The sequence below is a fragment of the Aptenodytes patagonicus genome, chromosome 11, assembly GCF_965638725.1.
Source record: "Aptenodytes patagonicus chromosome 11, bAptPat1.pri.cur, whole genome shotgun sequence".
In the NCBI taxonomy this organism is placed as follows: domain Eukaryota; kingdom Metazoa; phylum Chordata; class Aves; order Sphenisciformes; family Spheniscidae; genus Aptenodytes; species Aptenodytes patagonicus.
Genome location: NC_134959.1, coordinates 5690275 through 5819640, shown reverse-complemented (window position 1 = coordinate 5819640; position 129366 = coordinate 5690275). Strand labels below are relative to the sequence as shown.

Below are 129366 nucleotides of genomic sequence, written 5' to 3'. Positions count from 1 at the left end.
AGCAGCATGGCTTACGGGGTTTGTTGCTTGTTTGTTTTTTTTTTAATTGTGGTTTTACATTATTTTTGCCTCTTTTAAAGCAGCTCCCCATTTTCCTAAAGAACGGCTGTTTCCAGCCATCAGACTTTGCTACCTCTGTTACAACAAGCCGACCATGCCTGGCTAACTACTTGCTCAATCTATTTATTCAGTTTCCAACACAGCACAGCACAGTATATGTGGCATCATGCATCATACATATTGTGCAAAAATTTCTCTCAAGCATAATCATGGCTCTTAAAACTCAAACTTTGCCACACAATGACAAGGTCTCCACATTACCAGAATTACATTCCCTCCTCCTCCGCCCCCATCCAACTCCCCATCAGTCTCTAGCATGACTCAACCCAGTTGAAAAGCAGTAGGTTTACAAGTCATTTCATTTCTTTCAAGTGAGATACATCATATGGAGGAAATAAATAAAATGTTTTACAAAAATTATTTTCAGTGCCTGTTCCCTGGTGGATAATAGGGTCTATCTGGTTTCATAAGCTTCTTCTAACTGGGAATTTTTCTACATTAGTTTTGGCTTAACCAGGGTGATATTACCATTTTGCACCCTATGCACTCTACCATTACCACCACTATGATGGCAGCAGAACCGTGCCCAGTAGCACATCAACATTTCCTTCTAACTCTTTAAGCTGACAAACTTATTTTGGAACTATTCCTGTTGTTCCAATTACTGCCTTATCTCCAAGACTGCGGGCAGGGTAACAACTGCCTTTGCACAAATGCATTTTTTCTAAGGTCCTGTGCTGAGGGCCATCTTTTACTTGCCAAAACCCCAGACTTCAGCTAGACTCTGAGGTTTTCAACACATTTTTAACAATTTCACTTCCAAATAGTAGGCAGCTTATTGGCTAGCCATGAGATGTTTATGTATATACTCTTCTTTGTCTCCTTCTCACTGGTATATTGTTCGTGTGGTAAGCTGTGTTAAAATTCATACAAAACAAAAGGGGAAAAAGACGAAAATGACTGTCATGTATCACCTGGAGGAAAATGAAGTTCAAGTATCTTATTTTCAGTAGTCATGAGGGATTGAAACCAGAAACAAACATTTATCTGGATGTTGCAGAAACCGATACATCATTATGATTACAGCTTCTTTTTTTTAAGACTTCCACAGTGTTAAAATTTTGAGGATGAATTATGCCAAGTTTTGAGTATCCCCTGCTAGCTACTACTTGTCCTTACTTCTAGTCAAATTACTTAAATTGATAGCTGTCAGCACTGTGCGGAATTAAGAGCCGTCTTGGAAAAGCATCCCCAAACCTACAAAAATAACTGCAAAAGAATCAAATGGGGCAGGTGTGGAAAAAGAGCAATGAGGTCTAACAGGAGAGATGGTTCATTGAACTGAAAGGGGCCAGGTAGTAGCTGAAACTTCAGTATTATAAATAGGACATTATGTAGCTGAACTAAAAATAGGAGTTTTATTTTTACTTAATGTTCCTCACCGCTGGCTGCTGACCTAGAGAAAGAGGACTCAGAAAGGAGAATTAAACAATTCCCCACAACCATGCAAAACAAAACCACTAGCCTGGCTCCAGTGTCTATTTGTAAACTAAGAATACCATTTTTTAAACCAATTTCAAAAGATGTCTAATTGAAAGAACTCCCTAATGTTGCTGTGAAAAGAATGTAATAGAATACAACAATTTCTGCAGAAAACCAACTGCAATTACAAATTCCCTGTCTACATACTTGCTTATAACAGAAAATTGCTAGTGTATCTAATCTGATTCCTTCACGCACTTTATATGTATGCAACTGTTGTCCTATGCTGTAAGCAGTCTCTGCTCAACAGTAATAATATATTATCATTCCAGTACTTGGTTTCAAGTCAAGATTGAGGGGCCCAGCATAGGTTTGGAGGAAAATGCTATGTCAACCTGCCACCTGCCAACTGTCTCAGGGCAGCATCTTGTGTTCTTCCCTTTCCTAACGACCAATTTTACACTTAAACTGAGAATCCTAATTTAGCTATGGTAAAACGGCAGCTTATATGGCCAGCTGCTAAGGTGGCGTTCATACTTTGTTTCATTTAAGGGGAAAAAAAAAAAAGATGAAACTAGCACAAGCCTAAACCACCAAATTTGGATTTAGTTTCAAGCCCACACATCTAATCCTCAGGACAACAGAGACTTGAAACCATGGTTTTGGTTCTGCTTACAAAGATAAGAGGAAGCTGTAAAATCAAAACAGATATGAATCTGAACTTAAATTCACAGATGTTTAAGTCCATGGCTATTTTTGGGCCCATCACTAGCTAAAATCTAAGTGTCTCGATAGACTTGAGGTTTCCCCAGGCTATTTTTGGCTCTATCTGCTAAATACTGGAGCTTTGTAATGTACCATAGACCCCAAGGGGCTATGCTGAAGCATTTATTCATCACCACTTTTGCAAGGAAGCTGAAATGAAGATAAGAATATGGTGATTTAACTTTGGAGAGTAAGCCATAATTACTTAAAAGAGTTTATGGCAACAACAAAAATAACTTGCATTACTTGTCCTTGCTGGTCAAGTCGAAATAAAGGTATTTATTATACGAAATTATTATCATTATTCAAGGAAAAATACTTAGCAACTGTGTAGTCTGTACGCAAATCTACTAGCCAGTCATGCCTTATCTTGGGCTGAAAAATGGCAAATCCCTTATTTGCTGTATTTGTACACTATTCACATCCTTCAGTAGTATTAGCAATCGGATTTGTTTGGGAATGGCAAGACTCAGAACGTAATTCTGCACTTAGCTTAAATAATTTTAAAATGCAGGTTAGCACAGAGGCAGATGATAATTCAAAACTTCTTCCTGCTGCTAAGCTATTTTAGCTTCTCTCACTGTCAAAGCCAAGTCAAACACACCTAAATTAAAATGCCTATTTGCAGTGTCTCAAAAGACAACAGAAAGATTAATGTATTTTGTTTTCTCTCTTGATTTTAGGTAATATTTTTTCACTTTTCATACACTGAATCGAAACCCCAAAATAAAAGTAAACGCCATCACTAAGGTTGCACTGTTGTATTACTGCTAGGTTTCAGTACAGCAGGCAGCTTCAGAGGAAAACAAGAACCATACACCTTCCATATTTGAAATGTTGGCTAAATTTGCCATTTCCTTTCTTTCACTGTTGTACTAATTTCTGTACATTTATACATAAACATACAGATATATATGTATACACACACAACACCACTTCAAATGTAGCTTTCGATGCTACTAATTAATAATTTCAACAAACCTACATTGCTGCCTTTACTTTTTCCTCTTCCCCTTCCCTAATAACTCACTCACATAAAAAAGACAAGAATTGCTGTGTAACCTCTGGAACCCTCTTGGCTGCAAATGGAAGGCAACACAACGACTAAGGAAAGGACACACCAGAGAGCTATGTTCATGTGACCTGCGCTTGCCAGGCATGACCTACATCTCTTAAGCACCATTTTTGGTGTAAGGACATGAGGAAACTTCAACTTAGCAGCACCACAAAACACTAAAATTGGCCTGTTGATCTATAACCACAAACAATGCAAGCCCATCAAGCCACAAATAAAAGTCCCTGTGAATAATGTCCCAAGTTCTTCCCCAGATATTCAACCTATTAAACCAGAGATATTTTCATACGGACAAGGTTCCCTGCCTCCCATTCTGCTCAAAAGGAGAATTCTCACTTCACTTCCAGGTATGGCCTTTCTGCTTCCCCAGTATAAGGTGTAGTACAGAGCTTCTGTATGCAGTATCTTCTAACACACGGTAAGACCTAATAAACAATTAGAGATAACATTACATCTCCAGTGAGTATTGGTCACTGGAATTGGTTTCCACTTGATGCACCACTCCCTGCAATAATATGCAACTTCCCAACTAGGAGATTTAGTTCAACTATGTCATCTTCCCCCTCCCCTTGAACACAGCCCCAAGCATAGAAACAGAAGCCCTTGAACACAAGCCCAACGCAGAAAAATTCAAGGGAGAATGTTTTGCTCTTGTTATAACTAGAAGATGATTTAAGAGTTTCCATTTTGAATACCAAGAAGCTCCAGAGGAAAGTTTCAGGTTTCCTTGTTGCTACCCCTCTTTAGCCTTCATACTATCTATTCTTGACCATCCTGCAAAACAGAACCAACAGCACCACAGCTGCATCAGGGTAAAGGCAAATTGGCTTTCTGAAGAAACTTCTAGTATTTACATCTTTTTCTCACACCCGAGTACCATAACTCCAACCAGCCTCTCCTATTTTCCTAGTTAAAATAAGCAAACTCTTTTATCACAAAAAAAATCTTGTATCTGAAAACCCATTCTCCATGGTTGCCATGCCATAGCTGTATGACAGTGAACAGGTTTTTGACTGTTTGCTCTCGCATACCACGCACTTGCATATCCACCTAAATGAAGCCACTGTGGACCAATTATGAAAGATCTGTTATTCCATTTGGAATTACTCATTTGGGGATTTGATTTTTGATTTGGTTTCCTCTGAGGTTTTTTGGAAGCACTAGTGGGATGAAGTTTAAATTAAATTGGGACCATGAGCATCCCAAAGACAACTATTCAGTAGCACACATTTAATATTGAGTTAATATGATTACGTGGGCTGCTTGTAACCACAGCTGTCTAACACCACTTACACAGAAAGTACTTTATATATTCATTACCAGTAATGTCAGAATATGAAGCAAACCAAAATACAGCAAAATAATCCACACAAACACTTAGCTCTGAAAGCTACAGAAAAGTGTAAGAATTAAAAGCTGGAATTTTCAATTCACAAAGACAGCTCGGGTGGATTGTTTTGTGAATCGCACACAAAGTCTAAGGGCCACTGGATAAATAATTACAGTATTACAGAATATACAAAGCAAGTGACAAACCAACCACTACACTACCCAAAATTAATCACTAATAAAATAAACTGCAACAATGCCAGTTGTCTTTGAGGATGACCTTATATTCCTGGCTGCTTCCAGAGCCAGGCACATTGCCAGTTCAAGTATCCTGCTAAACTCTGGAAAAGAGGAATGCCTGTATTAGGGCACAGCATTGCTGTTTCTAAAATACCTATTATAGCTATAACTACAAATCCGGGGGGTGGCAGAGTGAGGTGTAGTCTTCTAATCCTATCAAACAACACAGAGAGGATTATTGCCAATATCAGTGCCGTTCCCTACTGTGATTAGTGATCACACGTGAGGCATTGTGCTAGGGCCCTGCTCAAAGCTGAGCACAGCAAAGTCCAACCAAGTTTGCTCATTTCAACAGTGCTGTTCTGAGCACATTGACTTAAATAAAAAAAAAAAAGTGGGTGATAAAGTAGGATTGTGCAAGAGAATCTGGCATCAACAAGTGATCGATAGCATACCTAGAGTATTTCAGGGCATGGGGGACGTCTGTGAGAACTTTTGGCTCCAAGGAGCCACTGAGGGAAGAGCGTGGGTGCCATTTTACCTGAGGCAGAGACCATGGGGCGAAGGCAACCACACCAGCACTCAGTGTACAGCCCTCCTGAGGACTGAGGCCGCTCCTCAGCACAGCACCCAGCACCTGGGCACAGCCAGCCAGGCTGCGACGGTGGCCAACGGCCAGGAAAGGCGGGAGGGGGCCAGCACCCACCCAGGGCCCCTCCAAGATGGCGGCCCGTCCGCACGGCGCCCCTCCCGCGCGCGGCGGGGAGGCCGCTGCCTCCCGGCGGGACGGCGCGGCCGCTGGGCGGCGCCGGCGGCTGCCGCGGTGCGGGGAGCGGGGAGGCCGCCGCCGCAGGAGGCCGGGCCGGGCCGTGTCGGGCCGCGGCCGCGGAGCCTGGCGGCGTTCCCGGCTGCCAGGCGGCGAAGGGAGGCGGCGCTGCCGGCCGAGGCGGTCGCGGTGAGCAAGCAGCGCCGAGCACTGGCGGCTCGCCCTGAAGCGGCCCCACGAGGCAGCGAAGGCAGCCCTGTGGAGCTCTGTACCGGCCGCCGTCCCCGCCGCCGGGGCCGGTCTGGGAACGGCTGCCGCTGGGAGACACGTCCGATGGCTGTTAGTGTGACAGCGAGCAGCTCTGCGAGGGGAAAATACCCAAAAATTGCCAGTATTCTTCCTTGCAGGCTGTAAACGAAGGATTTCCCAGTGGCGTCGCCGTATGCAGCGGACTGTCTGGAAGGAACTGCAGTCATCAATTGGGTTCGCACTGCAGAACATCACTTTGGGAAGAGCTGCGTAACTTAAAAAAAAAAAAAGCAAAGTGATCCAAGCGTGAAGAATAACCATTTCACCCCAGTGCCGGAGGAGGAATTAGCTTGATGTTTCACATATTTACTTCCAGTCAAAATAGTCCAGCCCTAGGTTGCTGGCGGCAAAGGTCAGGAACAGTTTTTAATCAAAGATTTTGTAAAAATACAGTATTGCCATTAGACCACTGATTTCATGCTAACAAAACACGTATTTTGTAACCTGTTCTTTCAGCACCTGAATGTTGGGGACGAGATGGTGGTATCTGGGTTCCTGTAATGTAACTTAGTTACACACGTCTGTATTCTTTAAGGCATTTGATGTTTTTCCCAAGCCAAAACAAATCATCAGATTCTGGATGGCTGATGTCTGTACTGGGGATGAGTTTTGTCAAGCCATCAGTAAGAGCTTTTCCAGGTAATGAATGCCTCCAAAGATCTTTCTGCACAGTTACCTTTTTGAAATGTAGCTTGTTTTATCTAGGGGTCTACATAAAAAATAATAAATGTCTCACTGGTTAAAGTGATAGCTCCGTATCAAAGCTCCCAGCCTTTAAAATGTCACCAAATAGTTCAAAAGAATCGTTTTAAAGCATGACAATTCACAAGAACCATTTTTAGGCTCAATATATATTTTGTTCCCATCGATACGTTTTTTGGTACACAGCAATTTAAATAGGTTTGGGGAACCTGATGTGAATTTAGTATTCACTTAAAAGTTCTTATTAGTAGACCTTCATTTACCACGAAGCGGGTTCTGTTGATGAGCAGTGTGGTTACCACTGAGCCTCAGTTATACCAAATACCTATTTACCTTGAGTGATGCAAACACCTCTACGAAAGAGCACGGGCTATTAACTTCATCAGGTTCCTCCTGTTATGCCAAGTAGAATTAGAATTAGCAAATTACAAGTGAAAGGCTCTGTAAAATAAACAGAGAATTTAATGGGACCACTAAGATTTACTGTGATACTCCATTTTAGGGAATGTTAATAAAATTGAATGTGTCACTTAAGTCTACAGCCCTAAAATCCATTATGTTGTCCAGGTAGAGAATCCCCTTTGCTTAAGCAGAAGTGTTAATAATTCATTTTTAATTAAACTGTCAGATTCTGATATCATAGTTTTCCTGTTGTTCACATTGTTTTAGGTATTCCACAGAAATGTGTTTTCATTTATATCAGAAAGATTTTATATGAGATGTCACGCATTCTTTTAAAGCACGGGCAGTGCCAACATGAAGAAATGCCTGACTGTTGAAGACACTTTATGTGGTGTAGAGCTTTAGCAAAGTGTGTAACACATTGGAAATATTAACTACAATGATTCACAATTATGGTAGGAATAACTAATTTTTCAACTGTGTATTTTAGTAAGTTACTCATATTAATCGTTCCTGTGGAGTGTGTACCAAGACTATATTTCTTACAGGGGTTTTTTTTGAGTACACCCTGATTTTCAGGAAGTTATGCATGCCTATAAAATTCACAATCAGCTCATCACTGTGTTTGACAGCAATTACCCCAACTGTCTGAATAACCGGTGTATCAGCTGGGAATCAGATGGGAAAAAGCAAGTGGCTAGAACACTCACATGACTACAGTCCTCACCCAAATTGTACAAATGGTCAGCTCAACTGAATCGAGGTTTTACTGCAAGGTCTAGAAACTACACATAGTCCTTATCTGCAACAAATGCCTCTGCCATAATTCCTTGAGGGTGTTACCAACTAGAGTGAAACAGGCAAAGACAAACAGTATATTCATAATATATTAACACGCAGCACTGCAGCTTAACAGTAATACCAGATTCAAATCCTGTTGTATAAAGAACCATGCAGATACGGCACGTTTTGGTCCCTTGATGCCAAAAAGTCCAAAAACTAGGCAAAAGAGATGCAGACCATACATGAGATGTAAAATGGTATAAAAAAATAGTACATCAAAGCCAGTATTATAGCTCTTTATCAACTTAATTATTAAATTAACTGCAAGAAAGCACAGATGAAGGTTAAATTGGATAAAGACTAGATGGTGATGTACTGAGTTCTTATCTCCCTGTCAGTGTGGAGCCCACAAACACGTATGCAATAGGTGCTGCTTATGCTCTGGTATCGTGCTTGTGAGGCAAAGCTATGCTGTGCCAGGGCACTCACTGCAGATTAAGGGTGTCCTAAATTAATTTATGGCAATCTAGCCACTGAGCACTGGCTGGAATATATCTCACGTTGATTCCCCCTGACAGACAACTCATGTTTCAAACTATTCCTAGAAGAACTGAGCACCAGTACGGTGATCTTTGCAGGCAGAGCTTAACACCAGAGCAAGAACTAGCACTGCTGTACTTAACATTATGCTGCTGCTATGCAGCAGAATATCTTTCCTTCTACTGGGGGGGGGGGGGAACAAGATGTCAGCATTTCGTTTCCCAGCAAGAAAAAGTACACTAATGGTAGTTACCAGGTGTTTCTGGTAGAGCTGTAGAGCTGGAGGGATTTTGCTGGGTAGGTATCACTTGCTCTGTACTCCTCCTGTCCATGTATTCTAGACTTCTGTTGCACTTGAATATGGAAAAACCTCACTGCTATGGCCAGGTCCGTATTACAGCTGCCATTTGCCCTTTCTGTTTATACTTCCCCCTTCTTCACTTTCCCACATGAAGTGCCTAAGAGCTTCTCACACATGATGCAACAGAAAATTCCATCAAATTTCTTTTTTTCTTCTCTCTCAAACTTGCTCTTTCAGAAAGAACGAGGAAAATGCTTCTATACACAAATTACTTTACAAGTGTCTTCACAGTCCTTATAGACAAGGTTTATTTCAGCCAACATGTCCCCTACTCACCACTCAGCTCACTTTAGGAAACAACAAAACCGCATTTACCATTTCACCCTTACCCTCTTTCTCTGTCAGATAAATCGTATTATTACACCAGTGTTTCTCAGCTTCAGGATCAAATTAGCAACATAACCCCTCTCAAAAAAAGGAACAAAACCACAAGAATCAATGGGCAATCTCATATCACGCTACTAGTGGGCAATTAACAAAGAGAAACAGAAGGATGAACGTGACCATACTTTCACTAGGTAAACAAAGTTTATCTGTAAAATAGATTTATTGCTAAATGTAGTTCAAAGTATCAATAGAAATTGTGCATGCCATTTGGTCTTTCATTCATTAAGCACATTGATCTTTGAAAATATGATTCTGACTAATGAGCTGAGTTAAATGGCTCTTGGATTCTTATTTTGTTGCTATTCTAGTGAAAGATCTGGACCCACAGAAGCTGATGAAAGAAAGAAAAGCTTCGGTGCTTCTGCACTCAGATATCAGCTTCTCAACCTAATCTCTAGGAGAATTCTCTATTTATTTATTTATTTAGTTAAAAGATTACAAGCATCACCAAATCCTATTTAAGAGTTTGCCTGAAGTAGATCTTGTCATCACAAATGGAAGAAGGATCAAGGATGCAGAGTTCCCCGTTAGGGAACTTCACTATAAAGTACTCTTCAAAATACTTTTGAAGAGTACCAATAAAAAGACTGCACCACTTCCAACCACTCAAGTATTTAATTCAAATAATGCATCATTTACTTGTTCTAAGAAAGCAGACAGCATGTCAAAAGATGCAGAAACAATTGCTTCAGTTTTTCTTGGAACTTTGACTGAAAACGTTTGTGGTTAAGTTTTACCAATTTAACTGGGTCCATCCAGGCATTGAAAAATAAGTAAAATTATTCTAATTAATCTTTCAAAATAGATCACAAAATACAGCTTCCTTCCAAAAACAGGTGCGTGTACTAATTTCAAGATTGAATGTCAACAATGGTTCTTACAACAAACCATAGAATTCATTGTAGAATAGGCACCTTTTCTTCAAAAGGTTTCAAGACACTTAGTATATTTGGCTCAATAAAATTTATTTTTTTAAAATAGTCTTTTGTTGCTAGGCAGAACAGAAAAGTCATTTAAAAATAAGGTGAATCCAGCAGACACCCAGAGAAGCAACTCCATCGCTGCACAAAGCAACGTATATTTTAATATCAAATCTTCTGAATTCAGAGACTTGTTGAGGACTTTCTGCCATTTGATAGCATATAAACAGCTCTTATAGGCTAACGAGGCAACTTGGTTAACACAATACTAGTTGACTTGCCTAGCTGAAAGGCAAGTTACACTTTCTTTCACTTCAATGTGAGTTTCCCTTCAACAGCAATAGTCATAACATGACTTCACCTTTGTACCAGAGTATGTGGAAGAACTATTTAGCTTGTACTTTTGGCAGCACTCCTCTTCAAAAAAAATCACTCAGCACACATTGATTGTACTCAACAAAAATCAAGGCAATGCTTTGTAAATCCCTAGAAATGTTCCATTCTGAATTTCTAAAGCCGCTTGCTTTGGGTATGATGAACAAATTGTCTTACAACAGTCTACACTGTAAGTATGGTTGGCAGGAAGGATTTTTATCTTCTCAGTGGAAGATGGTAGTTTCATCATTTTAGCTCCAATAAAAATACTAGAACTCCAATTATTACTTGATAGGCAATTTCCAATTTCAAGACACATCTGTTTAAAATTTCTTTTTGCTAATTCATTTAAGTAGTGTTATCACAACATTACAAAGAATGATGGAAAAGTCATTCAGTGTTTTGCAAGAAGAAAAAAAAAAAAGAGATGAAAGAAAAAACGTGAAACACAAAGAAATAAATGCAACTCAACACAAGGTAGGGAATATAGCAGCCTTGAGTACGTAATACTCCACACACACTGATTCCTCATTACTTAACAATCATAACAAAACTATGCCAGAACAAAGACTTGCCACAATAGTTTTGTTTTAGAGATCAAAAATTAAGTTAAATTGTGAGTGATCATTTATTATATGTTTTTTTCCACATTGTTTGCCTTGCTGGGAATGAGTATGTTTTAGGCGCATTTATTTTTTCACCATTTCACAAACCACAGGCTGAGGCATTGGTGATGGGAAAGAAGTATTCTGTCAACTTTCAACTGAGTGTCCCTATTGAGATGCAGCTGTCCAACTACGGCACAGCTCACTTCTCTGAGTTTTTGTGAGCGTTAAGTAGCCTCCGTCGCATCGCCTGGTTCCTGGCCCTGCTTTCTTCATACTGGAAGACAGATAAGGAAATTAATAGATCAGCTGTTATCATTAAACAGATAAGTCAAATTTAAAAGCGTAGAGAGCGTTTATTACTCAGGAACAGAAACAGTATGTTTTGACTGATGCATTAGAAATGCAGTTCTTGTTAATACCTATATACTGGTTCATTTTTACTTTGAAATTAACATTTATTTGATTAAAATATATGTTTCTAAGTTTGAGGTTATTAAGCTAAAGAGTATTAGAACATTCTAATAAAGAAGATTCAGTTAATCTTATGGAGGAACTTAATTATACAGCCATCTTACGTACAACAGCTACACTTCACACATGAACTAGGAAAAAAGTTGCATTGGTGCTATTCTAGAGCACAGGTCAGGCTCTTTTCCTCTTAAAAGATACTGATTAATGTAAGCGTGTCTGCCTTCTGAAACACGAATTTGTCATCACAGACTTGGTCTATTTTCGATCCTGGTCATTAATTATATGCACAGATAAAGTAGTACATCAAGATGAAAGGAACAAAGGCAAATTTGGGTTGAATGAGGGTAAGGTGTTTTGGGGTTTTTTATGGTTTAAAAAAGAAACACAACAGAGACAGGACTCCAGTGTAAAAGGGAATCAAGAAAGGCTTCGCGGTTTAGATACATGCGTAAGACGACCATGCTTTCAAGTATGGCCCCGCACTAGCAAAAGCCCGAAGACTGAAGAGCTTTCTTTCATTGCAGCCAAAAAGGAAACCTTTTCATGGCTAAAAGAAATGAAAAATTAAAAATCAATGCGTGATTTGGTATATATTTCATGAGAAGCAAATTATTCTTGGCCTTAGGTTAGAGCATATATTTGTTCAATTTTTTAATAATTGGTATCAAGAATAAACCCAAGTAACCCACAAATACTCAATTCACTATAGAATGTAATAAACTACTAAGGAGATTGATTTTGGAAAGGATTTGCAGTTTTTCACTCATTATACTGATTGGTTTATAACTGAAATAATGGCCCAAAACATTACTTAACATTTACAGAATGCTTAACTTTTTCCCATGCCAGTATTTAATTCTTCAATAACCCATCCATGTTTTTACATAAAATGAGAACAATGGATCTTTAAAAGCTACATCTATACATGTTCTATACTTGTGAACAGCCTTTCAGGGGCTTCCTAGTAATGGCATATCAATGTAGCCGTATTTTAAGAAGGCAGACAAATATAGCCATCAAGAACTCCTTTTAATGTAAAGGCTTCAATGGAACAAAGAAAAAGAAGATTACATGGAAAGAACCTTTACTTCATTATTTTCCAGATCTATGCTACAGTTGGGGGCGGGGGGGGGGCAGGCCGGAAAATGGTATTTGACACAAGCAGATGAAATTAAATCCCATAGACTGACAGAAGGAAAAGAGGGGGCCCAAACTGTTCTGGCTATCATACACTTGAGGTCTCCTTTTTTAGACATGATTGTGAAATTTATGTCAAAAATCAGTTAAGTACAATTTCAAGTTAAAAGGTGTGTGAAAAGTTCATTTATGTGTTCTGTCATGTAAGCATGACAACCACAAATATAAAGACCAGTTGATACTCTTCTGAAAATGTGCCCATTAGCTATTTAATCTACTTAGACTCCTAGAGTTTTCCATTCCTTCGTATCCACAGATGTAGTGCAGCAATGAGTAAGTCCTAAGCAGCAATATTTTCATTTAGGGCCTAACTCAGCAACTCGTCAAGTAGTTTCAGTCAGCATAACTGACTTCAGTAGTAAGTGTTACTCATGCAGAAGTGACCATTACTGCTTTATATTCTATTCTGTGCAAATACCACTACTAAAAAAAATTAAAAAAAAAAAAAAAAATCGGAAGAAACCTGTGAAGTGTCAGTTCCTATTTGCAATATTTGTCTGGTTAAAATATGTGTTTGCCTACTGTTGTATATCCAAAAATAGACCATGCCATTTGTTAAAGCCAGATTTTACATGACAAATTTATCAAAAAAAGTTTAAATTTTGTCTCAAGTGCCCATTCCAGAATGTGCTTACATTTCAAGGCCTATTTATTTTATTTGTTCTACTTAGTAAAAAGCAACTCTATTTCTATCCCATGGACTTTTTTTTTTTTATTAAGCATTTAACTCATAGTAAATTTCTTTCTTACCTCTTTCTTTAAGCACTTCCGCATCTCACGGTCAATATCATTGCAATGGCCAAAAAATTTCAAAATGTTGTGCTGATAAGTTAGGGAGAGGAAAAAAAAAATTATAATTCAAAGGTTTCTTCCTCTGAAGCTCTATATTTCTTAGAAGTCACTTGCATTTTGCAACATATCCTGGTCGTCTTTTCCTTTTTGTGCAAAATGATGCTTTGTAACTTTTTTACTGAGTAGCTAGAAGTTAGAGCTACTCCTGAACCTCATCTGAACCACCTCCGCCTTGCTGCGAGTTGAAGGTACTCACCATGTTGTATAACCAGACTAGAATAGCTGAAGCTATGAAGTCTAAATGTAGAACATATATTTTATTGATCTAGGAATCAGTCTTACAACTTTCACTCACGCTAGCTTGAATAATGTAAAAAAAAAAAAATCTGAACACTAGTTTGTGATATAGAAAGATGTAGGGAGATCTACAGGCATCCTAGAGACAATGTCCTCTGTGCTTCAGTTTTCATTATTTCTTCATGACCTAGAGAGGCAAAGGACTTGATGCTACATCATCCCAACCACATGAAGAATGTGTTGTTCGTCCAAAAGATGCAGGCACTAGGCTTAAATGACTGAAATGTTAGAACCAGTATAAAAAATGGGGGATTAAGTTTCTCCAGATCTTGAGGTTAATAAATAAGATGCATTTACCATCTTTGTGACATAGCTCAACTGTGGGCCTTATGCACACTGAAGTGTTACTTAATTTCTGAAAAACTGCAAGCATTGTCCTCACAAAGGCATTCCCCAGCTAACCTGATGATATTCACCATAAAAATCTGTCCTCTGAGCCAGGATTTCCTGAAGTGATTTTGTATTATCGGTCATCAAATCACTCTCAGAATGCATCCTTCTAAAAGGACTACTTTTTCAGAGTGATGCTTGCTAACATGCCACAGAATCTCATAGCAGAATCTCGTAGCAGAGCATCCAAGCAATTCAGAAGACCTGAAGGAGTGGAGATTTTAGTAGATATTTACAGCTATACAATCAATAGAGACAATTTGCCCAATCTTTTAGAGAACTAATGAATTAAAAAAAAAAAAAAGACCATGAGGAACAAAACAGATGAGAATGAAGTCACTTCTGTATTTCAGAGGGAAACCTATGCGCATTTCTGTAGCTGATAAGCAGCTAGATGGATCTATACAAGTAATACAGGAACACTGTTAAGAATTCAAACAGAGGACAAGATTTCAGCCAATAGAACATGACTGAAAGTAGGAGTAGGTTAATAAAGATTATGACAAACACTTAACTATAGCAGCGCTATAATTAGCTTGTTTATACCTCTCTGCTTTATAAAGGGCATCAGATGACACTCCGAAGCAGTTGCATGTGATAAATGGTCACTTTACTGCAAACTGATCTTGCTTTTACAACATTTTCATTTTAGCTAATACAGATTTAATTTTGTATTCTATTCCCATACCTGCATGTTAAATTTCAAGGTGAGCACTCACATTTCAAGTTAACTCCACTCTTACTGGTGCATACAGTGAGTTGAATCTGTTTATTTAGCCAGATTCCTAAGCTGTCAACCTTTTGGCTCAGATTACGAGGAAAAAAGAATCAGTTTCCCAAAAATAATTATTACGCCTATTACAGTGATACGATTGCAAGACAATACGCATTTCTTTCAGCTGCCACCTATAAAAATAAGTCTCTTTAAAGCACACACTCAGCACCAGAGTGGAGTTGTTAAAAAAAAAAAAAATCAAAATAATGACATCAAATAGGAATCCCATTAACCTCTCCTCACTAGATGCAAAACTTGAAATAATGGGCAGGTTCTAGATTAGGAATAAAGTAAATCAAACTGATTTTTGTGAAAATGCACACACAGGACACCCAATTAAAAAAATAATGCTTTTCATCCCTCAGGAATATTAATTTAAATTGTAGATGAAGATTCTTAGGACATTTTGGCATTATAACAAAACAGCAGGTAGTCACTGATAACTGATTAAGATCACTGACTTTTCAGATTTCAGTGACTCCAATTTTAAAAGAGTATTTCAGTACATTCCCCTTGAATCTTAAATGAAAAGGTATTGCTTCCTTTCAACTGAGTGTGAAAGAAGCCATCTTCAACCTTTCTGTTCTGAGACTACTAGCACAAATATGCTCTCATAGTTGAGCACAAGACTGACAAAAGTAATTCCTCTTCATGTAAAGATCAACTTGAAACAAAACCAAGAGAATATAATCCTGTGCATGACTATATTATTGCTGCTCCTAGTCCCTTCACAAGTCAAATTGGTAATAGATTCCTTTCAATCACTTGCTGCCAAGGAATTCAAGTACACCTTTTAGTTCCAGTTCCCTCTTAAACTCAAGGTAGTCTAATAAGCTACTTCATACAAAAAGCCTATAATGGTTGTATATTAACGTTCATTTTTATTTAAAAAAACCCAACAAACAAACCAACTCTACAATCTCTCAAATTACCTAGAGCATTTTTAGGCAAATTAAAATTTTAGAACTCAGAAGAAAAGCATAAGTCTTACACTCAATACAACTTTTAGTTTTAAAGTTTGGGGATGTTCTGTACAAGAACTTTGTATCTTAGGTTTAAAAAATTTAGACAGCGCATAGGGACAGACAGGCAATGGTATGGAAAGTACCACATATGAGATGGCATCAACAGATTCCAGTGTGCTTACATTTCAAGATATTGCACTGCAAGTGCCAACAAAAACCAATTAAATGTTGCTGAACAAACCCAGTACAGTATACTCATTACAAGTGAATTTTAGTATTAAAACCCTTCATTGTTGTAATTTAGAAATCATAAGAAAGTGTGGTACTGCAAAAGTTTTCTTATATGTTAGGTTAGCTACTTTAAAATGTGCAAAAATGTTGTTATTCCTCTTTCATACAAAACATTCATCTCTTGCATTTCGTGTATTATCAGCCTTGGTTTTCTTCCTGTAATGACTTTTCCAAAGAAAAATTTAGAATTCTGCTCAAAACAGTAAAGCTAACATATGTATTGTCTTAGAATTTATGGATAACTGCATTACGAAAAAGAATATAAACAGCACATCTGAACATGGAGGTGAAAATATTGTATATTGCGGGTAATGGTGTAAACCATTGTTTTCAAGTTCATATTCAGTATTTAAATATATTTTTGTCTCAGTGGAAACTATGAAATTGAACTTTTTATGCCCTAATACAGAAATATATCTGTTATTTAGACTATACAAGAGAACTGGGAAAATAATTAACAATATTGCAACAATGCTGCAGATAGCTTTCATTGCAGGGGCTGACTCTTCTACATCTAGAGGTTTGCTACAGAGCAAGTGGAAAAAAAAAAAAGGCTTTTAAACAAGCGAGATGAAGATTTTATCTTCTTGAAGCAATGAAGAGCCTTGAGAAGTCTGAAGACAATTTGGCATTTTACATCCTTGGGTAGGTGCCTATTAAGAAGATGGCAGTCAAACAGTAATTCACATTTAGCTCTCCAAGCACTGAATGTAAGGCATGCTGCATGTCCGGATCCCCATCAACACGTCTGCTTATAAATAGACTGAAGCATCTGCCCAGTGGACAGCTGGAATATGGAAATGCTGTGAGCATACAAAAAGAGGGCATCTGAAGTTGCTTTTGTTTTTTTGAGGGGCCCACAGTACTAAAAGGTGCAGAAATTATTTCAGTTCTTAAAATAGGTCCATACTTGTCAAGCTGTAGCACAGGAAATTTTAAGGCATGTTTTATTTCCTAATGAAATCACTGGCAAAATTTTACACACAGTTGTCAGATACCTCTTCAGTGAAAACGTACTAGCTACATTTCATGGCTGTTCTGCCTAGAGGAGGTTTTTCTCTCTATGATCATATAATATTCTCAGTAATTTATCTGACATTCATTTCCCCAACCCACCCACTCTTTTCTCTGCTCAAAACTCCTTACCTCCTTGTGACACTTCTTGAGCAGACTGATAACTAGGTTACATTCTTCAGTGTGCAGATGAGGAGACAGGTCTGGATGCATCTTCAGTTAGGGATAATTTTAGTAGTACAAGGACAAGAATCTGAGAAAACTTCCGCCTGACAACATCAAAATATTAAAGTATAACTGAAAGGTTTGAGTTAACCACTTAAGATATTATCACACAGTATTAACAAGAAATATTTTAGATCAAAATGCAGCAAATATATGCAAATATCAAAATGCATAAATATATAATTTATATTACACAGTTAAAGTAATTAAAACCAGCAAGTCTGTTCTTCTACACAGCCCAAATATTAAAAGTTAGCAAAGAATATAAACTTCTAGTTATCATGGACATACACATGCATTTGGGATTTTAATTTTCAGGGACTCCCTAGTAGCATTAATCTTTCTTGAACTGCATATTATCTTTTCACTTTCCTACTTCAGTTTTCTTCTTTCTAGCTTTAAAAAAGCTAAGTATATGTCATTTACTTTCTACCTTATACAAAGATGGATCAGAACAGGAAGCACGATGATATTTCATTACAGCACTCTGAGAACTGGCATCTTTTTTAGTTATCTACATAGTCTTTAAAAAATCCTGATCCAGAGCATTGATGATGCTTTAAAAACCAGTACTTAATTACGTAATCAAAACAGTAATGAAGTTTTTTAATTATACCCAATTGGAATGTCCCTTCCTGCAACTTCACATTGTTGCCTCTTGCCCTTTCACTGTGCTCCTCTGAAAAGCACCTGGATCTGTCTTCTACATGAATCCCCCACTCCTTCAGGTAGTGGAAGACAGCATTTAGGTTTCCCTCGAGTCTTCTCTTTCGAATGCTAAAGCAGCCTAGCTCCCTTAACCTGCTGCATATGCCAGCTGTTCCACCCTCCTGACCCTCTTAGTTTCCCCTTTGCTGGACTCGGTTTTTTATCATCTCTGTTAGACTGTGGGCCCCAAAGATGAACACACTATCTCAGCTGTGGCCTCAAGACTGCCAGGAAGAGGGGAATAATAATAACTTCGCTTGACCAGCTAGCTACGCTTCTTCTAACGCAGCCCAGTATGCTGTTAGCTTTTGTTGCCGCAAGGGCGCGCTGCTAAATCATGTTTTAACTTCACGTCAACCAGGACCCTCAGGTCCTTTTCTGCAGGGTTCTGTGGAGCAGGAGCAAACTTCATTCTAGAAATAAATTTTTATATTACTTCCCATTTTAAAAAAATATTCCCAGAAGTAATTTGCAAGATCTTTTATTGAAAAGGATAAAAGCGTTATATGATAATGGCTGAAATAAGATGACATCTTTGTTGTGGAAGATAACTTCACCAGGGAGGGAAGAAGAAAAGTCCAGTTCATACCAGGACAAATGGTCTCGTCTTGACAAAATTCTACTTCTATGACCCATACTGCCACTGAATTAAAGAGATGCCTTTTTTGTTTGTTTACTTAGTATTCTGTCATTCCTTCTCCTCCCAAAGAGATCACCTTTCTAGCTGCAATACATCAAACAAAAACCACTACAACTTGTACTAAGCAGCCATCACTGTTTTAACACTCCGGCTAAATGGATGAGCTAAGTCAGCGGTCAAATTTTGCAAGCGTAAAATCCCAATATTCAGCTGCAGTGCTGGCAGCTATAATCTACACTGCTATTCCTAGAATACTCAAGTAATATATTCAACTTGAAGAGGTATGTACACTGACTTACCCAATATTTCCCATCATGTGTTCAGCTTAACAAGAGTCACATTCCCACAAGCAAACAAAATTTAAAAAAACCAAACAGATTTAAAAGCCTGTTGAGACCCATGATAATATGTTCCACATAGCGTTGCAAACACACATAATTTCTTTCAAAAATCTCCCCCATACTATCTGGAAGTCTAATATTACACTACATATACTCTTAGCACAGAACAAGTTGGAAACTCTACAAGTTGCTTCAGCATTCTATTCAACAAATTAACAAATGAACTTTTAGAAATATGACAGCAGGAGCATGACTGTAACAGCAAAGTGATTAAGAACCCTGCTGTGTTATTGCCACCAGCTTTTGATTGCATGCCACACAGTCAATATGTTTTAAATTTATCAGTAGGGTTTTTTTGATAGCACTAGAGTCAGCATTCCCTTGAGAGGGTGACCTGCTCAATGACTGCGCATTACTTTAACATGTGTGAACCCAGCTGATTATTAAATCTCTTCATCCTTCAGCCTCCAACCACTCTTCCTAAAACTGTCGTCTGAGCTGGCTGTCTCAGAAGGAGAAAGGAAGACCAGTGCCCTAGTGAAATAGGTAGCATGCACATCAGCACAGGCCAGACAACCAAAGGGAGCGCTTCAAGGAAAGATTAATTATTTCTAAACTAAGATTAGTAATCGCTGCCATTGTTTACAAAATTATTCTCAGATAAAGTAGATGAAAGCTGTCAATGCCACAAATAGATAGGTGACTGTATTTCATCAATTAAAAGCCTTCTAATGACTCAAATGAATTTTCCAGTGGCACCTCTTGCAGGACAGATGCTACAAATCAGAGGTCCGAACTGTCACACCAGTTCATAGATCAGTACTCCTAAAATTCATTTTCAAATAACATTCAATATTAAAACCTTTCAAGTTCAATTACCAGATATGGTACTTAGCTTATGTAGGCTACAATGGATTAAAGTAACAAAACACCTTACAGTGGTCATGGAAGGCTTAACTGGAGCCTTTAAATACTTTTGAAGTTCATGACTGAACAGTGTTAGTGCTCAATATTATATTTATGTTTAGGAGTGTCAGATTAGACAGCGATCTATAAATGATCAGAGAAGGCTAAAGTATTTTTTGCTGGAGGGGAATGACTTTGTTACTCTTGAAACTCTTTCATCTGTCAAAAACATCTATGAAAAAAGGACAGGATGAGCTATTGGTTTTCTTAGTTTCTTTTTAATAATATTCTAACCTAAAATAAAGATAACGGGTTGCCATCTTACCAGAATTTAAGTCCATATGGACAGAATTTTATATAGGTGGTAGCTCATAAGGAAACTAAGTATGAAAAAATACTGAAAAAAAAATTTGCAGAAAAAGATTGGGAACAAGCAATATAAATTGCTCTGAGAAAACTACTAACAGAAATGCTGGATAAGGAACGTCAAGGTAAACATGCAATTGCAGTAGAAGAAATATTAGCAGTAAAGTAGAAGAACAATATTAAGAAAATACAGGAATTGCTTTAGGAGGAAAATGGACTGCAAAATGCTAAGCAAACATTAATATCTGAAGTGACTATTTGGAGAGAAGTATTTAGATGAACTCTTAACATAAAGGCACTGGGTTGCACAAAAATGGTCTGCCCTTTAATGTGTTTTATATGAGATTTTGATTTCTGCGCAGTTTTTCCTTCCTTGTTAAAAATTACACTACATATGTATCTAAATTATTTGGTTGAAATGCCTTAAGAACTAACTGCAAATCTCTATAAATTATTAGCCTCTGAAGGTAGAGGACATGGATAAAGATGATTGTTCTTTCAACTTCCTTAACCAGTTTCTAAATCTACGCTATCCTTCAGGGAAAAAAAAGAATTAAGAAATTGTCTGGTTCCAGCATCATGTTCTGTGCAGTTTATCTTAAAGTGGGGAAAATAGGGGATGTTCTAGCTTTACGGTTTTCAACAAAAACCAGATTTAAAAAAAAAAAAAAAAATCAAAAGCCTAAACTTAGAAATTCTTTGACAATGATACCAAATTTCCAATGCTAGTATTTTTGTTTAGAAAAATAATACTTATAAGATAATTCCTTGCATAAGCAATCCTGGACACTAAGCATTTCAAATTGCTAAAGATTTCTTAACAGGAATCAACATATAAGTTACCAAGAAGTGACATTCATCCCTAATCTAAAAGCCTATCTATACACACATTCAATGCATTGAATATTTAATATTAATGTGCAAAAGGAACCAACACATATTATAGAATTCACAGTAAAACTGCAGATACCTAGCAAGTAGGCAGAAACCAAAAGGCTGTCCCGAGGGAGCAGGCAAGAACACTGTATGCATTTCATTCACACTCCTGTTAGACACCAAAATCCAGGATGAAGTGCTTGTTTCCCTCCACTTGCTAATTTCTCCTCCTGACCTCCTATGGGAAACAGCAGTAAAAGGACCTAGCCGTGTGGAGAAAGAAGGGGTTTGGTACATTCCCACTTCCATCTTTCCCAAATGAAGCATGGGATCAGCATGTCAGGAGTCGTAGCAGGGAAGTTCCTTCCTTCTTTTCTAGAATCTCCCATAAATATGAACTAACCAGTTCCTTGATGCAGAAGGAAAACTAAATTAGGTTGCTGTAGTCTCGCTGATTAGTTTAATGCTTAATATTTCCACGCTTGGGGGACAACAATGAAAGAAAAGGTTTAAATCTAGATAATTGTTTTCCTAAGATGCTTCTTCCATATTTCATTAAAACACATTACAGTATTTCTAAACCAAGTTTTGCTAATTTTTCCATTTAAAAAGTTGCACACAAAAGTAATTTAATTTTTTTCAAGTGCCTAAAGTCAACAGTAAAAAAAAACCTGAACCCATGAATTCACATATTGCTCAGAAAAATCACTTCTTAAAGCAAAATGCAAATCCTTGTTTACCAACCCTGAAGATGGTAAAATTGCATCTGAGCATCTACATTGCTAATGGTTAGGCACCTTAACCAGAAATACAGAGCTTGCTTTCTACAGTACTACACAACGCTCGCATTTGCTGCATACACTCAAATACCCACAAGGCGGCAGCATGACCATGCAAAGGAGAGCATGCACTGACAGAGGGAAGGGCGAACAGATCTGCACATTCCTATAAAGCTCACTCACCATGTGTAACATTTACTTTTGCACTTCGTTTCACTGTCTAATTTGAGTAAGACCAGACATTTTGGTTTTAAGTTCTCAGTTACATAGCACTGTCCTGTTTGGCTTTGGAGAAAAATACTTACAAACCAACCAGCTCTTTGTTTACTCAAATCACGGGTGTTTTCTGTAAGATTATACAAAGTTTTAGCATAAAAAAGGATCCAGCTCCATACCTAACTGGTTGGTGTTACCTGAAGATAGCATTCATGTCACTTCAGCAGAACTTCTGCATTCCTAGTATTATCTTTCATACACAATTTATAAATATTTTTGATGATAGCAGCTTAGAATACTCAGAAGATCAGTCATACAGTGAAATGAGAAATCACAGTTGATGAACACCATTTCAAAAAGCCTAGGGAACTCTGAACTAAGGACTCTGTTTCTAGCTTTTAATAACATGGTTAATGTCTTCCAGATCAGGATATTAAAGTATCATTCTATGCTGCTATCCTTAAGGTTGTGATTAGACACATTGAGAATGACCCCTAACTTTCCAACATTTCCAAGAAATTTAGCCAGACACCTTCACTTTAATAAACCAAGTTTTAGCTAAATCTTATAAAAATTAGTCACAACCTCTTGAATTTCAGTCTTGAAAACTATGCAGCAGTTTTCCAATATTACATAGTAGAATGGTGGGGGGGAATAATTTAGATACATATCTATGAAGACTTGTGAATAGTAAGGAAACACGAAAGGGGGGGGAAATTATGTCTACTTTTAAAATGTTTTTATATTATGTAGATGGCATTTACTTTCCCTGAACCTAAAGAATAATTAAAAAAAAACCCTTTGATAGATAAGATTCATACTGATTTTAACTGTCTTTTTACATGACCACTTTCTGCCAACAATTCAACATTCCTCACATCAGCAGAATGAGCGCTCACCCGCTGCTTTTAGTAGTAAGTATCTGATAAAACTACATCATACCTGATTTCATACTTAGTAAAGCAAGTTTAAAAGGCATTAGTGCTAATGAATAAAGCAAGCTGAACACCAGCTTGAGTATCAAGTAACTTCTAGAGTTTTATTTCTAGCTAAAATAAATGATCAAATAAAGCACAATAAGGCATTTTCACCTCCTGGTAATTATTTAAGGTCAAATTCATAGAACAAACATCAGCATAGTTATGGGACAATTACTGGAATATTTTTATTATAATCTGCAGCAAGTCACACTGCATAACATAGCGTTACATCACAAAAGATTACTGAAGCAATCTCTTTCTGCTCCTGCTATGCCTATGAAGATCAGACTATACAGTCAAGAATGGCAAGACCCAGCCAGTATAAAAGTAAAGCATGAAGATGAGGTGCTGTCGCCAAATTCCTGTTTTGCAAGCTGCTCCTGTACTTCAGCTGCATCCACCAGACCAGGCTTCATTTCATCACTATTTCATTCATTTCCCAATCAAGCAAAGAAGAGCACTATAAACCTAGTACCGCTAGCAGAATTTCCTTGCTTGCTTGCTGTAGAACTGCTTTTCCCCTTCTGAGAGAAAGGGATCAAGAGGATCACGCTCCCCTGTTGGAAAAGACAGGGTCTCATCCCTTGAGCAGCAAGACCCCCTGAAGAAAGGCACGCAGCACTTGGCAGACAGTAAATGCCGTTAGCGTAGCACAGCTTTGCTATCAGGTAAAAGGGGCTGCTGCATTTACGCTGTTACCAACAGTAACGGCAGAAGAGGCCCACTTAACTAGCCCACGCTGTTTTCAGTCTAGTTTCTCAATGCTCCCAGGAATCCTTAAAATAGTCATGGGATACACACACAAGGAAAAGCAAGCTTACGACAGTAGCAACGGAGAGACCCATGTTCCCACTCAGAACAGCCCTTTTAAAAGCCCTCCTTGAGCCCTGAAAGAGGATGCGAGGTGAGCAGAGGGTCCCAGAAGCCGGCTCCGAGCTCAGGCAGGGCAGAGCAGGGCACGGCTCCCCCAAAGCCAGGCGGCGGGGCGGGGCGGGGTGGGGTGGGAGGGCAGCGGGAAGGGCATCTCCCCACACGCCCCTCTTTTCCTTTAGGGATAGAAAGGAGCAACGCTGCCCGCTCGGGTCTGGCCAAAGCCTCCCCTCTCAGCCATCCTCGCACTTACTCCAGTCCCCAGAGGACGAGCCCCGCCAGGCGAGGCAGGCACCGAGAGCGACACACCAGCCGCGCAGGACCGGGAGGAGGCGCGGGTGACCCGGGCAGGCCCGACCGGAAGCCGCCTCAGCGGACCCGGCACCCGCCGGCAGAGCCCTCACGGCGCCGGCGCCAGCGCGCGGCGGGGCGGGAGGCGGGGTGCCTTGTGATTGGGCCGCTCGGGCACCGTGCGGAGCCTGATTGGGCGCTTCGAAAGGCGGGCGGTGGTTGGCGGTTGGGTGGGCGCGCGGCGGGCGGGAAGGAAGGGCTGGTGTGCGGATCGGCGGCCGGGCGGGCGGCTGGAGAGGGACTCGCCGCCCCGTCGTGTGGCGGGCAGGTAGGGTCGCGGCGCTCTGCTCCGCGGTTCTCTTCGCGTCCGTGCCCGCTGTCTGAGGCCCCCTGGAGACTCATCGGACCGGACAGGTAGTAGCAGCCCTGGGTGAGGCCAGCGGCCCATCCCTCTCTAGAAGCTCGCGCCAGGCCTCGGTCGGTGAGGGAAGCTTGTGAGGGCTTGGGGAAAAGTTACTGTAGAAAGCATTTTAACTCGCTGTCGTTGGTGTCCGCTGAAATCTGTGGTAGTGCTACGCTTAGGACTGATGCCAATGTTCTGCTAGTCGTGCCTAGGTGCAGCTTTGTACCCCTTACAAAAAGACCAAGTCTCCTGAGCCTGCCTGTGCCTTGGTCTCAACTTCTTTAACGTTTCAACTTTTCAGGTGGCTTCATCATGGATGTAACTGTTGCTGAGTATATCCGAAGAACTGTACTAAAAATCCCACGAGATGAAATCAAGACAATGCTACAGAAATGGGGCTTTCTCTCTGAGACACAGCTGCAAACCATAAACTTCCATCAGATAAAGGAGAACATTTCTCAAGATGTTGTTCAACTTTGTGAGGTAATCCTTTCCTTCGGGAACTGCCTGTCAGTGACATATAGGACACATGTTGAAGCACCATCAAAAAAACATTCTTATGAAGAAATGAATTTTCTTTGGCCAGAACACAGCGTCAAATAGCAGTTTGTAGTCTGGAAAATGTAAAGCTGAGCTGGTAATACCATCAATTTTGTCTGATTGATAGGAGTGCAGGATCGACCCTTACTGAGTATGGAAGTACATGTTTTGAGCTCTAAGTTGCACAAGGTAGATAAAAGCTCACTGTGTTAAACCTTTAAGAAATGGGTGTATTTCTAAAGTGTAAAATAAAGGCATTGACTGAGATGTCCACTCATTACATAGTGCTAATTTAAATCTATTTGGTATGAGTAATGATAGCAGTAGTTTATATCTTTTAGACTTTTCAGGTTTTTTTAAAAATTTCCTTGGCCAGAACTTCTTCCGTTCTGCGTACTGTAAGCAAAAAAGGTTTTCTGATCTCCTCCTTACGTACTCTGATTTTGGTGTACTAGGAGTCTTTATATATAGTATCATAACCCAGATAGATACACTTATTACTGATATCTCTTAAATTCTATAGCTTTTTGTATCATTACCTTTGAATTTCATACTCAAAGATTAATTACATGGGGTGTAGATCAAACTGCAGGCAAGAAACTGTTCAGTTATTTTTGTAAGATAGCAAATGTCATTGTAAAATAGCATTTGTTTCTGAAACGTTCCTATCTGTAACAAGTAGCGTCATAAAGTTTCTGAAAAATATTTCTCATGCTGTAAAAGTTAAATAAGGAGGAACCGAGCATGTTAAAATTCCTGACAGTGAAATATTAGTCACTGTTGCATAATGTCATGAATACCCATTAATTTTACTTTCTAATTGCTTGTACATCATACTATAAGGATAACGTTCTTCTTGCTGCCTGTGCAGAAACACTTAGGCCTTGCTGAAATAGCGTTCATTATTGATTTCTCAAAACTGTATTGTGTGCACATTGGGACCAGGTGTGCTGTCTTTGAGGAGAGCGTACATGCTGTGGACTTCAGTGCAATGTAATTTAAACTACCAATACTGATCTTTTTCACTTACTAAACAGTGTGGTAGAACATTCTGGACCTGCAGTTCACCATCCACTGTTATTTTTTCCAGGAAAATTCTGCAGACATAAAGCAAGCAGCTGTCCTAGACATAATTTGTAAGTAAAAAATGAATAAAAATAACATCTTCATACTTTTTCTGAGTAACTTGATAATGCCCTTAATTATATAGCGATTGCCCTAGTGAGGTATAGATGCATTTGGTGTAAACAGATTACATTTCAGGTGATGAGTCTCATTGGATCTAACATTTTTTAAAAAAAATTTCAAAAGCTGAAAATCAACAAAAGCATGTTTGCTTCTTCTGAGGTCTAAACAGATGTAAACTGTGGTAAGCCACGTCTAGCACACAGTTATAAATAGAGAGAGGTATGTTTGTCTCCAGTATGCACCAAACCCTAAAATCAGTAATATCGTGCTCCAATAGGGAGTGACATGGGCAAAATTATCGGCAAATACTCCAGGTGGAACTCTAACTCCAATATTGATTCATAACTTGATTATATAATAGTTTAAATCTCAAGGTTTCTTTTAACAGTCTACACGTCTTAGTTTGAGTTTAGACAGTTTTGGTCATTTTAGGTAAAATCCTTCTTTAAACATTGAACCTCAGATACACCCTTTATTAGTTGCTTAAGTGAATTAAAAAATATCTTCCCATCTCTTTTATTAAAAAACTTATTTTGCTTTTAGGTTTATTATGAGTGGTAGTTTAAGAATGCTGAATAAATTACATTGCGTTATCAGAAGTAATCTTTTTTTTAAATAATCTGGTCGTAAAAGTATTGTAAAAACATTTGTCCCTTTGATCACCGTTTGATAATGCCCTATGTTATTGAGCAATTCCTATGTTTCTTAGATAACCACATCTACCCAAACAAAAGAGTGTGGAGTGTTTACCAGATGAACAAAACAGGTAAAATGCTTTTCCTTGCTGTAATCTCACAGTTCTCAGCAACTTACTGTAGTGCTGCCTCATATCATATATTTTAAACACAAATATAGCCGAGTATGGATTTTTTCAGTAGAGATATCTTTAATGTTTTTAGAATACTTTTAATTATCTTCTCAAGCAATTATTAGAAATTAGTAACTACTAATTAAATATAAACTTTTTCTCTATACAGCAATAATAAGGCTCAAATTTAACATACAGCTTTTCATATAAGGCTATGCAACTTCAGCTTTTTCTGCTTAATTTTTTTTCAGCAAAACTAAAACCATCTCTGAACTAGTTCTTGTAACCCAATTCTAGTTGTTTGTTTTTCTTGTGTAACAGGGGAAGAAACGGAATTTTTTGACTTAACAGATTTCAAAAAAAAATTTAAAAGACGACTTCGGTCAGCCTTGAAAAATGTAAGAATAAATCCATTCTAAATTTATTGCACAGCTCTGGTGTCAATAGATTGTTTTCATAACTTTAGCGAGGTATTTTTTTTCTTACAGTCTGCATCAAAAATTAAATGGAATTATTCATTTGGGAATGGTAGGAACTGCATTTGAAACAGCAAAAATGTATTGCCTGTCTGTTCTAGCAACTTTACAATTATGCTGGAGTGAAATAAAATGTAAGTTTGCCTTAAAATATGACAGGCTTCAAGAAAGACAGTATGTTTATGTTTTCTATCAAATCTTTGCCCTATTTGAGTGTACATGTTGTCTAGGTAAGTTGATACTGCTTTGTCCTGTTACCCAGTAACAATACACAAACAACAAAAATCGGATCAAGCAGAGTATAGAGGGAATTTGAAGTAGCCAGTAAGTAGGACAAGGAAGTTCAGTTCTTACGACTTAGGTTAGTAGCAAAATTGTATCCGTTTCCTTTTAGTTCTGGTTTGAAATGGTATTTTGTGGTGGCTGTGAGAACTTGGCCCTGGTATTTCATTACATTATAATGACTGAAAGACCACTGTTGATAGCAAGAAGCAGTTTCTGGACTACAGAAATGAGCATGGTAAGAAAAAAATGGAAAGGAGGTACTACCATCTCACTCTTTTTACTAAGCATTTTGCAGAAGCCTTTTCTTGCTTAGCTCACCAGCTTCATTTAAGCAAGGTAATAGAAAATGCCTCTGGCTAGTTAGCTGTGTCACTTCTTGATGCACAAAGGATTCCCAGTGACAACAATAGAGGGCAACAAATACAAATCAGACTAACAGATAATCAGCTGCAGTTCATATAACTGTATTACAATAAAGTTTTGCGATATTTTCATTTAAAAAAAAAAAAATCCACAAAAACTTTGAGGAGTGATGTTGGTCCAGCAATTTAAACAGTTTATGGCCTAGTTGGACTAAAAGTTTGACAACATGTGCCTCAGTCAAAGGGAGGGTTGGTTTTTTTAAAGGATGTTTTCCCACTCTTAAGTCACCCAGATTGAGTCAAGGTAAAAAGAAGTAACCGAGGAGGAAAGGTAATCTTCTTCAAATTTCTGATTGTGTATTCTTGAGCAGTGATAAATACTATATTCAGGTCTAAAATCACAAGTTGATCAAAAGTTTAGTCTCTTAAAAATTTGACATATTTGAAATATTGCCTCTAGCCCTCCATCTAAATTGACACCTTTTTGTTGTGTTGTTGTTTTCCCAAAAGAGAGAATCAAGGCTTTTGTAATAAGCTATTTTTATTTTCACTCTTTAGAAGAAAATGTACATCAACAGGAACAAAAGTTGTATTACAGTTTGAAAGGCAATTCTTCCCCCCCCCCTTTGGAAGGTTATTGTTTTTCTGTGGAAATTCAGTTTAAATACAATTCTGACCACACTAGTGGGATTTGTTTCTTATTCAAGCAGTGGTGTACTAAATTATGTTTGGGTCTTGTGAACACAGGGTTAAGAGATAACAAAGTCTTTCTGGACACCTGAATGTGCTGGTAAATCAAAGCTTTTCTTTTTCTATTAGGTCACCATCAACTTTAGAGAATATGAGGATAATGCAGTCTGGATTAGAATTGCCTGGGGAACACCATATACAAAACCAAACCAGTACAAAACCAGCTATGTTGTATACCATTCACAGACTCCCTATGTCTTCATTTCTGTCTCAGTGCTTAAGAGCAACTTGCCTCTGCTATGTCAGGTACAGAATAAAATGTGTAGACCCTGACTTCACCGCAGTCACATAGAGCTATAATTTTGTTAGCTTTTAAGAGGATAGGTAAAGATTTGTTACTTAATGTAATTTACTAATTTACGTAGTCTTTTTTTCCCTTAGCTCGTGATAAAAATGGGGCAAAAAACAATCTTTGTGACCTTTGGAATGGTGCATTGTGAATAAATTCAGTTTATTGGGATTTTTGCTGACCTTGAATTGTTCTAATTTCTTAACCAAGTGTTAGGCAGTATTCAGTTGAATTATCTCATAGAAATTGAAGAATATTACATCAGCACAGTTAACTTCAAGAACTAAATGTATGAGCTCATCAGGGAATGCTATTAATTAGTTTTAAAAGACATTTTCTGTCAACTCGTGATCAGCATTGGTAATCCTTCATTTTTTTCTCTATTTAGCAGACTTCTGTACTAGTAATTTAATTATTTTATTAATCTGTTTATTTATTAATTTTTCAGCTGATAAGGCTGTAGAGCTTATCTGGTTAATCCTGTGAATGCTTTTAAATATTAACCTAAGCTTAGTAACAGTCTATTCAACATTTTTTCAGACGTGAGAATCCTGCTAGTTAAAGGGCAGTTGCTTACCTTGAAACAAAACCATCGCAATGTCTAGAAATACTATATTTTTTTCCATATTACAAACACAGTGATGATTAAGACTGATGTTAAAACAATTTCGATTTTTATTTAAAGGCCCTGGTTGTTGCTTCCAATTACCACGACATCCATGAAATGGAGCTTCGAAGTCATTCTTTAAACTCCCTTAAAGATATTGTGTTTAAGAGATATAGCCAGGTGAGCCACTTCACAAGTACATCCTAAGATAAGTCTTGCTTTTTGTTTCAGGCCTAGTTCTCACCCCCTAGCAGGGGGGAAAATTCACCTCTTCCAAGAGACCATCAAGTTAAAATAATATTGAGCTACTGAGGTGGACAGCCTTTCATTAAGGTAACATTACAATGGGGATGTAATTACTTGGTATCCCACCTACTCTTTAGTATTGTTATTCCTGATGGTTAAACTCAGTCTAAAAATTGTATGAACAATTCAGTCCTAGGATTTTTTAAGCATCATTTCACTAGGCTTCCTAGAGCAATGACTTGAAGACTATTAGAATGGGCATTTACTCTGCTCGTCCACATAAAACTTGTAAACAGGGCAATGTTCACAAATATCATAGGACAGGCATTCTTTTCTCAAAATAAAGCTGGGCTTTCTGACTTCCAGTAACTGTCAAAAATTGCAATACTTACTTTCAGAATGAGAAGTAAAAAGAAATCTGGAAGGTTCTTTTCAGCTACAGCGTCTAAAAGTGGAAGTGAACTAAAATCTTTTTTTTTTTCTCTCTCTCCTTTTAGAACTTCCAAACTTACTATCCGAGACCTCTACAAGAAAGGAACGTGGCACCAGAAAATGGTATGTATATTTTAAATTAAACGGCAGTTTGAATGGTGTTACTGCTGGCTTCTGAAATGAGATTTGTAATAGGAAATGTACATATGTTACATTCACATTATATTATCCATCCCTGGTGGGGTGCCATAATACTGGCTATCGCTAGGAGAGGTAAATATTTCCTCATGACTGTCACTGGACACAGTTACGAAACCAAAAATACCCAATGCCCAGTATCTCCTTTCATATTAACTTGGGCTTTTCTCTTGGTAAGAACTGAAAATAGAAATGATGGAGACAACTAGCTTATGGAAAAAAAGATCGTGATGAATTCTTTAAAATTGTTATTTTCAGATTTTCACTGGAGTAATCACCTGATGAGAAAAACAGCATTGTATCAGCTGACAAAGTTGTCTTTGTTTTTTCTCATCTCTTCCCTACTCTTTTCCCCTGCAGGGGATTTAAGGATAATTCAAGAAAACAGAAATGAGAAAGAAAGAATACAGAGAGTGAATCAGGAAGTTTTTGGTGATGGTCCCCAACCAAAACTCGAATTTGCACAATACAAGGTAGTAAAAGCAACAGACTTTGGTTTTGTTTTGGGTTTTTTGGTAATTTTAAAGTAGTGGTAGCTACATGAAATTGCAAATTGAAGAAATATTAGATTTTTTTTAAAACTTTAGGGAGGACATTTTAAAATAAATAGTTTAAAGTATCTTTAAGAAACAGATCTGCATTGAGATTTGGTCAGACTACTAGATCATGTTTCAGTCTTTCAGCCTTGTGAACTAAGCATTTTGACTTGTTTTTGTAATAAAGGTAGACTTAGACCAGCAGTGTGCTGAAGCATGAGCAATTAGGGTTATTTGAAGTACATACAAAGCTCACGCTACGTATAACACCATAATTTAACTTCTTGGATGATGCACGGATTTTATCTGATGAACAGATATATTGGAAATTCTAAGAGATACTTAATGTTTTACAATATTACTGAACAAGTTGCCTGTTTCAGCAGAAAACTGTTTACCACATGGTGGCACCCTCTGATTTTATTAAAATATTCCTCCAGCTGGAATCATGTTAATGTTACAAATAATAGACGAATAAGATACAGTCTTATTACATATTACATTTTTAATGTAATGTTTAAATAATAACCTATAAATAAAATATATTCATTGCTTATACTCCCTGGTTAAATTTTGTGTTAACAGCTTGAGACAATGTTTAAAAGTGATCCTAAAATGGATGTTTTGGATGAAAAAGAACCATTCAGATGTCTGGTCAAGTTTTCTAGTCCACATCTTTTAGAATCGCTGAAATCCTTGGCACCAGCGGGTAAGTGTTCCAACTCCATACAAGGGAGGAAAAATCCGCAGTTAAGTTTGTCATCTTACGTTCTGCTTGTATCTTGCGCAAGGGAGAACCTTCATAGTTTGTTTAGAAATACGTAGAAATTCAATAGAATAAAAATGTTACCACTATAAAATCTTATGCCTAAATACATACCAGTTTATTCTTAGAATTACTAGTTTGTACATAGATACTCAAGTTGTGTTTTTAGTTTTATAACAGTTATGAAAGGTAACTATTGGTTGAGTTAAGCTATAATTATCTGTCTCTCTCTCTCCAGGTATGGCTGATGCACCACTTTCACCACTACTTACATGTATACCACAAAAAGCTAGGAATTATTTTAAAATTAGAGAGAAAAAAGGTTTCTTTCCAGGAAGCTTTGTAAGCCCTTAATTTAAAACTGATTCATGGAGAAATATACAATTCATTTATTACTGGTATTAATCTAAATCTTCATAAACTTTAAAACAGATTTTTAAAAATTAACTTGTTCTTTGATAATACCTTAAAGTTTTTTCTGAATTATGGCTTCTTTGAATTATTTTTCCACATTTGTCTTTAACAGAAGAGTTAGCCCTTTCCTTAAATAATAAAAAACCACTAGTTGCAAAGTTTAAACAGAGATCATGGTTATTTTACATGTAAATGTGATGACTGCTCCTAACTGTATTTTTAACAGTATTTGTGAAATTAAAGCTAGCTAAAGCTTAATAAAGATACAATAAGACAGCTGTAGCTATTCAGTTTACTGTCATACCTGTAGATGGCTAAGATATTCTAGGTGGCCGCCTTATTTTGGCTCCAGTTCAGCAGCGTAACAGAATACGTGCCCCATTTTGAACATGTGAATAGTCCCATTTAAATAAGTGGGGCTACCCGTCTGCAGGTCAGGCGTGTTTTTGTCTTAGTAGATTAAGATTATATTCAAAGACCATTACAGGGCATGGGGAAGAAGGGACTCTCGGAATAGAGATGTCAGTAAGAAGTTTCCATCCAGCTTTAATGGATATTAATTCAGATCCAGTGTTTTTACTCACCAAGGGCAACAGCCAATAACAAATACTTAAATAAAAAAACCCTCTGTCCATTGGTATTAATGTCTTATGAAGTTTTATCTTAGAGGAATACAATGAAACAGGCAATAATTTTCTTTTGAGGAAGTCCATGTTTTAGAATATTTCAGTTAAGATTTGATCCTTCTGCAATCCTTGCACACTACCACTTTTTTGTGCTTGGGGACATAACGATTGCAGAATCAAGATGGCAGCATTCACTAATGCAAAACAACAGCTTTGCACTGGGGTTCTTTAGAGTTGGTAAATTGTAATTGGTAATTATATAGATATCTTTACGTAACTTGCTGTATCTTTTTAATTTGAGATGGATTTCATCTGAAGATTCAGTTACAGTGTACACGTGTTTCCTTTTTAATTCTGTTACCTGGAAACTTTGTGCATGTAATTTGTGTATATGGAATTCCCGATTCACTTTCAGTATGTCAGTGTGCAGAGACAGTCTTCATAACTTCATGGCACGGTGTAAATATTTCGAGAGGTTGTATGGGAATGTTTTTGTTTTTCAAACTGTAAATAAATGTGTAAATTAAGTCTTCTCATAGAAGTTTGTTTGCCCTGACTTAGAAACATGACTTAACATCTACTGATTTTTGGTTTGTTCTGTTTTTCGGCATCACTGTACAACGCACACATAAAAAGAAGTTAGCTTAGGACTATCTGCTAGTGATACATTTTTAGGAATTCCACCTGTGTGCTTTAAATGTTAGTTTGACAAAATGCTAATGTCAGGATTCTGAAACAATTCTAGCTTTTGTGTGATACACAAGATGTCTGATAGACATTAAGTGTTGGCGCTCTCATTCCTGCCCTCATAGAGCCTTCCAGGAGTCAGACCCGTTAAGATTCCAGTACGCATTTCACTCTGTGCAACTTCTTCTTCCTAATGCTCTCTCCCAAATAACTTAAATGCCTGAGACGATAATGATTTACCATAAAGGTGAAGTTTCAAAACACTCTAAAACATTGTGAGTACCTGGCCTTCTGCCTGTCTCTGCCTCTCGTTTCTGGGAAAGGCAGTCTCCATTCATCTTTTAACAACCGAAAAGTTGGTGTCTGATTTTTCAGATACACATTTAATCTCCAACTTCCTGTAACCAAGGCTATTCTAGGAACTACACAGCAGTTCCAGGCAAGCAGGCATGTATTTATTAATCACAGTAGACTGCGTGGAGGTGAGAGGACAGGGGCTGTCCAGTGAACACAAGGTCTTGACACATCCTGGGAGCTGCGCCCATCACCTAACTCTTCCCCAGTTAAGGGTGGGCTCCGCGTTGGTGATGTACGTTTTTTCCTTTAGCTGGCCAAGCGTTAGGGGAAAAACTCCTGTGTATTATCATTGGTTCTTTAAAATGCAGGTCTACATCAGTAAATAAATGCAAATACCCGGTCGGTGGAGGAGATGCCCCATCTACCCGTGGGAGGGCAACGGGGCGAAGGCTGGCACGGGCGCTTTTTCACACGCTCTGGCTCCATGTACTCTCCGGTATCGGTTACACCATCTTTCTCTTTTTTTTTTTTTTTTTTTTTTTGGCCGAGAAAGCGTTCGCCGCGTCCTCGCTCGGTTGCTACGGCGGCTGTGAGCCCCCGCGGGCGGGACGGCCCTCCGCCTCGCAGCCGCCCGTCCGCCGCCGCGGCTCCCGGGGGGACGCTGACGTGAGGGGGCGGGGCCGGGCCACGCGCCTGCTGAATATTCAGCAGCGGCGATGACTATTGGCGGCCGCCCCCGGAAGTGGGGGGCCGAGCAGCTGACAGCAACATGGCGGCGGCGGCAGCCGGGCGGTGTGGCGGGGGGTTGGGGCGACCCCCGGCGCCGGCGCCCGTGCCCGTGGGGGATCTGCCGCCCGCCGGCGAGCTGGTGCGGCCCTCGGTGACAGAGCTGTCCCAAGTGAGGACCAACATCCTCTGCACGGTGCCCGGCTGCGGCAAGGTCCTGCCCAACAGCCCGGCCCTCAACATGCACCTGAGCAAGGCCCACCCGGTCCAGGTACCGCCGCCGGTCCGGGTACCGCTGCCGTCCCGACTCGGGCCCGCCGCGCGGTGAGGCGAGGCCGGCCCCGCCGCCCGGCCGGGCGCCTCCCTCCTGCTGAGCCCCGCGGGGGCTGCGGCGGGGGGGCGCCCCGCCCCTCACCTTAGTCTGTGGGGCTCTGTAATGGCGCAGCTCCTTCTTCTGCTCCGGGCCGAAGCCCCCGGGGCCACCGCGGGGGCCTGCCGGAGGTCTGGCCTCGCCCCGCCAGGCCCCGGTGCCTGGGCCTCCTCCCCGCCCCTGCCCCGCTGCGAGGAGTCGCCCCGAGCCGCAGGCCGCCGGCCCCCGCCCGTTGCGGCGGGTGAGGGGATCCGCTCCTGCTCGGCGGGAAGACGAGGCCCCTCGGGGGCCTGCGGCCGCGTGCGGGCCCGGGGGCGTCCCGCGGAGGCGACTGCAGTGTTTGGCTTTGCTGGGGTTTACTCTGTGGAGTGTAGTAAGACGGGGGGCGGGTGGAGGGGGCGCGGTATTCCAAATAGGAATAACGAAGCGTTCTTCGTTGTCTCTTGTCTAAATCTCCCCCACGTGAAAAACGTGTGCAGGTATATGTGTAAATACACGCGTGTGTGCGTGTGCACAATCTGACCAGTTGTATTGAGAATGCCACTAAAATTGCTTACAGAAAACAACTAATTTTGTACTAGTGTTAAACATAACTAAGTCAGTTAAACGTTCTTCGGGACTCAGTTTCTGTTATTTCGTTTGCTTATTGCTTATCTTTCTGCAGTAAGACATTATAGCCCTGCTTGTGAGGTGCTATGCAAACATACTGCGTTTCCTACCCTTAGCAGTTGGCAAGCGATCATAATCCAAACTCTGAGTGCTGTCATGCTGGGGTTTTTGTTTGTTTTTTAAAAATGTCTGTGAGCCAAAAAAAACCTAGATGGATGCCATTTTGGAAACAAGCCCTCATTACCATAGTACTCCTGAGAAAACGCAGCATGTACTGGGGGGGAGGAGAGCCACAGTTCAGCAAGCATATACTTGAGTGTGGGCATTTCAGAAAGATACCCTTACTTTTCTTAAAATCGTAGTGCCAAGCATGTGAGGACAAATCCTACTCCGGGAAAACTTCAAGCGCAGCATTCATAGCTGCATGCTGAAAATGCAGCCCCAGTGGGCAAACAATAAACATACTTGTTTTGTGAAATGGCTGATTACAGAATCAGGCATGTGTTATAGATGATCATTTGTGATGAATAAAAGGAAATAGTCTTAAGCACACTTGCAATCTCCTAACTCTGTTTTATTTCATTTCTCAATAAGCGCTAGCAACTTTTGTGTGTGTTATGTATTATATCTTGTGTGTGCATATGAGTGGAGGTACAACAGAAGTTGAAAACGTTCATTCAGGTTCAGCAGACAGTCGTTTCGGTTGTGAGCTTCTACTCTGAGCGTATGCAGCATCCAGCGAGGACTGCAGCTAGTGGGCTATATAGCTCATGTTCGGGGTACGATGGGTGAGGAAATGCTGCTTTCTCACCAGTTGCCTAGATAGCTGTTAACTATTGGTGCCTTGTAGAATTATAACATCTTTCATTCACAAGATTTAGTAATTAGGTGTTAGTTTAGATAAATACTGAAATATGGATGGATGCAGATTTTCAGGAACATCTGACTTACTCCAAGGGCATTGTAATTGAGAGTAAAATGTTGTTGAGATTTAAGGGAGGCTAATTTTTCTATACTATGTCTCAGATAAAATATCTTCAGTATTATGCATAGCTTGAGAATGCATCTTGAATGAAAGGATAACGATATGAAGGTAAAAAGATATAAATCTAGGTGTGTGTTACTCTGTTTCTCCAGAAAGAGATGGACTTGGACTAATATTTTAGTATTAGTATTTCCTTTTAAGAGAGAACTCATTCCCCAGACAAAAAGAATTTAGTAGATTGCATTTGTTAGTGAAACATGAGAAATTAGTGAAGAGGCAACTTTGCAAATGAGATGGCAAGAAGCTATTGGGGAGGGAGAGAACATAGTAGTGCTGAAGAGAAGGGAGGTTGTCTTGGTTAATTTTCATTAATAAAAGTAGCACTAGTAGGATCTTTTGACCAAAACCTATGAGATATTGTCACTGCAGAGGAAGGATATTTACATAGGAAAGCAAGATTACCCTGTAAAAACAGTCAAGTGCAGTAGAACAAGGTTATAGTCTTGTGAAGTGATAACAAAAAATATGATCGGTCCTGGTTTGTAACAGAAATAACTGAGATGGGAAACACTTGCAAAAGCTATTTGGTCATACACGTGTGAGCATTTAGGGTAATGCTGCTGTGGGAAGGATAAAATAAGTCAGAAGGATATTCTCTGTCATTGCTGTAGGGCAGGATTCTGATTCAAATAAGCTAAAATGAACCCAGAAGAGGTGTAGAAAAGGGCTACTAAGGGTGATGAATGGCAGGGGTGTCTGACAAAGGGAAATTAGAAGAATTTGGCTTGTTTGGCCTAACAAAAGAAGATATGATAAAGCGTTGATATATAAATGGTTGTTTTCTGGCTCCTTAGCTTAACTAAGCCAATAAAAAATGAGAACAGTGGGTATAAACTGGCACTTAATATATTAGGCTTTAAATTTTTTTTAATTCTTTGGTCTTTTGTCTGTGTTATTTTATGGGGAGAAGGGGAGGACTTCTGTGTAGTTTAGAAATGAAGCTAGAGGAGTTGATGTAAAGGAGAGGATTCTGTGGATTCCTATGATAGCCGGGAGGCTGTAGTCAGTGGTGGGCTGGAAAGGATAGCTTACCCTTGGAGCAGGTTACCCAAATGCAAATATTACACTACCACAATAGTTTTTATAATAAGAATAAATGCACTTCTCTCTGTGCTATTTAGAAAAGAAATGCATGATCTTCTGCTGCAAAAAAAAAATGTTTTAAATAGTTGGCTACAGTCTACTGTAACTTATTGTTTTAAATTAATCCTTTGGAGTAAGCCTTTCTGTTGCAGGAAAGCAAGACGTCACTAAGTTCACCTTGACTAAATCAGTAGCAAGGATTGTTACTTCCCGTTTTCCGTGTTGTTGCCACAAGCCCTGTCTGAATGTCAGTATTTCTTACAAGTGTCTGCATTGTGAGAAGTTAATTGAACAAATACCTACCAATAATTGTAGTGGGTGGCTATTGTAGAAACATGGGAAGTAAAATCAGACATACAAGGAAAGGACTTGTGAGAATGTCTGAAATGTGACTGGCCAGATGGGTTTTTGAGAAGATGTAAGATTAACCATATAGAGCCAGGAGGACTTTGAAGACGGTCAAAACAAGATTACTGTCTGGGTAGGGTTACTTATATGTGTAGAGTATCTCTCAACTTGTCACAACAAATTTGTTGTGATCTGTGCCTCAAAAGTCGTATGTTCCAGCCGTTAAAAAAGCGTCTTACTCATGTTTATATAGCTTTTAAACACTTCGTGTTATCCTATACCTTAGTACTTAAGTAGTTTTAAATAACCTGACTGTGGTTTACCTGTTAAGTGCCTGAACGTATTTCTCATATTGCCCTGTCATTTGTTGTGTTGTGACATTAAATATAATGCACTTCAAATAACTTCTTACTTAGGAATAAGTAACTCCAACTGCCGCTTACTAAGCATATTGATTTCATCTGCAGTGGGAGAGACCAAACATAGTTTTGACTTCAAGGCAAATCTTTTTTTCTCCTGAAGACTTTGAGACCGGTCAAAGTGTTTCTGGGTGAACTCGGGGTTAAAAAGTGTCATTGGGGGTAGTGGGGCTGGAACAACTAGATTTCTTTGAGTCATGTTTTGGGCAGTGGTTCTAGGAGGTGCAAAAATAATCACAGTAATTACTCAGCAGAGATAAAACAGGCCTGTTTATGAATGGTTTGTCCACGGGGAAAACTGCTGTACATAAAGACGCTTAGAAGGTCAAAACATTACATAAAAACTCCCTTTTTAGTGAATTATTTCAGGTTTCCTTGAAGAAATGGCAGCCGATCATTCTGGTCAAGAGGCTCTAAACTTTGCTTTTTTAAGTATGGTATGTCATTAAAAAAAATGAACTTGTGGCCATGTCAGCAAGTAGCAGTGTTGAGTGTGTGGAAATGTAACTGAAATATTGCTTGAAGGGATTACATTTTACATAAAGTATCTTAGATTGAGAGATGATTTGAGGAAAAACAAAGTCATTGGAGTGTCCCACTCACCTGCTTCATGGTACTCCTGAAGTGCAAATGAAATGAATACTTCAAAAGCAAGGCACGAGTAGCTCAGAACACACGAGTTGTTGGGTTGTGACTAACTGTAGCTAGATAAGAAGCAGGGGTGTGAGCAGTGAACCCCTTTGTTCTGGCAGCTGTGGTACGTACTTTCTGTTTGCTTCATATGGGACCACTATTGCACTTTGTGAATTCTTTGGTCTAACCTGTGCAAACACGAAGCAGCTGGAGATCTGCCCGAAGAAGGTAGTTAGGGAGTGGCTGGTGTAAAATCAACATTCCACCACTTTATGTGCTTACTGTCACTGTCATCGTGCCAAGGAAAATCAGGTGCAGAGCTCAAGCAGGGCATGCTCCAGTAATTCTTCCCTGTATAATCATCTTGGGGATGCCATCGTGGACTATTGTAACTGGCTCTGGAGACTTGGTTGGCTCCTACTTAGTCTCAGGATGTAAGCAGACTCACAGCTACTCTGAGCATCAGATTTTTAATAGTTCACTTTTAATTTTTTTGCTTAGACACAGACGCCTGACGTTTCCACTGAGACTTGCAGATAGGATATGTCTAGAGGGATATGTCTTGTCTGGTTTCCATGGCTGTGTCCTCAATAGGAGTAGGTTCTATGTGGTTGAACAATCCCACTAGTGGGTCGTTTTTACGTGTATTTTTGAGGTCCTCTTTGAGCAAGTTATGTTGCTTTCTTCTATAGTGCACATGTGATGGTCACTGAGGCAGATCGCATGGAAAGCGCAGGTATACCAGTCACTTAATGTTTGGAGGTTCAGAATTAGCATACCAGTTGTTAGTTTCATAGACTTAAGTGAGATTTGGTTTGTGATCTGAATTAAGTGGCAGAGTGTACTTGGCATTTTTCATTTTATTACAAGTAAACTCTAAATAATGCCAACAGAATTCCAACATCAGGGAAGTGTTGTGTTACACAGTGTGTGACTAGTTTTAATGGAGCTTCAAGTAGTCTGTGCTACTAGCAAGTAAAACATTGAATTGGCAGCGTAGTGTAGTATCTGTAGGGAGAGCTTTTTGGCTCAAATAACACAAAAGGCGGTTACAATTGGCTTGGGGCAGCAAGTATCTTGGTAAAAGTAAATAGTACAGTACCACTACTCTGTAGAGCTTGTTGTAATTTCACTTGGTAATTTTGATGGTATATTTGCAAAGTAGCATCCACATAGGTGAAAAACTCCATTTGAACTTTCAAATCACTTGGGAAAGTGCCTTCAATTCATTGAGGTGTGTAAACTCAGTGAGCCAAAGTTGATGTGTATTCTGAATGTTGTCTTTAATATGCAAACCTGTAGAATCGTCAACTTCTCAACTGATTCTTTTTCAGGATGGAAAACTTAATGCACCAATAAGGAAGGGTTTGAAAACTTCACAGAAATTCTACTGCTGTCCTATTGAAGGCTGCCCTAGAGGACCAAACAGACCATTTTCCCAATTTTCTCTTGTAAAACAGGTATTCCTATTTCCTAAAGTATTATTTTCATACTGATTTAGCCCTGACTGTCTCTACTCCAGAGCGCGTACACTTTTGCATTCAGATATGAGCAAAGCCTCTCAACATATATCCAGAAGTTGGAGAATTGTATGCAGAAACAGTATGTTCTGCTAAACTACAAGATAGCCCCTCTCCACAAATTAAAAAGATGGAGAAAGATCAAAGAGGGGAAAAAAAGAATCACAGTAGCAACCAATAAAGGTTTAAAATGTGGCTGATGCTTTTAAACTGCTTTTTCAAGTGGTCAAGAATTAATAGTTTTTCTCTGCTTTAGTATCAAAATGCATTTGTTTACTAGTTACCTGTTTAAGAAAACATGTAAGACTTGTTTCTGCCTGAGTGAGTAAAAAAAGCACTCTTCTGGTGTTGGTTACCTGTGATAAGCTGGGCAGACGATAGGAGATGAGTGGCTAGCACTTGGTGCCGTAAATGAAAAGGAAAAATTCTGGTGTTTGCTCTGAAGTTGACCTGTTTGACTTGAGACTATTTGTGCAGTTGTAGATCTTCAGGAGTGTGCACATGTTGCAACATACACTTACTACGCTCTTTGGCAAGATTCAGCTATAGATTTATTAACGTCCATGGGAAACCTCCAATAGTATTAGGACACATAGATATTTATCTGTGTTTTAAGATGCACATAGCAGAAGCAGATTTGCAAACTTTAAATTCTTTCTGTTGATTTCTTTAAGCTTGTAACTTATTCCTAATGAGACTTTTAAAAAATTCTTAATTCTACTCTTCAATGCTATTTAACAACTAAAAAAAAAGCAAATATTAATGTCTCCCCTAAGCATGATTTTCTTTTTTTTAATCTTACCTGAAGGCTAATGTTTACTTTTCATTGTGTATTCTAGCACTTTATGAAAATGCATGCTGAAAAGAAGCACAAATGTGATAAATGTAGTAATTCCTATGGTACAGAATGGTATTTGAAACGGCATATAGAGGTCTGTGGCAAGACTTTCCAGTGTACTTGTGGGTGCCCTTATGCCAGCAGAACAGCATTACTGTCTCATATTTACAGAACTGGCCACGAAATTCCTGCCGAACACAGGTAAAAGTGAAGCAGTTAAGTAATGATACTTATATTCATCACCAAGTCCTCTATCTCCCATGTACTGGCTTTTTGTCTCCTTTCTGTTGATTAAATTGGAAATAGGCTTGCATTGTTGTAGCTGTAAAGCAGTTTGCAGTTTCTTTGTTCAGTTGCTTTTAGTAGTTTCTGTTTTGTTGAAGGCAATGATGATTGTCTAATCAATAAGATCAGGTTTCCCCACATATAAAACAAAGAGTACTGATGACACTGCACTGCACGGCATAAATGCCGTGGGTTCTTGTTGCATCTGCTTTTACAGTTCTGTGAGAGTAGAGATGATTTGGAAATGTTTATAGCTGGTATCTTAACAAGTACATATATTTCATAAAGGGTAGTCTGTTTCCTGAGGCCTAGCCTGTCTGTCTTGGAGATTCAACTGCTGCAAAATTAAGTTCTGTGTGAAGGAGCGCTAATCGTATCTTCAGTTTCCATGAGAGACCTTTACCTGTACGCTAGTTTTAAGAGCGCTGTCCCTTCAATGCTCAGTCTGAGCATCAAAGTAACAAATTAAACGTCTTCAAATCGGAGTGCTTAATGTACAAGGGGGAAGAAACCATCTAAACTTCCACCTCCATTTCGAAAAAAGTCTCCATAAAAGAGGTAACCATTTTTTCTTTTTTAAATGGGAGAGTGAGGAATGAAATTTTGCAAAACTGAAGTTCATGGAGTCTCTTTATATTTTAATCAGGATTAGTTGTCTTCTCATATCCAACCTCATCTGTGACTTCAGTTTATATTTTCAATGCAATGACTCAAAAGAATGGAAGGCAGATGTTTTGTGCTTGAAAGGAGTATAAATTACTGATCTCATGTTCACAGGGATCCTCCTAGTAAGAAAAGGAAAATGGAATCCTCCGTACATAATCAGCAGCTGGCAGAGAAAGCAAATGAAGCATTCATCAATACACAGAACAATAATCCTGGCACTCAGGAATTGGAGTCCTCTGAAGTGAAAGTAGTGGCCTCTCTTGAAGGCAGTTCTAACTTCACGAACCAAATGCAGCCAAAATGTACACCGAAGATGCTTCTACCAAAGCCCAAGGTGGCTTTGGTTAAACTTCCAGTGATGCAGCTTGCTCACTTGCCTATATATGTGTCTGCAACAGACTCTTCCGTCAAACCTGCTGTAGTGGCTGTTGATAATCAAGGTTCAGTTGTAAGTACTGTTCATTTATTGCCCCAATCTATAGGAATTCTGATTCCAGCACTGGAGGCAGAAACACTTGTATTTAAAGATAGTATACCTGTTTCAAAAGTGACAAATTCTGGTGATCATGAACCAGTAAGTACTGGTGTACAAGTTGAGTGGGATAAGGTTACGTCGAATAACACAGGGCAAGAGCTGGGGAGTGTTTGTCACAAGAATAAAATTTCTTCAATAAATATACAGACTGATTTATCTTACATTTCACAGAACTTTGTACCTGCTGCAGCCTGGACTCCCAATTCTTCTGTATCCTCTTGCTCTCAGACAGATCTGTCATTCAGTTCACAGGTTTCGTTACCCATCAGTGTACAAACACAGACGCTGCTGCCTGCTTCCAAACTGACTTCATCCATAGCTGCTCAGACTGATGCTTTTAGTCAGGTTTGTTTTCCAACGTGTGGCGTTTCTAGGGAGACTCAAACTGGTAGGACACAGGACTCTATTGATGGAAGAGTGCAAATGGACCAGGCTGTAATGTGCAGTGACATCTTTGACAACGTTCATTCATCATACAATGTTTCTACTCACATTGAACTTCCAGAAAACAATTTAATGCCTGCAAATATAGATCAAACCTTGCTGCAAAGGAGTAATTGTAAGAGCCTGAATCAAGATACGGTGAAGTCTGAATCCCTTATCGGCTTCAATACACAGACTAATATACTTCCACCTCAAAATACGATGGATAATCAAACGCAGACAATGGACCTACTAAGTGATCTGGAGAACATCTTTTCAGGAAACATGTCTGGCCAGACACTGGATAATCGTGGCCTTTTGTCTGAGACAAGTTCTAATGCTGACACACACCTGCCATCTGGTCCATCACAGAGCACAGGAATAGACTTTGACATTGAAGAGTTCTTTTCAGCATCCAATATCCAAACTCAGACTGAAGAGAGTGAGCTTGGTACCCTAAACTCTGAGCCAGTTTTGGAGTCACTGGACATTGAAACTCAGACTGATTTCTTATTTTCAGATAGTGCCACTCAATCATATAGCTGCCGAGGAAATTCTAACTTCTTAGGTTTGGAGATGTTTGATACACAGACACAGACAGACTTGAATTTCTTTTTGGACAGTAATACCCATTTGCCTTTAGGAAATATTCTGAAGCAGTCTAGTTTCTCCATGAGTACTGACTCATCTGATACAGAAACCCAGACAGAAGTATATCCAGCTACTAAAAACATACCAACTCAGAATATTGAAAGCAAAGTCCAGCTCAGTAGCGCTGAAACACAGACTATGGATAGCTGCTTTGAGAATCTAGGGAGTTTATTCCTTACCAGCAATGAGACACAGACAGCAATGGATGACTTTCTTCTGGCTGACTTAGCCTGGAATACAATGGAGTCCCAGTTCAGTTCAGTAGAAACACAGACCTGTGAAGAGCTGTGCTCCTTGTTTCAGAGCTCTGACAAGCCCAGCCATTGAGTACTACGTAATATAACTGTTTCCTGTGGTTTGAAATTAAGTTATTGGGGTGGGAGAGATGGCTTGACCAAGTTATCTACTTTGCATTATTGAATGTAGTTTATCGTGAGCAGTTGGCCTAAGAGACTTTTCATGCTGAAGGTACTCTATTGAATATGTAACTTTACATAAGCTATGTGTGTATAAATGGGGGGAAGGGGGGGCTGAAACATGTTAATGTACATTTGAACCTTAAAAAAAAAAAAAGAATTATGTGGTGCCTATGTTCAAACTTCTTTGCAAAGCTGATACTGCTTTAATTTAAACAGAAGAACTTTTAAAGTTGTTCTATATATCTGTCTCTACCTATTCCTGGCTTACATATAGGGTTCCAATGTGCTGGACCAAAACCCTGACCTGTCCAATTCAGATGCTTCCCTGAACTTACGGGGGAGGATTCTGTTAGCGTAAGCTACTTCTGTTTACTTTTTTTAGTAGCTTGTATTTTAAATCCGGCATGAACATAAGCTGTATTGTCTTCTTTTACTTTATGCTTTCACAGCTCTTTCTCCTGCATAAGTTGGTATTTTCCAACTACCTGTCCAACACATTAGAGACATATAGACTCTTGAATTGTTGAATATATTTATTATTAAAGACACATAGAAAGCAGTACTTTTAAAATTTTTTTCCCTGAGTGGCACTGATGACCTTTGAAGGGTAGGAAAAGAACTTGGAATACATATTATAGGAAAAATTAGTATGTCGTCCTTTTAGCTAGTGTAATAAATGGGACTAACATTTTTAGAGTCTTCAGGAGGGATTTGCTTAAATTATTTATGTCTGTAAGATGCAAATGTTACAATGTGTGTGCCTCAAAGACTGGAATAATTTGTTTTCACTGAAATTCTCCTAGCTTTATGAAGATATAAGTGGAGAAATGTTACAGTGGTTTATACCTCTATTACCTTAACAGAAGTCTTTAGAAATGGGAAATTAAATTGTCTAAAATACTCACCTAAACTCCTGGTTTTGGACTTCTTGCTTCCAAAAACAATTGGAATCCGTACAACAGAGCTGGGAGATCAGCTCACAGAAGCCCTTTCAGAAGAGGTGTATCTTGCTTTTGCACGTTGATCTGCAGCCCTCAGTTCCTGCAGCTTTCAGGGAGTTTTTCTGAGTATAGTCAAATTCAAACAAACTGATTTTTCAGAGAAGAAACATGTGACCTTGGAATTTTTTTGAATGTTCATCTTGCCCCTCAGTACTGCATTGTTTGCAGTATTTTTCATTTGCATGACAAAAATTAAGCCAGTTGTGAATGTATGTTGGAATTTGACCTTAACTAATTTTTATCTCTTGCTATAATACCTGCAAAATGTAGGCCTCTGGTTTTGTCCTGGACAGGGTTTAGTTTCTGTTACCTTAAATGAAAAGAGAAACCACTTCGTGTCAAGTTCCTGGGCCTGTAACAGACTTTACTCCTCCACTGTGCGAGGAGAGGTATTGGCTGCATATTTACTAGGCAGCACATCAGTAAATGTATGTCCAAGCCTTAGTTTTTGAAGACTCGCTGTGCTTTGTGCTTCATATCCTCAACTCAAGGATGTGGGAGTTAAGTTACTCATCCACTGCAGCTAGCTTGTTTTGTTGAAAATGAGCAATACCTTTTTTTTTTTTTTGTCTCTTCCTACCACTCTTTAAATTGCCATAGTTAACACGCTAATATGGTAAGCGTCTCTACTTTTACTGGAAATAATCTCTTTAGATTAACCCTGAAGCTCATATTTTCCTCCTGAAAAACTCCTGAAACCACAGCTATGTTGCCTGTTTAATTTTTCAACATTTCTAGGTGTGAGTTCAGACACTTCCAGTCTTTGGCTGAAGAAACTGCAGAAAGGAATCTTGCAGTTCCCCCAGGAGTACAGTAATTCTGCTTTGGGGAAAGTCCCCCCAGGTTTCATAATGCCTGGAGTTCTGATCTTAAAGGTGGGATATATTAAAAAAAGGAAGACATCGCTTGTAATTCTGTTTCTTCTGAAGATGTGGCTCATTCATATTTACCTACCTACTTTGAAACTGGGCAGTAAGACAAATGACAAAATTAGGTTAATTTATTCTATTGCAGTATTTTTCTAGTAATGTTGCATCTTCAGGTTTTAAATTGTTTTTCCTTCTCCTTTCTTCCCCCTGGCTAGAATACCAGAGAACATTTCTTCATACATAGGCTTCTGTGTTTCCCATGTGCAAGTTGTCTGTAGTGACGCATGAAAGAGAAGCAGTTACTATAAATCTGGTTGGGGAAAACTGCATTTTCCACAGCCGTAGAAGGCAGAAGTGAGAAACTGTTCATTACCTATGAATTCAGAAAGTCGGTCTTTTTTCTGCAAGAGAAGGAATCTTAGGTGATGAGGAGCAGAATTACAGAAGGCTTTGAATTGTAGCCATCTGAAAGACCAGCTAGCATCTAAAGAACTTTGAAACTAATTTACAAATCAAAATGAGAATTGCCATGTTCTTATGGTGTAAGCCAAAGCTCTTAACATCAGTGACTATCGGAAAAAAACCTAAGGTTTGTGTGGACGCAATCTTACAATGTAATTGTAACTCATTTATTGTACTTTGTAATTAAAAGTATTTGAGCTTTGTGTGTTTTATTGGAACATGCAAATAGCATTTCCTTCCCTCATCCTAGGGGTTTAAAATAGTTTGAACTTTAATTAGGTGAACACAGTACTACAGTATGAAATTATTTATTGAAAGTGCAGTATTAAGAAATTATTAAATATGTCTGCGTTGTCTTTGGGAAGTGGCTCATTCTAACCAAAATTAACAACTTCACAAATTTGGTTCGCCATAAATTATTCATAAAAGTCAGAAACAGGTTTGGATGCTATGTTGCTGGCATATGTCGCTCAGTTTGGATTTATTAAGTATTTTTGTGAAAATGTGAAGACTGCAACCAGACTTCATAGTTTGCTGAATCCCACAGTAAACCTAATGAAACCTGATCTGAAATACTGTTGCTGAATATTATGAATTCTTCAAATTTGAACAAGTTCTTTAAAATGGCTAGTTTTCTATTCTGGCGGCTGTTTTAAAAATAAACTTCAGTCAGAACTATTTCTTGATAGTACTAAAATGATACTTATCTCCCTTTTTCTGCAGTATGTCTCTGATTTGATTTTCAAGGCACTGTCTCTGTTGTAAGTATTGGTCAGCAGTGGCTTACTACTTTGCTTATTCTCTTTTGTATCCTCTACTGCCATTTGAACTGCTATACAAAAAGTAACATCAGATTCTCCATAGCCTCTTAGCACAGTTTTTTCTCTGGAAGTGATACTAATGTTACTTGTACTTACTCTTTGCATTTCCTGCTTAATTCTGTTATGCTGTAATTGCTGGATCTTGATCTGGCTGCCTGTGTAATGCTACTCTAAAATTGAATTAGTAGTTTTGTAGTTTCACTTGAGCTTTTCTTTAGTATATAAAAAAAATCAAACAAATGAAACAGCGAATTGGGGACACGCGTTCTATGAGAACGTAAGCACAAAACAGCTGAAAAATGAGAGGTCTGTCTTGTTGCCTTCCATGTTTGTTTGTCACAATGCTAGAAGTTTGTATGACATAGATGTATGTTTCTTCTACTTTTGGCTTTATTTGCATCTATTTCCGCTAATACGCTTGTAAGTGCTTCTTTCTGCTTTGGGTAGGGAGGGAATCCTCCCCCAACTCTTCGTGTCAGCCTAGAGAAATTGGTAAAGTCAGAGTTTACTAACACTAGGTATTCTTAGCTATGCAAAGTTGCTTGTGTCTAGAAAATTTTCACTTCTGAAGGATATGAAATCTTAAAAAAATATATACATATATACTTGCAGCTGTAAATTAAACAGCTGTAAAACAAGCCTTGTGAGACCTTGTCTAGTTTTGAACAATTCAATCAGTGTCTGTAACTTAATGTATGTAACTAGCACTCCTAACAAATTTTTATTCCAAGGTGCACACGCAGTCATTTTTTCTGCTGAAAACAAAAGGCTGAATTTCCCTGTTAGTCATATGTACCTTGATTGTGTAGAGGCAACAGAATAAAGGAAGATGACCGCCTTCCACTGTTTTAAATCCTTGACCTGCCAACACATGCTCACGTGCTTAGTCAGATCTGAATTGATTTTTTTTGTGAGGCTGGGTAGAGATGTGTTGGCAGGATTGGGATCTTAGGATGTTAGGGTTTTTTTTAATAGCCTTTCAAATACCGGGTAAGTCAATAGGACTAATACATACTGAATCAACATAGGGTGCTCAACTTGCAAAAGAATATGTTGCTGAAATGACAACTCGGAGGTGAACCAAATGTACTTGCCTTTATCATTAAGGTTGTATGGTTTCCTTTGCTTTAATCTATTTCTGACGTGTTGTTTTTTTAAACATGATCTTAATGTACAGTTTACTGTTCCAAATACATTCACACCAAAATGTTAACATTCTGGGCCTTGCAAGCTTTTTCATTCATATTTGGTTTAAGGTGCTGCTATGCTTGTGTTCCCAGTAGAATAGGCCTACTGTAAACAGACTTCCATTAATAACTGTATGTGAACACTGTGAGGATAGGGTTGTTTAATGGTAGCAAGCTTCAGTGCATGGTGCAAACATGCATCTTCTGTTTCTTTTGTTGTTTTTTAACAGTTGATGTGAATTTAAATGTGTGCTAGAAGGACTTGCTGCTTAAAGCATGACTGAATTTTCTTGTTTAAAATGCCATTGCTATGCAATGAACAGAATCAAGGAACCACATTGTTCAACTCTGCATTGCCTTGCAGTCGGGTTGAGGGTATGTTTGTATTTGTGTGCGTGACTCTTCCACTTCGCCGAAAATGTAATCGGACATCCTGAAACAGTGGAAACTCCTGAAGGAACTGCTGAGTTAAATAACAGAAGTCCTTTACTTCTGATTCTTTTTCATATACTGGCTTTACAGCAGTATCTTCAACATAACTAGCAATGGAATATAATAGATGACTTGTGATGATGTAAACTGTACATTTCACAACAACTAATGCTTTACATGCATGCTTCAAGCACTTGCATGCAGAGCTAGATTGACAGTACTTCCATCTACAGAGATTTGCAAGTGCATCTATGATAAAGATAGATATGAAGGATAGCCATATTTTTTTCAGCTTATGGAATTCAACACCGGATTATGATCTAATTTAAACTTGTAATTATTTGGAACGGATGAGTAATAAATCTCATGGGTGAGTCTTTCCCAAAGCATGTGTGAGTTAATCTCAGTAAGGCTGAGAAACATCCTTAAAATATTTTTCTTCTCATCACTGGTGGGATTTTGATCTAGTGGACAAATTTAGTTTTCAAAGGATGTCCATGTTTAATTCTTGCTATTTAAGCCAGTAAACTTGCAATGAGCAGACAAAAGCAAGCGTTCATTTCTTGGACCTATTTTACAAGTGACAATCCCAAAGAAGGAATGTTGTCGTAGTAATTGTGAAACTTTTAAGTATATTCATGCATGCAGAGAAAACCTTGTGCCAAAATACTGTTTCCTGTTTCCCTCTGTTGGAAACTGAAGTGTTAGACAAAGCTACTAGTAAGTTATTCACAAGTATTGAAACGTTTTGTTCACAAATGAAGCACTTATTTAGTCCTGTAAATTATACATATTTTGGAATAAAGTTAACTTCAATCAGTTTTTGCCTTCTGTTTTAATGCTTGTGATCTGCCTACAGAGGCATGGGTGGGGTGTTCAGTGCCTATTGGCAAGTAGCACCCATTGCTCCTTAACATCTTACCTTTTTGAAAGCTAGGTGTCTTGAATTGGTAGAGATTTTGTAAATTAAAACTATCTTACAATGTCAGTCCTTGATCTCCAGAGGCGGCAAAAGTTTTCCTGTGTAGTCCTGCTTCTCAGTGAATCCTAGGAAGTTTAAACTCGCAACACAAATGTAATCAGAATGTCAAGATGCTACATTTCATAAACCTGAAACAAATCCATCCGAGAGGTTCTCTGCTGTAAGTGAACCTATGCATAAGACTTCCGTGCAGAATCTGATGCATACAGGCAGGGCTGGATTCTTCTGACCAGCAGCATCCAGGCTGGCTGCACTAGTGGTGCTCCATCTCGAACCTCTCAGCAGTGCATGCAAATTTCAATCTTTAATTCCCTTGTACAGACAATGGAATAACTCTACAGTTTCAGCTCCCTGGCAGATGCCTTTCTTCTACAACAGACTGTCAGGACAGAAGGATTACTTTGTATTCTTCCTCTACCTTACCATCCACCCCTCCTGTAATTTTCAAGATCTCTAGAGTCATAAGTAACATCAAGTAGAAATTCAACTGCATTATGATTATTAGTTTTCAAAGTATCCTAGAAAATTACAGTCCTCTCTAACAGCTTATATTATTTTGCAATATATTTTATATAACTGAGAAAATAATTTTGCCACTATGAATATTTAGGGAAAAAAAAAAGCTAGAGTAGGTTGGTTTGGAGTATGGATCATACTTTGTCCTTTTTCTTCTTGTACAGGTCCCATGCTTAGTCATGATCCCACCATTTTCTGTTAGTTGGAGGATATAAAATGCTGATTTCTACTGTTACCTGTATATATAATTCAGAGTAGGTGAATGAGCTGGTGCTCCTTGACTGAAAGTTCATCTGTACCATTACACCAGCTATAGTCACAAATGAAGCATTCTCTGACGTATAGCAGGCTGCTGTTTTCAGTCCCATCATACTCTGGGGTAAGTATTTGCACAAGGCAGCGTTCAGCCCTAGTAGTACCAAAATATGGATGGTATTTCCAGAGGGGAGTATGTCACAAGTATCTAGAAACTAAATTCCTGTTCAGAGCATTCAAAATTATGAGAGTCTCAAATGTATGAGACGCTGACTGTCCTTTTAGGAATAATAGCCCTATTCGTGTTGTAGGAATGATTCTGCTTAGTTTAGTCTGAGTCATTTCAGGCTTTTCATTATTCAGAACAGATTTGGCCCATGGACAAAAGTCAGATACTTTGACAGACCGATCCTCATGAAACTTTCACAAATGGTCAACAGTCTAAAAGGCAGGACAAACTTTAACTCTTGATTGAGAAGATAATGGCTGCTTCGAAGGGAAGCCTCATGTATTTTTGAACTACTTTCTTGTTTGCTGTTGCTGAGAATTCACATTTCTTCTGGCAGTGAAAGCATCCCTGACTGTTTTGTGTTTAGTTCCTGAATTTCCTTCACTTAAAGAAATTGCATGCTGGCAAGTTGATTGTTTTCTGTCAAAACAATGGAATTAGAGGCAGATTTTCTTTCTGGCTCCAGGATTTGACAGTGAGTCCTCTGGAATCGGTCCTTTGGAAGTTTGGACCTAAAACAAAAAGGGAAAAATGTTGATTTAACTTTCATGTGTTCCTTCATTGTATTTTTACATTGTTGTCAACAATTCCCTTTTCGCTTGTTTTGTTTTGGCACCGTGAATACAGGAAGCATTTCTAGCTGATCTAGCCCTTAAGTTTATTTCCTTTCCATGAATGGGAATGGCTTTATTCTTGAGAGAATTTACACGTAAACAAGAAGCTGCTGTTTCCTGTGCTAGAAGAACCCAGTGTATTCAAGGGCACATAACTTGATTAAGCTTACGATGGCTTAAGTATTGTGTATTTGTTTCTTTATGTTCTAGGCCTTCAGTTAGCAGCTTTTCTGGTCTTCTGCTACAGGTCTTGTAGCAATAATCTGCGAGTGTGGTTCTTAGAAATATTATCTTGTATCAGGTTGTAGTAAAACCTCTGTCTAATCTGGCTGATTTGACAGTTTCAAATACCTCAGCAAAAGCGTTTCCTGGCATGAAACACTGGAAAATGTGGAAATAATGTTTATAGTTTTCCCTGCAACTTTAAACATTTTTTTTTCTGTAGTCCTAAAGAATTTACTACCTGTCTGCAATGGCTGCAACTTATAATTACTGTAATGAACATGTTTGGCTTTACTTACTGTTAATTGGTACTGCAGTTCATTTTTCAGTTTTCTCACTGAAGCAGCAGTATTTTCAGTTGTCTGAACGGGAGAGACTCTTCTCTCCTTCGAGACTATGGAAAATGTTACTAGTTTCACGGATACATAGGTGTTTGAATTTTCTATTTAGTGGAAAATGGGACTGAAACAAGTACATACGGATTTATTTATCTTGGGGCTCTTTGTGAAGGATGCTTCTTTTGTAGAGCTTGCATTTTATATCTAAATATGGAAAGCAGGATTAGAAAACATATTACCATAGGGGGAAGGGTACAAAGAAGGGAAGAAAATGATCTGTTAGAGGGTGTGTCTGTTCTGTCAGAATGATACTGCACTTGTATAACTGTAGCACCATAATTGAATAGCAGTTAGGACAAGTTACTACAACAAAAATCTGTTTCCTGGACATTAACAACCAAGATAGAGCTTGACTCCAGATAGTCATTGGCTGAGATTTTCAGATATCCAGAGTATTGAAAGAGATAGAAGATGCACGTAGATCATAGTATCAGCTATAAGGACCTATTTTTTAATAGATCTTTGTAACTTTTTAATAGGTTCTTTATAACTTTCCCTCGTGACTTGCAACAAAATATGAAACAGGTACAAAAAATTACTGTCATTTCAGATTGAAATGTTTAGCTTTTGTTCTTCAGGAAGAGTGAAGGAATGCAGAAGACAGTAATCCTGTGAGCAGCCTTGTGCTGTTTCTGGCATAGGTGCTCGTTTTGTTGGCCGTTCAGTAGGTGGCACTCCTCTCTCCAATACAGAGGTGCTGTCACTTGAAAAATCAAATTTGCTGCCAGAAAAATGTTGGCCCTGTCCTAACCTCCAGTGCAACAACTCTCATACTCTGCGCCTTAAGCTGATATGCCACTCTACTTAAAGATATGCTTCTTAAAGAATCATAACATACTATCTATACAAATGAGTGTTCTAAAAGATTTCCAGATTTCCCTAAGCAATTCCCAGGAAAATTTGTATTGGGAGACAAAGCAAACTGCTTGGAGCTGTTATTTAACACTAGCACTCGGCTCCTGCGTTCTTCTCTAGAGGTCGTTTCACATGAGTATTGGGTGAAGAGATGAAGCCATGTCATCCTTCTGTTTTTTAAAGGAATGAACACATAATTACTTAAATACATAGAATACATATCACCTATTTTACTGAAACTGCCTCTAGAAGGTGATATTTCTTTAGCTCTGATGTTGAGATACCTGAAGATGAACACAATTAACAAACTGATGCCAGAAAACTACTAAAAACTACATTTATGCACATGTTGATTAGTAAAGAAATAAATCTAAAAAGACATTGAGTTCCTCCATCTATTTTACAGTGGAAACCATCTGGTATTGGGAGCCTTGCACTGGTATTATCTTTCCCTATTCCAAATTTTTATCAAAGCATCAAAAGAGGGGAAGGGTAAGTTGCAATGAATCTCTGTCCTGAATGCTGAATTGAATTGCAGTTACCTATGTATCTATGGAAAGACTGCTATTTTGTTTTTTGTTTAACACAAAAGCCGAAGAGAACTTGATCAGAAAAAGCCCTTCATTTAGTATGAGATGAAACAAGAATAAGTGAGTATCAGAATGCACAGAATACATATTAAACAGAAACAAGCAAAGAACACGTTAACAGGATTTAAAAAATGAATCTACTTACAACAAGTAAGAAAAAATAATTGTAAATAATTGTCAGTCCCACCACTCTCTGCTCTCCAGGTCATTTCCAATTCTTTTAGGTGCCAAATTAGCAAGGAATGTATGCAAATATTTTTCTGTGAAGCTCAATAGGATTTAGCACTGTTTAAATTAAGAATATTATTAAATGCCTTGTGGAGTAGGCATGGATTTAAGAATGTTCCTAAAGTTAGGCATTGCTTCAGTGCTCAGCAGCATCAAATACCTAATTACTGTGCTAGGCTACGGTAGTCATTCAGAGTGAACCTACATGAAGAGGTTGCACTTCATCCCCAGAATAAGCTATTTAAGGCTCTAATGAATCTATCTTATGGTCAGGAAGAAACTAAACCTACGTGAAAGTAATTGGCATTCATTAGCTTATAATTCTATTAATAGCATCTACAAAAACTACAAAGGAATTTTTTTTTTTTCCTCACAGTCTAACAAGCTTTAAAAAAAGCATGAAATTACAATATAGAAATGTTAGGTCAGGCTAGACGGCACTGCATCTCCTGTGACACGGCTGACCGTTAAGGAAGGTAGTCCAGAAAGCAGTGGAACCTCCTGCATTTTTTATTCATTTCCTTCCTTGACCTCAACATACCTGTTCCTGACATTACCGGTTAAAGAGCCCTGGATGTCATCATGTTTTGTGTATTGTTTTTGGTTTGTATGTGGAATCTGCATACAGGCATGATGGCTGTTCTTTTTAAAAGCAATAGGATTATAAACAGTTGCAATACTTTTGCCTGATGTAAGAGCACAGTGCCAGTATAACGGCTCAGGATCTTCTTGCAGGAGTGAGACTTTGTATGGCTTGAGATAAACGATGATCCATGAATTTCTATTTTTTGTCCCCTCACTTTATCATTCACGATGTCAGCTCCCCTTTCACCCTTCTGCTCTGTTGCTCTAGCATTGACTACAGGAAGCAATCTCAGCTGAAGTACCATTGAGCATCTTCTGAGAGATAATGGCTTTTGTATTCTTCCAAGAAGGGTCTGAAGTATCCTTGGGAGTGGCATCCTTCACAGGTGGAAGACTTAAAGTCAAAGATTCAGAGCCATTTGGATCAAGCACATTAACCTCTTTATGCCTTACAGCGTCTGGATTTTTCACATCTTCCAGGTTCTGCATACAGTGTTCTTTTTATTGGCAGGTTTCACCTTGGAATGTTTGAACAGTGTAACTTGTTACGTATTTCCATTTTAATGCCATATGTTGTAGGACAACAGTTAGATTTAACTAGAATGGGTTGAAATCTCTTCCTTTCCTGAAGCTGTATCAGCTATGGCATCTACACTTAACTCGCCTTCTGATTTTGATTGATCTCTTGTGGTCTTGGCTTCTTGACCTATACTGTTGTCAATAGATTGCAACATGTCTAAGCAAAACTGGCAATTGTTGGAAGTTTCATTTGCCTTGCATTTCTTAGCTTGTTTTTGCAGCTGGAAGCAGGCATGTGGATCAGTTTCACCCCAGCTTTGCACCTGGTAATGGAGAAACATGTTAAATCTAAGACAAGCCAGAGCATTGTAAGAAGAAAAATGTAGAAGAAACAGTCTTCACTGATGTAACTGAACACTCATGCTATTTGTGTTTTCTTCCAAGTACAAAATAATGAGTAACTGTAATCCCTCACTGGTCCTATTTTGTAACGTTGCATAGTGAAAGACCTCCTGAACCGAAAGAAGGAACTGAGGTGTTTCGTAGTCCCTCCCCAGGGGTTTTCTGTTTTATCCTGCGAGAACAGATTAATCTAACTTCTGATGCAGTCATTGGTGACGGGTGAAGACTGCTCCCTCCTTCAGCATCTTGGAGGACGCTTTTCTTCACATCTTTTCTTCACCATGGGTGTAAAAGCGATTATGAAAAAAAAATCCCCAAATCTCTATAAAATTATTTCAAAGCAGTCAGCCAAGGCGCTTGACGTTCGCTGCCTCAAAACCAGCCGCCGACGTGGGCGCGGGCCCTGCTCCCCCCCCCCGCCTGCGGCCCGGCCCTCCTCAGCCGCGGCGCCCTCGCTGAGGCGCGGCCGGGCGCCCGCTCCCCGCCTCCCGGTCCGCTTCCCAAGGCGGGCCGCTCCTCCGCCCGCCTCACCCCGCGGGGCGCTGCTCCCTCCAACGGCCTGAGGCGGGGGGGGGGGGGAGGCGCCCTCCGGCGCCCAGCGGTTACCCGGGCAACGGTCTGTGGGAAATGGCGGGCCTCCTCCGTGAGGCCTGTTCGTCAAAGGAAAACGCCGTATTGGCCTTGGGAGAGCTGCCCAGGCGCTGCGGGGGAGCTCCTGCGGTCCCTCCCGACCTCAAGTTATCCCGTGGGTCCCGGGTTTTGCATGGATATGGCAGAGCCTCGTATCCGGAAGCTGGCCACCGGTTGGAAGATGGCTGGTGGGGACTGACTCTGAAGCCTAATGATGGGTGGGCATCTGGGAACTGTCAGCCAAGAATGGCAAATGGGAGAAATGGCAGAACCGGGCAGCTTGGAAGGAAAAAACGGGGAGAGGGCTGAAAGGGGCACAAGGAAGGAGAGCGCCTATACAGAGGTTTAAAAACATGAATAGGAAGAGAGTAGTGTGTATGAGAAAAATGGATGTGAAATGACCAAATAGGAAGAAAAGGAAAAAAAAAACTGTGAGAAAGGTAGAGAACAAATAAAAAAAATGAGAGACAAATTGATCTTACAATATAAGGAATCTAAATAATCTCTTACAATGAATCACTGCCTGACCCATGGATCTTTAAGTATGAAAAAATAGAAAAATGAAAATCAAGCATACAATGAGCATTATTTTTATGTCTAAAATCATTAACGAGCACTACTGAGACCATTTGCAGTTGTTAGAAAGTCCTGTGGTTATTTTATAACATGGATGGCATGAAGACTGAGTCACAAGCACTTTTACCAGAAGATGGGATTTGGGGACATCCTGAAGTGCATTTATTCAGGTATTTGCTTGAAAATCTATGTTAAAAGTTCTAGGACTGAAAGAGTCCAACCACAAAGGAACCTTTCCAAGTGTCACATCTCTGTTTAGCAGAACGTGCAGCCCTTTGGAAATTATTCACTGATCTCTGTTTGACATCAAATGCCATTGACACGACTCTGTGAATCACACAACTTGCATCTTAATAGATAAAGACTGCATATCCTAGTTAGGTGAAGATAATATTTGCTACAGAAGATCGATACCATTGTTCTTTAACAGAATACTTAATTTTATATATATATATATATATATCAGGCATATTACCTAATTCTGATCTGGCACTTCCCTGAGATGTGACTAAGATATTTTCCTGGGGAAATTCATAAAGGCTGAGTTAATCATTAATGTGAAAGGGTGTGGGAAGGTATTTTTAAATTCTGCATGCAGAACAAGTGTATCATGCAAGGCTTACAAACTGTCAGTGTAAATACCACTGTCAGATTCATGTAGTCATATATGATTATTAAACTCTTGGGTGATATTCTAGTGTAACACCTACATAGTTCACCAGCTTCAGAAGAGCTGCACAGATATAAATGAGAGTAGAAGCTCGCCTTTCCAATTCACATACTGAGTCACAACTTCATCTCGAAAGCTGATGTAATCGTAATGCACTTTGCCTTTACATCCATTTTATCGTCCTACAATTCTCATTACTAAAAATAAACCTGTTCTGGAAAGTTAAAGAGGACATGTGACAGTGGCCGCTTTGGATAAGCCCCAGCACTCAGACACCCCTCCCTATTAATGGTTCCATCATAGTTCTGCCTAATGGTCCCCAGTGCCGGCATCTGCTTTCTCCTAGATTACCTGGAGTCAAGACAATTGATAAATGCAGCAGAATAAAGCTCCCAGTTCATTGCCTGCATCGGTTTTGCCTTTTTCTTTGCGAATCATTTAAATCTTAACAAAAGAGGGGTCCAAACGTCTCCTTTCGGTTAGTTGGAAATTCTCCGGCATTTTAAATGCAGTTTGGCACGGCAGAAATGTCAGGGTCACTCAGCGCTACATCGGCAGAACAAGAGGCTGTCTTTAAAATTTTTGGTGTCAGCTGGAAGATGTAGAGACGAGTCGACAAATAGTTATTAGGACAATGTTATTAGGACAAACTTTTATCCTATGACCACGCTATTTAAATCTGCAAAAGGAGAGGAATCTTTAAGAATGAAAACAATGCCCGAGTGCCATTTCCTAAGTCTGTCAACACTAATTTAATGTAAGACCTTCTGCTTTTCTTACCCTATAATGGAGCAACACTGTATAGCTCTAGAATTTACATTATGACTGCTCTATTCCTGCTGGCACCTTCAAAATTATCTTGTCATAAAAATACTATTTTCCAGTGAAAAGATAATAGGTATTTCTTCAAAGGGGCTAGCTAGGTCAGTACTAACGATTTCTTTATCAGCTTTGTTATTGACAATATTTAGAAAAGAGCCTTGGATAATGTCCTTAATATAGCACTATAAATGAAGAGACAGATTAGAATTTTAAACTTACATGTTCAATATTTTGTGAACTAAATTAAGATAGAGAGGGGGTGGCGTATGGATGCCTACCACTGCATATATTAAGCCATAGTTTCTGTATGTGTGGTAGTGCTTGCTTCTAAGGATTTAAGCATTTGCTCTGTACAAATATTTTCAGTAGGCAAAACCAAAAGAACTTCCTTTTACAAATGGTGTCTGATGTTTCCCATTTTGAACTCATACCACAGTTTCCACATCACAGAAGGATGCACAAGGCTGCAGGCTATTTGAGGGAATGTCTGTGTGTATGTTTGTTAAGTTTCAGTGCTCAAAACTTTCATTTACTATGTCTGTCTTAAATCCGTCAGAGGCAGAAGACCAGCCTAGTAGTAAGGACACCCTCAGAAGTGAAAGATGTGAGTGAGAGTCCCCTCAGCTTCACCCTTGGCAAGTGAGCAGGAGGGTAAAAAGAAAGCAGTAGCATACCTCCCATGGTAGATTCAGCAAGGCATGTTGGGAATGTTCAGATCAAGAGAAAAAAAGTGAGAAATACCTTTGTTACGGATTCTGATGGAGTTTACATGGTGACAGTGCTCAACAGAGACAAGGCTGAGGTGCCCCTGTGTGTGCCAGAACTTGAGGTGACTGGGGGAAATTGCAGATGAAAATGTGAGCACCTCCAGGATTAGCTGGTGAGTTGATGTTCTGACGATTTAAGTACCATTTAATTCCAATTATTTAAAAGCCTGTAAATGGCTTTCTTCCACTCTACCCCACAGGATCACCTGTGAAATTATTTACAGTGGGCATGCATTTATATCAAGTCTCTTTCTACCCTTTTCTCCACTATCCACATGCCCATAGAGTATTCTCATTCTCTTGCAAGGCTAAGGAACCATCAGGTTTTACCTGATGATGACAAGAGCTGAATTCATGAAATTCATGAAATTTCTGAACTGTGTTTTCATCGTGCCAATCAGTTTATATGGGTGTCCCTCTGCATCTCATGTTGCCTTGACCTGGCTAGTCCAAAGCTTACCATGTTGGGTTTTTTTTGCTTTCTTATCACAGGATCTTCTCATTTTTTATGCCAGTCTTTGGTTTACCAACTTTGGGGAGTCTGTATTTTCAACTCGGTTACATGAACTACATCACCTACAATCACCAGTGAAGAAAGGAGTTGGGATATTTTTGTTCTGTGAAATATTACCAAGGTTGTGGGGAGAAAAGAGGAGGCCTGAAAAAGCCAAAAAGCAACAGTATTACACAAGTTCATGATAAGAAGAAGTTAGGCAACTAAAATTACCAGAAGAGGGGAAGTCGAACTCTACTGAGGCACCCCTACTGTGTAAAGTACAGCAGAAGCTAAATTACTCCAGTCATGTTCCCCGTGTATACCACAAAGACATATCCAGAACTCACTGAATGTGTAATCACGTTTAAGCCAATTTAGTTTATTAGTTCTGATAGCTTCATAATAGTTTAAAAAAGGCAAAGACTTTGCATGTTAATATAAAAAATAAAGTTCTTAACTGTTTGCTCGTTTTAAAGTGAAATTAACGTCAGCAAAAACAAGTGTTAATTCCTTCGAAAATTTTAATTATGACAGTTAGAAATTACTAAAAAAATAATCTAAAAGGATGTAGTCTTAAAGCCTGTTTGAACAATTCTTTGGGTCTGTTCTTTTTCTCCCCCAAGTTAGTATGAGTAGACAAAAGCCAAACATGAGTTCATGTTGTTTTCCTGAAATACTCATTTTTGGGAGGGAGACATGGGAAACAGGCCTAATGAATCTTTCCTGTAGTGTGCATTAAAGAACAAGTGAGACAATTTTAAGATCCTGGGCTAACGAATTCAGATGTAATCCTTTATGTTATTACTATTTGATTTTTCAAAACCTATGATCATCCTGTGAATGTAAGACAATGACACGACAAAATCACTGGGAAGCATAATGGTGTCATATTTAACACTGCTGGGCATATTTTTTCATTCCCTACTTGTGAACCATCTGTCATTAAAAAGATTTGGAACCCAGCGGCAATAACCTAGAAATTATTTTTGTACTTATTAATAAAGGAATTAAAGCTGATAGTTCTAATATGGGACAGTGGGGAGCTTTTCCCCATGTTCTGGTGGCTTTTTTTTTTTAACTCTTGGTCCTTACTGGGTTTACTTATCTCGTTCTTAATCTCATCAGCCACATTTCCACTGCCTAGACTTTCAAAGGAACACCAAGTGCTGCAGGTATAAATGATGAAGGTGTAAAAGCTCCTGCTCAGAAGCTAAATCAGAATCACATGTCAACACAGGTCAGGGTCAGTCTCTGGCAGGATCATTGTTTTTAATGCCATTTACTAATTAAAAATGAGTACCAGATTATGGCAAGTCTGGAATGAAGCCGCTTGCTAAAATAGTGTTTTAGCTCCTTGAACTGCCGGCACCAGAGTCTGCTTTTCATTAAACTGTAATTAATTTGAATATTGCTCGGCAATTATTAAATACTCTTCTGAAAAGAACAAACGCCGCTTATGTTTCATAATCAGCCCTCCGTGTTTAGACTGGAGCTGCTTTTACTACAGATGGAAATCTGTAGCAGGGCTGCGGCAGGTGTATTTTATTCAGCAGATGTACTGTAAACGCATTACAGCAGATTAGCTGGATTTCTTCCTTTAAATGTACACTGCGAGATCCAACTTGCAAGCCAGCTGTTTCTTACCGGCCCGTTTAATCTGCCAGAGCCCGGCTTTGCCTCTTCCTTTTAGCAGCTATTTCTGTAACGGATCGGACGAGGCAGAGCGCCGCTATGAATTTTAATCCTTCCACCGGGGAATCCCTCTCGTCTCCTCTTTTTGGATGAGATCCTCGAGGAAAGACCCAGAACACAGCGAGGAGGAGGAGGAGGAGGAGGAGGAGGAGGAGGGGGACGGCGTAGCCGCGGTATTGGGGACAGCGGGAAGGGGGAGCCGCCGGGAGAGGGGGGGCCGGCAGCCGGGGGGTGTAATTAGGGAAGGTGGCGAGGACGACGCCGAGGCGGGCAGGGGGGCGGGTGGGGAGCGCGGAGCCATGGGGAAGGAAGGATGACTCGGGACGTATTTCGCTGCCTGACCCCGGCACGTCAGCAGCAGCAGCGGCAGCAGCCGGAACGCCGCGGTCCCGCCGCCGCCCGCGGACACATGCACCCGCCGGCATCCTCCGGGGCCGGCCGCGACGGGGACGACGCCGAGGTGATCCCGCTGCCCCTGGGTCCGGGCGAGAGGCGGAGCCCGCGGCCCGGGCGCTAGACCGCCTCGCCACCCGCACGCCGCGGCCCGAGAGGAGGAGCGCCGGCCGGCCGGCAGGGAGGGAGCTGGGCGGCGGGCCCCGGGCCGTGCGCTAGCCGTCGGCACAGCCGCCGCTCCCACCGGCCCCCCCATGGATAAGGCGGGCTCGCTGCACACCTCGGTGCCCACGCCGCCGCCCCGGCTCTACCTGCCGCGCAACTTCAGCTGCAGCGCTTGCCTCTATGGCAGCCTGGCCGAGCAGTGCAAGGGGGGCTGCAGCCCCGACGGCGACGCCGCGCCCACGCCCGTGGTGCGGGAAGAGGCGGGCGAGAAGCCGCCGCCCCGCGGCCGGGAGCCCTCGCTGCCCGCCGTGCCCCCCAGCCCCACGCAGCGCCGCCGCGCCAAGTCACTGCCCACGCCCGGCGACCGCAGCCTGCGCCCGGCGCTGCAGCAGAGCCCGTCTCGCCGCAAGACGGTGCGCTTCGCCGACTCCCTCGGCCTGGAGCTCACCTCCGTCCGCCACTTCTGCGAGGCCGACCTGCCGCAGGTGCCGCTGCCCGCCCTGCCGCCGCCGCGCACTGCCGACCTCTTCAAGACCAGAAAGCCGCCGGCGCTGGGCGACCTGGAGCCGGTGCTGTTCGGGCCGCCGCCGCCGCTGCTGGAGCCGCTCTTCCCGCCGCAGCCCGGGGCCAGCCCCGGCTTCACGGAGCGGGTGCGGCAGCACAAGGTGAGGCTGGAGTGGGTGCGGGCCGAGCCGGCGGGGCTGCGCGGCGCCGTGCGCGTCCTCAACCTGGCCTACGAGAAGGCCGTGTCGGTGCGCTACACGCTCAACCGCTGGGCCAGCTGCGCCGAGGTGCCCGCCGCCTACCAGCCGGCCGGGCCGGCGGACGGCCTCACCGACCGCTTCGCCTTCCTCCTGCCCCTGGGCGCCGCCGCAGCCGCCGCCGAGGCCACGCTGGAGTTCGCCGTCCGCTACCGCGTCGCCGGCGCCGAATACTGGGACAACAACGAGGGTGCGAACTACCGGCTGCGGGGCCGGCAGCGCGTCCCGCCCGCCGACGGCCCGCCGCAGGATCCCGACAGCAGCGCCTGGATCCACTTCATCTGAGGCGCGGGGCGGCGGGGGGCGCGGCGGGGGGCGGCCGCCTCCTGAGGGAACCGCCGCCCGCGGAGGGAGCGCGGGGCCGGCGGGCCGGTCCTGTCCCCGCTGAGGGCCGAGGGCTGTGGCGGGTGCCCGGCGGGGCCCCCTGACGGGAGGGCGCGGCACCCCTCCGGCCTCGCCGGCCGCCCTGCCCGCCCGGGGGTCTGCGGCCCCGCGCAGGCCTCGTTTCCAGCCGCTTCTCTGTAAGTCGCGGGAAGATGTTTTCCTGAATTCTGTTTACAGATGGATAATTTATATTTTCTATTTCACTAGCGATGTCGAGGGGAAACCTTCCAGGCTGTCACGGGGGTGTCGGCAGGGAGGCCGGGTGCACGGTGTGCGGCCGGTGCACGGTTTCCACCTCCATCTCCCGGTGCACTGTGGCTACCACCAAGGCGGCTGGTGGTAGTGTTGGCTACTGGCTCTGGAGTGTGGGGAGAGAGGGGCCGCAGGGCATTTGCAGAATTTACTAGTCAGGACCAGGATCCAGAGGTGCAAACAAATGCTCCCGGGTTCCGGAGGTCAGGATCAGCTGCTGTCACCTCAAGACAAGAGGGTCAGGCTCTGGAAACAGGGAGGGCAGTGTCACAGGGCATCCGTCGTCCAGCCATCCTGTTTGCCTAATCCTGCTTAAGCAAAGCCCGGCTCCGGCGGGGTGTGGGTCCGTGTTCAGAGCCTCGCTGACCCACTCGTGTTAATTGCCCTGCAGGGTTAAGGGCCCGATAGGGCAGCGTTAAGGGACAGATTACAGTTTCGAACCCAGAAAGACAAGAGTGCGGATGCCCTCAGGTGTAGCTGTGTTTCATCATGCTGTAAAAATGATTGATCGGTTTAAAGCAAAGATATATTCTTTTTAAACTTTGAACTCTGCTGGATATGTTTAAGCGTATTTAGAAAAGAAAAATAATGTCGCATACTAATTGAAATGCGACCCACTGAGAGATTTTATAAAGCAAGTGTTTTGTTTTAAAATTCACGTGGTGTGTTGTTAAGGTTTGTCAGGATCTGATGTTTGTTTCAGGAGGATTGGTCCCATAAAGCTGCTTGTGTTCAGGTCAGCAGGAAAGTCGTGGAATTGCACCAAAGGAACTAGAGGTGGCAAGAGTTGAATCCATAATTTTAGTCTGCATCCCAAGCAACACTTTCAGTTTTATTTCTGTTAACAGTTTAATTGAGTTTCCTTTGTTAAGGTAGCAATGCAGGACCCTGCTTTCTGAAAAACAAAATGCTCCAAATTTTTCATAGTAATTTCAGTAAGTGGCAGATTTCACAAAGCTGGCTAAATTTAGTTAGACAAATTGAAGAAAGTCATATCTTGCCATATAAAATATATCAATAAAAATTACAGAGCATGCTGACTTCTGCTTTCAAAGATATGTTTTAAATTATATTAGCAGCAAACATAGTATTTTCCTTTTTTAGCTTGCTTTTTCAGGAGTTCAGCTGAATACGGGTTGTGCTGGTGCCAAATCTGGGTGCTAATTTTCCAGGATTTAGGCGTGTATGCGTTTGCAGGAGAGGGACCTCTACAAATACGACTTCTGAGAGTGGTAAAACCGATGTCAGTGTGATCTTCCGATTATGAAGGGCTGTAAGATCAGGCCTTTAACGTTTTGGATCTTCTGTAGAATGTTTAGGAATGAAATGTGATTTTTAACTGCATTTTTGTGTTCCTCAGAAGGGTTAAGTGTCCCAAACAGCTTGAGTAATGTGGAGTTCCCATAGAACCTTTTGAGTTTGGTGGGAATTGAGAGCCCTTTTGTCTCCTGAGGCTCTGGTTCAGTCAGAGTAATTAAACTTACAAATTCTGGGAGAAAAAAAAAGGTCTGGAAACTTGATGGGAAAAGAGTATTTCATTTAATTTCTCTAGATCACTGTTTCTGATTTAATGGAAATAACAGCAAGACTACTTTCTGTAGTATTGGTAACTTGGTTTTAATTTCCCAGTCAGTTTTGTAATCCCTGTGTTTTTAAGAGAAACAGGATATAAAAGAAATGTACTGTGAGCATCTACTGAGTATTTCACATTTTAGAATATTAAGGCCCTGATCTTGTAATAAAGTAATCCTATATGTTGCTAGTACACATTTATAAAGCTAGAATTGCAGAACTAGTGTCTTAAAATGTTCATGATTAAAGCATATTAAGTGGTGTATTTGATAGAGAAAGCCCAAGTGTCTTTTAGTTAAACTTTTTTTTTTTTAATAAGAGCCTTAATACTGGAGAGAAGGAAAAGGACTTGTCTCCGTTTGAAAGCACTTTGAAATCTGGTGGAAATATGGCCAAACATCTTTTTATTTATGTGTTGTAGCTTTCCAAAACATTTTTTTGCTTGGCCTTTTTTACCCAAATAGTGAACCAAGGAGTGTTGTGTAGAATGGTGAAAACGCTCGGAGAAAAAAATAGTTTCTATGCGTTTTAGATTAACTGATGCTGCAACTTTGCTTATAAAGATTTAACAAGATTTCCCATTTACTGTTTTAATGGCTTTAGAAATGCGAACGGTGCTAAAACCATTTTTAACAGTGAATAGCTGTAATTCTAGAACTTCAAAATTATTTTCCAGTGAATGGCAATTTTCATTGTGGTTTGATTTATGCAACATCTGCAGGTCTCTAATCATTTAAAAATCTCCTTATAGCAACTGTGGCTTAAACTCTTTAAATTTGGAATACCTAAATGGATGTACATGCATCAAGTACACTGGCAAGTTATTGTTTTATCTATTTTTTTAATCTTGACTTAGGTGAAATTACTGTTGCTCTTGGTTGAAAATTTGTAGGCAGAATTGGGCTATGGCTTTATAATACTGTTCAGATACTACTGCTCTTTTCTTTTTATTTATAGCCCCATTTGTCAGACAATAAATCTGAATGTTAAACCTTTTGAGGGTGTAGCATACCAGAAGGGTGTTTCACAAAACAGAGACTCCTGAGCTTTCAAGCAGTAAAGCTTATCCTCAACATGAAATTTTGTGGGTAACTTTATGGGCTTGAACTTGGTCACGGATTATCAATGATATATGTGCAAGTCCAATAAAAGACATAGTCTTCTAGAAGCATTTATAAACACCCACTTTTTAAAGCCTGGAAAGGTAAGGTTGTGCCCAGTCAGCTTTGACTAGAGAATGCTATTCATGAAGCCTGAGATGTTTTAATAGAAACTTGTCAGTAGTATATGCCAAAGCTGCACTGCTTTGATTACACATTTTCATTTCTATCATGTTAATTTATTTCCAGGCAAGATTTATTCAGATTTCCAAAAACATGTTCAGTTGCAATGACCATGAGTATTTTTTCCACTGGCAGCGTTCATGTACAGTTTCCAATCCTTTAGATTTCAGTCTGATGCTATCTACATGTGGCTTGCTAGAAGCGGTGTGATAAATGGCAATGAAATAAAAATCCCAAATGATAATTATATACTATTTGCATAAATGATGGCTTTGAGGAGAAAAACTTGTGTTGAAGAAGATAATTTTCAAGTTGGCGGAACATCAATCATTTTAACGGGAGCAAGAGCAAAACAACTTTTTAAAATCACATTTCTAAAGAATATAGTTCCACAAAATGAACTTTCACAGGCACAGTAAAATATTTGAAAATCTTCAAGTCAACCTGTTTCTGGAAAAAATGTCAGCTCTTTGCATTTTTATTTGCATGAATAGAACCCGTGCTACCTTCCTTTCCAAGCGATACTAGAATGGTTTAGGCAAGGCAGTAATCCTTAGGTCACATAATTCACTTTTAAGTGAATTATTCATTGCTTATGTCTCTGCAGATGTGAAAATGTCTGTCATTTATTGTGCAAAGTGGTAGCTTTATGAACTGTGCCATGTTATTTTATGTGCAATATAATGATACTTTATGCAGTGAGTCAAATTGTACTGTGTGTCTGATATACATTGGTGTTCGCTGCTTCACACTTAAACTGCTAGGTTTTTTGCATGTGATTCCATGCCTTTCGTGGCAATATTTTTTGAAACCTGCTCTAATTATTAGAAATTCTAACAGGAATCAAAACAATTAAGTGACTGTAAACGGAATTTCAGCTAGCTAAACATATTACTATTTATTAGCATAAAACCAGTAACTGAAACTCTCGTACTTATTTTCAATAAATGTACATTATTTCAGGTAAATTAATTTTTTTTTCTCCTTTTACCATTTGCAAGTGACTTTTTGATGTGAATGTGTGTGCCTCGGTATCTCAGTAAACAACAGAAGAAGTGCACACTCTTTGTTGTTTCAGCGTATGTGAGGGAAAAATGTATCACTTGAATGAACAAATGTCTGTTCATGCGAAAGCATGATCTCTTTACAGATACATGAAACATTTTTCCATAGCGCCAACAGGCAAACATCTGCTAATTCTATATTTTAATGTAACCTACAGAAATACTTAGAATCTGCTTTTTAACGTATGATTAAATATATATTGAAATTTTTATGTGCCTTTCAACATTTCCTAGGAAGAAATCTCATGTGTTCCTTAGCTCTCTCACCAAAAGTCCAATAATGGCTTTGTCATTAAAATGAAATTTATACTAAAAAAAAAAAATAAATTCTAATTCCTGATACATTTTCAGCTGTGCCAGAAACCCTGTGTCTGTAGCAGCTGGAAGAATTTGGTAATATTTTCCCATATTACATTGAAAGAAGTTACAGTCAGAAATATGTCTTCCTGGTACACCTCTACAATTACGTAGTTAAGTAACAAAACCAACTGTGACTGTAGTTACTATAACAGTATATATTTATTGTATATATTCACCTCTTACACAGATATTCTAAATATATATTCTACCTGAAATCAGAAGTTCTAGTTTTTTATGAAATCTATTTGTGGAGACATGGTCTTTTCAGCTTTTACTGTTATTTATCTGATGCTGCATAATGCATATCATTAAAACTTTTGGATGGATTTAATCTGTCTGCACAGTTTGTATCATGAGATGAAAGTGCTCACTATAAGGAATATCTGAAGAAAATGACTTTCACCTTCCAATTGTACTGCATGGCTTTTGGCAAATCGTCAATAATTCTGTTTCCTGTACGCACTTCATGTGTACGTGTTCTGAATATATGAAAGGATTACTTACTGAAATGAAAATATTTTTGAGCACTGAAATTAAGGTTTTTCAAACATAAATAGTTTAAGGTAGGAAGTAAAGGTAGTCATTTTTGCTGTAAAATAAAAAAAAAAATTAGCCTTATGTAGAGCTGATCAGTATTTTTTTTTTAAATGGAAGATGGTGACATTTTTCAAAATGAAACATGTTCAGGGAAACATACCTGTTTCAATAGGAAGGTTTTCTCAGGTTCAGCTTATATGAGAGAATAGCCCTAGAACAGTTAAATGGTAAGAGTTCTTCCTTAAATCAGTGTATGGACTTGAATGTAGGTCTTCCATGATCAAAGTGAATACTGAGCTATAAAATCATTGGCTATTGGTTGGACTCCTTCTTTATCCAACTTCTAAATATGACTTTTAAATTATTTTACAGAGAGGATTTTTGACCCTGGATTTTCCCGTCTTTTATGAATATCCTCTTCATTCAGCTATCCTGGCTTTTGTTTGAACTTTCTGTTGTTGAGAAAGGTCTGATTTTATTTTTATGCAACATAGATTATTTTACATTACATTTGGGGAGGGGGGCAGGAAAACTGTTTTCCTTTCAATTTTAGTTTTTTAATATTAAACAATAGCATGCAGAATAAAAATGTGCTTGAAATAACACATGCACTAGCAATTCCAAAGAATATAGCTAAGAAATGTGTCAAATGTGAGATGTGCTTTTTAAAAACGTATGTGCTTTGATTTAGTAAGGCAGGGAAAAAGTCCTAGTCTCCAGTGCAAGTCTATTAATACCAGGGATTTCTTTCTATGCAATATTGTGGTGCACCTGTTTTTTTAGGGATTAACTTGATCGGGATAGTTGTTGTATTGGTGTGTTGTGTATATAATATTCTGTTAAGTGTCATTAAGGAAACTGTATGTCTTTAATAGTGTTATATCTTTAGGCTCTTTTTTGCCCAATCTGACTTTAATAAATCATAATCATATTCCTTTGAATAACAGTAACAAGACAATATTTCATAAAATTGCGTAAGGAAGTTTCATGCATTATACTTTACTCTTTATCACCTTCTAGGACAAAAAGTTGTGTTACTACTGTGAGTTTTAAAATTTTTGTATCTCTCTATCTTAAAAATAAGCCAAATTGTACTATACTTTTAAACTCAAAAAGCTAAAATATATGTTTTTAAAGCTGATCACAAATAGTAAAACTAAAATTGGTTGGGATTACTCGTGAGTCCAGTTTCTAAACTGTGGTATAACAAACATCTGTGTACATCCTGTAACTGGCTTCATGGAGGTGCACCCTGACATGAAGTTCAGGCATTTTAAGGTTGATACAAAATGAGCTCTAGCTGGGTGCAAAACCTGCCTGCAGCTGGACATGAATCCATGTTGTAACGCAGGAAAATTGACTGCTGTGACAGAAAATTACTGTTCTTGGAATGGTTTAAACAAACATAACTCCTCCTGTATAGTGTTACACAAATTAGTTCTCCCTGTAATGGAGATGCTGTCTGTTGAAGACAGTGTTCCTTAACATGCAAATTTTTATTACTGTTTCTTTGATTTACCTTGACTTTGTTTAAAAAAAAAAAAAAAATTGTTTGTTAACTATGTACTTAACTGGTAAATTACTTTTGGTTGTAGTTTCTTCTGCAATGTTTATATTTCACCAAGTAATGTTTGTTTCTAATGTTGGTAAAAGTAATGTAATATCACCAAAAGTTCAAGATCAATGTTTTCTAATAATGCCTTGTAATTTACCTAGCCTTACAGTATTTCAGACAATTTTCCACCAAAACCGCATCTAGTCACTGGTTGTCACAATTATGAAAAATCTATATTTATAAACCTGTAGCTTCTAACTGTCATTAAAGATTAATGATACAAATTGTGAGCAAGTGGTGAATATAAACCTCTTTTTTAAACTGACAAACCATGAGTTCTTTTTTGTTGAGGATCTGAAACAATTATGTTCCAATTCATCCATAGTGCATGTATGAAGACATGTTGTGATGTACCTGCACATCTGAAGACAAATATCTAATATTTGGGCCAGATTTTCCAGCCAACTTGTCTTCAGGCAGCCTCCGTTAAGAGGGCTCTCTATGGAAGCTGCAGTATGCTGAGTGATGTTGGTAATCTGGTCTTCTGAAGTGTAACCGTCTTTCAGGAAGATAGGCTGAGATTATCGGTGGGCATAAACGTATGTAGCTGTCTTTATAGTCTTGTATTGTTAACACCGTTTCAGACATAGTTTAGCAGTCTGTCGTTCAGAAAGGGATGCCTGTACTTCAGCTGTTCGTGACTTTACTCCTTCCTGGCTTTGCATCGTTATGGTCACTAGTAACACTTGAAACATCCTCAAGTGCAATTCAACATTTAACTGCCAAAAGCCTGTGCTAGGTGCTAGAAAGTACAGAAACACCAGTCTTTCAGGAGAGGAGGTAGTGGCTTTCATAGAGGGAAGAGATGAGAAAAGAATGTGATTTTTATGAAAAGAACTGTGATTTTCATTTAAAAAAACAAAACAACAGTTTAAATTTTTCAGTGCTGAAGGACTAGGAGGAAGGTTTCTAAGCCCCATGTATATTCAGCAGTAACTGCAGCCAAGCTCTATCTTTAACCAGCACATGCCTCTTCCTCCAGTGGCGATGCAGAATTGAGGCTATCTAGGTATTAGCTAAATGAATCATAAGGACTCTTCCAAATATTCTTTCTCTGTTAGTTGCTGAGTTCAAAATATCTGTTTCTTGAATTGTTATAATGCACTAGTTTTCACGGTCTTTCACTGTAGACAGCATCTTATCTTACAATGCCAAGAACAGTTTTCAGCTTTTCTTTAACCAACACTTTTTAAGCCTTCTTTATAATACAGATAAAAGCCGTATAGCCATAAGGAGAAAAAATGTTACATGTTTGTTCTCATGTAATTAGTAAAACTTATTTTTCTGTACTCTTTCAGAAACATCTGCGTAGCTGTTGCTTATTAATAATAATAAATAATAATATTTTCATGTGTTTCTTTGGAAGAGCAAAGTAATTAAAATGTAGCCCCAGATTTAAGTTTGTTTCCAGAGGGAATGTTTTCTGATTTTACGTCTATCTAATCTTTTTGTTCAAGTAAAAATGAACTTCTAGCTCACATAAATTGCAGAATCCAGAACTGTTTTCTTAAGGTGCCATTATATAAATATTAGACTGTAATAATTAGAATAATAGAGTATAATTTCCCTTTTCTCTTTGGTAAGGCATATGCTTTGAATTTAAAACTGCTGTTATGCTTGAGTGATCCTGAAGTAATGAGATTACAGTTCTGGGTGAAGATTATGATGAAGTCATAGTGCTGTAAAATGAAAAAAAAAGAATAGTTTTACATTGTTCTTTAGTCTTGGATTAATTTTTCTTTTTTTTCACTCTTACATGGGACAAAATATGCTTATAGTAATTCATCTGACAATCAGAATTACATACAGTAGAGTCTTATTAATAACAAGTGTTAAAATGTATGAAGTATTCCTATAGTAGTACTACTAATAATGAGAATAACAATCCCTATTTCTTAACGCCCTTCTCTGGGCACTTCTTGGAATCTACCAACAATTTTTGCTCTGACTGATGAGCTGAACTGGCCCAGGGGATGTACTGAATGCCGTGGCTGTCTCAAATGGGGGAGCCTCTCTCAGCGGCAGAGGTGGCAAGAGTGAGGAGGATCAGGTACAGAGAGAAGGGAGAGAGAGAGCAAGAGCCTGGTCTTTCAGCAGCGGGGAGCACCAGGGAGCAGCTCAGGTTCTCATGCAACCTCATCCCAAGAGCTCCTGCTGTTGTCATGAGCTAGAGCCATGGTGGTTCCCAACCTTTTTTTGACCTCAGGATGACTGCCTCTTCTTCCTTGCAACTCTCCGTGTATACAGGGGCAGGCAGAAAGGAGAAATAAGGGTTGTCTGTGCTACCTCTAAAGAGTGGCCCTTTGCAAGACTGTATTAGATTCCCTATTAGAAATACTACTTTAGATCACATAGAAGCAGGGGCATGCGTTAAAGGACCATGTTGTCCTTCAGTTACTCTTTGAACCTATGGAAGATATGGGAAGTAGACAAAAAAATTCCTATCAAGGTTTTGAACGGCTGAATTCTCTTCTTTGTTGTCTAACACATTTACCAGGCCAACCTGATGTAAGAAATGCCCCTTAGTCTAATAGAAAGCTGCAAAAATGTTTCAGCTGTAGATGAGGATGATACATTGCAGAAAAAAAAAAGAGCCGTGCAATGGTGATATTACACCAGTTTTATCGCTGGCTTTGCCTTACCTGTTGTGACACAAGGGAGGGGTTGTCAGAACTGACAGGAGTTGCCAAGAATACTTAATTCTCTGTCATTTTCTCTTGATCCAGACCCATGCAGCGAAGAAGGGAGAGGGGTGATGGCTGAAAAACAGAAGTACTCTTGAGTCCTAAGAAGTGCAGACTCATCCTCCTATCTTGTGGATTGATTTCCATGGTTAGAGAAAGGTACAAGTGCTGTACCTCCATTAAAATACATCTCTAAGCAAAATACATTCAATAGCATAAATAATTAAACACTATAAACGAATGACAAATAAAACTGTAATAGCAGAGGCGGTAGGACACTTGTACTGCATTAAAATAGATCAGGTCTGAAGTGACTGAATTATGCTTTGTCAGGAAGAGAGGGATATCAATACTGTGAGGCAAACTCTAACCAATCCAGATACCACAGACTAAATTCTCCTGCCAAGGACTGTTCCTCTAAGACTGTGTCTCAAGTAGTGTGGGGAATGTGGAGAAAATTACATTAAGGACACTCCTAAGCTGCTCTCAAAATTTGTCTGTGCCATCTGCAGCATATCTTGCTGGTAATTTACACTGATGGACGTTGCTCAAGAGTCTTTTAATATTGTCTTACATCCATGAGGTCATATTCCCTGGAAATGGCTTGCCAAAGGATGTTCAGTTTTCCATCAGTCCAGTCACATTTCACCACATTAAAACACATTTGTCTGTAGAAATGGCACTGTGGTACGTAGGTGACTTTTGCAGTCTCTCTGAGCCCGATGCAGCTTCATTAATGTAAAAGCAGTTTATCTGTGGCTTTGGTGGAAGAACCTCAATCTCTCTCTGCTATTGAAAGGCTCCTATTGACGTAATGGCTGGCATCACGTTTGGAACTTGGTAAAATTTTAGACTGCCCATGCACACCCCTTCCTCACCAGGCCAAATTTTAGGCGTGCTGCAAGAAGGGGGAAGAGGAGACTGGGGGAGAAGAAAGATGGTAAGATGATGGGTACAATAAAATGAGGTTTAAGTTAATAATTCCTTTGTTACATATAGTGCTGTGAGAAGTGGGGTTTTTTTAAACATTTTCAATGAAGCAAGATGTGCTTAATATTTTTTATGATCTTGAAGTTGACCTCGGAAAGTGAATTACACCGAAGCTGAGGTGTCAGTGCAGTACCTTTTAGCGGCTAAGCAGCTGAAGTAGAGAACCAGGCTGACCGCACTTCCTCACCTTGCCCCTGTGTTACTGTCCTTAACGTTTCGAGTGCCACCGTGTGGTGAAATTATGCAATAATTTCTTTTTTAATTTGCAATTATTTAAATTGGCACGTCACCATTTATCAACCTGGAGCATTCCACCCACTGGTGAACTCGTGTTATTAATTATGCACACTTCTTAGGTTTTCTTTCTCTTCTCCAAAATATGCAGTGCAGGAGGTGCAATTTCCTTGGCCTCTTGCTGTGTGATGTCTCCCAACATCACAACAGAAAAGTCTCACGTGCTCAGTTGAGGAGCTGAGGCTCATTCTGGATTGATTTATTGGTAGAGGCCTGTTTATTCACGTGACTAGGCTGATGTGAAGATAGACGTTATGTCCTTCATGTGTCAGTTTGGCGTATTAAAACTCTGTGATGGGAGCCATTACTACAGGAAGATTGCAAATTCCCAGTCTGTCAGTATGAAGAAACAGGAAAGAGGATCCTTATCCACAGGACATCAACTGCCTGGAGACACCAGTTAAGGGGGCATTAGAAACTGAGATCTGCCCACCAGAGCTGCTTAGGTAATTGTGTTACTGCTAATTTAATGACAGTGAAGTTGACATTGCCCTTATTTTATGTTCATCAAAATACCAAGTGTTATTCTTTATGTATTTTTTTGTTGCTTGAGTTTTACACCATTGATTCTTTTTCCCTCTGATCAGAAGTAACAATTACATGATTTGTGTTTATATATATATGATGGGTCAAGATTCACAAGGAGAGGCAGCACTTCATTGGTTGAAAACCAGACAAAATTTTAGGTATGCAATCTTTTCAGGACTAATGTTGATAAAAATCTTCAAAACTAGACATGGCTTGAAAAAAATTATCTCCAAGTTCAGTTTATATTATTCAGTTAAAGAATTTGAGGGATAAAGGGGTTGGTACTTGTGGAACAGAAGGAAGGTGATAATATAATTAACCCCTATAAGATAGACATAATTAGCGGTTGTGGGAGAAGTATGGAAATCATAATTTGCCATAAAACCAATCTCTCTACTGAGTCTATAATGTTTAGCATCCAGTAATTACGAGTGTTAAGTTCTTAAACTCAGGATCAAGACTTAAGAGGTCACAGATAAAGTGGTTATTTTGTAAAAAATAATTTCCTTTATTCATTTTCTGTAGGAGCACACACTGGCGAACAAGTTCAATGTTTTCTCCTGATTTATACAAAAGCATTTAAAATTGTGTCATAGACCAAAGCTAATACACATTCATTGCATCTTTTATTTTGACGAAAGGCATTCTTTGTGGATTCATGCCGGCAAGTTTCGCGTTCATGCTCTTGCAGAGGCTGGCTCCAACCTGTGCATGGTGGTCTGCCTGAGGCTTCCTGCTGCTGCTGAATGTAGTGAAGTTACGGGATTATTCGAAAGCTAGGAGCTCTGCTTGCGTAGCATACATCAAACAAGGAAGAATACATTCTTCTGGCAGCATAGTTCAGATAGTTGAGTGGATTGTAGAAAGATATAAAAATATTTGCTCCAATAGCCATCCTTTGGCCTAAATAGCTGCAGAACACCAGAGCTCTCAGCATAAACCACACAAGAAAAGCACCTAAATATTGTTGTTCCCATTTTAAGAGGAATTGGGAAATTTAAAAAATCACTTCAAGGTCATATAAAACCCTAAAAGGACTAAGGATAGAGAGGTTCCCGGTCCTCCTCTTCAAGCAAAGGAACATCCATTCTCCAACTGTACACCATGAAAGAAAGGTTGAATTCTGTTTCAGATGGTTTCTCAAGAAAGTTGTCATTTATCCATACTCATGTGTAACCTTATAAACACTGCTAACACACAGATGAGGGCAAAGCTTGAGGAAGAGATCAGATTTGCCAGTTTTTACTATTCCCCAGGTTCCTTAGGGGATTACAGAAATGACTATTTCATGATCAAAAGGAAAGAAAATAAACTTTTTAAGGAAAAAATTGTATAAAAATGCATTATAATGCTCTGGACTAACCTTTAAAGGGAGATCCACAAGGGTCGTATATTACATGGCAATGAATGAAGGGCCTATTACTCTCCAGTATAAAGTTGAAAAAAAAGAGTGGATGAAACAGTATCAAATGGAAACATTTTCATGCATTCCTATCTCCATTTGCCCGCATTCATTCTACTTCAAAACAAACTTTCTCTTTCCCTTTGGAAAGTGCACAGGGAGGTTGAAGACCCAAACTGGCATGGGAAGTCTGTAAGGGGCCAGGGCCAGGCTCAAGCTCCCAGCTCTCTGGCATGTTGTCACGATAAATACTGCATGATACTGTGCGTGGTAAGTACTGACAGTTTTCAAGGCATTTACACTAGGTTCACTGGAGACTTTTGTTTATCAGCCACTGCCAAGTTAGGGCTCCCGTGGAACAGTCAAACCCACTCTTTCCTCAGTCACTTTGCAGTTTAACTCCTATGGAGAAGATAGTTTTATCTTAAATACACAGTAGAGTCTCTTGGCAGGGCTTTTATCTGTGACTGGTGTAGGAAAAATTAGCTCCTAGGATCTAGAAAAACCCACCAATTACTTTGACATCCCTTCAGATCTTAAAAGAAAGACCTACATTTTTATACACTAGAAAGGTTTCTGTATAACCTGCAGTGTGTTTCTGCCCTTTAGAAGGGCTGTGCTTTTGAAAGTAACTTCCAAAGGAATATGAATTTTGCCTTTGTCATCTTCATCTTATAGGGATTAAACGTCCCCCTGCTTCCCCTTAGATCAACTTACAGATACTTGGTTTTTGCTCCTGTTTTGTGCTTAGCTTCTAATCACTATTTTAAAATTGTAGAAAAAAGTTTTAGATGAAAACTCTGCTGTACTATTATGTTTTCCTAAAGTGCAGGTCTGTACAACTCAACCTTACCCTTAGATGTCACATCAACTTTGAGTGCACTTTTATGGATTTGTTAAATATTAAGTCTAATGGAATCAGCTGCTTTAGTTTACTGGTTTGCAAAGTGAAAGTTTTAGTTTCATTCCTGTGATGTCATTACAGCAGTGTGCCTACGTGATCTCAGAGGCAGACACAGATGGATACATTATATCTCAAACTATTACTGATCACACAATTTTCAAAAGTATCTAACTCTTCTGAAATCACCACAATTGCTAAGCACAAGATGTAGAATTCCTTAATTACTTGACATAGTTAGTGTTTACCAGGCAAAAAAAATACAGCCTAAACAATCCACTCCAGAACCTTGATAAACTATCATTGCATGAGTTTTGCATACTAAGAAAGCATAAAAAACAGAAGACAAGGACCATACCCTTCTGCCTCAAAGGCAGAACTATTTGATTACATAGTAAAATGAAGAAGGAAAACATAAAGGATTAATAAATTCTGTAATGAAGTAAAAATCATGCAAAGAGGTAGTTGATATGGTTTCTCCTTTTTTGGTATCATCTTTGCAACTATAATTAGGAAAAATATTAGGAAGTTAGGGAGGGACTGCTTTTCAGTATCTTGGGAGCAACAGAAAAGTATTTCAGGGAAAGCTGTAGTCCAGGTTACAAGAACAGTCACGTGTCTACAACAGAATTACCATATTAAGGCTGTTACTAAATTTGATTGTCAGATGAATCGTGGGAAGTATATATTTTAGCAAATAAATTTTGTTCACCAAAATATCATAGATAACATCCTGAAGTTACATAAATCAGATAATCTAGAATAAAAAACCCTCACAGGTATGCAGATGTTAAACATTTTTATCACTGCAATTATTTATGGCCTGTATATGTGATCATAAGTGGTATTTTTCAGGTTGCCAAAACTGGATATTCTCTACTTCACTCATTGATGACAAACTACACTGAAATATTTTATATGGATTTATTTCATTATTCCAGCTCACTCCTCAATGGATTTTATGTATTTCTCATAGGCATCTTCATTCATCAGTTCATCAAGTTCAGCAGGGTTTTCCACAGTCATCTTGATAAGCCAACCTGTAGTTAGGAAATTAAAAAGAAAAACGGTTGCTAGTATCCTACAAGAAAGATTCATTCACATTACTGCCCTAGAAAGGTACTCCCAGTAGGCACACAAGCCCTGTAACACTGGTAGAATCAACAGGACTTCTTGTGCAGGCAAAACAATGTTTCAATACTTTAAAAACTACACAAACAACCTGTCCTAAGAAATGGCCTTTTGAGTCAGACCAGCTATCTAATTTAGTACTGCCTCCGACAGTGGCATTAAGGACACGCTGTCTACAAAGAGTAAAAGAGCCTGACCTCTCAGTATCATGAGCCGTCACAAGATCAAAAAAGAGAAATGCAATCAAGGGAAAGAGATTTAAATTCAACCACAGCCTATGTCTGAAAAGAATACATTGTAAAGTAGCTGTCAGCAAAGACAAGACTACGATCACATTAAATTTTACTGGGCTTGAACTATATTCAATATATTCCATTTAAGCCTCCATACCATTGAACTGGAAGAACTAGGAATTGCAGAGCCATTTGTGATAGCAAGAATCCAGGTGGTATTCATTATTGAAAGATAAAAATGAGATCTTACCATCTTGATAACAAGATTTATTGACAAGCCCTGGATTATCTGCAAGGGCAGCATTAATCTCAGTCACTTCTCCCGAGAGAGGAGAGTAGAGTTCACTAGCAGCTTTCACACTTTCCAAAGCTCCAAACTCATCTGAAACGCAGAACATGATTGAACGCTTTTAAGAGGAAAATAGAAAGCGCTTTAGTTTTTTAGTCAAGACGTTCTGGTGATGACCTAGCCATTGAAAAAGCATCTTGATCTTGAGCAAGGAAAACTGTCAAAGAGATTGAAGTCACCAACTTTATGACAACGATCAGCAGTATTAAATTCGATGTTTATGCTCCCAAATTATTCTGGGGAACCTGCATAACACTAGCTAGCTGGCTACTACAGAAGGCACAGAAGTTTCTTACATTTGGCTAATCCTTTGGCTAAAGCCCTACAGCATATGATATGATAAAGGCTTAGAAGAAACCACATCCAGCTCTTGCTGCAAGAGACCTAAATATGCATTCTATCTACAATTTAAAGCTTTTTATACATAATTTGGTTACAAAATAGACACATCCACAATTTCAGGAATCCCAGTTTTTCTTCAGAAACACTATCAAGTGTTACGTTTGCACTCATTGGAAAACACACATTAGTATTCAGAAGCACCACACTGGAATCACCCAGCCACTCCTCCCTTTTTTCTATTTTGTAGGCAGTTATGGAAATGGTGCCTGGAGCAATGTTAGTCCAGAGTAACTCTAAGCCACAAGCAAACGAGACAGAGCCTGGAGGAACACAGAGCTGTCAGAAGAGTAGATAGGCATCAGCACAAGGAATCAGAGAACAACATGTTCTGGGAAAGCTTGGAATTAGACTAGGGCCAGAACGGGTAGAAAAGAGACGAACTAAATGGAAATGAAATTCCTTTAGATAACACAAAACTACAAGTTGGTTAATTAAAACCCTAAACAGAAAGATCTTTTGTCTAACATTCACCATTCAATGCAATGTAATAGATTTGGCCAAAACAGTTCGATACGGACCTATTCCACAAGAAGGATGGCAAAAGAAAGGCCTGCTACTTTACCTCAGTAAATCCACATTCTTGTTCTGCAATGTCTGAAGCTAATGACAATCTTTTCTTCATATACTAGCGAGACAGCTCTCCAGGTTAATACAGAAATAGGCTTTTCCTTTTTACCTGTTAACACTCACTCTTCTTTAACATGGAAAATTACGTAACTGAATGTTTAAGAATGTAACAATTTGTACATTGCTAATGAGCAAAAATCTATGATTACAGTTGATACCCAAAAATTACTGAGTCTGTATATTCATAGAAAAATTAGAGCTTGATGTCAATTAGATGTTTCACATCATGCAACTTGTGAAATGCGTAACTGCAGAATTACAAATAAGCCAGCCTAAACACTAGCAAGTCCAAATCAAAGCATAAATATTTTAAAAACAGAGTAGAGATAAAATGATTACAAAAATATATTTCAAATGTTTGATTTTTAAATGAATGTCTTCACAGTTTAATGAGCAGGTATTTTCTGCTACCATGCATGGTCTGACAGTGAGAATTCAAAATTAAAGCTGTCTCTTGTAGAAATACCTGAATTTATTCTGCATCCAGAAGATTTATAATGGTATTAATGAACACAAAGATTACTTCATAAAATTCATCTTTGCAAAGGGATAGTGGGATAAGTAGAGTAATTCATCAGAAGTTAGAGCTGAAACTTACCATGTTTACTCAATTTTGTCCCAATTTCTGGAAGACTACAGTAAACAACATCTCCTAATGCTTCCTTAAAAGAAAAACAAAAGCATCAAAGCATACATTAAAGAAACTATACATAGCAGAGATCTGATACAGTAACTCTAGAATCACTGTATATAAGTAATCTCTGTCTCTAAATTTAGTTCTCATTCTTTAAGGACTGCATATTTTTCACTTTTTCTTTTTAGACATTTAACTTGAAAAAACTGTTTTGTTATCATGCCCCAAATGCCAAATTATTGTTTATCTATTACAGTATTAATAACCCTCAGGCTGAGTTACAAGGTTTATATACAGATTTCTTCAGGCAGAATGAGAAATAACATCTGCTGATCTTCTAATCATCAGCTAGAGTAACAACAGTTTTAAAGGACAAAGTTCCCAATGATTTGAGGGAATTACCTTTTTGTTACAAAGCACAGAGGATTTACTTCCAGTGCGATTTGAAAGAAAACGCAATGAGTCCTCCCCAGAGACACAGACAACTGGGGAGCTGTTAGCATACAGTTTGTCCTTACTGACTTAATAAGGAGCCTTATCACCACAAGAATCGGCTCAGCCAGAATAGGCTTCTGCCTCTTCACTGACAAACGTACCCTACCTCACAAAAGACTAGGGATCGTGTAGAGTATTAGTGTTATTTATAGAAAACTGAGATATGGGAAATGCTGCTTGTCCTAAGAAAATTAATTCCACTTCATTGATAGCTTCTCATATTAGATTCTCTTCAGTTTCACATACAGTGAATCTCTATCCCAAATTTGGCTGTGACTATTCCAAATCAAGTACTTGCATGAGAACAAACCAAAAAAAAAACATCCAAAGGAATTTCTATCCTAGAGTAAGAAATATGCCATGTTGTACTTCTATTCACAATTGTTCTTTAGCCAGAGGGACTGCACCGTATTCATGTTCAAGGAAAATTTGGCCTAAAAAGCGCATGATGTCCTCTTCACATAGCCACGAACTTCTCAGGCCTATAAGAACTGAAGTAATAAAGGAAGTTTTTAAATTCTGCTGAACCATTAAGTCTCTCATCAAGTTCAGCTCTCCATAGGCTCAATGTGAAGTGATTAAGAATTTATCAGAATGCTGAAGCAGCATTCACTTCACAAATAATGTGATAGATCCAAGTCCAAAAATCACACTCAGTGTGTAGCATATGTAATTAGAACAATAAAACCCAGTAACTGTCCAAAGAGCAAGGACAAGAGCAGGTACGCATAAATAAATACTGCAGACTTGGGTAAGGGGGGAGAGATCAATACCTGTGCAAAATTGCTGATTCCTACTGTTCCAATGCCATTTTCAACAGATATCCATTCATGCTTGTCTGTGAATTTGCGGGCTAAAAGGAAACAAACTTGATATTTCAGAAATAAGTGACATGTTGCTCACTTAAATACAATAACACATTTGCAGCCTTAAACTGTGGGGGTTTTTTACTGAGGTTAGTTTTGTTTGTTTTTCTTGGAAAATATTTTAAACAGCACATACAATTTACAGAAGCATTTTGTTCTGCTCATGACATGCTTAGTGACACGGTAGAAGCTCACTAGGTGTTCTGCTGAGAGTATTACTAGTTCCTGTGCAATCTTCTAGAGACTGATAAAGTACAGGAGCAAAAGGAGTAGTTCTCCTTCAAACAAAAGTATACATCTGAAGCACATATGGTACTTTACTCAGTTGTGCATTTCTATGATAGCATAGCGGCTTTTCAAGCATATTTAGTGTTTGTTTCTGACAACCACTCTATTATTCCTGGGAAGGCCAGTGTTAGTGACTCGTTAGAAACACTGTCAGCATTGCAGCATCTCATTCAAAGTACTTAAATAGAGCCATCGGTTGAAGTAAAAAAGTTGCAACCTAGCTAGCAGAAGTGGCTGATTCCCCTCCCTCCCCCTGACATTTCCTATAGAGTCTATTTCTCCCCGATTAATGTTGTCACAGGTCTTTGTAAAATTAAGGCAAATTAATACAGGGCAAATTAATAAGGCGACTCATACAGGCAACTGTTACTTAAAATAATTTGCTCTCTGTTAATACTGTTACTGTGAGAAGAACGCAGTAGTTATTCTGTATAGTTTTAACAGAGTCTTAAATATATGCTTATTTTAAGTCTTTTCACAGCAATCTTACAATTCTACATATATTTTAGATCTGTAAGATTCAGAGCAGCTTGTGCTAGCTTTTATTAGAAGCAATTCTTTTTATAAAGTCATATGGAGAAACTTCAAAAGAAGTAATTGAAACAGGCAACATTTTTCTTGCTAACGTTTTACCTGGAACTTTTTTACTCTGAGCATTTTCAGCCTGCTTTGTCTGTTTTCTCATTTCCATAGTTTCCCCACAGATACTTCCCCCCCCCCCCCTTTTTTTTTTTTTAATTAATTTATTTTTAATTTTCACTTGTAGCACCTATCCAATCAGGCAAGGGATGTTGCAGAAGCTGGAGAAGATAACTTCTTAAACACAGCTCCCTGTGTGATTAGTGCCAGAGTAGTACAGCTGGACCTTCCTTTTGAGTTCAAAATTCTCCTCTCAGACTCCTCCTCCAGGCTGGACTCCTTATACCCACTAGAGAAACTACACTTCTGCAAATACCTGTATATTTTCTAAACTTATACATGAAGAAAACAGAAGTTCTCACTGTAGACCTGCTAAAATCTTTCCACTGTAAGTCAGTCATATTTTAAGCTGTTTCAACTGTAGTGATCGTCTTATGTCTGAACGTGTAAGAGAAGCAAGTCTCAGATAAAATGGTTTGTCTTTGAAGATGGCCTAAGTTTTATAGACCTCAGTAGAGCAATACATGTTTTTGCCAGTACAGTACATGAAAAATTTTGAGTAAAACGCAAATATGAAGTATTTTTCCATGAATTATCACTCAAAAAACCCAGAGAATTTCAGCTAGCATTATTTATATCTACAAAAATCTCTCAGGACACGTTCTAATGAACAGAAGAAATCAAACGTCTTAAATCATTTTAGGTCAAGACATTAAACCCATAGGAATTTCATTGGAAATGAGTAATGAACCATAAGAACGGAGAATGACACAGAATCCCAAACCCAAGCTGAACATTTGTGACATTACATGTCACAAAGAAGCCAACCAATATCATTTTATGTAGGATAATAATATTGTATAAGATTTGTTTATAAAGCAAGGTTTAAAAAAAAAAAAAAAAGAGAGAAAACCAGAAGACTTCCATGATCCGTTTGGAACACACCAGTAAAATGTTCTCAACAGTTAGAAGAGCACATAAGCTTCTTGAAGGACAAAAAAAAGGGAAAAATGAAAAATTCTAACCATGTAACAAAAAACACTACAAATAAAGGTCAAATGAAAAACAGTTAATAAGTAATCTCAAAATTTGAACTTTGAGCTTATGTGATCAGCTCATTAAATAAATCAAATTAAACGAATACGAGATGTCAAAGCATACCCAATCTCTTCTATAAGCATTCTTTTTCAGAAAAGCAGCTAAATTTACTCCAGCTTCGTTCACTTCAACATGACTTTGGTTTCAGCTTAACCAGCACATTCTGAATTCAGACCTTTATTTAGTTTAGCCTGCTTCTATTAAATATTTCATAAATATATACCTGAAGAGTGAAGGAAAACTCACACCTCCACAAAGAGGCGTAGAAAATTTTTCCTCTTTGCCTAAACCAAAAGCATAATTTATGTTATTCCTTCAAGTTATATCTACAGAAAAACAATGGGTATATTAAACAATTAGAATAGTGAAAACAGCTTAGATCTTGACTCAATTTATAAATAATGACTAATAAATGTTATTTCTTTCACTTGCAGCAGAAGGCAGTTAAACAGATAGTCTTTTAACCTATCTGGAAGGAAATTTATGACCTCTTCTTAGTGGCAGTCATTACTTTTATAGCATATTCTCCTCCTCTTCTGTCCCGCCTTTTCAACATTTCTGTTTGCTAGAGTACCACGGATTCTGTTTTTCAGACTTCTGTGGCTAACTGTCATTCAAAGAGAGCTTCGACAGCAGGAGATACTTTCAGAATTAACTACATTAAGTGCAAAATCACACCAAGCACTGATGTGTGCCATCTCCTGCCTTACCACTTCTGTAGCTACACTGCACAGGAGCTGATGAGACAGAGCCAAACTTCTTTAGCCTGAACAAGCCCAAGGCCCTGAAAATCTGGCTCAGGTTTCCTGGCAGCCCACGCCAATCTAACTGCTGGGGCTGCTGCAGGCCTGCCTCCTCCATCCACCCATTTTGGCCCCTTTCTTGTACTGCTGCTGATGCTCCTTGGAGCTATCAACAAGCTGTTTCAGCACGACGATCCCAGGAAAAGCTATCCACTCTTTTTGTCAAGTTTGTTTTCTCCACACTCGGCCCACTCAGTGAAGCCTGCAGCTGCGCCCAGAAGGGGACAGGGCCACTTTGCTGAAAAACTGCTGCATGGAGAGGAGGTTAAAAGTTTTCTGCCAGTTAACGGAGATGAACCAGCTCCTCATGGGAGGAGAAATTGGGAGAGTGTCAGCACCAGGACAAGGGACGGGGGAAACCCGCACTGCCAAAAGCAAGGAGGCATTAATTGTCCCCTGCAGCTATAAGCCCCTGCAAGGCTTCAGCCATCTTGCGAGGCTTTTCCCCGATTCCCATATGGGCAGCCCTGCACCAGCGGGTGGAGATGACCCGTCCGAGACGAGCACAGCCCAGGGGAAGCTGCAGCATCCCGCTCCACCCGGCCGTGCTCTTCCTAGCCGCACGGGCAGCTAAAACACAAGACACGCCTCGCTACGAAGTACTTTTGCACAGCAGGGTCTGGCAGGCGGAGATTCAAACTCCGGGGCTGCTCCGCGCACAGAGCAGGGAGGCCACTCCAGCCCTCACCGGCTGCTGCAGGCGGCAGGCTGGCGGACAGGCGGGTGCAGCCAGCGGCGCGGCCGGCACCGCTCCCCCCCGGGCTGCGCCGGGAGGCGAGGTCCGCCCCTGCCCGCAGCACCTGAAGGCCGGCCCGGCTGCAGCAGCCCACCCTCCCCTCCCCTCAACCCTGACAGAGAGGGAGCGACGACTCCTCGCAGAACTGGGCCGCTCTCCCGCTGGCCGCCGCGCGCCTCCCTCCCGCCGCCCCCCGGCCGCCACTCACCGGACAGCACCAGCGAGCTGGTGACCAACCTCCGGGCCGCGGGCAGCCGCAGCGGCGGGGGCGAGAGGCGCGGGCAGCGCGGCGCCAGGACCGGCCCGACACGCCGCAGCGCTCGCCACGCCATCTTTGCCGGGGGCGGGCGGCCGGGGGGCGGTGCCGCGCGGAGCTCCCGCCTCGCGGGGGCGTCGTCAGGGGCGGCCGTTACCGGTGGCCGTTACAGCGCGCGGGAGGGGGCGGCTGTCGCCGGGTCCCCTCAGCGGGCGGCGCGGTTTCTGACCGGGTTTCGCGGTCTCTGGAGAGCCGTCTGGCAGCCGGGGAGCGAACTGCTTCGTGGCCCGCCGGCAGGCCGCTGTGCCGCCGTGCCTGGGGCGGGAGCAGGAGCGGGCCGGCGGGCAGCGCCGGCGGGCACGGGGAAGGAAGGCGGTCCAAGGGCGTCGCCATCTTTCCATGGCGCTTGCTTGGCGGAACGCGGGTGGTTTTAGCCAAACGGTGCAACAAACGCTCAGTGTTTATTAAATACAGATGCTAAGTCTACAGGAAGTACATGCGGGACACTTTATCTTAGATTTAGCATTATTTCTTCGCTAATACTCTGTAATAACATCAGTCAGCAACAGTTTATTGGTTGAACGCCGCAGCATTTTAGTCAGAAGCCACAATAACCTAAATCTAGCCACTGCAGCTGATAGTTAAAAAGTAAATCTTTCACCCACAAAGTGACTTCATTGTGGTTATCATTTAATCGTTGACAGATTATTTCAGTTGATCGTTAGTGACTGGCTTCTCTTCCTTCTTGCATTTAATCCCGAAGAAACTGAAAAGTTTCATTAGCATTAGATCAACAATCTCCTCTTCTTCTGAAGCCTAAAATAATGAGAAGTAAGTTACTCAGATGTGCAGACCAGAAGCAGATACAGTCTCTGCTGAAGCCAGGGAAAGTCACAAGAGAAAATCTCTACTTGAGGTGGAATAAGCCCATTTTCACTCAAAGCAGAGCACAACTAACTGCCAAAGCAAAACATCATGCCAGTATTTTTATCAAGACAAAAGTCCCAGATGAGCATGGGTGAGCATGGACGTTACAGAAGAAGTTGTGGCTCTGTCAAAGCCCATGGAAGTCTTGCTACAGGAACCTGGAGTTCACTTGCCAGCTACCATACAGCTAGTGGTATATACAATGAGCTACCCACCATTTCTAGATGAAGTAAATGAGAAAAATTAAATATATCTTCATTTCTATTGACCATATCCTTCGTTTTCTTTTCCCTTGGCTTTACACTGTAGAGGAATTTCGGACAGTACTGCAGTACTAAGCTGGATTTCACACCATGCTATCAATAGCTTGAATGGGTCAGGCACTCACAGTGACATGCTTAAAAGGAGCTGTAATGTCCTCATGGAGTGAATAGCAGTTTTGGCACTGATTTCAATGGAGCTGGGGCACAAGTCTAAGACTTTTTTGCTGGATTTAGTATGTGAACAGAAGGCTACAAATCAGATCTTGTACTAAATCTGAACAGGGACTCGTCTGAACAGGAATGGACAGCGTAAATCTGGAAAATCTGAAGTGTGCTTTATGAGTAAATGTTGTCTTCTTAAGACTTGGACTGAGTTTACATGGGTTTCATCCGATGGTAGAATACCTAAACCATGAGTAAGCACTGCACAATAAATGTTAAAAACAGCAGGAGAGCTTAGATGAACACACCTGGTAGTGCTTCTGCTCCTCACTAAAAGCAACCAGAATCACCGAAATGAACAGATTCAGTACCACAAATGTCATGAAAATTATGCAGGATCCAATTAAGAACGAGCCTAAAATTGGATTGTAGTCCAAGACCTGTAGTATTAATAAGGTAAGACATCATATTTTGATTGTTAAAAAAACCCAAAAAACCCAAAACAACATACAAGCAGTTAAGGCACAATAAGGAGTTTGTTTCTGAAAATCCCTGTGGCTAATAAATTATTCTGTATATATTATACATGTATATACAAATTTTCTCCTTTAGTCACTGTCCTATGTTGGTATGATATAGTACAAAGATGATAGAATGTTTTATATATATGATATATGAATATGGTCAATCCTTGGGGTTTTTTAAGTGTTTGCATTTGATTGTAAGGGTATGAAAGTTTCATGTGAAAGTTGACAAGTCTGGAGACCTGTTTATCCACAGAACAGCTGAAGCTCCATCATGACTCAGCCTTGAAAGTATAGATGAAATCTCTGTATGCTTTTATTTAGTAGTGTCTTTACAAAGAAACCCAGTCAGACTGTCACGGACACATATCAACTAAGGGTTGTGTAAAAACCCAAACCCCTCATTTTCATGTAAGCTATAACATAGGAATGTATTTTCATGAGTGGGATATAGAGGTGAAAATCTTTATGCCCAATTACTGACCTTCAAAGCTACCCATACCCTGTTGGATCCATGGTCTAAAAACATCCACCAGGGAGGACTTAACTGTCACAGATGTCTGAGAACTAGCTTAATCCACAGAGTCATTCAAAGGATATTGTAATATTTGAAAGAACTTAATGAAAAAGTCAAGAATAATAAAAACAAATGTAACATAAAGTTCCCTTGTGGAAGGCCTTGCCTTTCTTGAGAAGCTGATGGATGTGTGTTCAGAACAAATGCAAGGCATCGCTCACATTTCTGTCTGTAGCTTTCTAAGGAATTTACTCAAAACTTTCAGTAGTCAATAAGTAACACATCTAGTTAAAATGTGAGCACCTTTCTCAATGAAACGTTCATTATGAGTCTACTGATGGTCAAAATGGGATGTGAGATATATTTCACTCGCTGTCTTTTTCTTGTCTTGATGAGAAAAGGTGGCTGCTTTAGGAGCCTGTGGAGCTTGCAAAGTTAGATTAATGTCTAGCACTAATTGAAAGTCTCTATTTGCTGGTTCAAAGCATATTTGATAGCTGAGCTGCTAATTACACAGTGATAAACTTCTCAAAATCAGAGGTGGTACCTCCTCATAGTTGAAGATTCCCAGCTGAAGACTGACCATGGTCTCTGCTGAATCAGAGAGAGTTTTGTAAGAGTAGAGCTTCCAGCCAAATATCAAGTTTGTCTGCAGAGGAAAGAAGGCATATCTTGCGTCATGATCAGAGTACTTGCTGCAAAATCAGCTAATGACTGCTGTATTTAGCCCTCCTAGCTTGTCATCAGAACCATGAAGCTTTTTTTGTGTTTTGGGTTTTTTTTGTTTACAAGCAGGGGAAACACCAGACAAGGTCACAGAAGAAGACTAACCTAGAGCTAAGAACTGGATTTACACTTTCTGAATGTGTAGCTGTAAGACCTTTAATCATGGATATGAGAATGTCTTATATCTGCTCAGCTTGCCACTAGATATGTAAAAAATGTGCAAATACATGACAAAATCATGAAAGTAATTTAGCCCGCCTCCAAGTAGCAGATTTATCCCTGCGTAATTGACCAAATTAATTATAGTCACAAACACTTGCCTTTCAGTGCACAGATCCTTCCAAATAGGCAACCTCCTTGTTTGCCCTCAGTAACCAAGGTGCTATTTTCTTCTTTTATATCTCATGGGCCTAGTGTGTCTGATTTAAAAGGGAGCCGCTGCAGTCTCACCTTTTTCTCCATCCCTCTGCCTCTTTCTTTCACAGTTCCATCACTTGCATGATGTGACAACAGGCTGGGTCATGGAACTGATCTCATCACTTATTTTACCTGTTAAGTTTGTGGCCACACCAGTGCCTAAAGCTACTCAGGTGCTAGAGTGTCAGTGCTAGACGGAGAGATGAGGAACGTGAAATCAGGCAGTGTGAGACTGTGGCAGGTCCAGTTTGTCACAGGACTGCCCTTTACAGGACAGTTTGGCTTTGGCTCAGATGGTTTCCACTTTTTCAGTGATTTTGCAATTGAGATGTGCTGAATTTCCCACATTACTCTGCCAGAAGATTTACACAAAATGTTTCAGCTAAAACAGTAAATATACATAAATAGTTGCAGTCCAATAATTCTTTAATCTCATTAGAATGAAAATATCATTTTATTTGCATAATAAGTATTCCTTTAATAGGCAGTAAAATAATTATTTCCCACTTAAAAACTAGCCAAACAGAAAATGGCACTTGCTGCACTCTCCCCAATTTAAGCTTTATCCAGAAAATTATTTTTCTTGTACTTTGTTCTTTGTCACACCTATTACACACAGAGAATCCATTTCTTTGTCTCAGTGTTTGATTTTTGTACTAAATTTCAGTTTGCAAAGAACAGAGAAGTGGATATTTTAACTTCTCTTTCACTTATACTGAAGAATTGGGTTCCAAGCTGCTAACCTAAGATTTAGATAGACAGCTTTATTCAGCTTTACATTTCAAAGCTATGTTGCTTTCAGCATTCAGAAATAATTCATTTAACCTGACGGTACCTGGATGCAGACTGCAGACAACAGAAACCACAGTGGTACTCACAGCAATGGAATAGGCGAGGAACATGATTGCAATAACAATGATGAATCCAGAGATATCACCCCATGCCCTCCTTAGAGTTGAAGTGATCATGTTTAGTTTAGGGTTGAGCCTCAGGAGATGCCACAGTTTCACTGTGGAGAGAAGCACTAGGAACGCAATCAGGTAGCCAAGAACTGCATCAGCTCTTGCTGTTTCATTAAAGCTTACACAGCTGTTAGAAAAAAAGAAAAGATGTAATAGACCGTGCACACAGAAGCCTTTGAAGTGCATAAATGAGTATGCTGGAGAAGCCAGTCACTCTGTCCTTGTTTTCAAAGGAGAGCTGACTTGAGTTCTTGCTTGAATGTTCCTGTCTGTACTTCTTGCTGTGTGCACACAAAAAGCTCAGTTGTACATGGCAGAGTTTTTTTTATCAGCATTAGCTAGACCTGAGAGAGGGTCTAGGCTGTAGCCCAAATGCTGCTCATTTTTAGCAAGTCACAGTTTAAAGGAGCTAATGCAAACTTACTATCAAATTCTGACCCTTAGAAAGGAAGACAGGTTCTTCTATGCATGTGTAGTTGAAGAGGATGGGGTTACTGGTGCTGCGCAGCTAGCAGGATGCACTAGCTGTGACAGGATTAGCTAATTTCCAACAAGATGTATGAGAAGGTACTGTAAGGAGTGGAGTAAAAAATTGGAGGTTCAGAACTGTGATCGGTGACTGAGGCAAGTCAAGTCTTAATGTTAGCTGAAAAAAACTTGGTAATACTTATATTTACCATTTATAAAGGTAGCACATTGTTTGTACTCATGATCTTGTTGACAACAGAGGTGACCACAAAAAGCTTTTATAAATTGTGTATGCTAATATAGCACGTGACATATACATATACGATGCATGCTGCAGTAGCAAGAATGTAGCTGTCAGATTAAAGGAAGTGTTTGTTCTTTCCTCTCATTCAGCACTTGCAAGGTTGCATCTAGAATACTGAGTCCAGTTTTGGGCTCCCCAGTGCAAGGAGGACATTGAGTCCAGTGAAGGGCCACAGAGATGGTTGAGAGTTGGGGTACAGGACATACGAGAGAAGGACATGGGAGCTGGGTTTGTTCAGCCTGGAGAAAAGAAAGCTAAAGAGGCCTCTAATTGCTGTCTCCAACTACCTAGTTGGTGGTTATAGAGAGGATGTAGTAAGACACGCCCTGGAGGTGCACAATGAAAGGACAAGAGACAACAGCCACAAGTTGCAGCAACAGGAATTCCAGCTGGACATGAAAAAAACTTTTTTTTTTCTCCCACAGTGAGAGTGGTTCAGCATTAGAACGGGGATCCAGGGAGGCTGTCCTCAGAGATACTAAAAATTCAGCCAAACAAGGCCCAGAGCAACCTGATCTAACACCAAAGCAGGAGGTTGGAGCAGAGACCTCCAGAGGTCCTTTCCTTTGTAAATTATCCTGTGATTCTATGACCTCTTTCCTGTGTGACCATTTTTTAACAGATGTTATCATTTTCCATTCTGTATAAAATAAGCCATTATTGTCCTCTAACCAATGGCTTTTTACGACAAAGAACGAGGCAGATTATGTACTGTCTGGATGGATGTGCTGTAGCAGAAAGGCTTGTTGATTCAGAAGAGGGTGATGCAGATAGGGAACTAGCAGCTAGGCTAGGGAACTTAGTGCTCAAGTCTGCTGGATTTTATTAGAGCAATAGCAGAAGAAAATCCTATTGCTGACACACATCTAAGCCCTGAAATACTTACATGCTTCATGAATATATCCATATAGGGGTAGCATTATCTAGCATAGACAAGCTGCTGTCTGGGAAGAGGAAAAATAGATTTGTTTCTGCACAAGTAGCACCAACAAAGGATGCACTAACTAGCATTAGTACTTACTCCTCTTTGTGTTCCTGGTAGTAGCTGATGTCTCGGGTCCCGAGGATCGTCCGCTTCACAAACACTGACAGGGCACTCCAGCTAATCAATATAATGGCCATCTCCAGGAGATTCCATTTGCTGTGGAAGTATTTCCATCTCAGAGTCTTCATCAGTTTTCCCTGTGAAAAGAGGAGTTTTACTGTTTCAGTCTCATGACTCCGTATCATACAATGTACCTCTAAAGATTAGGGCTATCCCCTCTGCAATAAAATAGACTACTGCACATTGATAAAACTACATCTTGCACTAATTTCTCATTATCTTTCTCAAAAGAAGAATTCCAGCCAAATAAAATGTTGCCTTCCTATTATTTAATGCAGATACAGTATCTGATTCAATCTTCCATTGGTGCAAATCATCAGCAGCACTACTGAAATCAAGTAGAGTCCTGAAGTTTTTGTAAGTGAAATCAAAACCAGACACAGGGTGATGCTGTCAGTCAAGCCTTCCATTGGATCTCACCTGTACTATCATGTAGTACACAATAAAGAGGAAATAAATTACTTCTGCTGCAACCACAAATATGTGGAGACTGTTGGTGTATGGGTAAAGCCGGACACTTTGCAGCTCTGCGCTTGTGAAGAAGGCCCCTAAAAAACAAACAATGTTCACCTCAGTGCTCTAATAATTACATCTTTCTGTTTTCATTCAAACAATTTAGTTCACCAGTAAGAATTCCATACTCACATTCACATCAACGTGACACTGAATCCAACTATCAAACTAAGGTTTAGACTTGATTATGTGAGTAGCCTTATAAGTGTTCTTTGAAATTTTCCTCAAATAGGAATTTCAGGCAGGTCGATGGCTTTTAGAGTGCTAGTGCTCTCTTGTATGATAGTATGATATTAATCCCAGCAGGGCAGAGTTTGGATTGGACTACAGCTGCAGAAATGTAGCAGGAGGACCTGGAGGTGTAAATCTGAATCTCATTCTAAAAAGAAAATGAGTTCAGCTTTGTGGTCTGGTTTGGGCATTTTCCAGTACTGGGACAGACCTGAGGGAGGCTACTGCTCAGATTAAATGTTTTACTATGGCTTTCAAACCAGAATCTAGTTTCACTATTTTCCTTGTTGTATCCAGATTATGTATTATATGATTACATGGCTATATATTAGAAGTCTTCTGGAACAAAAAAGACAAGACTCTGTTATTTGTACTTTTTGTCTTAATATTGTATTGATTAGCTGAAATGATTAGGAAACATCATTTTTCTTGTTCCTGTTGTGTAAATTCTGGAGATTAAGTTTCAGTACCATGTTTTCTTCATCAGCAGATGACCACAGCATAAGCAAGCATAAGATATTCCATTACGGTCTGTTTTACTGTGATGCTACATTTTTCCTAAATGGTTTATAAATTTTGCATTGATTCTGTCATTATTAGATTTATTAAAACACTTCTGTTTACTGAATCAAGAATTAGGTAAACACTGACAGCATATAAATCTGCAATCTGTAGTGCACTTCTTGCTGTCTTCAGAAATGTGTAACTTAAAAAAGGTTCTCACCTAAAGCATTGGTTTCAAACATCAGACTTATAATGCAGAACAGGTTCACATTGGCATTGTAGACTGTAAATTCAACAAACACTGCTCTCGTGAAGGTGTCTAGCCAGACGTTGTTGAAAAGGTACTGGAGAGTTCTGCCAAAAAATTTATAGCCAGTGATCTAACTCATACAGGAGAGAGACAGTATCACATGGAGGATAGGAACGTTTGGATATTATCATAGAGAAAGAGTAAACCAGAGGTAAGATGTTCAAGAGGACATCTGGTCTGTCAAGTCTGGATATAGGGGATATTTGTACTATTGGTCTAGGTGGTAAGTTTCTTTTTGGCTCCTCTGGAGAAGCAGGTACCAGATGTTGGCCAGTGCTAAACCTGAGACGCCTCAGGTATCTGATCATTTACTTCATATAGGTTCCTGTACAAATATGGATATCTCTAGCAACATATAAGTTATCTGTAAGTTTGGATCTCCACCCCTGTGGGATACTGCTTCCTGCTCATTTATCTCGGGTCCCTTATCTGCCGAATTCTTTTTGAGTCCTGAGTTTCAAGGCCTCATTTTCTATTATTGCACTTTAAAAAGTATTCCCTGTTACTATTCATATCAACACACAAGAGATTACTTTCAGTACAATTTCACTAATTCTCCTCTTTTAAGGTAGATGAAACAAAATTGTCTGCAAGGATCTAGGGAGTATAAACACTAAAGAGAGATAAAGAAGCTTCACAGATCTTACTACGATATGAAAACAGGCAAGCATATCATAGTTCAAGCATAGTAACAAGATAACATTAGATTAACATAACAAGATTTAGGCTAAAGTATTTCCTCACAACCATTGACATCCCCTTAGAAAATTCAGTATTTTAGAAGTTAAAGGCTAGACTAGATCCAACACTGGATTAATACATTGATAGGATTGTTTTACTAGTTTGTCAACATTATGTATTTCTGCAGCTATGTAAATCTGGAATCCATGCATGTAAGTTAGGAGAAAAAGGTTCTAATTTTGGATCCTGGTTGTTACCTAGGCTGGAGCAAGATGATAGGAGCATAAACTACAATGATGACACCACAGTAGTATCTACAATACCCAGCACAATGCACAGCAGGAAAACTCAGGATGCAATCTGAAATGAGTCTTAAATAGGGCAGAGGAAAGAGCATCATTGATGCTACAGCAGATACACTAATAATTTACAAGAATACAAGTGGTACCTGGAGGCATTCTTGGGATCAGTTCCCAGGTGAATCACGTATCCCCCTCCCCTGTAGACGGCAAGTTTGCCCCAGATGGGGTGCCCTCTCAGTTTGGACTGACTCTGATACTGCCATGCTGAGCTCAAGTCAGAGGAGTTATCGAAGACCGAAGTATTCCAGTGTTCCCCATAATCTGATGTATCTTCTGTTTGTTGGGAATATGGAGCATGGCATTCCTGAATCACACGCTGGAGTTTGGGAGAAATAGGGCAGGTGTCTCCTTTCACTCTTACTTGGCGAATTCGAGCACTACCCACCAGCTTGGAATTGCCATCTGTAATGAATCCTAAATGGGAGATGGAAAAGAGCAGCACTGGCAATATGACAGAACTACTAATAATATTTCTTCATCTCATTCACTGATGCATTAATATTTTGCCATAGATTCTTTTCTAAAAAACACAGTAAGCAAAATAATCATGAAAATTAAGCCCTTGTGTTGTTTTGAATGGAGTTCATAGATAACATCCATAGATAACAGAGTTCAGTATCACTACCTATCTGTATTTTATACAGAAGGAACCTGAGGCCTGGAGGAGAAAAGTGACTTGCTTCGAGTCACACAGTAAAGTAGCTGTATGCAGTGTTCACTTGGCCACAGTTGGTCAGTGCCTGTCATGTCCAATGAACAACTCTGCTAATGTATTTCAGTATTTACTCTTAAACGTGGGCTGGAAAATGGGTCATGTTTATTACTGGATATGGTTAGATAGAAACATGGTGATACTGCATAATTAGCCTTCACATTGACCTAAGCCATGATGCAAACAGAGCTCTCCTGAGGAAAAGGTTTACAGTGCCACCTATCTGCCATTCTTTTTTTGGATTATGGAAAGAAACTTGTGTAAAACTGAGGCATATATCTGAATATCTGGAATAAGTAATGTAAAATGTGAAAAATGTAAAATTACAGTGCAGAACTTTTGGTTTATATTAAAGATAAGGAAAATATCAGGGCACAGTAAACTTGGGGTCAGGCTGTGGGGTTTTTGTTATCTACTAGTATTCATATTATAAGAATCCACACCAGTCTTACGCACTCACAGTCTCTTTCTCGGGTCAAATATGCGTGTGCAAGTTAGGGAGATGTATAAAAGACAATGTTTCAGAATCTAGCAAGCTGAAGTGAAACAATGTGACTGCACCTTTATATGATCCATAAAGATTTTTGACTAAGGTAGTGTTTGCCCACGTGAAAAAATCCTGATAACTGTAGACATCGTGGAATCCATTTGTAAAGATGTTCTCAATGTGTTTGTTTAAGTAGTAGGAATTGGGATCTCTCTGCCCATAGGCAACCAGTAACAGCATCCATAAAAACCCCAGATAGGCTGGAAAAAACAAGAAGAGACAGAACATGTAAGCTCAGAATTAACACTGCTGTTCAAAATAGATTGCATGAATGATTACTGCTGTCATCACTTATTAGGTTAAGGAGATGCTTTGCTAGACTCTGACTGACCAGTGGTAATGAATTTACACAAGCTACTTCAATGTGCTGCTGTTCAAGCATATTACGTTCGGAATACGAGTAGCGGTCAAGAAAATGAGTGGGAAGGCTGGCAGAACACCAATAGTAATGACAGCTTTAAATAAAATGAGTAGTCTAACTTTGTTCCAAGTGAAGCTGAGGTAATTTTTCTATTGTTTTTGGAGGAAATAAAACTGGGGTATAAATCATTATCTATAGATACTATCTGCTTTTAGAAAGATGGCCTCCAAAGATGGCCTCCATCTGCTCTTTTGATTTCAACTTCATTTAACTGTTGACCTCCTCCTTTTACCCTTTCTAACTTTTCTTTAACCTCTCATGTGTCTGTAATGTGTTTCTTTACCATAAAATCAAGCCTCTAACCACGCTTTTATCTCCAGCTAACATTCCCACCTCCTTTCAGCTCCGACTGCCACTGAACAGCCTGTCTCTACACTGTAATGGCTGGCAGAAAGCTGAAGATATGCCAAAACTTTTTCACCCAAGAGAACAATATTTTCACTGATGTAGAAATACTGATGAATACTACTGAATAAAACAAGATAATCTACATATGGATAATACCCAGGATTTCTCTGATGAGAGCAAATGCTTTCTTCTCCTTCATGCAGCTGATTTTCATTTTCTCCACATCAAGTGCAGGAGGTGGCCGGTAAATATTGCTTCTACTGTCCCTTCGGGCTCCAAAGAGAGGGTTTGAATCACCTGTGAGTGAGAGCAGAAAACCCTGGAATTAGTCAACAGATGGTCTACGTCCTGCTTTTTGTGTCTTTGGACGTTATAAGGAAACTTTTTTATTTAATGCTTTCCCTTAGGAAGACAGGGGATGTGATATTAACAATCAGTATAGTAAGGCAACAGTGGGGAGGAAAGGAGCTCACAAACACAGTGTGTTAGGTTTAGGCCTAGGTGTAGTCCAAGTGTCTCTCTCTAGGCTGAGCATCTCAGAAGGTGATGTATTCAGAGCCCGAGACTGATCAGGGAGGAAGCTGTTGATCGGGATTCTTTGCTGTGCCCTAGGACTCCTGTCTGTTGCTATGAGCTTTTTTTAGACATGATTGTGATTGCAGAAGCCACTGTTTGGTTTATGGGAGTAATACAGATAATTGTGGTTGTGGAAAACAACGTATACTGAGGACTTTGATATCATAAGACTTAAAGGAGGTGGGAAATTTCCTTGAGAGAGAACTTGAGTTTTAGATAGGCTTGTCAGATAAAGGTCTACCAATCTAGCTGAAGAGTCCATTTTGCACTGGGTCATGTGTTTATTTTCATTAGGTTGCGAAATAGTTACAGGTTTTGTTTGCAAGCCATGCCATGAATACTGAGATGTCTGCACAGAGCTAAAACAAACCTCCCTGTATATCTGATTTTTCTTATGTCTGATGTGACAGCTAAAATATTTAAGCATGCTTACTGTATACTAATAGCACTGATTCATTAATTTTGATTATAATGGCTTCAGTCAGTTTGCCACTTTTTATTATTTTCTTTTCTAGATGTTCCTTGAATGTTGACAAACTGAAAAGTGATTGGCTATCCACTTGTACAATTCTTGATCTAGTATGAAACAAGATAGGAGAATACTTCTTTTTTCCTGACATAGGCAAGCCAAGGATGGAGGGGAGGAAGGAGTCAAATATCAGTATCCTGGCAGCAAGTAGATCCTCAATAACAGGGGCAATCTTACAACAGGACTAGGGGAGATTGTGCATGTATATATATTTGCAGAGGTGAAAACATATGGAAAAAGATAAACAAGGAAGTATTGTTCTTTTGATCCAGAACTACTTCTCTTTTATCTTTTTGATCATGTGGTCTCTTTCAATAAGTGTTCTGCAAGATTTATCCAACCTAAACATACACTGGTCTTTATATTTTCTCCAGCTGGCACAAAATCAGTTATTTAGGTTTCCACTTCCACCTTGACCGTGGGAGTGCTAATGGGTAGGCACATAGTCACAGCACCTGTGGATTTAGTGATTCCTGCTAACCTTGTCAGCTAAGATTTAGGTATATAAAGATAACTAGTGAAGTTCTCAGTTGAGCTGAGTCACATATCTGTGCATAAAGCATTCCAAAAGCTTGGAGAACATTTCACTTTCTTTAATAATTTCTCACTTTACAGACAGTTACCTGGTGCAGATAAAGGCCCATCGATAGCTGTGTTTTCTTCATCCTCATGTTCCACCTTCTTCAGAACCAGAGCAAAAAAAGCAGCAAATCCCAGCACCTGGAAAGAATTAGCTATAGACTCACCATATGCCCATTTCATACAAAGAAGCTCAGGCTTTGACCTGGATCCCTTTGGATCCAGGCACTGCAGGAGAGCAACTGTGCTTTGGCTTTGTTGAACTCATGCAGCTGAAGCTCATAAACAAGAGAACAACGCACAGCACTGGGGTCCATCCAGCTAAACTGATTTTGCCATATGACACACCTTCCCTGGTCAGAAACCTCATCACCTATTAAACTCTGACAAAACAAGGGAGATGAAACTAATGGACTTAATGTCAACAAAAGACAACAGAACTCTGTAAACCACCTGCTAGCTCTTGTTTTAATGGCAAAGACTTCTCATTTTACCTGTTAAATCCTGTGGTTCTTTAGAACACATTACATTGTCTTCCTGAAATGATAGTAGAATGAGTTTGTATTGGCCAGTGGTTGTATTTCAGAGGATCTCACCTTTAAGGGCTGTGTGATGAAAAGACTTTCCAGGAAGGAGATGGCCATGGAGATAAGCCACTTGATGGAGTTCTCCTTGCCATAATGCAGCCCATAGAGCATGGTAAAGAACCCAGATACACCACTGGTGGCTGCAACAAGGAACCAAGCAATGAACACAAACCACCACGGCAGCCCTTTAGAAGAAGAACTTTTCTTGCCATCACCGGAGAAGCTTGGAGTAAGGGACCACCTTGAAAGTCAACCAGAAGAGAAAAAATCCGTCTGCAGTGGAACAGAAGCCAAAATCGCAGTCTTCGGGTTCAGTGGGGATAGGCAACATCTTATGATTTAAAATCTCAATCAAAATATTTTAAATTATTTTAACTAATGCAGTTATATAGGATATATGGATAGCAAAAAGTACAGTGAGCAACAATATGAGGAAGTGTGCAGAGATCAGCTAAAAACAGAACAAATATGATGGGCTTATTTACTCCTCAGTTCATGCGTAATTGAACCTCCAGTAGAAATATTGACAAATAAAACCATGAGTGCATTTTAGCTGCTGGATACATCTCTTGTGATCACCATAAAGGCCAGAGAGAGAATTAGTGGTATTGTTTTTAATACTTCCAACTTAATTACCATATTTCACTGAAATATTTTGTCTGCTTATTAATTTTTCTTTATCCATACATTTTAAGAGACGTCTGAGACTTTGGAGCTCAGTGATTATCTCAGCCCTTTACTATCATGTGGCATTGTATTGTAAAATTCAGTTTTGGAGGCAAAAATGACAAAGAGCAATGATCTGTCATTATTGCTTTTGTGTGCAGTTTGCAGTGCGTTGAAATTTCTTTGTTGCTCCTACAATAGTATAATAGTAAAACATGTTTCTACAGCTATAATAATCATTATCTAGCACATATTAAGCAGTAATTATTTGGGCTCCATCATCCTGACCAGTTTTGAATTCACGACTTGAATTTACTTATACTGAGAATGAGATGAGAACTAGGTTACCTCTCACTGATGGACGCTGATGAGCAGATCCGGTTCTCCAGGAGGTTCTTCATGTGCTGAACCTGACGAACAGCTTGTGTGTAACTCTGAGGCATCTGAAATTTATGGGGCCCCAGTAATTCCAGCTCCATCTCTACATGCTGGAGTTGCATGTACAAGCAGTGATTGTAATCGCTGTATTTCAGTCGCTCACACATCCCCTTCTCTGGAGTTGGGACTCTTGTTTTTTCTGCAGGTAAAGAATGATTTATTTTTTTAAAAAGAAAATCAGCATAGCTATCCCTAGATTAAAATACTGTTCAGTACAAAGGTTATCAGAACTGAAGCTCAAGCTTGTGAATGTGACAAAGTGAAGAGTAACATTGGAAGGGACATGTAAAAGCAACTTTAATACTAGAGCTTTAACACTTTTCTGCTGGAATGGGCTGGAATTGTTCCCAGGAGGCAACTTAGTAAGACAGAAGTCCTAAAACCTTGATAGAGCAGTCAGATAAGATCAAGTGCTAATTTGTTCATAGTTTACCTGTGCAATTAGTAGTGTGGTACACTCATTGGAAAAGCCAAATGCAAGTCTTAATGAAATCAGTGGGATTGTTTACTCATATACTGTTGTTTAACTAAAAATAAATGAATGCCTAAGTTAAGAGTCAGACTGAAAGGAACAATAGCACAAGGCCAAGAAGAAAAAAAGGACAGGACAAAAAGACTGTGAAACAACTGATATTTGTGAGTCTTTATGCTATTAGATACTGATCCTGCTCCCAAGCCAGGCTGGTAGCTAACATTTAATTCTATAGCATAAGAAATAGAAGTTTCACAGTGTCTTTACTCAGTTGGGCACTCAGTGGTGCGCAGTGAAAGGACAAGAGGCAACGGGCACAAATTAAAACATGGGAACTTCTGTCTGAACATAAGGAGAAACTTCTGTATTGCGAGGACATTTGGACACTGGAACAGGTTGCTCAGAGAATTTGTGGAGTCTCCATCTTTGGAGATATTGAACATGTGACTGGACGTGATCCTGGGCAACCTGCTCCAGCTGACCCTGCTCTAAGCAGGGTGGTGGACTAGACAATCTCCAGAGATCCCTTCCAACCTCAACTATTCTCTGATTCTGTAATTGCCTTTGAGTCAGAATGTAAGAAGAGCTTGGGTCATCACATCCAGCGTTACCATCATTTCCACTACAAAGGTTTCAGTAGGCATGTCACGTGTTGTTTACCTTGTATATCCGTAGCACCTAATGTGACAATTATAGGGTCATCCTTCTTTTTGCTCTCATCATAAAACTCTTGCCCAGCTCTGTTCTGCTGGCAGATGATGTCCTCAACCAGTGCCAAAAGTGAGTTGATGTTAGTTGATTTTCCAAGATCTGATACTGAAGTGAGAGATGGAGTCTTCAGGGCTTTAAAGAGTGAGTTGGCAATTCTTCTTATATCCTAGAAAAGACAGCAGCAACACAGCAGTGACTCTGGCTGCTGTGACTTAAGCTGGTGTGATCTGAAGGCACCACTGGCTGGGAGCTTCACCAATTGCTAAAATCTCCAGAATGGATAAGGATAGCATATCCTACAGTGCTGGATGTGACAGGCAGATTTCAATGAGTTCAGCAAGACTGCTTTCAGGATTCAAAAATACAGCTTACCTGCCTGAGGACCGAAGCTGAGAAAGACGGGGTCTGTGGTACCTTTTATCTTCACTGTCTTGCTTAATGTTTGCTTTAACCCCTGAACAGTGATTTTGGTCGCTGATAATAATTGTGCAAGGGCTGGGATGTACATAGGCAGATCTTAATGAAGTTGGGGATTCCATGTAGATGGGTAAATCAGTGCTTTGCACCAGTGCGTAATTGGCTTTTCGCTTCAGACAAGCTGAAGGGCATCTGACAGGGAAGATTTCTGCTGTTAAACTGGGGAGGTCAGGTGGTGCATGGCAGCAGAGGGCAGTGCAGGACTCACTGGGGAGCAGCCACAGGGACTTGCCTTTATCACAGCCTCTGGAGTGAGTGAGACAGCCTGGGTGACCTGTGGGGTGGGAGGTAGGCTTGGGGACACTCGACCATTCTTTCCCAGCTTCTTCTCTCTCCCCTGCGTGGCTGGCCGGGATCGTATGTTCCTGAAGATCTGCACAATGAGCAGGTTGATGGGGAACATGAGGAGGGAGCTCTCAAAGCCAATCATCACTTCCTGCCATGTGAACTCGATCTTACCTGTCAAGATCAAACAGAGGGGAGGAGTAAAAATAACCCCAGGAACCATCAGATCTCTCTTTTGTGAAAAAGCCTATTTGTTCAACTGTTCTGCTTCTAGATTCTGCTGTCTCTCTATTTCCCTGCCCAAGCAATGGTGAGGATTGTTACCCAAATCCATTTTCTGCTCAGCTGGATCCTTTGGCACTCCCCAGAACATGATGCTGGTCAGCATGGTGCAGAGAAGCAGTGAGAAGCAACATGACACGCGCTGGGCTCGTGTGAAGGAGCTTCGTGGGGAGCGGCTGAAAACCGAGTACCAGATGTGCCCGTCCTGGAAACCCTTGGAGGTCTTCATGAAAAACAGATTGCTGGGAAGGAGGAGAGGGAAATCAAATGGATACTTAGAGAGGAGAGGGAAGAATAAAGCTGTAGTTCAGGGTCCTGACCTGTTCATGCTTCTAGGCACTATCAGAAGAAATAATAACTATGAGAAATTACCAAATATCATGGCATGGAATGGTCATAGCTACTTACATCCTTTCCTTCTGGCCACACCATGGAGGGAAAGCTAATCATGAGCAGTTTCTATATAAATTGTTAGGGAAATTCCACATAGGAGAAGGTGCTTGGGTTTCTGTAGGTCTTGTCAGGCTATCCTTCTTTAGCACCAGTATTTCCAGTGTGGTATTACTGTTAGGGTAACGATTAGACTTACTTAACCTTCCTCTTTTCCTTGTTCAGAGCCCTTTGAGGGCAAGGGAAAGACCTCCCTCGTTTTCATTTTTCTCTAGGGGTTTGATCTTTTTTGCATACTTGCTTTTCTGGATTGATTGCTATCAAGAGTAAAAAAGTCCATAAAATAGAAGGTACCTGAACTGCTTCATGTCCTGTTCTGTAGCTACTGGGAACACTTTATCTAGGACACATTCTCCAATATCAACGGCTAGCCAAGAGTTACAGAGGAAGTACCATTTCTGATCCCCTGCAAGGTCATGGACCAATACTCGATTCACATACCTGTTGGAAAAACAGACAGGGCACATTCACATGTAACTGAGTGGTATGAAATTCAGGACTCATCAGGATTATGGAGGACAAACTCTGGCCTTCAGCTTCTTAGGTTGTGTCTAAGCTGTAAGGCACAGAACACATCCCATCCTGTACTGGACACAGGATATGGGAAGCACTCCTGGTCCTGCAGTTTAGATTATGATTTGATCTGTTCATCTGCAAAAATGAGAAACTGTCATTTCTTTCCTTTCTAGAACTGTAGAAAGGATAATTTTCAAGTGCTAGAAAAGGAAAACTATTATCATTATTAAAAAAAATTTGTGAATCTTTACTTCCCAGGATTTCCAGATCTCCACTTACCAGGATGGACTGTCCCCTGAATTATCATGCCACAATCTAATACTCTGCAGTTCCCCAAGAGGGAAGAAAGTACAGAGTAGGAAAACATCCACTCCTCCACGTTCAAAGACTGGTGTATCAGGATCAGTTAGGTGGTGTGGCTCACTCTCTCCTTCTAGTCCATAGAGGGTGAGAGTCACCTGGAGAATAAGATGGCAAAAAGAAGACTTGCACATCTCGATCGTATGTATGATTATTCCTCTGGCATACTCTTCCTGCTTTCATCAAATCTAAGGACTTTCTGACTTAGATGTTGCATTTGAGCTGTCCTGTTTAATAGCCTCAGGTGCTCCATTATTCATCCAGTTCTCCAAATGAGTGCATAAACTCTCTTACCGCACAGTGCCATTGATACCTTGGAGGTTGTGGCTGCCCCACGGCGGTGTCCTGTAAAAACTGTCACAAGATAGCGATACTGAGCAAAGGGGTCATTGTCTTCCAGTACTGTGATTTTCACCTGCAGAGTGACACAGTACAAGCGGTGTGTTAGCTGTTCTGTAAGTATGGATTCCTTAAAGCTGTGGATAGGAATTTGTCATCTTGTGAACAATGCATATACTTACCAGTAAACAGAGAGTTACAGGAAAGGGGGTAGGATTGGTTGAAGACTTCCTATTAAAACAGACTAGGCAAAATGGGAATTGGCCTAAATACATTCAGTCTTTATTAGCTGAAGACTTACTTTGGCATCATCCTGGATGTCTTTCCTTCGAGCCCAAACAACTACAAGCACATATATCAGAAAGATGCATCCTACAGTTGTCACCACCACAGGGTTGTCCACAAATGTACCAAATAGCTGTGCAGTTTTGCTAACATCTATGGCATTGGGTATGACGAAGAAGGAACTCCCAAAGAATGTCAGATGGTTGCAGAGGCAATGTGTGCTTCTAGGATTTGTTTTTGGTCCTACCTGAAAACCAGAAAAATTTCCTAATAAAACATTTTGCTTCAAAATATTAGATAACTTACCAAGCAAATGAAAAGACAGTGCTGAGATTGGTAAGTTAGTGTGGAGAGCTGCTATACAGAAAAGAATTGTTCAAGTTCCAATAAGGAATATTAATTCTAATGTCTAGCCAGAAACGGGCATATATAATACGCAATATAATACAGCCTTGTCAGAATGCTTCCATTTCTTTTTATATAGAAGCTCATCCCAAGAAATTGAAATGGAAATGTCATTTGAAGCTTAGTCCGGTATGACTAAACTTGAGTTTATTAAAACATCTCAGAATGATCTTGTTTTATGGTGTGAGTTCAATGCTACCATTTTACTACAAGTTATGAGGGCTGGCTTTGAAGTATATAATATAAACATTGTTTTGTTTCTCTCTACTTACATGACATCCGTAGCTGTTCCAGTTCCCCTGGTGCTCATCCCAAAATACACAACGGGATGCGAAGCAAGTGACAGCTATAGTTAGCCTGTCATAGACTGTGGAATCTAGTCCCATATCTTGTAAAACGGTGAAGTAGTAGGTTCCCTCTCCAAAAATGAGTTCTTCTGGGCTAAGAACCCAGGTGTTTGTCTCACCTTGAACATAAATATTTTAGTTTCAATGTGTATATAGAAATGCTAATTCAGAAGTATGCAGCTGTATTGCATATAATCGAATAAACAAACTGAAGAAACAGGTATGAAATCATTCTTAGCAACTCATTGTTCAAAGCATCGCACTCTGCTCCTGTTAGTGAACACTGTATACTAGAGATTGGAACCCTGAAGCATGACAAATTGAAACTCCTTTGAGAGGTTTCTTTCCAGTTAGTCATCTGAACTCATGGTCAAGGCTCATTCTGCAAATACGCATGTGCAGAAAAGTTGTGGATGAGCACTCCCCATACTGACTGCCCATAACTTGCTGTGGGTGGTGAAAGTCTTTTGGTTACATAAGCCCAGAATGCACAAGTTCGTGGGTCACTAACAAGTTGTCTTACCTCCAGTAGTTTTCTTGCAGAACAGATGATTTTTCATATCATAGTTAGTTTCATTTGGACGATAACTGTATCCTAAGTAGAGTATTAGTGGAATGTCATGTTCAGATTCCAGGTGGATCACTATAGATGTGTTTTCTGAGGTGACATTGACTTGGAAAGTGCTAAAATTGCCCAGATTCAACAGAATCTTGTCTTCCTGAGTTGCTGAAAGCCTTGGTAACATTATCTGTTTTTAAACAGAAAGACATAGCTTTAAATAGAGCAAAGCGTCTTGCTTCTATTATCTATAAGCACAATATAGCCACATGCTAGATGATGTTTTTTCATAACATAGGGAAAGCATGGCCAGCATAAATATTGGCTTCAAGGTAATTTTCTTGATACTGCCAGCTAACCTCTGAAAAGTTCATTTGAAACCTATGTAAACTCATCACAAAGGCTGTGATCCTTGGTGCATTTCTGAATGAAGAGCTGAGATTATAACTGAAACACTGGCTACATGAAGTGTGTATATGAACAATTTAGATGTCAGCTTATACATGGGCTAGGAAGCCCAAACAGTAGTAATACGAACATACAGTTGTTGGATGATGAAATCAGACATTACATTGTGTTTCGGGATGACTGTAATCTGGAGTCTTTTTCCACAACCATTGATTAGCATTCTCACATCCATTTAAATGAAGAAGATACCTCTTTTTTAAGAAAAGACAGAAATATTTGTTATTTCATTCTTCACATGGCACAAACCCTCCATCACAAATGCAGACACCACAATCCCATCATATAATGTAATGAACACTACCACCATCTCAGAAGATGAAAACACAAATAGCTCGTTAACAGAGAAAGAAAAAACAGGGGAAGAGGGAGAGGGATAGAAAATAGTGAGTTTACCTCAATGTTTTCTTTGAGATTGCTGACTGGTATGATCAAGCCATCCAGACCAGTAAGACTTAGACCTCCCACTGTTCCACTGATGTCAAAACTGGTGTCACTGGAGACAAAGGGATTCACGGCAAAGCTCACCATCTATTAGCAAGACATTATCAATCAGTTTTGAGCTATTGTCAATATTTCATTATATTCACCCTCTAAATTTCTGAATAGTGAAAGCTTGAGCTCAGACCCAAACAGTACTCGACTTAAAAGAAGCCTGCATAGAGATTTATGTAAGAAGCTGCTTTATCTTTAAGGTAGGTCAAACACAAACCTTGAAAGTGATTTTGATTCTGAAATGTGATATGTGTACAACAATGTTTATTGTTTCCATTCATTGTAACCCTTTTGCCTTTTGGACACCAGATATCAAAATGCAATTGCATAAGCCTCTTCCAAAGTAACTCCACCAAAGCTAGGCTGTGGCACCCCTCTTGGAATTAAGAACAGAAGTCTATTTCCACTATGATTGCAATGCACAGAAGAGTATGTCAGAGTTGTCAGTCCAATGAGAGGATTCAGGAGCCTCTCCTAACGCTCAGGTAAGACAATGGATGTATTTCCACTGGTTTCAGTGGGCTCTGGACATTTTTTAGCAGAGCTGGAAAAGACAAAATGAAAAAATGTATATATTTTGCAGGTATTGTAGGGGTTTCCTGAGAGTGAGAAATCAACAGAGAGGCCTTTAGAAAATTTATTATAAAAATATGACAATAATATGCAATCTATTGTTCTGAGGGAAAAAACACCATATCCTAATTCAGATGAGGGATGTGTTATCATCAGGACATTCACAGGCCTTTTGTGTCCTGCAGGATCTGGGTGCCTCAAACTCATTTATTTCTAGCTGGGATGAAACAGGACTGCTGCAGGTTAGTTTTAATGGTGATATGAACTCTGAGCTGTTGCATCCTCCTCAGAGCATTAGATGTATACAAACAGCAAATAGATTTATAGGTATTGATTCATTCCATTGCCTTCTCTAGCCATGCAAGTATGAATCAGGAGTGTATGTGAGGGACCGATGGGATGGGAAATTTAAGCTTTCAGTCCTCCTTAGCTTGCTGAACCAATCTCATGCAATTAAGATAAGTAAAGGCTTCTTTGACCAAAAATAATTCAAATTATTTTCTTGGCATGACAGGAGGGATGACTTGTGTGCTTGTGTATTCATTGTAAAAGGAGGAAAGATTCTAAAACCACTAGACCAAGAATGTAAGTTGTGTATCAGATTGAGTCAGATAAAAGCTGTTTACTTGCCCTTATATCCACTGTTTCATCATCAACTCCTGAAACACTGAGAGAGGAAGCAGGTGGGAGAGTGAAACTGGCAGAGCTGGAATTGGAGATATTAATGGATGTGCCATCCATGTTTTCTGTTTGTAATCTGTCCAGTTAGGGTTAGACACAAGCAAAACAGAATAAAAGAGAAATAGAAAAAAAACCAAAACATGAAAACAAAACAGAAGGAAACATCAATAGCATGGACTTCATATCTAGAGAAAAAGCTTTCTCACTTCACGAGTATAACTTAGCTGGAAAACTAATTGTAACTCTGCCAGTAAATACTCTGTACATTATCTGTCCCTGACGTAGTACTCCACATAACACTACCATAGAATCATCAAAAAAGGGATGGAATTGGTGTATCTGGATAGGAAGTTGTACCCAACTAGGTGTACTTGTGTGAAAGACATACCTGATTTCTGTGTCAACATGCTCTTGATTTGAATGCACAGTTAAATGTGGATGAAAACCAGGCTCTTGGGGACCAATTTAGGGATGATTATAGGGAATGGAGAATGCTCGTCAGGCTCCTCATGATTATATTTGCTTCTGCCAAGCTGGTTACAATTCTATATAACATGTTATTATTGGCAACTTGGAAAAGGAGAAAAACCCTTAACTGGCATGACATGAGTTTTCTACATAATTTCAAAGGTAAGTGGCTACTGCCTCATCCAGGAAATAGGAGTAAATCTCCATTGGTCAAAGAAGACACAGCATGAGAATTTCTAAGGTGGCTTTATTGAAGCTAATTGGAGTCCAAGCTGTTCTTACTATCAGTAATGACAGCCTCATTGCACTGTTGAAGTTTTCATTATGCTACAATATTTATTTAGGTGGTTCCATTTACGGACAATGTAATGACTATTTGGGGCAAATTTGATTAACTATCAGGAGCCTAGGTGGGACACACTGTTACTGTTACCTGTGTATATACATTGTGGCAGAAGGAGTGGTAAGGACTGTTGGTTCATCATCCGGTTCTTTCCCAAACAGAAGGGCGCTCTGTAGATTTTCAACTGTGTTCAGGAGCTGGTGCGACACTGAACTCTGAAAAGGATTAGAGGAGGAAACTTGCAAAAAAGCTTCTCATAATCATCAAGATGCACATTATTTGCCTTTACTTCCTTTTAGGAACAATACTAATTTTCAGTGTCTTATAAAGGTGACAAACTTGGTGATGTGCTTCTTAATCTCAGAGGAAGTTATTCTAATCAGCAATTCAATTTCTGTAATTCTCATTAAAACATTGCAGACAGCAAATAAATACGTTTTACAGCTTTTACTTTTGTATTCTATTATTTATAACTTCTACACATTGAAATTGTGTAGAAATTGAAATTGCACTACAAACATGACATCAATTTAATGCAACATATTCCTGCACTTCTGTACATGAATGCCCTTTAGCTGCTCACTTTAGTGTTTAGTTACTTGCAAAAGCAAGACCTAATTACGTATTAATTGTGTGTTATTAGTGTGTTATCCTGGGGGAGTTTGAACAGTTCATAACCTTTTCTCTCAGGTTAGATTTATTTCATGCCCTGCTCCCTTGCAGTGATGAAAGTTAAAGTACGTTCAGCCCAGGAAGCACACAAAGGCAAATGTGACAATTCACATATAGATAGGAAAGGATAGGACAAAATAAACACGTTGCATAATTCTGAATAGAAAATCAGAGTGGGCTTTCTGAAAAAGTGTAAGCAGCAACCAGAGCTGATTCCAGCTTTGAAGTAGTGGAGCCAATCATGAATATAGAATACCTGTGGCTTCCTTGAATTATGGGGCAAAAGGAGGGGATAGAATCAAGTCTGAAAAAAATCTCTGTGTGCTTGTCATCCATTAGAGGTTGTACACTGATGCTGTTTCTCCAGTGCTCTGTCCTCTTCAGCTTTAAATGTAACAAGAGGCTTCTATCATCTTCATTAGCAGACCATTCAGTCTAACAGGTCTAACTGGGGAGAAGTTTCCTTTGATATTCAAGTCCATCATGGTGTCACAATGAACCCTACCCAATGCCAGTTTAAAAATATGAGGCAGAAGAACTCTTAAAAACTTTCCAAAGCAAGCAGATGTTCACACACAGTCCACTACAAACTGGACCAAACCAAAATTACCTGCTCTGCCTCTGGCACTGAAGCGTTCATAGCTCTGATTTCTACAGAAGCTTTAAGGACATTGCTCACTGCATTAAACAGATAGTTGGCTGCATCTTTTAACTTCTGATCATCTCTGCTGTCCTCTGTGTTTACAGTGAGCAAGGAAGCACTGACATCTTTTAGAGTATTGCTAGCTTCCACCTGCATGGGAAACAAGGGGAAAAGTTTATATGTGTTGGTACTACAAATGACAGAAGTGACACTTGTGTCATTTACTGAATATTGCAACATAAGTAATTTCACGGGACTATTTGTGGGTAACACTGTTTTTACTATAATTGTTTGTGCTGGGGTAACACCTCAAACGCCAATAAAGATGATGTACTAGATGGTATACTAACATGTAATACAGACCTGAAAAATGCAGCCTGCTTCTACAGATTTAATTTCTAAAAAAGATGAATAACATCTGAAGGAAGTTTGTCTGTCAAACACTGGGCAAGGATACAGTTTAGATGTACAGTAATGTAGTAAATTAGGTTATACTTTGGGCACTGTGTCCAACAAATACCACCATATTGTCAAGTGCATGTGCATTTCAATCTTAGTTTCCACAAACCCTATTGGATTACCAGCAAGTAATACCTTTGGCCTTGTGCTGTGCTAAGTGCCGAAGGAGAATGACTTTTACAATTTTTATTTTGTGCCCGAATGCAGCCAGTGATTGCTTTGTGATTGTGAAAGCACTGGCCAGCTTTTAGCCCAGGATGGTGAGGGAGCCAAGCAAATTCATTGCAAGCTTGGACATATTCATTGCCACAGTCTGCAAGCGCTTAGCAGCCTTAATGTAGGGTGAGTGCTGAATCTGAGCTATGTTCTTGTCGTGCCAAAGTTAACCACATACTGCTGAAATGCTCCCAAGCCATTGTCTGGCTGCAACTGTATAATACATCAGAAATCAGGACAGCTCTTTTTATTGCCAGCGTACTTGGGAAACTTCCCCAGTGACAGTTTGTTCTGTTCTCCCATGTGCTCACTCCTTATGTATAAATAGCATCATCTACTAATAATGTCACGTTGCCAGATAAGATTCAAGAAATACTTTTGTGAAGCCAATCTGAGCATTTGTGCCCAGTTCCTCTGGGTGCTGTCATGTTCCTGCCTCACTGACAGCTTGCCTACGTGCATTTTGTGACAGTGCATGGATCAGGGACCAATGGATCTGGGCGATTCTAGAAAAACCCTCCTGGGCAGTTTGTCTTCGGGATTCTAAGAGTGCTTTGCAAGATAAAATATACATCCTAACATGCCTCTGACTAAAAGTTAAAGTTTCCATCTTAAAGATGTATCATAAAATGTAGCTGGCCAGATGGTCATAGGCTGGATTGTAGTGGTTGCTGAGACAATGTCTGTGAGTCCAAATTCACTTACTCTAAACAGCAATATGTATTCCCTTCTGGTCAAAACACACATGCTAGTACAGTTGAAGAAATGGGTAAAGAACAGATAACTGTAAGGCACCGAAACTCTTCCAAGGTCAGTGGTGTGCAATAGAGTCTATACTGTTAGTGTGAGGAGATACAAGATGAATTGCTTCTTACCTGTGCTGAGACAGACAGCTCTTCACTCCTGTAAGTGATTTCTTTCAATACTTCTGACATCTTAAGAGCAGTCTGCACTGATGTTACGTTAACAGCAGAGAGAGTTGTCAGCATCAGCCCTCGGAGCTTGGGATGAAAAGGGATAATTAGGCAAAGCAGTAAGATGCTAATTAGGACTGTGCAAGTAGTGCTGTATATTGACAGCCAGGCTTGCTGTAAATTATGTGGTAGAGGAAGACTCCACAACAAGGATCATTTGAACTGATATTAGGTCTACTGACAAGATGCCACTTGCCTTAGTAACTGTATAATCATGAGTTTTATGTTACCTCCCAACACAGAGAATTTATACACTTAACATCCATTAATAGCAAGGAGAGTTACTTGTGAGAATTTGTACTAATGTATGTGAATTACTGTATAAATGCCACTTCCATAGAAAGCAGAGCCATGTATGATTGATGTTACTCAAATAATGAATCATAATTGAAGGATACATTGCATTTCTCTAGATCTTTTCATCTGAGGCACTCAAAGCACTGTAGAAATATAAGCTTATAACAAACATAAGCTGGTAGCTGAAAGGAACAAACTAAAATTACCTGCCATCTAGTACTTTTGGGGAAAAGTAGATAGGATATTTCTCCTACAGGAGAGGCCATTTTATTAATATTTAAATTGTTTGTGGAAAATCAGGTTGATTTTAAGTTTAAAAAGACTGTCGAAATTAGTTTAAGTTAATGCCATAACAATTGAGAATTAATTCTTTTACTGATGGATGATAAAACAAATTATTTATGTGGGCAAATGGTGAAAAACAGCTGAAACCTGTGCCAAACACTGAGATAGATACTAGAATCTTGAAACCTCCATGGATTTCAGGTGGTGATATATGAGCTTTTTATTACTTAAGAGCTGTCAAAGAATATGAAGAGTCCATTATATTGCATTGTACTGCAAGAAAACAAGTGTTTGGCTGACCTCTTTTCGTGTGTCCGTCTGTAAAGATATGTTAAAGCTTTCCTCTTGGGTCTCCTGATTAAGGACTGATGTCACTGACTTACACAGCTGGAAAAGACTCATGCTGTTGTTTCCAGCTTTTAGGATGGTGTTTGCCTTCTCCAATACAATAGCCTGCAGGGTCAGGTTCCCATCAATCATATCTGCGTGTCCAACCTGATGAAGAAATCAGAGATGCTCTTAACGTTGCTAATGCTGTTATAATTATCTTTGAACAGCTTCCATTATCATCTTATTGACAGCCTAGCTAGAGTGGGACAGAAAACTTTGTGTTCCCCATTTTTGATGTTTTATTTTTAGTGGCCTGATAAGGATCTCTCTACTGGGGCAGTGGGGCAGAAGCAGGAGTTTTCTGGGGCCTACGCAGAGTAACACCAGACTCACTAAATACAGCTTATGCTGCCCAATGTCCAAATAGATCATCTTTTAAACTTCTATCCTAGAAAAAGGGCAGTGGAAGATTCTTTTGACTATCTTGAGTCCTCAGAGAATAGTCTCTGTTAGACAGGAAAATGGTCATTATGGCACATTCAGAGGGAAGTAATAAGTCTAAAATGGGAAGAAACTCCAAAAGTGAATCTTCGGTTAGATTTCAACTTGAGAGATCTTGAAATAAAGTAATTCTTCTGTGTACCTTCACTGAAGCATTAGTTTGAACTGTATCACCATAGCTGTTGCTAACAGTAATTGTCATATGTAAAATGAAATTATTTTCTTTTTCTCCAAGTGGAAGATAAACTGGGAAGAGTTCAGGATCCAGGCCACAATGCAGGAGAGAATCTGAAACAGGAAAGAGGGGGTCACCTACCAGACACCACACAGACACCTCCTGCTCTCTAAGAGCAGGGGACTGGACTTGCTCTGTGTAGGCCTGATTGACTCAGTCTCCCTGGGGAGCAGAAGCAGATTGTGCCTTTGCTCTTGTTAGCAACAGTAACAGTCCTTGCTAGAAACACGAAGAAGCAGTTAGCCAAACAGTTCACCTCAGGACTTACTTGATTTCAGATAGAAGCAATATGTGAGCTGCCTGTTATGACTGGATTGGCATGAATCCGCCAAGCAAGGAGTGCTGCAGGAGACTGTGAATGTGGTGAGCACTGATCCCTGCTTGGGAGACACGGCACAACTGGGGATCTGGGGCGGAGGCACGGTGCTGACAAGGTACGTTTCCTCCCCGTAGCCACGCTGAGTCATTGCTGGGAGTGGAGGGAGCAGAATGTCAGCAATAATCGTGCCCCGGCAGCACTGATCTTCTGACGTTAATCTTGCCTACTCTAGCAATGATGCTGTTTGTTCAGGCACCAGAAACATCAGGGTGAGCCTAATCAGAAATGAAATCCTGCTACTGAATAAGCCATAAGAGGAAAAGAACTATTAAAAACATGGTAGTGTTTGCATTACAAAGCAAAGCTGTATTATTTGATCAAGTATTTAGCATAACTTCATTTCCAGATGAGCCTTAACAAAGTTATTAACAGCTTGGAGTAAGATAACTGAATTTATCCTGCTGTGCAACAGCCCAGAACAAACTTAGCTCTTAATTATTTTAAAGAACCCACATATAAAGTAACAGCTCTCAACTTGTGGAATGATTTAACTTATTTGTCAGCGAGGCTATGATGTGTGTGTAATGTCAATGTGATGTCACAATGGCAGAAACTATCTCAAAGGAGTCTGAAAAACCATGCTTGCCCTTACCTGTTACTTTAATCTGAAAAGCTTCCCCCTGTGTCTGCAAGAAGGAGCTGTTCATTTTCAACACGGATGTGTTGCTTTGAAGCAAATTCAAAGAGTTCTGCCGGAAACCAGTCAGGCCACAGGCTAGAGGGAGGGCCGTAGACTGGAAAATCAGACAGAAAAGAAAACATGACGGTAGAGGCTCTTCGCTGTGATTTCTGTTGTGATTTATCAGGAGCAGGGTAGCAGTTTGGTGCCCTTCATTATAACCCCTCCCAAATCTAGCACCCCCTTGTCTCAGTCTTCACTATTATTTCCAAAGCGTCCATTTGACAAAGTATCACCCTGAGGCCACGTGGCGTTCCCTCAGGATGGATGTTTATTTTTGTCTGTGCAGTATTTCTGACAAATCTGATGCTCTCACCTTGGTTTGGAATGTGTTATCTAAATACCAGTTATAATACATGGCCTGGGAGTCCTTCTGTCCAGAGACACTCAAAACAACCTCACCACTAGCATTCACTGGCTTGCAGTTTGCCTCACACCTGTAAGGAATTAAGACCATAGTTACAAGTTGTAACCATATGAGATGTCATAGTCCTTGATGTTCATTGTTTTACTCTCGTTTGATTAAAACCTGCAAAAGCCCTGCAATATGAGACAGGTGACACAGGACTCACAAATAGCTAAATAGTTAATTTTAAAGCAAGAGATTTAGGAACCTTCATCTCCATTTTCAATGTGACTGAGGCCCAGAACTCACAAACTGTTTATACTGCAAAACTGATTCAGGCTCTCAAATGAAGCCTGCCTCTATTTAAGCTCCTGAAATGATTATATTAACAGATCATTGAAATGCCACTGCTCTTTAATGAGGCACTAAATGCTTGAAGAACAGATTTTTTTTAAGCAGTAATGTGTACCTGGGTGTCTAGTAGGAATTGCAGACATATCTCATGGCTTTTATTCCCATTGTTTCAATGAAGTTTGCATATGGACATCTCCAACATTGAAAGGATGTAGTGGGGTCAAAAACGCTAAATGGTTTTGGGAATAATATTATTCAGTTTATAAAAGGATTATGTTCAGAAATGTGGGCTGGAAAATGCAGCAAGACCCATTTTGTCTGTAATTCCTATGATGGTAAGGTATAAATAGTTTTACAACAATAAGTACGTTATCACTTTATTATCGTTATTATTGAAAACTGTGGCTTTGCACTATGTCTGTGTAGTAATAATATTAACCAATGAATACTATGGTTTAAAAACAGACCTGATTTCTAGTTGCAGTTCTTGTTTTGCAGTCACATAGAGACATTGCTCGTCCTGCCTCTCTTCATTGCCATGGTTTTGGACTGTAACCCTGACAGTCACTGCTGACTTTGGAGGAGGAAGGCAGAAAGGTGGGATTTGCACCTCAGTTTGGTTGGTTAGGATTATCTGTTGCTGCACACATTTGTTCCACTCAGGCCAGCAAACTCCTGAAAAACATTTCCTTTATAATTAGAATAGTTGCAACATCCCATGTCTCTTATAAAGGACTTTACTGCCATAGGTTTCAAAGAGCCTTATAGAGCAAACAAGGTTCCTGAACCCAATTTAAAGAGTGGGTAGTCAGAGTTCAGAGTACAGTCTGACTTCTTCAAAGTAACGTATGAGGCCAGGGATAAATATGGGGACAGAACACAGGCATCCTGAATCTCAATCCAGTTTTCAGCCATAAATGTTTTTGCATCATATTTGATGCTAATTATTGCTGTTTTATTGAGACGTGTACCTTGCAAATGCCTAACTATGTAAGTCACTTGGGATTAGTTCTTGGCTATGAGGGTGAGGGCTTAGGATGGGCAGATCTTGAAAAATTGAAACCTAGGAGTAGCCACCTTTGGGAAAAGACAAAAACTGAGTACTATCCCATATTATATACCATAATTAGTTCAGTGTTAAAACCAGGGTAAGGTAGAAGGACATTCTTCATATACAGTAAGTGGCAAACTTTAAAGCCAGAGAGTAAACCATCCTTTAGTCAGATTTTCACCACTTGATCTGACACAACAGTGAGTTTGTTACTCGTCAAATAGAAGTTGGTGGAAAAGTTCAGGAAATGCACATACCACAGGACCAGAGAAAACCGGAATTATTATTGTTGTCTGGCCAGCCAAGTGTAACAGTTGTGAAAGGATCCACATGGCGACTCGGTTTAATATATATTTTGTTTTTTCTTCTGTGATCCTAAATAATAAGTAAATGTATTAGTTAGAACAGGAGCATGTATAACCACATACGTATCTTGCTTCTTTATAATGAAAAAGTTCTGAAAGTTTAGACCCCAAATCCCTGTATGCAGATCTGTAGTTTAAATGATCTTTCCCTGATCAGTGGTAGTATGGAAGTAGAAGCTATGGGAATAGAAGCAGATGGCACAGAGAAATTGTGTGGCAAAATACTCCCAAACTCATTAAGTGGCTTAGGAGTCCAGCTCCCATTTTCAAAACTAATGCAGGTACTTAGGAAACTAATTCCCATTAATTTTCCACTTCTGGACCAAGACTTTTAACCCTTGGACAATAATTTGTCTTCTAGTACATCTGCTAGTACATTCCTTTTTTATCTGAATTGGATACATTACAGCTGTAGATAAAGAGAAGGAGGTAGCCGAATTTGTCTTTCTGTGCAACACAGTATGATAAACTTAGTTTTTAATGCAATATTAATATTATTATGATGCAATATATTCTTACAGGCAATCTGTAAAGCATGATGCCTTCTTGTGAAGCAGCACATCTCTATAGCAGACATCTGTCTGCTAGTGTTATAGTTAAAAACTAGACCTTTAAGATGATAACAAAATATTATATCTCGCAATTTTATTATTTAAATTTGTGCAGCTGCTAGCAATTGGTGTATCATTAGTTTCTCAGTTTGCCATAAACTAGAAATTTCTACTTTGCAAAGTAGCTTAAACATTCCAATACAGAAGCAGGAAACACTTAGAAACAATATAAAGATATATTAAACTCTGCTTGAAGGATAGCCCCTCAAGGAGAGGTTTCCATTAGTCAAGTAGATAATTTAAAAATTCATCTAAGCACATTTCAACTTCCAAAACTGAATCATTGTGAAAAGTTCATTTTCTCTAATCTAGTAATTGTTACTTGCAGGCTTTTATGAATTGTAGATTGAATGCCTGTAAACGCATTTGTCTCAGAGACTTTTGGTGTAGATTTTGTGTTAAAACATATGTGGCAGAAGATCTAGTCCATAATCTAGTATGCTACAATACTTATTTTCAATATCTTATGCAGCACTTTTACTGGTAAGAAAAATTACTGAGCGTTTCAATTTTAAAGAAAGATCCTTAAATAATACTTACATTTGTCTTTTGGGTATTTGTTTTGGAGCTGCCTTCTTCCTTAGCAGAATCTGTTTAATACAAAAAAGAGCAGAATATTTTAGTGCTACCTATAAAGCTTTCAGACATCCTCAGTGAATACGACTTAAATACACAGGTTTGACTACCGACAGTCTGAAAGATAGGGCTGTAAGAATCAGACTCTAGAACTAGAGTCTGTGATAAACAGTCTAGTTACAATAGGTAAAATTGTAACAACAAGCTAGTCACATACTATAAAGAAGATGATCCTGATTCTTCAAACATAATGGTGTAAATCAAAATAAATTCACAGAAGGTGATGGAGTTTCATCGATGTACAAAGCAAAATTGAGGGAAAGCACTGGAAAAGTCTCAATAGAATTAGTACTAAAGTCACTTTATTCCTGGTATAATCTGCTTTTGTAAATGTAAGGATGAGCAATCTAGAAGCATTTACTGACAGCAATTTATGAGACTGCTGTGATGCAAATATTTTCTGGTTTCAGAGCTATGTCCTGAGCCATAAACTTCACTAATTATTTCTAGGACAAATATCAAATGTGCAATGTGTAACATATACAGAGTGATGCTAATTTATGACTACTTCAAAGCCAGGGAATCTGCCTTCATCAGGAAGAAGCCTCCACAAAAATTTTCAGCACTGTTGCTGGAAGGAAAGCAATTAGTAGATGCAAACCATAAACACTCCATGAAATGCTCTGATTGCAAAAAGACACTTACGTGGTCAAAAAGAGCACTGTCAGACTAATGCAATTACCTTCTTTATGAGAACTGTTTGCCAACACAGTGATGAACCCAAGATCCAGACTCATGTTTGAGAAGGCATTCATGGCCACCACTTTCACTAGGAAAGTACCTAGAAAAGACAAATGGCCAGTTAAGAATAGCAGTGGGACCAGTCCATCATGTTTGCGATATAAAACCCAATTTGTAAAGAAAACCCTATTTTCTTCTGTTAAGAGCTTTGGGGTTTTTCTGATGAGTTTCCACTGCTGAAAGGCTTTTCAAGGAATGTTCTTCCCCTTGTGTCTCAGCTTTCTAATAACTCAGATGCCTTTGTCCTAGCACTTGCAATGCTATTCATTGTCAGCTGGCTATGATATTACCACATAGGAAACTAGAGGTGTGCTAATACTGGAGTCCAAATGAGTTTAGGCATCTTGAGAGACCAGCTGTCTTGTTTGAAAATTTCTGCCTGAAGGGAAGGGATGTTCAAATGGGTATAGGGAGACCCAATAAAACTTTTAATATTGAATTATTTTAAAACATAAAATTAAATCATAATTAGCTTCTAGTGTTCCAGCTTTGGCATGGGATTCAAATAGTTCATTAGAGGAGGAAACATTTTTATCTTCTGCCACTGAACTAACTCTTAAAGACAATCTCCCTAATCCCACATTTTAAAGGCTTTGATTTCTTAATAATGGAAAGAAAAAATTACTAAAAAGCTTATTCATAAGTAAGTCAAACAAAAACTACCTGTTGGAGACTGACGCACAGAAAAGCTCCCCTTTGTCATCTCTACTGAGAACTCCTCAGATTATTGATTACTGCAGTGTAAAATGCAGAGGAGTGTAAACTTGAAAAGTTACACATATGAACAAACAGGAGGAAAACACTTTGTGATTCAGGAAAATATCATCATTTGTACTTGAATCAGATCATGTCATGAAAAAATAAACCCTGGTTCATTATGTCTTTTTTATTGCAAAAATCAGGTGAAGCCTTTCTTTCAGTCTCCATATGGAGAACCCATTTGCCAGTTCAATTTTTTTAGCTCACTTACAAGTCAGTAAGACCGTGCTGGTCATACTGTTCTGCAGACCGAGTTTGAGCAGCTAGAAAAGCTACCAAGTTCAGCTGTACATTATTGTCCCCTACCCTAGGGTGCTGTGACTGTTTATGTGAACTCCTCTACTCAGCTGTGAGTGTCTTAGAAATACAGAAGATGTCAGCATGCTGTACCTTCAGACTGCATGGGAATGATGTACATTCGAGGTTCCCCATGAGGGCCGTCTTCTGTGTGAGAGTAAGTTTCATTAGATCCAATCACCTCAAACTTCAGCTTATCTGGGGCACCATGAGACACAGAGACATTTATCTCCAAATTCTCCCCCAGCTGCAGCGTGTGAGAAGCTAATGCAGCCTGAAGACCAGATACTGGCTCAAATAAGTGAATAGCAATGCCCTCAGAGATCTCCGATGCGGTTGTGTTGCTGGATGCTCGGATTTCCAGCTGATGTATCCCTGGGCCTAGCAGCTCTTGAGAGGCACTGTCGAGTGTCAGATTGTGAGGGACAATTCCTTCCTTTGCACTGGATTCAGTGAGTGTCATGTTATCTGCTAATATAACGTAGGTCACTCCATTGCCTGTAAAAAGACAGTTCAAAATTTCTCACAGCTTGTGTAATAAGCCATCCAATTCTAGCTGCTTTGTGCAGCATTCAGGTATTTATAAAGGAGGCATAAGAACACTGCAGCAACGCAGGCTTTTGTGCCCCTCTAGGCTCCATATGGAAGTCTATGACGTGTTTTTTGCTGGGAGTGTTAGGGCAGTCAAGAGAATGCAAACATACACTACTGAATTTTATTGTTTAAGCATATATGTGGATTCCAGGAACTTGAAGTGAGAACAAGATATACATTAGCAAATGTGACCGGCTCAGCGTGGAATCCTCTTACCCTCAATCAGAGAAGCATTTCTGTGGATTCCCAACTTCAAATGTGGAAATATTCCTACTGGCTTCATGTGGATTCATGTGACTGAAGTTATGCTCATGCTTTGTCAGCTTTGTGTAGAGGGAAAAAGGGGTTATACTTACGTTTGAGGTGGTGTAATATCTCTGAGAAAGAACCTCTCCAATGGAGCTGAGAGCATTCAGTTGCAGGAATGCAACAATTAGAGGGAAAGCATTCACTAAAAAGTATTGTTTTGCATAATGAAAATCCTGCTTCTATCCCATGGGTAGCATAATATTTAGCCTGCCGTTTAAATCATGCAGAGTAATTACCCTCACCTCCATTGAGTTCAACTTGAATCCACAACAAATCCCCATACAGTGTACGGCAGTGAGAGCTGTTCCCAGATTCATACTGGCTATAGCATCCAGTAATGCTTAGTTGATCCATCTTATCTTGAACAGTCACCCGCTTCTGTGCCATCACATGCCATTCGCTGGTGGTACATTCCACAAAAACGGTAAATTCTCCAGGAGATGAATATCTATATGTTACATTGCTGACCAGTCTACAACAGAAAGAGAACAGCTGCTTATTGTGGAAGACTGTCCTGAGAAGTCCTTAGCCTTACGTGATAACAGTGGTCACAGTTGCCAAATTTCTGACCTGACTGAGCTCTACTGCAATTGCTGTAATCCCTCATTTATTTACATAGCATTTTTAGCATTGAAGATTGTTCCTTTGTTCCAGTGTCCTGGTTTCGGCTGGGATAGAGTTAATTTTCTTCCTAGTAGCTGGTACAGTGCTGTGTTTTGGATTTAGCATGAGAATAATGTTGGTAATATACTGATGTTTTAGTTGTTGCTAAGCAGTGCTTACACTAGCCAAGGACTTTTCAGCTTCCCACGCTCTACTGACTGAGAAGGCTGGAGGTGCACAAGAAGCTGGGAGGGGGGCACAGCCAGGACAGCTGACCCAAACTGGCCAAAGGGATATTCCATACCATGGGACGTCATGTTCAGTACATAAACTGGGGGGAGTTGGCCGGGGGGCAGTAACTGCTGCTCAGGGACTGGCTGGGCATCAGTCGGTGGGTGGTGAGCAATTGCACTGTGCATCACTTATTTTGTATATTCTTTTATCACTTATTTTGTATATTCTATTATTATTATTATTATTATTATTATTATTATTATTATTATTATTATTATTTTCCCTTCCTTTTCTGTCCTATTAAACTGTCTTTATCTCAACCCACAAATTTTACTTTTTTTCTTTTTTTTTCCCATCTTCCCCTCATCCCATTGTTGGGGGGGAGTGAGCAAACGGCTGTGTGGTGTTTAGCTGCCTGCTGGCTTAAACCACAACATCCAGCTATGGTGTCATTAAGGATGTATATCGGGGGTGGTCATTCTCAAAGCATATCTATAATGATGGATACATTTTGCTGTAAAGTACGTAGATTACAGTTTAATAACATGTGGCATTAGATCTGGTCTGTGTCTTGTTGGCTTTGAGCACAGACGTGACTATGCACATTAGAACATGTAACGGTGCCCTTAATTCCTCTATTCTTTATTTTATTCCCGATTTACCATCTCTTAGATACATCAGTGGAAGCTAAGACTGCTCAGCATTTTGTCAGAGTACTCCCTTGCTCTTTTCTTTTTTTATGTGCAGCTGCTTCTATACTTGACCATGCTGGCAAAAATGTCTCTTCACTCCGGGGTCTGGTGCAGCTCCGGCTGTGATAGCAGTAGGAGATGAATGGATATGAAGAAGTCTGCGGTAGCTGCTATTATTACTAACAAGCACAGGGAGATGGTGAAAAGAACCTAAGGATATCCTTCCTGAATGACATACACCATGGAAAGCAAATAAGTAATACTCCTTGTAATAGACAAATAAATTTCTAAAGCCATTCTCTGTCATACCTAGCACTAGGACAAAACCTGATTTTTAAATCTAGCAGAAAAATGTTTGATCCTTTAAAGACACAGTTTTTATGTAATGCAAATAAAAGAAAAACTCCAGAATGCCATTGTATTATTTTAAATGTTATAAAAAAATACTCTTTAAACTTAAGAAAATAATGCTTGCCTGTTTCTTTGGCAATTACTGACATGTTTTCAGTAATTTTCTGTGCTTAGGATCTGGAATAAACTCCCCTAGTAAGAAATAGGAATCATATTAAGCAGAAGGAAGATTGCCATTGGCAGCTTGACATAAAATTTTGCATTAATTTCAGAACAAGTTTCTGCAGAATCTAAGTGTCTTATATGTATGGTCTATTATTAATCTAATCTAGTTGATTTTTAACCTCTCATTTAAGAGACTTGAAGCATTTAATAAAATGCAAGCAGTTAAATTTACTGGTTGTCTGATGATACATGAAGGATATATCTTACGTTAGAGGATAGTAAGGATCAATAGTGTGGCCATCTCCAGTGCTAATGATACAGGAAAGGTTGCCAGAATATGGAGAGAGCAGCCAGTTCAAACCGACCGTGATATTTTCAAAGACAAAGCATGTATCTGTTACAACCAGCTGCAGACCTGTAAAACATGACAGAATTCAATGCCATTGTTTGTCTACGTTTCTTACATAATTCAATTAATTTTCATGTATTGAGAGCAGGCCTTCTCCAAAACAGAGCTGATACTGCTGCTAATTTGAGGGCACTAGTGGTGTGACAGGGAGCTGATTCTTTTCTGTACATAGTGGTCAAGATTCTTGTTGGAACATAATTTCATTTAAGTGTGTTTTATGTGTCTGAATTTCCTGGCTTTGTATCCTATCAAAACCCCTCAGTTAGGACAGGGAAACTACACTTTTGTGCCTATTTTTAGTGGTCACCACTCTTCCAGGTTCTTCCCTGAGGATGGAGCAGTGATTGTTAAGATAAATATCAATGGTCACAGTGTTACAGCAAAGAGCAGAACAGGCTCTTGGTGTTGACAGCCCCCTCCCACTTACCTTCCTTGCAGTGGTATTGAATAGACAAATAGCTTCCGGAAGCTGGACAAGGATCTCCAAAGAAAGTGCCATCCGCTGCCACCTGGCAGGCCTGAAGACCATGACACTGGCCTGGAAGGAAGGACCATTTTATATGAACTAGTGGGTTTTGTCTTTGACTGTCATAACAGCTCAGATGAGAGATGATTACAGAAACAAAAAGGGGAGGGGAAGCAATATCATGTCATTGATTTCTAGACAAACTCCCACATCACTTTTATTTTCATGTGCTGCTTATTGCCTGGTATTTCTTAGCACCGTTCCACTTTATTGGAATAAAGCTGGATTAGAGAGGGTAAAAAAAAAGGAGTTACGTGTTTTGTTTAATTTTGGCTGGAAGCCCAAAGAATCACCACAGGGACAGGCCATAGTCACTGCTTAGTCTGGCAAGCCGCGGAGCCCTGTAGTTCCAGCAGGCTGTGTACTCGACACATGGCAGGTAGCAGCAGATCCTTCCTGCCTTCCTGTCCCCATGGGTGCCAGCCTTTTCGCCCCTCCTGGTTTGGAGTTAGGTTTGTATGGAAGTGTTCATCTCTGTCAAACCTAGGGTCTCCCGTGTTCATCAGGGAATTGGTGTGCCCACATATTTTCCTCACACAGTGGGAGGAACTCACTGAATGGAGAACTGAAATGTTCTCCATTTGCTCCCTCTCTCCTTCTCTGAATCTTTGCTCCTCGCAAAATCCCTCCTTTCTATCCAGCCTCCTGTGGGAACCTCCTCCATGTCGGTTCTCTGCGATTCACTTCATTTTAGGAATAATCCACTTTCCTATTCACTAACTCTACTGAAATTCAGGATAAAATATTTTCGGAACCAGGAATTTTGGCACGTACTCTATGCTTCTGACAGGCAACGCCGTAAGATACTACCTGCTACTTCGTCTTTGACACTGATCCAGCTACAGTCTTCGTCTATATCATACTGGAGAGACGTCTCCGATGCACAGTAGTGAGGGGTCTTCCGTCCATAGAAGCTCTCTCCAATTTCAATAACTTCTCCTGACCCACATTGTACAGTGGCATTGTAATTATCACAAGCAATGCTCTGGCCAGATTCTAATAGGAGAAAAAAAAATCAGATTTAACTTTTTGAATTTCTGAAAAATCCTGCTACAATTCTCCTGCATATCCATTTTTTTTTGTTTCTCTTTCTTCCCTTTTCTCCCTTTTAAGCTAAACAATTATGAAAATGGAAAAAAAGAACAAAGAATAAAATATTTTTGCTTTTTTTAAATAAAAGAATAGATTTATGGTTTTTACTGCCTTAAACAAAAATTTGAGAACATTTTTAATAAACCAAAATATTTTAATTAAAAAGTATATTTTTGTGGAAAACACTTAGCGTTTGTTTGACCTGCAGTACTGGAAGGTTTAAAGTTACTCCTTACTTCCGAAAGAGCCTTGTGGCGGTGTCTGATTTGCGTGATATTCAGGTAATTGCTCTGGAGAATAGTTAACATATTAAGTATGGGACCTGATCCCATTTCTGCTACAGAGACACCTTTGTTCCTGTGTGATATTTGACTGACTTCATTCAGCAGGACTGCTCCAATGAATAAGGTCATATCTCTAAATGCATACACCTCATTCTTTGATTAATCTGGGACAGTTAATTATCTTTCAGAAATCTTAGTATCCTGGAGTAATCAGGATACTTAATACCCTGAAGAGGAGGATGCGAAAGACTGCTCTCATATGGGAGTGTTGCAAAAGAATGTTTTTGTTTCAGCTGTCTCGGGTTTAAACACATTGTCCTCCAATTGCTGTTTTGATCATTCCCCTTAAGTACCTTGATTAACAGTGCCAATGTGTGCACACTGCAGTAATTGTGTGCTATTGTTATTTAAAGGCTAAATCTAAGCCTGGCTGTAACTATAGCAACATGATTAGTTTACAGATTAAAGCACTCTAAATAAGCTTGAAAAATAATTTGCTGTTAAATTCTAATATGGACTATAATCTCATGCATTTTTTTGTTCTTTACTTTGTATAGAGAATTCCCATAGTATTTGCTGTCTCAGCAACTTTTACATGGAAAAATGTACAGAATCTGGTTTGTGTTCCTATGTACAAACCCTGGTTCAATACGTATATTTTTACTACAATGAATTGCTAACCTACAGAGCACCAAATGGTAGAATAGAAATAATAAGAAATAATAATAAGGAAAGTTCTTACTTGTGTTGAGAAACACCAATAATGCTAGGATAGATTACCAAAGAAAGGATGAAGGCAGAACACTGGTTAGTTGTTTGTACATGTATACCTATCTCAGATGATCAAGTAGATAAGTTATCAGTTTCATCTGAAGTTTCAAACTCAGTGTGAACCAAGCCTCACAGTAGCTGTGTGTGAAGGTGTTAAGTATCACTATACCCATTTTACAGAGAGACAAACTTAAGCACTGTCAGGTTGCGGGAACATCCAAACATTCAACACCCAGGGAAACTAATGGAAATATTGCCCCTGTTTCTTTGAGATACTAGATCTAACTCCTTGCATGCAAAGCTGGTAAAAGAAGAGTCTACTCTGTTATTGAAATACGTATGTGTATTAGTGGACATGCGCTGTAGATACTGAAAACAAGGCTATAATTGCCTCAATCTGTTCTCCGTTTCCTGGGTAATGGAATGATGGATGTAGTGTAGGATATCATTGTTGCTCAATAATGCAAACACTCTTTGAATTTAATGAGCTTTAAGTTGGACCCTATGGTAACAGATGATAGTTTTCTTACAAACAGACAGTTGTCTACTGTGGCTGTAATGGAAAAATAATTTTAGTCTGTTTTTGCAAGGAAAATAAGCTTAAGGGATTGTGCTGTCTGCCAATTTCCTCTCCCCCAATCATTTTTAATGTTAGTCATCTTCAGCCAAATTTGATGTATAGATATAAACCTCAAAACACCCTAAAATTTCATGAAAATCAATAGCTACATAGAAGAGAAAGAGCTACATCAGTGCCTCTATTAGGAGTAGGGATTATAATCCAATGTTGATCTGTTCCACGATGTGGGATTCAACTGGCCAGCATGTACAGCTGGAGCTCTGAGGCAGCTGCAGAACTGCAGGGGAGGGAGCTGAGGGAGGGAAAAGTATTTGCAGAGGTGGGATGCCCTGGGGGTATGGGGTGAACTGGGAGTGCTGAGGAGGAGGGTAGGGAGGGGATGGGGAACAGAAAATCAGGACAGGAAACAAAACTATTAGTTTTGCTGATTGTGGAATGACTTGTTAGTTTTGTCAGAAGTAGTACAGTACTGGACCAGGGTAGTAGCACTGCTAGGGCTTGTGGTAACCTGTACTTGCATACTGGATTCAAAGACTTTTTTTTATATTAGTGAGCCTACAGCCAGATTGTCCTTCCAGTGCTTGTGACCTTAGTTCTAGTTACAGTTTAAAATGCTTGGCTTATGTGCAAAGTGTGAGGAACACAAATTCCCCTCATATCTGTATGTTGAATGGGACGATATTGCCCACATTCCTTTCCAGGACTGTTTGGTCCAAGTCACAATTTAAGGGACACAATGTCTGTAGATATTCTGTCTGAGCACTAAAATGCCACGAGGAAGTACAGGTTCCTGTCTGCTTCCTTACCCTGGGGAAGCCCTCAAACTTCACCTGATGGAAGGGTCTGAGAAGAAACAAGAAAAACTTGCTCTCACTTTTGCTTACTCCAGGCTGCTAGGAGTGGTGTCTCTGGAAGCCTTGCTGTATTTTTGCTTCAGCTACAAATGGAAATTATTTTGGCACATATTTATGATTAAGAGTATGTTTACAGGGCAGTCATACATGTCCCACCTAGCTCAGGTACTATGGTATTGTGGGAGTTTATTCTTGCAACCACACTATTATGCACTACGCAAATTGGCTTTAAACTAGCTAGCTTACATCCACTGTAGCCATGGACTGCTACACATTTAGTTTCACTCTCAGATCCATTTCTATTTTACTAGCCCTCTACTGGAAACCTGGACCTTAAGCATGAGGTCTGCTCAGCAGACCCTGAGCACCTACATCTCCCAGGGATTTCAGGGTTCTTCCTTTCTTTGCATCAGATCTTACATCAGCGCGCTGGAAAAAGAGCACCTGCTGGGGTTATATGGCTTTTTGCTTGTTCACTTTTAATAAGCTTTATTAAGTTATTGCACAGCCACTTTGAAAGCAACAAGGCAAGTTATGCACAGCTGTGAACATGGCATGCTCACTTCTCAACTCCAGCTGTTATGTATCTTACCAAACTCGCAAATGAAGTTGAATTCCTGGCTGCAATTTTCAGTCACACCCCACTGATACTTGGCATTCTTCAGGATGTATCCACATGTGGATGAGAAGGGAGATGGCTGATCCTTGTACCAGTTACTGTAGCTTATATTTGAAGTGTCCAGCCAAATCATTGACCCTGTGAACAAAGTAATCGTGTCCTGAATGTTTATTTTCCACAGTAACACAATTACAGAGTCAGAGCCTGCAGAGCAGGACTGTAGCCCTGCTCCTACTGAAGCAGAGGTGGTTTAGTCTGCATAGGGATCTTCAATTACATTTTATATTTAACCTGATATAATCACTAAAAGAGACACTGCCACTTCCCCCTGTGCTCGCAGCCTCCAGATTCCACCATTTCCCTTGCATCAGATCTTGCAGCACTTCCTAGTGTGATGCATTGGCTCAGCTTGCTCTTCCACTAGAGAACTAACCCAGCACATTTTTTTCACTGGGTCAGCAAGCTGATCTAATTCATCACCACAAGATCCAATGGAAAGGGTGACAAATGCAACTGGGAAGCAAAGCAGGCAATTAAAACATCTTAATATAAATCTGCAGTTACAGCAACAAAAGGCAGTGGCTTTTCACCAGATGCTTACAGAGGCACTGATTGCATTTGTTGTCCCATTTAAGTAAGCATCATGGGCTGATACAGTTTTAAAGAAGACATGATTTCAAAATCACCTACCGTCAATAGTTTCATTCAGCAAGGAGTTTGAGATCAGTCCTATCCACCATTCCTGATCCTCAGCAATATGTTTTTGCAAGAACTCTTGAGTTTCCTCATTTTCAATAAAGACAAGGTGCCCACCTCCTCTCTCACACCAGCTCTGGGCACTTGTGAAGGTATGCTGGAGTCTAACAAACTCATAGCATGAATGGTTGAAAGCTAGCTGGTACTTTGAGCAAGGGATTCCTTCATCAACCGTTGCCTCCTCCACAGCCAAGCATACAGCAAGAGAAATTAGAACTGCGATCCCAAGCCACATTCTCAGCTCAGTGCCCTGTGTGGTACTGGTCTTGCTCATCACATCACCACTCTTTTTGCTGCCTTCTTCAAAAGATTGAGATGTCGTCATCAGCATTTCTCCTTCCTCTTTGCTGCTTGCAACAATAGCAGCAATAGAACATGGAACAGATTGCTTCTAATATATAATGGTGATTGCATCTGAGGATACACACAACAAGTGTTGATGCTAAGTCACTGCAATAGCCATTGTGAGGCCTATTGTATAAATGTCTCATTCCATGTGATGTCAGTTTGAAGAGAAGACATTAGACTAGTGCTTTCCTCATGAGCAGAGGAGATAAAGTTGATATATGCTGCTATTGGACACATGGGAAAGTGAGATAAAGCTCCTACATCAAAGGCATCATTGTGTGAACATTAAAGCTGGAGGTCTTTACAACAGCAACAACGAAGAGATACAATAGTAAGAATAAGAGGAGAATGAGGAAAATGAGCAACACAAGGAGTTATGAGATGGGAAAACACACAGTGCTCCTCTACATACGTTTAATTGTTTTGGATTGCTTTATTTTTAATAATTATTATTTGAGGTGCTTCTTTTGGATGCTAATTATTTGAGGTGCTTCTTTTGGATGCTAATGCAATGTCTACAATTATTGTATCATAGTCATCCTGTCCACCTGTTTACACATACGCAGGTTCATCTCAGTTGTCCCAAGTAAGCTTCATTTTGAAGCGTTGTGTCTATTTTGAATTCCACACCTCAAGTGAAATGCTTCCATCATCCCTTAAAAGCTAAGCTGCTTAACTATATAGAGCTACAGTATTCATACCTGCTAGGAGGTAGAAGGGAAGGCCAGAAGTTAAAACAGTGATTTAGAAAAGATGAAAGTATTGCCTTAATCATCAGAGCTACTTGGGAGCGCTATGTGCACATTCCAAAGGCTGCTGATGGACTTTGGGAAGCCAGCCCAGCAACATTTAGGAGCTGAA

At 39.7% G+C, this 129366-nt stretch overlaps 6 protein-coding genes across 14 annotated transcripts; 3 read left to right on the top strand and 3 right to left on the bottom strand.

Moving 5' to 3' along the window:
• Positions 1 to 9038: 9038 nt before the first annotated feature.
• CMC2 (C-X9-C motif containing 2) lies at positions 9039 to 24641 on the bottom strand. Of its 3 annotated transcripts, XM_076349073.1 has the most exons (5): positions 24517 to 24641; positions 23869 to 23950; positions 17489 to 17625; positions 13523 to 13594; positions 9039 to 11378 (listed from the first exon to the last, which is right to left on the bottom strand). In XM_076349073.1, the coding sequence occupies exons 3-5, from the start codon at positions 17567 to 17569 to the stop codon at positions 11304 to 11306; spliced, it is 228 nt and encodes a 75-aa protein (XP_076205188.1). In that variant the 5' UTR covers positions 17570 to 17625; positions 23869 to 23950; positions 24517 to 24641; the 3' UTR covers positions 9039 to 11303. The 3 variants fall into 3 exon arrangements, with proteins under 3 accessions (XP_076205188.1, XP_076205186.1, XP_076205187.1); XM_076349071.1 differs by lacking the exon at positions 23869 to 23950; XM_076349072.1 differs by lacking the exons at positions 23869 to 23950; positions 24517 to 24641 and adding an exon at positions 24215 to 24334.
• Positions 24642 to 24853: 212 nt separating this feature from the next.
• CENPN (centromere protein N) lies at positions 24854 to 34012 on the top strand. Of its 5 annotated transcripts, none has more exons than XM_076348807.1 (11): positions 24854 to 24882; positions 25259 to 25440; positions 26588 to 26633; positions 27395 to 27451; positions 27791 to 27891; positions 29436 to 29612; positions 30341 to 30442; positions 31006 to 31063; positions 31499 to 31611; positions 32260 to 32383; positions 32679 to 34012. In XM_076348807.1, exons 2-11 carry the CDS (start codon positions 25270 to 25272, stop codon positions 32792 to 32794), a joined length of 1065 nt encoding a protein of 354 aa, XP_076204922.1. In that variant the 5' UTR covers positions 24854 to 24882; positions 25259 to 25269; the 3' UTR covers positions 32795 to 34012. The 5 variants fall into 5 exon arrangements, with proteins under 5 accessions (XP_076204922.1, XP_076204923.1, XP_076204921.1 ...); XM_076348808.1 differs by having other exon boundaries at positions 24862 to 24968; positions 27815 to 27891; XM_076348806.1 differs by having other exon boundaries at positions 24862 to 24968.
• A 1221-nt stretch (positions 34013 to 35233) lies between these two features.
• Positions 35234 to 50627, top strand: ATMIN (ATM interactor). 3 transcript variants are annotated; one of them, XM_076349068.1, is made up of 4 exons: positions 35234 to 35461; positions 41032 to 41157; positions 42057 to 42256; positions 43118 to 50627. In XM_076349068.1, the coding sequence occupies exons 1-4, from the start codon at positions 35234 to 35236 to the stop codon at positions 44940 to 44942; spliced, it is 2379 nt and encodes a 792-aa protein (XP_076205183.1). In that variant the 3' UTR covers positions 44943 to 50627. The 3 variants fall into 3 exon arrangements, with proteins under 3 accessions (XP_076205183.1, XP_076205185.1, XP_076205184.1); XM_076349070.1 differs by lacking the exon at positions 35234 to 35461 and having other exon boundaries at positions 41139 to 41157; positions 42124 to 42270; XM_076349069.1 differs by lacking the exons at positions 35234 to 35461; positions 41032 to 41157 and having other exon boundaries at positions 42064 to 42270.
• An 11799-nt stretch (positions 50628 to 62426) lies between these two features.
• PPP1R3E (protein phosphatase 1 regulatory subunit 3E) lies at positions 62427 to 63458 on the top strand. The gene has a single exon (XM_076348864.1). It carries the CDS (start codon positions 62502 to 62504, stop codon positions 63456 to 63458), a length of 957 nt encoding a protein of 318 aa, XP_076204979.1. The 5' UTR covers positions 62427 to 62501.
• Positions 63459 to 75220: 11762 nt separating this feature from the next.
• On the bottom strand, positions 75221 to 85672 carry GCSH (glycine cleavage system protein H). The gene is made up of 5 exons (XM_076349066.1): positions 85549 to 85672; positions 81684 to 81763; positions 80380 to 80443; positions 78654 to 78785; positions 75221 to 78079 (listed from the first exon to the last, which is right to left on the bottom strand). The coding sequence occupies exons 1-5, from the start codon at positions 85670 to 85672 to the stop codon at positions 77982 to 77984; spliced, it is 498 nt and encodes a 165-aa protein (XP_076205181.1). The 3' UTR covers positions 75221 to 77981.
• Positions 85673 to 86070: 398 nt separating this feature from the next.
• On the bottom strand, positions 86071 to 128534 carry LOC143165395 (polycystin-1-like protein 2). Its single transcript, XM_076348817.1, is given in 44 exon segments — positions 86071 to 86412; positions 87257 to 87388; positions 88537 to 88638; positions 90011 to 90221; positions 91888 to 92048; positions 92392 to 92519; positions 93440 to 93573; positions 94659 to 94986; positions 95846 to 96031; positions 96757 to 96897; positions 98329 to 98425; positions 98881 to 99112; positions 99886 to 100114; positions 101108 to 101324; positions 101868 to 102094; positions 102245 to 102444; positions 102947 to 103093; positions 103448 to 103626; positions 103842 to 103943; positions 104169 to 104399; positions 104830 to 105023; positions 105428 to 105653; positions 106325 to 106459; positions 107627 to 107753; positions 108579 to 108703; positions 109771 to 109953; positions 111354 to 111479; positions 112335 to 112529; positions 113008 to 113153; positions 113369 to 113569; positions 114072 to 114213; positions 114475 to 114595; positions 115326 to 115533; positions 116167 to 116284; positions 117426 to 117475; positions 118204 to 118302; positions 119412 to 119816; positions 120464 to 120693; positions 122534 to 122681; positions 123103 to 123213; positions 124012 to 124197; positions 127375 to 127539; positions 128092 to 128477; positions 128479 to 128534. Coding segments are annotated over 44 exon segments (7578 nt in total). The 3' UTR covers positions 86071 to 86301.
• Between the last annotated feature and the right edge of the window lie 832 nt (positions 128535 to 129366).

Excerpts from the sequence above, each read along its gene's own strand:
- ATMIN (XM_076349068.1), top strand. The coding sequence starts at position 35,234 with ATGGCGGCGGCGGCAGCCGGGCGGTGTGGCGGGGGGTTGGGGCGACCC. Across the intron at positions 41,158-42,056 it reads AATTTTCTCTTGTAAAACAG|CACTTTATGAAAATGCATGC; the intron begins GTATTCCTATTT and ends TGTGTATTCTAG. Across the intron at positions 42,257-43,117 it reads GAAATTCCTGCCGAACACAG|GGATCCTCCTAGTAAGAAAA; the intron begins GTAAAAGTGAAG and ends TCATGTTCACAG.
- GCSH (XM_076349066.1), bottom strand. The coding sequence starts at position 85,672 with ATGGCGTGGCGAGCGCTGCGGCGTGTCGGGCCGGTCCTGGCGCCGCGC. Across the intron at positions 78,786-80,379 it reads GACAAAATTGAGTAAACATG|ATGAGTTTGGAGCTTTGGAA; the intron begins GTAAGTTTCAGC and ends TCTGCGTTTCAG. Across the intron at positions 78,080-78,653 it reads TAAATCTTGTTATCAAGATG|GTTGGCTTATCAAGATGACT; the intron begins GTAAGATCTCAT and ends TCCTAACTACAG.
- CMC2 (XM_076349073.1), bottom strand. The coding sequence starts at position 17,569 with ATGCATCCAGACCTGTCTCCTCATCTGCACACTGAAGAATGTAACCTA. Across the intron at positions 13,595-17,488 it reads TCAAGAAGTGTCACAAGGAG|CACAACATTTTGAAATTTTT; the intron begins GTAAGGAGTTTT and ends CTAACTTATCAG. Across the intron at positions 11,379-13,522 it reads GGAAGTGCTTAAAGAAAGAG|TATGAAGAAAGCAGGGCCAG; the intron begins GTAAGAAAGAAA and ends TCTGTCTTCCAG.
- CENPN (XM_076348807.1), top strand. The coding sequence starts at position 25,270 with ATGGATGTAACTGTTGCTGAGTATATCCGAAGAACTGTACTAAAAATC. Across the intron at positions 27,892-29,435 it reads TTCGGTCAGCCTTGAAAAAT|GTCACCATCAACTTTAGAGA; the intron begins GTAAGAATAAAT and ends TTTTTCTATTAG. Across the intron at positions 31,064-31,498 it reads GAACGTGGCACCAGAAAATG|GGGATTTAAGGATAATTCAA; the intron begins GTATGTATATTT and ends TTTCCCCTGCAG.
- PPP1R3E (XM_076348864.1), top strand. The coding sequence starts at position 62,502 with ATGGATAAGGCGGGCTCGCTGCACACCTCGGTGCCCACGCCGCCGCCC.